Below are 144179 nucleotides of genomic sequence, written 5' to 3'. Positions count from 1 at the left end.
CTGGGCACTGCTGTCCCGTGTCTGCACCAGGCCGCTGGTCACTGCTGACCCCCTTTCTGCACCAGGCCACTGGTCACTGCTGTCCCACTTTCTGCACCAGGCCACTGGTCACTGCTGACCCCCTTTCTGCTCCAGACCGCTGGTCACTGCTGTCCCGTGTCTGCACCAGGCCGCTGGTCACTACTGTCCCCTTTCTGTATCACTGCTGTCCCCTTTCTGCACCAGGCCACTGGTCACTACTGTCTACCTTTCTGCATCAGGCCGCTGGTCACTGCTGTCCCCCTTTCTGCACTAGGCCCCGCTGGTCACTGCTGTCCCCTTTCTGCACCAGGCCACTGGTCACTACTGTCTACCTTTCTGCATCAGGCCGCTGGACACTGCTGTCCCGTTTGTACACCAGGCCGATGGTCACTCCTGACCCCCTTTCTGCACGCGGCCGCTGGTCACTGCTGTCCCCTTTTCTGCACCACGCCGCTGGTCACTGCTGTCCCCTTTCTGCACCAGGCCGCTGGTCACTGCTGTCCCCTTTTCTGTACCAGGCTGCTGGTCACTGCTGACCCCCTTTCTGCACCAGGCCGCTGGTCACTGCTGCCTCCTTTCGGCACCAGGCCACGGGTCACTGCTGCCCCTTTTCTGCACCAGGCCACTGGTCACTGCTGACCCCTTTCTGCACCAGTCCACTGGCCACTGCTGCCCCCTTTCTGCACCAGGCCACTGGTCACTGCTGTCCCCTTTCTGCACCAGGCCACTAGCCACTGCTGCCCCCTTTCTGCACCAGGCCACTGGTCACTGCTGTCTTCCTTTCTGCTCCAGGCCGGTAGTCACTGCTGACCCCTTTCTGCACCAGGCCACTGGTCACTGCTGACCCCTTTCTGCACCAGGCCACTGGCCACTGCTGCCCCCTTTCTGCACCAGGCCACTGGTCACTGCTGTCCCCTTTCTGCACCAGGCCACTAGCCACTGCTGCCCCCTTTCTGCACCAGGCCACTGGTCACTGCTGTCTCCCTCTCTGCTCCAGGCCGGTAGTCACTGCTGACCCCTTTCTGCACCAGGCCACTGGTCACTGCTGTCTCCCTTTCTGCTCCAGGCCGGTAGTCACTGCTGACCCCTTTCTGCACCAGGCCACTGGTCACTGCTGTCTCCCTTTCTGCTCCAGGCCGCTGGGCACTGCTGTCCCGTGTCTGCACCGTACCGCTGGTCACTGCTGACCCCCTTTCTGCACCAGGCCGCTGGTCACTGCTGTCCCACTTTCTGCACCAGGCCACTGGTCACTGCTGACTCCCTTTCTGCTCCAGACCGCTGGTCACTGCTGACCCCTTTCTGCACCAGGTCGCTGGTCACTACTGTCCCCTTTCTGTATCACTCCTGTCCCCTTTCTGCACCAGGCCACTGGTCACTACTGTCTACCTTTCTGCATCAGGCCGCTGGTCACTGCTGTCCCCCTTTCTGCACTAGGCCCCGCTGGTCACTGCTGTCCCCTTTCTGCACCAGGCCACTGGTCACTACTGTCTACCTTCCTGCATCAGGCCGCTGGACACTGCTGTCCCCTTTGTACATCAGGCCGATGGTCACTCCTGACCCCCTTTCTGCACGAGGCCGCTGGTCACTGCTGTCCCCTTTTCTGCACGACGCCGCTGGTCACTGCTGTCCCCTTTCTGCACCAGGCCGCTGGTCACTGCTGTCCCCTTTTCTGTACCAGGCCGCTGGTCACTGCTGACCCCCTTTCTGCACCAAGCCGCTGGTCACAGCTGTCTCCCTTTCTGCACCACACCGCTGGTCACTGCTGACCCACTTTCTGCACCAGGCCGCTGGTCACTGCTGTCCCCCTTTCTGCACCAGGCCGCTGGTCACTGCTGACCCACTTTCTGCACCAGGCCGCTGGTCACTGCTGTCCCCTTCCTGCACCAGGCCGCTGGTCACTGCTGTCCGCTTTCTGCACCAAGCCGCTGGTCACTGCTGCCCCCTTTCTGCACCAAGCCGCTGGTCACTGCTGTCCCCCTTTCTGCACAAGGCTGGTGGTCACTGCTGACCCCTTACTGCACCAGGCCACTGGTCACTGCTGCCCCCTTTCTGCACCAAGCCGCTGGTCACTGCTGTCCCCTATCTGCTCCAGGCCACTGATCACTGCTGTCTCCCTTTCTGCACCAGGCCACTGGTCACTACTGTCCCCTTTCTGTACCAGGCCGATGGTCACTGCTGTCCCCTATCTGCTCCAAGCCACTGGTCACTGCTGCCCCCTTTCTGCACCAGGCCGCTAGTCACTACTGTCCCCTTTCTGCACCAGGCCGATGGTCACTGCAGTTCCCCTTTCTGCATCAGGCCACTGATCACTGCTGTCCCCTTTCTGCTCTAGGCCGCTGGTCACTGCTGTCCCCCTTTCTGCACTAGGCCCCGCTGGTCACTTCTGTCCCCTTTCTGCACCAGGCCACTGGTCACTACTGTCTACCTTTCTGCATCAGGCCGCTGGACACTGCTGTCCCCTTTGTGCACCAGGCCGATGGTCACTCCTGACCCCCTTACTGCACGAGGCCGCTGGTCACTGCTGTCCCCTTTTCTGCACCAGGCCGCTGGTCACTGCTGTCCCCTTTCTGCACCAGGCCGCTGGTCACTGCTGTCCCCGTTCTGCACCAGGCCGCTGGTCACTGCTGTCCCCTTTCTGCTCCAGGCTGGTGGTCACTGCTGACCCCTTTCTGCACCAGGCCACTGGTCACTGCTGTCCCGTATCTGCACCAGGCCGCTGGTCACTGCTGTCCCATGTCTGCACCAGGCCGCTGGTCACTGCTGACCCCCTTTCTGCACTAGGCCCCGCTGGTCACTGCTGTCCCCTTTCTGCACCAGGCCACTGGTCACTACTGTCTACCTTCCTGCATCAGGCCGCTGGACACTGCTGTCCCCTTTGTACACCAGGCCGATGGTCACTCCTGACCCCCTTTCTGCACGAGGCCGCTGGTCACTGCTGTCCCCTTTTCTGCACCACGCCGCTGGTCACTGCTGTCCCCTTTCTGCACCAGGCCGCTGGTCACTGCTGTCCCCTTTTCTGTACCAGGCCGCTGGTCACTGCTGACCCCCTTTCTGCACCAAGCCGCTGGTCACAGCTGTCTCCCTTTCTGCACCACACCGCTGGTCACTGCTGACCCACTTTCTGCACCAGGCCGCTGGTCACTGCTGTCCCCCTTTCTGCACCAGGCCGCTGGTCACTGCTGACCCACTTTCTGCACCAGGCCGCTGGTCACTGCTGTCCCCTTCCTGCACCAGGCCGCTGGTCACTGCTGTCCGCTTTCTGCACCAAGCCGCTGGTCACTGCTGCCCCCTTTCTGCACCAAGCCGCTGGTCACTGCTGTCCCCCTTTCCGCACAAGGCTGGTGGTCACTGCTGACCCCTTACTGCACCAGGCCACTGGTCACTGCTGCCCCCTTTCTGCACCAAGCCGCTGGTAACTGCTGTCCCCTATCTGCTCCAGGCCACTGATCACTGCTGTCTCCCTTTCTGCACCAGGCCACTGGTCACTACTGTCCCCTTTCTGTACCAGGCCGATGGTCACTGCTGTCCCCTATCTGCTCCAAGCCACTGGTCACTGCTGCCCCCTTTCTGCACCAGGCCGCTAGTCACTACTGTCCCCTTTCTGCACCAGGCCGATGGTCACTGCAGTTCCCCTTTCTGCATCAGGCCACTGATCACTGCTGTCCCCTTTCTGCTCTAGGCCGCTGGTCACTGCTGTCCCCCTTTCTGCACTAGGCCCCGCTGGTCACTTCTGTCCCCTTTCTGCACCAGGCCACTGGTCACTACTGTCTACCTTTCTGCATCAGGCCGCTGGACACTGCTGTCCCCTTTGTGCACCAGGCCGATGGTCACTCCTGACCCCCTTACTGCACGAGGCCGCTGGTCACTGCTGTCCCCTTTTCTGCACCAGGCCGCTGGTCACTGCTGTCCCCTTTCTGCACCAGGCCGCTGGTCACTGCTGTCCCCGTTCTGCACCAGGCCGCTGGTCACTGCTGTCCCCTTTCTGCTCCAGGCTGGTGGTCACTGCTGACCCCTTTCTGCACCAGGCCACTGGTCACTGCTGTCCCGTATCTGCACCAGGCCGCTGGTCACTGCTGTCCCATGTCTGCACCAGGCCGCTGGTCACTGCTGACCCCCCTTCTGCACCAGGCCACTGGTCACTGCTGTCTCCCTTTCTGCTCCAGGCCGCTGGTCAATGCTGTCCCGTGTCTGCACCAGGCCGCTGGTCACTGCTGTCCCATGTCTGCACCAGGCCGCTGGTCACTGCTGACCCCCCTTCTGCACCAGGCCACTGGTCACTGCTGACCCCCTTTCTGCTCCAGGCCGCTGGTCACTGCTGACCCGTGTCTGCACCAGGCCTCAGGTCACTGCTGACCCCCTTTCTGCTCCAGGCTGCTGATCACTGCTGTCCCCTTTCTGCACCAGGCCGCTGGTCACTGCTGCCTCCTTTCGGCACCAGGCCACGGGTCACTGCTGCCCACTTTCTGCACCAGGCCACTGGTCACTGCTGTCCCCTTTCTGCACCAGGCCGCTGGTCACTGCTGTCCCCTCTCTGCTCCAGGCCGGTAGTCACTGCTGACCCCTTTCTGCACCAGGCCACTGGTCACTGATGTCTCCCTTTCTGCTCCAGGCCGGTAGTCACTGCTGACCCCTTTCTGCACCAGGCCACTGGTCACTGCTGTCCCCTTTTCTGTACCAGGCCGCTGGTCACTGCTGACCCCCTTTCTGCACCAAGCCGCTGGTCACAGCTGTCTCCCTTTCTGCACCACACCGCTGGTCACTGCTGACCCACTTTCTGCACCAGGCCGCTGGTCACTGCTGACCCGTGTCTGCACCTGGCCGCAGGTCACTGCTGACCCCCTTTCTGCTCCAGGCCGCTGATCACAGCTGTCCCCTTTCTGCACCAGGCCGCTGGTCACTGCTGCCTCCTTTCGGCACCAGGCCACGGGTCACTGCTGCCCCTTTTCTGCACCAGGCCACTGGTCACTGCTGACCACTTTCTGCACCAGGCCACTGGCCACTGCTGCCCCCTTTCTGCACCAGGCCACTGGTCACTGCTGTCCCCTCTCTGCTCCAGGCCGGTAGTCACTGCTGACCCCTTTCTGCACCAGGCCACTGGTCACTGCTGTCTCCCTTTCTGCTCCAGGCCGGTAGTCACTGCTGACCCCTTTCTGCACCAGGCCACTGGTCACTGCTGTCTCCCTTTCTGCTCCAGGCCGCTGGGCACTGCTGTCCCGTGTCTGCACCAGGCCGCTGGTCACTGCTGACCCCCTTTCTGCACCAGGCCACTGGTCACTGCTGTCCCACTTTCTGCACCAGGCCGCTGGTCACTGCTGTCCCCTTTTCTGTACCAGGCCGCTGGTCACTGCTGACCCCCTTTCTGCACCAGGCCGCTGGTCACTGCTGCCTCCTTTCGGCACCAGGCCACGGGTCACTGCTGCCCCTTTTCTGCACCAGGCCACTGGTCACTGCTGACCCCTTTCTGCTCCAGGCTACTGGTCACTGCTGTCTCCCTTTCTGCTCCAGGCCGCTGGGCACTGCTGTCCCGTGTCTGCACCAGGCCGCTGGTCACTGCTGACCCCCTTTCTGCACCAGGCCGCTGGTCACTGCTGTCCCACTTTCTGCACCAGGCCACTGGTCACTGCTGACTCCCTTTCTGCTCCAGACCGCTGGTCACTGCTGTCCCGTGTCTGCACCAGGCCGCTGGTCACTACTGTCTACCTTTCTGTATCACTGCTGTCCCCTTTCTGCACCAGGCCACTGGTCACTACTGTCTACCTTTCTGCATCAGGCCGCTGGTCACTGCTGTCCCCCTTTCTGCACTAGGCCCCGCTGGTCACTGCTGTCCCCTTTCTGCACCAGGCCACTGGTCACTACTGTCTACCTTTCTGCATCAGGCCGCTGGTCACTGCTGTCCCCCTTTCTGCACTAGGCCCCGCTGGTCACTGCTGTCCCCTTTCTGCACCAGGCCACTGGTCACTACTGTCTACCTTCCTGCATCAGGCCGCTGAACACTGCTGTCCCCTTTGTACACCAGGCCGATGGTCACTCCTGACCCCCTTTCTGCACGAGGCCGCTGGTCACTGCTGTCCCCTTTTCTGCACCACGCCGCTGGTCACTGCTGTCCCCTTTCTGCACCAGGCCGCTGGTCACTGCTGTCCCCTTTTCTGTGCCAGGCCGCTGGTCACTGCTGACCCCCTTTCTGCCCCAAGCCGCTGGTCACAGCTGTCTCCCTTTCTGCACCACACCGCTGGTCACTGCTGTCCCCTTTTCTGCACCAGGCCGCTGGTCACTGCTGTCCCCTTTCTGCACCAGGCCGCTGGTCACTGCTGTCCCCTTTTCTGTACCAGGCTGCTGGTCACTGCTGACCCCCTTTCTGCACCAGGCCGCTGGTCACTGCTGCCTCCTTTCGGCACCAGGCCACTGGTCACTGCTGACCCCTTTCTGCACCAGGCCACTGGCCACTGCTGCCCCCTTTCTGCACCAGGCCACTGGCCACTGCTGCCCCTTTTCTGCACCAGGCCACTGGTCACTGCTGACCCCTTTCTGCACCAGGCCACTGGCCACTGCTGCCCCCTTTCTGCACCAGGCCGCTGGTCACTGCTGTCCCCTTTCTGCTCCAGGCTGGTGGTCACTGCTGACCCCTTTCTGCACCAGGCCACTGGTCACTGCTGTCCCGTATCTGCACCAGGCCGCTGGTCACTGCTGTCCCATGTCTGCACCAGGCCGCTGGTCACTGCTGACCCCCCTTCTGCACCAGGCCACTGGTCACTGCTGTCTCCCTTTCTGCTCCAGGCCGCTGGTCACTGCTGTCCCGTGTCTGCACCAGGCCGCTGGTCACTGCTGTCCCATGTCTGCACCAGGCCGCTGGTCACTGCTGACCCCCCTTCTGCACCAGGCCACTGGTCACTGCTGACCCCCTTTCTGCTCCAGGCCGCTGGTCACTGCTGACCCGTGTCTGCACCAGGCCTCAGGTCACTGCTGACCCCCTTTCTGCTCCAGGCTGCTGATCACTGCTGTCCCCTTTCTGCACCAGGCCGCTGGTCACTGCTGCCTCCTTTCGGCACCAGGCCACGGGTCACTGCTGCCCACTTTCTGCACCAGGCCACTGGTCACTGCTGTCCCCTTTCTGCACCAGGCCGCTGGTCACTGCTGTCCCCTCTCTGCTCCAGGCCGGTAGTCACTGCTGACCCCTTTCTGCACCAGGCCACTGGTCACTGATGTCTCCCTTTCTGCTCCAGGCCGGTAGTCACTGCTGACCCCTTTCTGCACCAGGCCACTGGTCACTGCTGTCCCCTTTTCTGTACCAGGCCGCTGGTCACTGCTGACCCCCTTTCTGCACCAAGCCGCTGGTCACAGCTGTCTCCCTTTCTGCACCACACCGCTGGTCACTGCTGACCCACTTTCTGCACCAGGCCGCTGGTCACTGCTGACCCGTGTCTGCACCTGGCCGCAGGTCACTGCTGACCCCCTTTCTGCTCCAGGCCGCTGATCACAGCTGTCCCCTTTCTGCTCCAGGCCGCTGGTCACTGCTGCCTCCTGTCGGCACCAGGCCACGGGTCACTGCTGCCCCTTTTCTGCACCAGGCCACTGGTCACTGCTGACCCCTTTCTGCACCAGGCCACTGGCCACTGCTGCCCCCTTTCTGCACCAGGCCACTGGTCACTGCTGTCCCCTCTCTGCTCCAGGCCGGTAGTCACTGCTGACCCCTTTCTGCACCAGGCCACTGGTCACTGCTGACCCCTTTCTGCACCAGGCCACTGGCCACTGCTGCCCCCTTTCTGCACCAGGCCGCTGGTCACTGCTGTCCCCTTTCTGCTCCAGGCTGGTGGTCACTGCTGACCCCTTTCTGCACCAGGCCACTGGTCACTGCTGTCCCGTATCTGCACCAGGCCGCTGGTCACTGCTGTCCCATGTCTGCACCAGGCCGCTGGTCACTGCTGACCCCCCTTCTGCACCAGGCCACTGGTCACTGCTGTCTCCCTTTCTGCTCCAGGCCGCTGGTCACTGCTGTCCCGTGTCTGCACCAGGCCGCTGGTCACTGCTGTCCCATGTCTGCACCAGGCCGCTGGTCACTGCTGACCCCCCTTCTGCACCAGGCCACTGGTCACTGCTGACCCCCTTTCTGCTCCAGGCCGCTGGTCACTGCTGACCCGTGTCTGCACCAGGCCTCAGGTCACTGCTGACCCCCTTTCTGCTCCAGGCTGCTGATCACTGCTGTCCCCTTTCTGCACCAGGCCGCTGGTCACTGCTGCCTCCTTTCTGCACCAGGCCACTGGTCACTGCTGTCCCCTCTCTGCTCCAGGCCGGTAGTCACTGCTGACCCCTTTCTGCACCAGGCCACTGGTCACTGCTGTCTCCCTTTCTGCTCCAGGCCGGTAGTCACTGCTGACCCCTTTCTGCACCAGGCCACTGGTCACTGCTGTCTCCCTTTCTGCTCCAGGCCGCTGGGCACTGCTGTCCCGTGTCTGCACCAGGCCGCTGGTCACTGCTGACCCCCTTTCTGCACCAGGCCACTGGTCACTGCTGTCCCACTTTCTGCACCAGGCCGCTGGTCACTGCTGTCCCCTTTTCTGTACCAGGCCGCTGGTCACTGCTGACCCCCTTTCTGCACCAGGCCGCTGGTCACTGCTGCCTCCTTTCGGCACCAGGCCACGGGTCACTGCTGCCCCTTTTCTGCACCAGGCCACTGGTCACTGCTGACCCCTTTCTGCACCAGGCTACTGGTCACTGCTGTCTCCCTTTCTGCTCCAGGCCGCTGGGCACTGCTGTCCCATGTCTGCACCAGGCCGCTGGTCACTGCTGACCCCCTTTCTGCACCAGGCCGCTGGTCACTGCTGTCCCACTTTCTGCACCAGGCCACTGGTCACTGCTGACTCCCTTTCTGCTCCAGACCGCTGGTCACTGCTATCCCGTGTCTGCACCAGGCCGCTGGTCACTACTGTCTACCTTTCTGTATCACTGCTGTCCCCTTTCTGCACCAGGCCACTGGTCACTACTGTCTACCTTTCTGCATCAGGCCGCTGGTCACTGCTGTCCCCCTTTCTGCACTAGGCCCCGCTGGTCACTGCTGTCCCCTTTCTGCACCAGGCCACTGGTCACTACTGTCTACCTTTCTGCATCAGGCCGCTGGTCACTGCTGTCCCCCTTTCTGCACTAGGCCCCGCTGGTCACTGCTGTCCCCTTTCTGCACCAGGCCACTGGTCACTACTGTCTACCTTCCTACATCAGGCCGCTGAACACTGCTGTCCCCTTTGTACACCAGGCCGATGGTCACTCCTGACCCCCTTTCTGCACGAGGCCGCTGGTCACTGCTGTCCCCTTTTCTGCACGACGCCGCTGGTCACTGCTGTCCCCTTTCTGCACCAGGCCGCTGGTCACTGCTGTCCCCTTTTCTGTGCCTGGCCGCTGGTCACTGCTGACCCCCTTTCTGCCCCAAGCCGCTGGTCACAGCTGTCTCCCTTTCTGCACCACACCGCTGGTCACTGCTGTCCCCTTTTCTGCACCACGCCGCTGGTCACTGCTGTCCCCTTTCTGCACCAGGCCGCTGGTCACTGCTGTCCCCTTTCTGCACCAGGCCACTAGCCACTGCTGCCCCCTTTCTGCACCAGGCCACTGGTCACTACTGTCTACCTTCCTACATCAGGCCGCTGAACACTGCTGTCCCCTTTGTACACCAGGCCGATGGTCACTCCTGACCCCCTTTCTGCACGAGGCCGCTGGTCACTGCTGTCCCCTTTTCTGCACGACGCCGCTGGTCACTGCTGTCCCCTTTCTGTACCAGGCTGCTGGTCACTGCTGACCCCCTTTCTGCACCAGGCCGCTGGTCACTGCTGCCTCCTTTCGGCACCAGGCCACGGGTCACTGCTGCCCCTTTTCTGCACCAGGCCACTGGTCACTGCTGACCCCTTTCTGCACCAGGCCACTGGCCACTGCTGCCCCCTTTCTGCACCAGGCCACTGGTCACTGCTGTCCCCTTTCTGCACCAGGCCACTAGCCACTGCTGCCCCCTTTCTGCACCAGGCCACTGGTCACTGCTGTCTTCCTTTCTGCTCCAGGCCGGTGGTCACTGCTGACCCCTTTCTGCACCAGGCCACTGGTCACTGCTGACCCCTTTCTGCACCAGGCCACTGGCCACTGCTGCCCCCTTTCTGCACCAAGCCACTGGTCACTGCTGTCCCCTTTCTGCACCAGGCCACTAGCCACTGCTGCCCCCTTTCTGCACCAGGCCACTGGTCACTGCTGTCTCCCTCTCTGCTCCAGGCCGGTAGTCACTGCTGACCCCTTTCTGCACCAGGCCACTGGTCACTGCTGTCTCCCTTTCTGCTCTAGGCCGGTAGTCACTGCTGACCCCTTTCTGCACCAGGCCACTGGTCACTGCTGACCCCTTTCTGCACCAGGCCACTGGCCACTGCTGCCCCTTTTCTGCACCAGGCCACTGGTCACTGCTGTCCCCTTTCTGCACCAGGCCACTAGCCACTGCTGCCCCCTTTCTGCACCAGGCCACTGGTCACTGCTGTCCCCTCTCTGCTCCAGGCCGGTAGTCACTGCTGACCCCTTTCTGCACCAGGCCACTGGTCACTGCTGTCTCCCTTTCTGCTCCAGGCCGGTAGTCACTGCTGACCCCTTTCTGCACCAGGCCACTGGTCACTGCTGTCTCCCTTTCTGCTCCAGGCCGCTGGGCACTGCTGTCCCGTGTCTGCACCAGGCCGCTGGTCACTGCTGACCCCCTTTCTGCATCAGGCCGCAAGTCACTGCTGTCCCACTTTCTGCACCAGGCCACTGGTCACTGCTGACTCCCTTTCTGCTCCAGACCGCTGGTCACTGCTGTCCCGTGTCTGCACCAGGCCGCTGGTCACTACTGTCCCCTTTCTGTATCACTGCTGTCCCCTTTCTGCACCAGGCCACTGGTCACTACTGTCTACCTTTCTGCATCAGGCCGCTGGTCACTGCTGTCCCCCTTTCTGCACTAGGCCCCGCTGGTCACTGCTGTCCCCTTTCTGCACCAGGCCACTGGTCACTACTGTCTACCTTCCTGCATCAGGCCGCTGGTCACTGCTGTCCCCCTTTCTGCACTAGGTCCCGCTGGTCACTGCTGTCCCCTTTCTGCATCAGGCCACTGGTCACTACTGTCTACCTTCCTGCATCAGGCCGCTGGACACTGCTGTCCCCTTTGTACACCAGGCCGATGGTCACTCCTGACCCCCTTTCTGCACGAGGCCGCTGGTCACTGCTGTCCCCTTTTCTGCACCACGCCGCTGGTCACTGCTGTCCCCTTTCTGCACCAGGCCGCTGGTCACTGCTGTCCCCTTTTCTGTGCCAGGCCGCTGGTCACTGCTGACCCCCTTTCTGCACCAAGCCGCTGGTCACAGCTGTCTCCCTTTCTGCACCACACCGCTGGTCACTGCTGACCCACTTTCTGCTCCAGGCCGCTGGTCACTGCTGACCCGTGTCTGCCCCAGGCCGCAGGTCACTGCTGACCCCCTTTCTGCTCCAGGCCGCTGATCACAGCTGTCCCCTTTCTGCACCAGGCCGCTGGTCACTGCTGCCTCCTTTCGGCACCAGGCCACAGGTCACTGCTGCCCCTTTTCTGCACCAGGCCACTGGTCACTGCTGACCCCTTTCTGCACCAGGCCACTGGCCACTGCTGCCCCCTTTCTGCACCAGGCCACTGGTCACTGCTGTCCCCTCTCTGCACCAGGCCACAGGCCATTGCTGCCCCCTTTCTGCACCAGGCCACTGGTCACTGCTGTCCCCTCTCTGCTCCAGGCCGGTAGTCACTGCTGACCCCTTTCTGCACCAGGCCACTGGTCACTGCTGTCTCCCTTTCTGCTCCAGGCCGGTAGTCACTGCTGACCCCTTTCTGCACCAGGCCACTGGTCACTGCTGTCTCCCTTTCTGCTCCAGGCCGCTGGGCACTGCTGTCCCGTGTCTGCACCAGGCCGCTGGTCACTGCTGACCCCCTTTCTGCACCAGGCCACTGGTCACTGCTGTCCCACTTTCTGCACCAGGCCACTGGTCACTGCTGACCCCCTTTCTGCTCCAGACCGCTGGTCACTGCTGTCCCGTGTCTGCACCAGGCCGCTGGTCACTACTGTCCCCTGTCTGTATCACTGCTGTCCCCTTTCTGCACCAGGCCACTGGTCACTACTGTCTACCTTTCTGCATCAGGCCGCTGGTCACTGCTGTCCCCCTTTCTGCACTAGGCCCCGCTGGTCACTGCTGTCCCCTTTCTGCACCAGGCCACTGGTCACTACTGTCTACCTTTCTGCATCAGGCCGCTGGACACTGCTGTCCCGTTTGTACACCAGGCCGATGGTCACTCCTGACCCCCTTTCTGCACGCGGCCGCTGGTCACAGCTGTCCCCTTTTCTGCACCACGCCGCTGGTCACTGCTGTCCCCTTTCTGCACCAGGCCGCTGGTCACTGCTGTCCCCTTTTCTGTACCAGGCTGCTGGTCACTGCTGACCCCCTTTCTGCACCAGGCCGCTGGTCACTGCTGCCTCCTTTCGGCACCAGGCCACGGGTCACTGCTGCCCCTTTTCTGCACCAGGCCACTGGTCACTGCTGACCCCTTTCTGCACCAGGCCACTGGCCACTGCTGCCCCCTTTCTGCACCAGGCCACTGGTCACTGCTGTCCCCTTTCTGCACCAGGCCACTAGCCACTGCTGCCCCCTTTCTGCACCAGGCCACTGGTCACTGCTGTCTTCCTTTCTGCTCCAGGCCGGTAGTCACTGCTGACCCCTTTCTGCACCAGGCCACTGGTCACTGCTGACCCCTTTCTGCACCAGGCCACTGGCCACTGCTGCCCCCTTTCTGCACCAGGCCACTGGTCACTGCTGTCCCCTTTCTGCACCAGGCCACTAGCCACTGCTGCCCCCTTTCTGCACCAGGCCACTGGTCACTGCTGTCTCCCTCTCTGCTCCAGGCCGGTAGTCACTGCTGACCCCTTTCTGCACCAGGCCACTGGTCACTGCTGTCTCCCTTTCTGCTCCAGGCCGGTAGTCACTGCTGACCCCTTTCTGCACCAGGCCACTGGTCACTGCTGTCTCCCTTTCTGCTCCAGGCCGCTGGGCACTGCTGTCCCGTGTCTGCACCGTACCGCTGGTCACTGCTGACCCCCTTTCTGCACCAGGCCGCTGGTCACTGCTGTCCCACTTTCTGCACCAGGCCACTGGTCACTGCTGACTCCCTTTCTGCTCCAGACCGCTGGTCACTGCTGTCCCGTGTCTGCACCAGGTCGCTGGTCACTACTGTCCCCTTTCTGTATCACTCCTGTCCCCTTTCTGCACCAGGCCACTGGTCACTACTGTCTACCTTTCTGCATCAGGCCGCTGGTCACTGCTGTCCCCCTTTCTGCACTAGGCCCCGCTGGTCACTGCTGTCCCCTTTCTGCACCAGGCCACTGGTCACTACTGTCTACCTTCCTGCATCAGGCCGCTGGACACTGCTGTCCCCTTTGTGCACCAGGCCGATGGTCACTCCTGACCCCCTTTCTGCACGAGGCCACTGGTCACTGCTGTCCCCTTTTCTGCACCACGCCGCTGGTCACTGCTGTCCCCTTTCTGCACCAGGCCGCTGGTCACTGCTGTCCCCTTTTCTGTACCAGGCCGCTGGTCACTGCTGACCCCCTTTCTGCACCAAGCCGCTGGTCACAGCTGTCTCCCTTTCTGCACCACACCGCTGGTCACTGCTGACCCACTTTCTGCACCAGGCCGCTGGTCACTGCTGTCCCCCTTTCTGCACCAGGCCGCTGGTCACTGCTGACCCACTTTCTGCACCAGGCCGCTGGTCACTGCTGTCCCCTTCCTGCACCAGGCCGCTGGTCACTGCTGTCCGCTTTCTGCACCAAGCCGCTGGTCACTGCTGCCCCCTTTCTGCACCAAGCCGCTGGTCACTGCTGTCCCCCTTTCTGCACAAGGCTGGTGGTCACTGCTGACCCCTTACTGCACCAGGCCACTGGTCCATGCTGCCCCCTTTCTGCACCAAGCCGCTGGTCACTGCTGTCCCCTATCTGCTCCAGGCCACTGATCACTGCTGTCTCCCTTTCTGCACCAGGCCACTGGTCACTACTGTCCCCTTTCTGTACCAGGCCGATGGTCACTGCTGTCCCCTATCTGCTCCAAGCCACTGGTCACTGCTGCCCCCTTTCTGCACCAGGCCGCTAGTCACTACTGTCCCCTTTCTGCACCAGGCCGATGGTCACTGCAGTTCCCCTTTCTGCATCAGGCCACTGATCACTGCTGTCCCCTTTCTGCTCTAGGCCGCTGGTCACTGCTGTCCCCCTTTCTGCACTAGGCCCCGCTGGTCACTTCTGTCCCCTTTCTGCACCAGGCCACTGGTCACTACTGTCTACCTTTCTGCATCAGGCCGCTGGACACTGCTGTCCCCTTTGTGCACCAGGCCGATGGTCACTCCTGACCCCCTTACTGCACGAGGCCGCTGGTCACTGCTGTCCCCTTTTCTGCACCAGGCCGCTGGTCACTGCTGTCCCCTTTCTGCACCAGGCCGCTGGTCACTGCTGTCCCCGTTCTGCACCAGGCCGCTGGTCACTGCTGTCCCCTTTCTGCTCCAGGCTGGTGGTCACTGCTGACCCCTTTCTGCACCAGGCCACTGGTCACTGCTGTCCCGTATCTGCACCAGGCCGCTGGTCACTGCTGCCCTTTTTCTGCACCAGGCCACTGGTCACTGCTGTCCCCTTTCTGCACCAGGCCACTAGCCACTGCTGCCCCCTTTCTGCACCAGGCCACTGGTCACTGCTGTCCCCTCTCTGCTCCAGGCCGGTAGTCACTGCTGACCCCTTTCTGCACCAGGCCACTGGTCACTGCTGTCTCCCTTTCTGCTCCAGGCCGGTAGTCACTGCTGACCCCTTTCTGCACCAGGCCACTGGTCACTGCTGTCTCCCTTTCTGCTCCAGGCCGCTGGGCACTGCTGTCCCCTTTCTGCACCAGGCCGTTGGTCACTGCTGACCCCCTTTCTGCATCAGGCCGCTAGTCACTGCTGTCCCACTTTCTGCACCAGGCCACTGGTCACTGCTGTCCCCTTTCTGCACCAGGCCACTAGCCACTGCTGCCCCCTTTCTGCACCAGGCCACTGGTCACTGCTGTCTCCCTCTCTGCTCCAGGCCGGTAGTCACTGCTGACCCCTTTCTGCACCAGGCCACTGGTCACTGCTGTCTCCCTTTCTGCTCCAGGCCGGTAGTCACTGCTGACCCCTTTCTGCACCAGGCCACTGGTCACTGCTGTCTCCCTTTCTGCTCCAGACCGCTGGTCACTGCTGTCCCGTGTCTGCACCAGGCCGCTGGTCACTACTGTCCCCTTTCTGTATCACTGCTGTCCCCTTTCTGCACCAGGCCACTGGTCACTACTGTCTACCTTTCTGCATCAGGCCGCTGGTCACTGCTGTCCCCCTTTCTGCACTAGGCCCCGCTGGTCACTGCTGTCCCCTTTCTGCACCAGGCCACTGGTCACTACTGTCTACCTTCCTGCATCAGGCCGCTGGTCACTGCTGTCCCCCTTTCTGCACTAGGCCCCGCTGGTCACTGCTGTCCCCTTTCTGCATCAGGCCACTGGTCACTACTGTCTACCTTCCTGCATCAGGCCGCTGGACACTGCTGTCCCCTTTGTACACCAGGCCGATGGTCACTCCTGACCCCCTTTCTGCACGAGGCCGCTGGTCACTGCTGTCCCCTTTTCTGCACCACGCCGCTGGTCACTGCTGTCCCCTTTCTGCACCAGGCCGCTGGTCACTGCTGTCCCCTTTTCTGTGCCAGGCCGCTGGTCACTGCTGACCCCCTTTCTGCACCAAGCCGCTGGTCACAGCTGTCTCCCTTTCTGCACCACACCGCTGGACACTGCTGACCCACTTTCTGCACCAGGCCGCTGGTCACTGCTGACCCGTGTCTGCCCCAGGCCGCAGGTTACTGCTGACCCCCTTTCTGCTCCAGGCCGCTGATCACAGCTGTCCCCTTTCTGCACCAGGCCGCTGGTCACTGCTGCCTCCTTTCGGCACCAGGCCACAGGTCACTGCTGCCCCTTTTCTGCACCAGGCCACTGGTCACTGCTGACCCCTTTCTGCACCAGGCCACTGGCCACTGCTGCCCCCTTTCTGCACCAGGCCACTGGTCACTGCTGTCCCCTCTCTGCACCAGGCCACAGGCCATTGCTGCCCCCTTTCTGCACCAGGCCACTGGTCACTGCTGTCCCCTCTCTGCTCCAGGCCGGTAGTCACTGCTGACCCCTTTCTGCACCAGGCCACTGGTCACTGCTGTCTCCCTTTCTGCTCCAGGCCGGTAGTCACTGCTGACCCCTTTCTGCACCAGGCCACTGGTCACTGCTGTCTCCCTTTCTGCTCCAGGCCGCTGGGCACTGCTGTCCCGTGTCTGCACCAGGCCGCTGGTCACTGCTGACCCCCTTTCTGCACCAGGCCACTGGTCACTGCTGTCCCACTTTCTGCACCAGGCCACTGGTCACTGCTGACCCCCTTTCTGCTCCAGACCGCTGGTCACTGCTGTCCCGTGTCTGCACCAGGCCGCTGGTCACTACTGTCCCCTTTCTGTATCACTGCTGTCCCCGTTCTGCACCAGGCCACTGGTCACTACTGTCTACCTTTCTGCATCAGGCCGCTGGTCACTGCTGTCCCCCTTTCTGCACTAGGCCCCGCTGGTCACTGCTGTCCCCTTTCTGCACCAGGCCACTGGTCACTACTGTCTACCGTTCTGCATCAGGCCGCTGGACACTGCTGTCCCGTTTGTACACCAGGCCGATGGTCACTCCTGACCCCCTTTCTGCACGCGGCCGCTGGTCACAGCTGTCCCCTTTTCTGCACCACGCCGCTGGTCACTGCTGTCCCCTTTCTGCACCAGGCCGCTGGTCACTGCTGTCCCCTTTTCTGTACCAGGCTGCTGGTCACTGCTGACCCCCTTTCTGCACCAGTCCGCTAGTCACTGCTGCCTCCTTTCGGCACCAGGCCACGGGTCACTGCTGCTCCTTTTCTGCACCAGGCCACTGGTCACTGCTGACCCCTTTCTGCACCAGGCCACTGGCCACTGCTGCCCCCTTTCTGCACCAGGCCACTGGTCACTGCTGTCCCCTTTCTGCACCAGGCCACTAGCCACTGCTGCCCCCTTTCTGCACCAGGCCACTGGTCACTGCTGTCTTCCTTTCTGCTCCAGGCCGGTAGTCACTGCTGACCCCTTTCTGCACCAGGCCACTGGTCACTGCTGACCCCTTTCTGCACCAGGCCACTGGCCACTGCTGCCCCCTTTCTGCACCAGGCCACTGGTCACTGCTGTCCCCTTTCTGCACCAGGCCACTAGCCACTGCTGCCCCCTTTCTGCACCAGGCCACTGGTCACTGCTGTCTCCCTCTCTGCTCCAGGCCGGTAGTCACTGCTGACCCCTTTCTGCACCAGGCCACTGGTCACTGCTGTCTCCCTTTCTGCTCCAGGCCGGTAGTCACTGCTGACCCCTTTCTGCACCAGGCCACTGGTCACTGCTGTCTCCCTTTCTGCTCCAGGCCGCTGGGCACTGCTGTCCGTGTCTGCACCGTACCGCTGGTCACTGCTGTCCCCTTTCTGCACCAGGCCGCTGGTCACTGCTGTCCCCTTTTCTGTACCAGGCCGCTGGTCACTGCTGACCCCCTTTCTGCACCAAGCCGCTGGTCACAGCTGTCTCCCTTTCTGCACCACACCGCTGGTCACTGCTGACCCACTTTCTGCACCAGGCCGCTGGTCACTGCTGTCCCCCTTTCTGCACCAGGCCGCTGGTCACTGCTGACCCACTTTCTGCACCAGGCCGCTGGTCACTGCTGTCCCCTTCCTGCACCAGGCCGCTGGTCACTGCTGTCCGCTTTCTGCACCAAGCCGCTGGTCACTGCTGCCCCCTTTCTGCACCAAGCCGCTGGTCACTGCTGTCCCCCTTTCTGCACAAGGCTGGTGGTCACTGCTGACCCCTTACTGCACCAGGCCACTGGTCACTGCTGCCCCCTTTCTGCACCAAGCCGCTGGTCACTGCTGTCCCCTATCTGCTCCAGGCCACTGATCACTGCTGTCTCCCTTTCTGCACCAGGCCACTGGTCACTACTGTCCCCTTTCTGTACCAGGCCGATGGTCACTGCTGTCCCCTATCTGCTCCAAGCCACTGGTCACTGCTGCCCCCTTTCTGCACCAGGCCGCTAGTCACTACTGTCCCCTTTCTGCACCAGGCCGATGGTCACTGCAGTTCCCCTTTCTGCATCAGGCCACTGATCACTGCCGTCCCCTTTCTGCTCTAGGCCGCTGGTCACTGCTGTCCCCCTTTCTGCACTAGGCCCCACTGGTCACTTCTGTCCCCTTTCTGCACCAGGCCACTGGTCACTGCTGTCCCCTTTGTGCACCAGGCCGATGGTCACTCCTGACCCCCTTACTGCACGAGGCCGCTGGTCACTGCTGTCCCCTTTTCTGCACCAGGCCGCTGGTCACTGCTGTCCCCTTTCTGCACCAGGCCGCTGGTCACTGCTGTCCCCGTTCTGCACCAGGCCGCTGGTCACTGCTGTCCCCTTTCTGCTCCAGGCTGGTGGTCACTGCTGACCCCTTTCTGCACCAGGCCACTGGTCACTGCTGTCCCGTATCTGCACCAGGCCGCTGGTCACTGCTGTCCCATGTCTGCACCAGGCCGCTGGTCACTGCTGACCCCCCTTCTGCACCAGGCCACTGGTCACTGCTGTCTCCCTTTCTGCTCCAGGCCGCTGGTCACTGCTGTCCCGTGTCTGCACCAGGCCGCTGGTCACTGCTGTCCCCTTTCTGCACCAGGCCGCTGGTCACTGCTGACCCCCCTTCTGCACCAGGCCACTGGTCACTGCTGACCCCCTTTCTGCTCCAGGCCGCTGGTCACTGCTGACCCGTGTCTGCACCAGGCCTCAGGTCACTGCTGACCCCCTTTCTGCTCCAGGCTGCTGATCACTGCTGTCCCCTTTCTGCACCAGGCCTCTGGTCACTGCTGCCTCCTTTCGGCACCAGGCCACGGGTCACTGCTGCCCACTTTCTGCACCAGGCCACTGGTCACTGCTGTCCCCTTTCTGCACCAGGCCGCTGGTCACTGCTGTCCCCTCTCTGCTCCAGGCCGGTAGTCACTGCTGACCCCTTTCTGCACCAGGCCACTGGTCACTGATGTCTCCCTTTCTGCTCCAGGCCGGTAGTCACTGCTGACCCCTTTCTGCACCAGGCCACTGGTCACTGCTGTCTCCCTTTCTGCTCCAGGCCGCTGGGCACTGCTGTCCCGTGTCTGCACCAAGCCGCTGGTCACTGCTGCCCCCTTTCTGCACCAAGCCGCTGGTCACTGCTGTCCCCCTTTCTGCACAAGGCTGGTGGTCACTGCTGACCCCTTACTGCACCAGGCCACTGGTCACTGCTGCCCCCTTTCTGCTCCAGACCGCTGGTCACTGCTGTCCCGTGTCTGCACCAGGTCGCTGGTCACTACTGTCCCCTTTCTGTATCACTCCTGTCCCCTTTCTGCACCAGGCCACTGGTCACTACTGTCTACCTTTCTGCATCAGGCCGCTGGTCACTGCTGTCCCCCTTTCTGCACTAGGCCCCGCTGGTCACTGCTGTCCCCTTTCTGCACCAGGCCACTGGTCACTACTGTCTACCTTCCTGCATCAGGCCGCTGGACACTGCTGTCCCCTTTGTACACCAGGCCGATGGTCACTCCTGACCCCCTTTCTGCACGAGGCCACTGGTCACTGCTGTCCCCTTTTCTGCACCACGCCGCTGGTCACTGCTGTCCCCTTTCTGCACCAGGCCGCTGGTCACTGCTGTCCCCCTTTCCGCACCAGGCCGCTGGTCACTGCTGACCCACTTTCTGCACCAGGCCGCTGGTCACTGCTGTCCCCTTCCTGCACCAGGCCGCTGGTCACTGCTGTCCGCTTTCTGCACCAAGCCGCTGGTCACTGCTGCCCCCTTTCTGCACCAAGCCGCTGGTCACTGCTGTCCCCCTTTCTGCACAAGGCTGGTGGTCACTGCTGACCCCTTACTGCACCAGGCCACTGGTCACTGCTGCCCCCTTTCTGCACCAAGCCGCTGGTCACTGCTGTCCCCTATCTGCTCCAGGCCACTGATCACTGCTGTCTCCCTTTCTGCACCAGGCCACTGGTCACTACTGTCCCCTTTCTGTACCAGGCCGATGGTCACTGCTGTCCCCTATCTGCTCCAAGCCACTGGTCACTGCTGCCCCCTTTCTGCACCAGGCCGCTAGTCACTACTGTCCCCTTTCTGCACCAGGCCGATGTTCACTGCAGTTCCCCTTTCTGCATCAGGCCACTGATCACTGCTGTCCCCTTTCTGCACCAGGCCGCTGGTCACTGCTGACCCACTTTCTGCACCAGGCCGCTGGTCACTGCTGTCCCCCTTTCTGCACCAGGCCGCTGGTCACTGCTGACCCACTTTCTGCACCAGGCCGCTGGTCACTGCTGTCCGCTTTCTGCACCAAGCCGCTGGTCACTGCTGCCCCCTTTCTGCACCAAGCCGCTGGTCACTGCTGTCCCCCTTTCTGCACAAGGCTGGTGGTCACTGCTGACCCCTTACTGCACCAGGCCACTGGTCACTGCTGCCCCCTTTCCGCACCAGGCCGCTGGTCACTGCTGACCCACTTTCTGCACCAGGCCGCTGGTCACTGCTGTCCCCTTCCTGCACCAGGCCGCTGGTCACTGCTGTCCGCTTTCTGCACCAAGCCGCTGGTCACTGCTGCCCCCTTTCTGCACCAAGTCGCTGGTCACTGCTGTCCCCCTTTCTGCACAAGGCTGGTGGTCACTGCTGACCCCTTACTGCACCAGGCCACTGGTCACTGCTGCCCCCTTTCTGCACCAAGCCGCTGGTCACTGCTGTCCCCTATCTGCTCCAGGCCACTGATCACTGCTGTCTCCCTTTCTGCACCAGGCCACTGGTCACTACTGTCCCCTTTCTGTACCAGGCCGATGGTCACTGCTGTCCCCTATCTGCTCCAAGCCACTGGTCACTGCTGCCCCCTTTCTGCACCAGGCCGCTAGTCACTACTGTCCCCTTTCTGCACCAGGCCGATGGTCACTGCAGTTCCCCTTTCTGCATCAGGCCACTGATCACTGCTGTCCCCTTTCTGCTCTAGGCCGCTGGTCACTGCTGTCCCCCTTTCTGCACTAGGCCCCGCTGGTCACTTCTGTCCCCTTTCTGCACCAGGCCACTGGTCACTACTGTCTACCTTTCTGCATCAGGCCGCTGGACACTGCTGTCCCCTTTGTGCACCAGGCCGATGGTCACTCCTGACCCCCTTACTGCACGAGGCCGCTGGTCACTGCTGTCCCCTTTTCTGCACCAGGCCGCTGGTCACTGCTGTCCCCTTTCTGCACCAGGCCGCTGGTCACTGCTGTCCCCTTTTCTGTACCAGGCCGCTGGTCACTGCTGACCCCCTTTCTGCACCAAGCCGCTGGTCACAGCTGTCTCCCTTTCTGCACCACACCGCTGGTCACTGCTGACCCACTTTCTGCACCAGGCCGCTGGTCACTGCTGTCCCCCTTTCTGCACCCGGCCGCTGGTCACTGCTGACCCACTTTCTGCACCAGGCCGCTGGTCACTGCTGTCCCCTTCCTGCACCAGGCCGCTGGTCACTGCTGTCCGCTTTCTGCACCAAGCCGCTGGTCACTGCTGCCCCCTTTCTGCACCAAGCCGCTGGTCACTGCTGTCCCCCTTTCTGCACAAGGCTGGTGGTCACTGCTGACCCCTTACTGCACCAGGCCACTGGTCACTGCTGCCCCCTTTCTGCACCAAGCCGCTGGTCACTGCTGTCCCCTATCTGCTCCAGGCTGCTGATCACTGCTGTCTCCCTTTCTGCACCAGGCCACTGGTCACTACTGTCCCCTTTCTGTACCAGGCCGATGGTCACTGCTGTCCCCTATATGCTCCAAGCCACTGGTCACTGCTGCCCCCTTTCTGCACCAGGCCGCTAGTCACTACTGTCCCCTTTCTGCACCAGGCCGATGGTCACTGCAGTTCCCCTTTCTGCATCAGGCCACTGATCACTGCTGTCCCCTTTCTGCTCTAGGCCGCTGGTCACTGCTGTCCCCCTTTCTGCACTAGGCCCCGCTGGTCACTTCTGTCCCCTTTCTGCACCAGGCCACTGGTCACTACTGTCTACCTTTCTGCATCAGGCCGCTGGACACTGCTGTCCCCTTTGTGCACCAGGTCGATGGTCACTCCTGACCCCCTTACTGCACGAGGCCGCTGGTCACTGCTGTCCCCTTTTCTGCACCAGGCCGCTGGTCACTGCTGTCCCCTTTCTGCACCAGGCCGCTGGTCACTGCTGTCCCCGTTCTGCACCAGGCCGCTGGTCACTGCTGTCCCCTTTCTGCTCCAGGCTGGTGGTCACTGCTGACCCCTTTCTGCACCAGGCCACTGGTCACTGCTGTCCCGTATCTGCACCAGGCCGCTGGTCACTGCTGTCCCATGTCTGCACCAGGCCGCTGGTCACTGCTGACCCCCCTTCTGCTCCAGGCCGCTGGTCACTGCTGACCCGTGTCTGCACCAGGCCTCAGGTCACTGCTGACCCCCTTTCTGCTCCAGGCTGCTGATCACTGCTGTCCCCTTTCTGCACCAGGCCGCTGGTCACTGCTGCCTCCTTTCGGCACCAGGCCACGGGTCACTGCTGCCCACTTTCTGCACCAGGCCACTGGTCACTGCTGTCCCCTTTCTGCACCAGGCCGCTGGTCACTGCTGTCCCCTCTCTGCTCCAGGCCGGTAGTCACTGCTGACCCCTTTCTGCACCAGGCCACTGGTCACTGATGTCTCCCTTTCTGCTCCAGGCCGGTAGTCACTGCTGACCCCTTTCTGCACCAGGCCACTGGTCACTGCTGTCTCCCTTTCTGCTCCAGGCCGCTGGGCACTGCTGTCCCGTGTCTGCACCAGGCCGCTGGTCACTGCTGACCCCCTTTCTGCACCAGGCCACTGGTCACAGCTGTCCCACTTTCTGCACCAGGCCACTGGTCACCGCTGACCCCCTTTCTGCTCCAGACCGCTGGTCACTGCTGTCTCGTGTCTGCACCAGGCCGCAAGTCACTGCTGACTCCCTTTCTGCACCAGGCCACTGGTCACTGCTGTCCCACTTTCTGCACCAGGCCACTGTCACTGCTGTCCCCCTTTCTGCACCAGGCCACTGGTCACTGCTGCCTCCTTTCTGCATCAGGCCACTGGTCACTGCTGTCCCCCTTTCTGCACCAGGCCGCTGGTCACTGCTGCCCCGTTTCTGCACCAGGCCGCGGGTCACTGCGGTCCCTCTTTCTGCTCCAGGCCACTGGTCACTGCTGCCTCCTTTCTGCATCAGGCCGCTGGTCACTGCTGTCCCCCTTTCTGCACCAGGCCGCCGGTCACTGCTGACCCCTTTCTGCACCAGGCCGCTGGTCACTGCTGACCCCCTTTCTGCACCAGGCCACTGGTCTCTGCTGTCCTGTGTCTGCATCAGGCCGCTGGTCACTGCTGTCCCTTTTCTGCACCAGGCCACTGGTCACTGCTGACCCCTTTCTGCTCCAGGCCACTGGACACTGCTGCCCCCTTTCTGCAACAGGCCGCTGGTCACTGCTGACCCCTTTCTGCAACAGGCCACTGGTCACTGCTGCCCCCTTTCTGCAACAGGCCGCTGGTCACTGCTGACCCCTTTCTGCACCAGGCCGCTGGTCACTGCTGACCCCTTTCTGCAACAGGCCACTGGTCACTCTGCCCCCTTTCTGCACCAGGCCACTGGTCTCTCCTATCCCCCTTTCTGCTCCAGGACGCTGGTCACTGATGACCCCCATTCTGCACCAGGCCGCTGGTCACTGCTGTCCCCCTTTCTGCACAAGGCTGCTGGTCATTGCTGTCCCCTTTTCTGTACCAGACCACTGGTCACTCCTGTCCCCCTTTCTGCACAAGGCTGCTGGTCATTGCTGTCCCCTTTTCTGCACCAGACCACTGGTCACTCCTGTCCCCCTTTCTGCACAAGGCTGCTGGTCATTGCTGTCCCCTTTTCTGTACCAGACCACTGGTCCCTCCTGTCCCCCTTTCTGCACAAGGCTGCTGGTCATTGCTGTCCCATTTTCTGCACCAGACCACTGGTCACTCCTGTCCCCCTTTCTGCACAAGGCTGCTGGTCATTGCTGTCCCCTTATCTGCACCAGGCCACTGGTCACTCTTGTCCCCCTTTCTGCACCTGGCCACTGGTCACTGCTGTCCCCTTTTCTGCACCCGGCCGCTGGTCACTGCTGTCCTCCTTTCTGCACAAGGCTGCTGGTCATTGCTGTCCCCTTTTCTGCACCAGACCACTGGTCACTCCTGTCCCTCTTTTTGCACAAGGCTGCTGGTCATTGCTGTCCCCTTTTCTGCACCAGACCACTGGTCACTCCTGTCCCTCTTTTTGCACAAGGCTGCTGGTCATTACTGTCCCCTTTTCTGCACCAGACCACTGGTCACTGCTGTCCCCTTTCTGCACCAGGCCACTGGTCACTCCTGTCCCCCTTTCTGCACCAGGCCGCTGGTCACACCTGTTCCCCTTCCTGCACAAGGCTGCTGGTCATTGCTGTCCCCTTTTCTGCTCCAGGCCACTGGTCATTGCTGTCCCCTTTCTGCACCAGGCCACTGGTCACTGCTGTCTCATTTCTGTACCAGGCCGCTGGTCACTGCTGCCCTATTTCTGCACCAGGCCACTGGTCACTGCTGTCTCCTTTCTGCACCAGGCCGCTGGTCACTGCTGTCCCCCTTTCTGCACCAGGCCGCTGGTCACTGCTGCCCCCTTTCTGCACCAGGCCGCGGGTCACTGCTGTCCCTCTTTCTGCTCCAGGCCGCTGGTCACTGCTGTCCCCCTTTCTGCACCAAGCCGCTGGTCACTGCTGTCCCCCTTTCTGCACCAGGCCTCGGGTCACTGCTGTCCCTCTTTCTGTACCAGGCCGCTGGTCACTGCTGACCCCTTTCTGCTCCAGGCCACTGGTCACTGCTGTCTCCTTTCTGCACCAGGCCACTGGTCACTGCTATCCACTTTCTGCACCAGGCCGCTGGTCACTGCTGTCCCCCTTTCTGCACCAGGCCACTGGTCACTGCTGTCCCCTTTCTGCACCAGGCCACAGGTCACTGCTGCCTCCTTTCTGCACCAGGCCGCTGGTCACCGCTGACCCCCTTTCTGCACGAGGCCGCTGGTCACTGCTGTCTCACTTTCTGCACCAGGCCACTGGTCTCTGCTGTCCCGTGTCTGCATCAGGCCGCTGGTCACTGCTGTCCCTTTTCTGCACCAGGCCACTGGTCACTGCTGCCCCCTTTCTGCAACAGGCCGCTGGTCACTGCTGACCCCTTTCTGCACCAGACCACTGGTCACTGCTGCCCCCTTTCTGCAACAGGCCGCTGGTCACTGCTGACCCCTTTCTGCACCAGACCACTGGTCACTGCTGACCCCTTTCTGCATCAGGCCACTGGTCACTGCTGCCCCCTTTCTGCAACAGGCCGCTGGTCACTGCTGACCCCTTTCTGCACCAGACCACTGGTCACTGCTGCCCCCTTTCTGCAACAGGCCGCTGGTCACTGCTGACCCCTTTCTGCACCAGGCCACTGGGCACTCCTATCCCCCTTCTGCACAAGGCTGCTGGTCATTGCTGTCCCCTTTTCTGCACCAGGCCGCTGGTCACTGCTGTCCTCCTTTCTGCACCAGGCCACTGGTCACTGCTGTCCCTCTTTCTGCACCAGGCCGCTGGTCACTGCTATCCACTTTCTGCACCAGGCCGCTGGTCACTGCTATCCACTTTCTGCACCAGGCCGCTGGTCACTGCTGTCCTCCTTTCTGCACAAGGCTGCTGGTCATTGCTGTCCCCTTTTCTGCACCAGACCACTGGTCCCTCCTGTCCCCCTTTCTGCACAAGGCTGCTGGTCATTGCTGTCCCCTTTTCTGTACCAGACCACTGGTCACTCCTGTCCCCCTTTCTGCACAAGGCTGCTGGTCATTGCTGTCCCCTTTTCTGCACCAGACCACTGGTCACTCCTGTCCCCCTTTCTGCACAAGGCTGCTGGTCACTGCTGTCCCCTTATCTGCACCAGGCCACTGGTCACTCTTGTCCCCCTTTCTGCACCCGGCCGCTGGTCACTGCTGTCCCCTTTTCTGCACCCGGCCGCTGGTCACTGCTGTCCTCCTTTCTGCACAAGGCTGCTGGTCATTGCTGTCCCCTTTTCTGCACCAGACCACTGGTCACTCCTGTCCCCCTTTCTGCACAAGGCTGCTGGTCATTGCTGTCCCCTTTTCTGCACCAGGCCACTGGTCACTCCTGTCCCCCTTTCTGCACAAGGCTGCTGGTCATTGCTGTCCCCTTTTCTGCACCAGACCACTGGTCACTGCTGTCCCCTTTCTGCACCAGGCCACTGGTCACTCCTGTCCCCCTTTCTGCACCAGGCCGCTGGTCACACCTGTTCCCCTTCCTGCACAAGGCTGCTGGTCATTGCTGTCCCCTTTTCTGCTCCAGGCCACTGGTCATTGCTGTCCCCTTTCTGCACCAGGCCGCTGGTCACTGCTGCCCTATTTCTGCACCAGGCCGCTGGTCACTGCTGTCCCACTTTCTGCACCAGGCCAGTGGTCACTGCTGTCCCACCTTCTGCACCAGGCCGCTGGTCACTGCTGCCCTATTTCTGCACCAGGCCAGTGGTCACTGCTGTCCCACTTTCTGCACCAGGCCAGTGGTCACTGCTGTCCCACTTTCTGCACCAGGCCGCTGGTCACTGCTGCCCTATTTCTGCACCAGGCCGCTGGTCACTGCTGTCCCCTTTTCTGCTCCAGGCCGCTGGTCACTGCTGACCCCCTTTCTGCACGAGGCCGCTGGTCACTGCTGACCCCCTTTCTGCACGAGGCCGCTGGTCACTGCTGTCCCACTTTCTGCACCAGACCACTGGTCACTGCTGTCCCCTTTCTGCACCAGGCCACTGGTCACTCCTGTCCCCCTTTCTGCACCAGGCCGCTGGTCATACCTGTTCCCCTTCCTGCACAAGGCTGCTGGTCATTGCTGTCCCCTTTTCTGCTCCAGGCCACTGGTCATTGCTGTCCCCTTTCTGCACCAGGCCACTGGTCACTGCTGTCTCATTTCTGTACCAGGCCGCTGGTCACTGCTGCCCTATTTCTGCACCAGGCCACTGGTCACTGCTGTCTCCTTTCTGCACCAGGCCGCTGGTCACTGCTGTCCCCCTTTCTGCACCAGGCCGCTGGTCACTGCTGCCCCCTTTCTGCACCAGGCCGCGGGTCACTGCTGTCCCTCTTTCTGCTCCAGGCCGCTGGTCACTGCTGTCCCCCTTTCTGCACCAGGCCGCTGGTCACTGCTGTCCCCCTTTCTGCACCAGGCCTCGGGTCACTGCTGTCCCTCTTTCTGTACCAGGCCGCTGGTCACTGCTGTCCCCCTTTCTGCTCCAGGCCACTGGTCACTGCTGTCTCCTTTCTGCACCAGGCCACTGGTCACTGCTATCCACTTTCTGCACCAGGCCGCTGGTCACTGCTGTCCCCCTTTCTGCACCAGGCCACTGGTCACTGCTGTCCCCTTTCTGCACCAGGCCACAGGTCACTGCTGCCTCCTTTCTGCACCAGGCCACTGGTCACTGCTATCCACTTTCTGCACCAGGCCGCTGGTCACTGCTGTCCCCCTTTCTGCACCAGGCCACTGGTCACTGCTGTCCCCTTTCTGCACCAGGCCACAGGTCACTGCTGTCCTCCTTTCTGCACCAGGCCGCTGGTCACTGCTGACCCCCTTTCTGCACGAGGCCGCTGGTCACTGCTGTCTCACTTTCTGCACCAGGCCACTGGTCTCTGCTGTCCCGTGTTTGCGTCAGGCCGCTGGTCACTGCTGTCCCTTTTCTGCACCAGGCCACTGGTCACTGCTGACCCCTTTCTGCATCAGGCCACTGGTCACTGCTGCCCCCTTTCTGCAACAGGCCGCTGGTCACTGCTGACCCCTTTCTGCACCAGGCCACTGGTCACTGCTGCCCCCTTTCTGCAACAGGCCGCTGGTCACTGCTGACCCCTTTCTGCACCAGGCCACTGGGCACTCCTATCCCCCTTTCTGCACAAGGCTGCTGGTCATTGCTGTCCCCTTTTCTGCACCAGGCCGCTGGTCACTGCTGTCCTCCTTTCTGCACAAGGCTGCTGGTCAGTGCTGTCCCCTTTTCTGCACCAGGCCGCTGGTCACTGCTGTCCTCCTTTCTGCACAAGGCTGCTGGTCATTGCTGTCCCCTTTTCTGTACCAGACCACTGGTCCCTCCTGTCCCCCTTTCTGCACAAGGCTGCTGGTCATTGCTGTCCCCTTTTCTGCACCAGACCACTGGTCACTCCTGTCCCCCTTTCTGCACAAGGCTGCTGGTCACTGCTGTCCCCTTTTCTGCACCAGACCACTGGTCACTCCTGTCCCCCTTTCTGCACAAGGCTGCTGGTCATTGCTGTCCCCTGTTCTGTACCAGACCACTGGTCACTCCTGTCCCCCTTTCTGCACAAGGCTGCTGGTCATTGCTGTCCCCTTTTCTGCACCAGACCACTGGTCACTGCTGTCCCCTTTCTGCACCAGGCCACTGGTCACTCCTGTCCCCCTTTCTGCACCAGGCCGCTGGTCACACCTGTTCCCCTTCCTGCACAAGGCTGCTGGTCATTGCTGTCCCCTTTTCTGCTCCAGGCCACTGGTCATTGCTGTCCCCTTTCTGCACCAGGCCGCTGGTCACTGCTGCCCTATTTCTGCACCAGGCCGCTGGTCACTGCTGTCCCCTTTTCTGCTCCAGGCCGCTGGTCACTGCTGACCCCCTTTCTGCACGAGGCCGCTGGTCACTGCTGACCCCCTTTCTGCACGAGGCCGCTGGTCACTGCTGTCCCACTTTCTGCACCAGGCCAGTGGTCACTGCTGTCCCACCTTCTGCACCAGGCCGCTGGTCACTGCTGCCCTATTTCTGCACCAGGCCAGTGGTCACTGCTGTCCCACTTTCTGCACCAGGCCAGTGGTCACTGCTGTCCCACTTTCTGCACCAGGCCGCTGGTCACTGCTGCCCTATTTCTGCACCAGGCCGCTGGTCACTGCTGTCCCCTTTTCTGCTCCAGGCCGCTGGTCACTGCTGACCCCCTTTCTGCACGAGGCCGCTGGTCACTGCTGACCCCCTTTCTGCACGAGGCCGCTGGTCACTGCTGTCCCACTTTCTGCACCAGGCCAGTGGTCACTGCTGTCCCACCTTCTGCACCAGGCCGCTGGTCACTGCTGCCCTATTTCTGCACCAGGCCAGTGGTCACTGCTGTCCCACTTTCTGCACCAGGCCAGTGGTCACTGCTGTCCCACTTTCTGCACCAGGCCGCTGGTCACTGCTGCCCTATTTCTGCACCAGGCCGCTGGTCACTGCTGTCCCCTTTTCTGCTCCAGGCCGCTGGTCACTGCTGACCCCCTTTCTGCACGAGGCCGCTGGTCACTGCTGACCCCCTTTCTGCACGAGGCCGCTGGTCACTGCTGTCCCACTTTCTGCACCAGGCCAGTGGTCACTGCTGTCCCACCTTCTGCACCAGGCCGCTGGTCACTGCTGCCCTATTTCTGCACCAGGCCAGTGGTCACTGCTGTCCCACTTTCTGCACCAGGCCGCTGGCAACTGGTGTCCGCAGTTTGGAGGCTTGGAGCAGGCAGCTGAGCCTGGGTATCTGAGGCTGATAGAAGGAATGAAAAGGGGGACAAAAAAAGTAAAAGATGAAAAAGAACAGTAGAATAGAGGAGCTTCAGCTGAGGTGTCCTACCTCATCGCTAGCTGTTAGCTTATAAGGCTCTCCACAAATCCAAGTTTTTTCACAAGCAAATGGCCTCCTCTTTTAATGCTTGGCTTTCACTCTATTTTCCTCAGGGTTCAGAGAAATATCTCAAAGTGATTTACAAGTTTAAATTTGTACTTGTCTTTTGCCCTTCTCTCCTGAATGTTCTCTGATATGGATTCAATGGCACCACATCTTCTTTCAAGGGTATCAAATGTTTCTTGACTTCCAACAAAAATAGTATTTTAGCATCCTGCCCAATACAAGCCAGCACAGTGAATGGAAGCATGAGCAATCTCAATTGTGCTTGATCAAATCTTCACCCAATGTTTATACAGTAAACATTTTATAACTTGGCACCAATGGGTCCAGTAGTGTGCCAATTGACCAACTATTCCAGTTAATCAAGAGGTTCACAGAAACAATGTAAAAGCCCACACCAAGTCATAGAAAGGTAATGCAGGGGGTATGCACATTACATTCACAGTATACTGTCCATCACTTAAATAATAATCCAATTTTGCCTTAAATAAAATTTACCAGCAGAGAGACTTCTCACTCACATCCTCAACTAACTACTCAGGCATCATAGTAAATCGTGCTATTTGAGAAGAAATTGACTCGAAATTGAATATACATTTACATTGAGGTAAATATATTTTTAAAAACCAAAATAATTGGATAGACTAACACAGTAAACTATTATTTGAGGTACCTGTATATAATTTTTGCTGGTTTATTGAGAGTGCAAGTTCATAAGGTGCCAATTAAAACAAAGTTTGCTTTACATATGTGCTTTCGAGTATTGCATTAACCTCCCTCTCCATAATCTAGGGAGACTGAAAATAAAAATGACTGCAGGCATGTTAACTGAACAGACCGTGGGTTTATTTTCACTCTTTTCAAACAATCACGCATGAGACCTGAGCACCACTGAGTGGCCAGTATAAACTGTGCCTGCTCAATTGCATTTGAGACATCGATGGTGTGCTACAGTCTTTCATTGCAGTGGGGTGGAGAAGGCAGTTTAGGAGTTCCAGGATTTTGATCCAGTGAAACAATGGTGATATATTTATGCCAGGATGGTGTGTGTCCTGGAGAGGAGCTTGCAGTTGGTGATGTTTCCGTACACCTGCTGACGCTGTCCTTGTACTGTTGAAGTAAGCTTGAACAAGATCCTCTTGTGTATCTTGTACAGAACATACACACTGCATTAGTGTTAAACAGAGTAAATGCAGGTATGGATAGGAAACCAAAGAAGTGGCTTGTGACCAATGGAGTGCCAAGCTGAAAAATGTGTTGCTGGAAAAGCGCAGCAGGTCAGGCAGCATCCAAGGAGCAGGAGAATCGACGTTTTGGGCAAATGCCCTTCTTCAGGAATGGAGTGCTACAAGGATCGTGGCTGGGTCCACTGCTTTTCGTCATTTATATATATCCCTGTATTCCATGAGATCGAACCTTACTAACCAGTCTACCATGTAGAATCTTGTCAATCACCTTGCTGAAGTCCATATAGATCATGTCCACCACTCTACCCTCATCAATCTTCTTCGTGACTTCTTCAAAAAACCCTATCAAGTTAATGAGACATAATTTACTATGCACAAAGCCCTGTTGACTATCCCTAATCAGTCCTTGTCTATCCAAGTGCATGTAAATCCCATCCGTCGGGATTCCCTCCAACAACTTGCCCACCACTGATGTGTTTTTGTGATTTCAAGGAAGTAGAAAGGATTTGGGATAATCCAAGATGGAGGACTGGGAAAATTGTGGCTGTAAGAGCTGCTCCCTTTTTGAGATATTTTAGGTGGTGGATCAGATGTCCTCAAATTTCAGGAGCAGCAATTACTGTTTTATAAGCTGTTGCAATGTTTTGGAACTTTGGGGAAGAAAGATCAAAACAATTACACTTCAAAAAGGAGGAAGAGAGCAGCTAGTCAGTGAGAGGGAGAGAGAAAGAAGTCTACACTGCTGTCTGACAGAGCAGTGAATCTTCACAGCTACTGTCATGATGGCCATGAATAGGATAAATGGAAAAGGTCTTTTCCCTGGGATGGGGGAGTCCAGAACTAGAGGGCATAGGTTTTGGGTGAGTGAGAAAAAAATTTAAAAGCTACCTAAAAAGCAGCTTTTTCACGCAGAGTGTGGTGCATGTATGGAATAAGCTGCCAGAGGAAATGGTGGAGGCTGGTATAATTACAGCATTTATAAGGCATCTGGATGGGTATATGAATAGGAACGGTTTAGAGTGATACGGGCCAAATGCTGACAAATGGGATTAGATTATGATATGAAGGTATTGGAGGTACTGTACCTTTAAGAGAGTTGAAAAGCTAGCAAGGACTGATACAGCAGAGTCCTGAACAAGGTAACAATGTAACACTTGGTCAAAACAAATAGCAGCACCTTGATTGCCATGAAGTAAAAACAAATTCAAATTCAACCAATCAGTTTACATTATGCCCCAAGATACCAAAATCCAATCAAATTTGAATTTAGTATTTTGGTAATACTAACATGAATGAAACGATCTGATGTTTTGGGGTATAAAGCCACACATTTTGAACAGTTCAGGGGAGAACTGCCAAGCCGCCAACAAGTACAGACTGCCAGCAGAACAGCTCCCTGAAAGGTACCTGTCTATAAGAAGCTTGCACAACAGAACATCAAAAAGACGACAGAGGAAAATCTGCAGAGGAAAATACAAAGAGAAGATTTGACAGCTGGCTGGTTTTGAAAGCTGAGGTTTTTTTTCAAAATCTTAATTGGGATTTTTATCTAACTTGCATTGTAGGTTGGGAGGTAAAAGATAGGTTTAAGAGAAAGCAGTTGTAAATAGTTGTTGGCTTTAATATTCCCTGTTGGACTTCAAGAATAAAGTTGTTAACTTTTACTTTAAATAGTGACCTCTGGGATAGTTCTTTGCTTCTCGATTACAGCACAAGGTGAATCTTTTCTGTGTGGCTGGTTTAAATTAGCAGAGGGGTTTATCCTGTGTCGTAACAGTTTAAGGGCTTTGGTCTGCGATTTAAACAGGTTTAGACAGAGCCAGTCTGAGATTTGGACAGATTTGAATAGATTTGGGGTACAAAAAAAGCCCAGTAGATTTAAACACTTGCAGGTTAGTGTCCTAGATCTTTAAATAAAACCTAGGTGAGACAATTTGTTTAATTTTGGTGACTTGTGGTTGGTTAAATTAAAAGGGAGAGAAATGGCTCTTAAAATTGCAAAAGAGGTTCTGAGATTTGAAAATGATTCTCAAATTTACCAAGACAGTTTAGTAGGAAAGAAAAAGGCCATACTTTTAGAATTAGTCAAGAAGTTAAATTTGGGTTTAACCAAGGACAAAAGTAAAGCTGAAATTGTAAAAGAGTTACTCAAATACTTCATTGTGTCAGAGAAACAGACAAGTGCAGTAGAGGTAGAAAAACTTAAATTATAATTGGGGAAAATGGAATTAGAAGATAAACAAAGGGAGAGCGAAAGAGAAGGAGAGAGAAGAGAGAGAGAGAAGACAGAAAGAGAGAGAGAACGTTCTTAGCTGAGCAAAGAGAGAGATAAGAAAGGATAAGACCAAAAGAGAATTTGAACTTGAGAAGTTGTGACTTAGTCAGCAAAGTTAAGTTAACATGATGGAGATTAATAGAGAAGATCATGATGTATGTAAATATGTCAAAACTCTGCCATATTTTGATAAGAAAGATGTTGAAACCTTCTTTATTTCATTTGAAAAAAATGGCTAGGCAGATAGAGTGGTCCGGGAATTATGGGTTCAGTTCAGACTAAACTGATAGGCAGAGCTAGTGAGGTATTTGCTGCACTGTCAGATGAGGGGTCAAGAGATTATGAAGAGGTTAAACAGGCTATTTTATGTGCTTATGATTTGGTACCAGAAGCAGAGAGACAGTGGTTCAGGAACATAAAGAAGGATCAAGGTCAAACTTATGTTGAGTTCAAAAGAATTAAACATCTTCATTTTGATAGATAGGTGCAAGCTTTAAAAATAGATAGGACTTATGAGGTTCAAAGAGCGATTATTCGGCTGGAGGAATCTCACTTCCAGTGGTGATAAGAATTCACATGGAGGAACAGAAAGTTCAGGAAGTGAGAAGGGCAGCAGAATTAGCAGATGAGTACATGCTCCGGCAAGGTTCCGGCCAGAATTCTGTTGTGTGAGGGATAGAAGTTTGGAGAAGTGGAGGTCCTCCACTCCTTTTACCACAGGGCAAAGAAGCCCAAGAAGGTGGGAAGAAGGTGAAAGGCCTCAGGTGTTTTCACTGTGGTAAAGTGGGACAGGTAAAGCCACAGTGCTGGTTATTAAAGAAAGGCGAGTCTAGATTAGAGTGGTGCTGGAAAAGCACGGCAGGTCAGGCAGCATCCAAGCAGCAGGAAAATCGACATTTCGGGCAGAAACCCTTCATCAGGAATAGAGGCAAGGTGTACAATAGGTGAGTGGGGGTGGGGATGAAGGTGATAGGTCAGGGAGGAGGGTGGAGTGGATAGGTGGAAAAGAAGATTGGCAGGTAGGACAGGTCATGAGGACAGTGCTGAACTGGAAGTTTGGAACTCTGCTCTGCGAGGAGGCATCCAGTCTCCCCAATGTAAAGGAGACCGCATCAGGAGCAACGGATACAATAAATGACATTGGTGGATGTGCAGGTAAAACTTTGATGGATGTGGAAGGCTCCTTTAGGGCCTTGGATGGAGGTGAGGGAGGAGGTGTGGGCGTAGGTTTTACAGTTCCTGTAGTGGCAGGGGAAGGTGCCAGGATGGGAGGGTGGGTTGTAGTGGGGCATGGACCTGACCAGGTAGTCATGGAGGGAAAGGTCTTTGTGGAAGTCGGAAAGGGGTGGGGAGGGAAATATATCCCTGGTGGTGGGGTCTGTTTGGAGGCGGCGGAAATGTCGGTGGATGATGTGGTTTATGCGAAGGTTGGCAGGGTGGAAGGTGAGCACCAGGGGGGTTCTGTCCTTTTTACAGTTGGAGGGGTAGGGTTTGAGGGCAGAGGGGCGGGATGTGGACAAGATGCGTTGGAGAGCATCTTTAACCACGTTGGAAGGGAAATTGTGGTCTCTAAAGAAGGAGGCCATCTGGTGTGTTCTGTGGTGGAACTGGTCCTCCTGGGAGCAGATACGGCAGAGGCAGGTGCCAGTGTAACTACGTAAGGTGGACTGTTATACAAAGCCAACAAAGAGACAGGCATAGTTGGGGCCCATGGCTACCCCTTTGGTCTGGAGGAAGTAGGAGGATTCTAAGGAGAAATTGTTAAGGGTGAGGACCAATTCAGCCAAACAAATGAGAGTGTCAGTGGAAGGGTAGTGTTGGGAATGTCGGGAGAGGAAGAAACAGAGGACTTGGAGGCCCTGCTCATGGTGGATGGAGGTGTAGAGGGATTGGATGTCCATGGTGAAGTTGAGGCGTTGGGGGCCGAGTAAGCTGAAATCTTGGAGGAGGTGGAGGGCATGGGTGGTGTCTAGAACGTATGTGGGGAGTTCCTGGACTAGGGGGGAGGCAGGTGGAGATGAGTTCGGTGGGGCAGGAGCATGCTGAGACAATGGGTCGGCCGAGGTAATCAGGCTTGTGGATCTTGGGAAGGAGGTAGAATCGGGCGGGGTTCCAAGACTATGAGGTTGGAAGCTGTGGGTGGAAGATCTCCTGAGGTGGTGAGGTTGTGTATGGTCTGGGAGATGATTGTTTGGTGATGGGGGGGGTGAGGTCATTGTCGAGGGGGTGGTAGGAGGAGGTGTCTTCGAGTTGGTGTCTGGCTTCAGTGGTGTAGAGGTCAGTGTGGCAAACTACCACTGCACCCCCTTTATCTGTTGGCTTGATGGTGAGGTCAGGATTGGAGCAGAGGGATTGGAGGGCTGCGCGTTGTGAGGGTGAGTGGTTGGAGTGGGGGAGGGAGGTAGACAGGTTGAGGCGGTTAATGTCCCGGCGGCAGTTGGAAATGAAGAAGTCGAGGGCGGGTAATAGGCCAGCACGGGGTGTCCAGGTGGTGGCAGTGTGTTGGAGGTGGGCAAAGGGGTCCTCGGAAGGTGGGCGGGAGTCCTGCTTGTGCAAGTAAGCTCGGAGGCGGAGGCAGCGGAAGGAGTGTTCGACGTCATGATGCGTATTAAATTCATTGATGCGTGGACGGAGGGAACATCTCTAGGACACCTGCACCAATCAACCCCACCACCCTGTGGCCCAACATTTCACCTCCCCCTCCCACTCTGCCAAGGACATGCAGGTCCTGGGCCTCCTCCACCGCCGCTCCATCACCACCCAACGCCTGGAGGAAGAACGCCTCATCTTCCACCTTGGAACACTTCAACCCCAGGGCATCAATGTGGACTTCAACAGTTTCCTCATTTCCCCTTCCCCCCACCTCACCCCAGCTCCAAACTTCCAGCTCAGCACTGTCCCCATGACTTGTCCTACCTGCCCATCTTCCTTTCCACCTATCCACTCCACCCTCCTCTCTGACCTATCACCTCCATCCCAACCCCCATTCACCTATTGTACTCTAAGCTACTTTCTCCCCAACCCCACCCCCGTCTTATTTATCTCTCCACTCTGCAGGCACTCTGCTGCTATTCCTGATGAAGGGTTTTTGCCCGAAACGTCGATTTTCCTGCTGCTCGGATGCTGCCTGACCTGCCGTGCTCTTCCAGCACCACTCTAATCTAGACTCTGGTTTCCAGCATCAGCAGTCCTTGTTCTTACCTATAAAAGAAAGTCACTGTGTGAAAAAATGTGGTAAAAGAAGCTAAGCCAGTGGTGTTCGTGGCTCTCAGAATAGCCGAGGAGCTGCAGGAGAGTGCACAGCCTGGGCAGGGGCTGGGTATGGAGTTAGTACCTGATCTCTACTAAGAATTTGCCTCTGTGGGTAAAGTTTACTCAGAAAGAACAGGGGAAGAAGGACAAGAAGTTATAATTTTGAGAGATACAGGATCTAACCAGTTGCTGATAGTAAGTGATGAGCAAATATGCACTCTTTCTGATCTGTTACCTGAGAGTGTGGTAATTTGTGGGATAGATGGACAGAAAGTTAGCGTTCCCTTATGTAAGATTAGGTTGGAGTGCCAACTTCAGACTGGGGAAGTTACAGTGGGTGTGATTGACAGAATGTCAGTTCCAGGAATTCAGTTTGTTCTTGGGAATGATTTTGCAGAATGCAAGGTGGGAGTGACATCCCTTGTTGTGAAGAAGCCCAAGGAAGACCAAGAAACTGAGGAGTTAAAACAGAAATATCCTGGTATTTTCCCAGACTGTGTAGTAACCAGATCCCACTATCATAATTCACAGCACGAAGCAAAAACTAAAGAGAAAGAGAACCCACAATGAAGGAGTTATGGTTCAGTTGGTGGATACCCTGTTTGATGTAATGGTGCAGTAAAAACCTGAGCATGCAGAGGGTCATACAGAAGTGTTTAGTCCTGAAAGGCTAATAGACTTGCAACAAGACAAGACAATAAAAGATATATATGTTGATACCTACTCTGAAAATGAAGCAGAGAATATTCCGGAGGGTTATTATCTGAAAGATAGAATCCTAACATGGAAATGGAGACCACAGCAGGTTAGTGCAGAGGAGAAAGGGGCCGAAGTGCACCAGATTATGTTGTCGGTGGCATACAGACAGGAGGTATTATGGGTAACACATGAACTATCTGTATGAGGTCACCTAGGGGTACAAAAGACTCAGGCTAAGGTACAAAAACATTTTTCTTGGAATGCACAGGGATGTGGTTACCTTTTGCTGTATGTGTCATATCTACCAAATGGTCTGTAAGCCACAGGTGGTAATAAAACCAGCCCCTTTGTTGCCAATTCCCACATTTGAAGAACCTTTCACATGGATTATAATTGATTGTGCAGGTCCCCTCCCGAGAACTGAAAGTGGGAATCAGTATTTGTTAACCATAATGGATGTGTCTACCAGATTCCCGGAGGCAATTCCATTCCAGCGTATCAAGATAAAAGGGTAGTAGAGGAGTTAGTATGAGATAACCAGAGAGATTCAGTCAGACTGCTAGGCTGTTTAAGGAGGTTATGGATAGCTTAGGTATGCAGCACTTTAAATCCAGTGTGTATCATCCTGAATCCCAGGGAGCTTTAGAAAGGTGGCATCAGACTTTGAAGACCATGTTAAGAGCATACTGTCAGGATTACCTGAATGATTGGGCTAAAGGTATCCCATTCATATTGCTTGCCATTAGAGATGCCCCAAACAAATCTACTCAGTTCACTCCATTCAAGTTAATACTTGGGCATGAAGTGGGAAGCCCTTAGAAATTAATTAAAGAAAAATTGACAGGACCAAAGTCAGAGATCTCACGCTTAGATTATGTATCAGAGGTGAAGAACAGATTAAATCGAGTAGGTGAGTTAGCTAAACAGCACCTAAACAGGGCACAGCATAGAATGTAGCAGGTGGCGGATAAAAGCTCTGAGACTCAGACGTTTTCCCAAGGAGATGACATGTTAGTACTGTCACCAGTGATAGGAGATCCCTTCAAAGTCAGGTTTAGTGGTCCCTATCAAATTGAGAAAACGTTGAGTCAGGTGAACTATCAAGTAAAGATGTCAGATAGAAAAAAACAATATTGAGTATGTTGTGTGAACATGTTGAAACCGTATTATACAAGAGAGAAGGAACTGGAGAAACAGGTGTTAGTTACTGCCCTGCAGAGTGAGGAATCAAATCCAGATGATGTGGATTCTGATGTGCCTCAAAATATGTTTAAAAAATGAAGAAGTCCTTGAGGAGTGGGATAGGTTAGTAAACTATCTGTGTCAGGAGCATAGAACACAGTTGAAAGACTTGTTATGGCAGTATGAGGACATATGTAAGAATCAGATAGGCAGGATTAATGCTATTGTACATGAAGTAGACGTAGGGAATACTGCTCTGATAAAACAACACCCCTATCGGCTTAATCCTTTCAAAGCCAGACAGCTCCAGATGGAGATGGAGGCCATGCTTGACGAGGACATCATCGAACCAAGCCAGACCGAGTGGAGTTCATTGCTCATCTTAGTTCCCAAACCAGACAGGACTCAACGATTCTGTGTGGATTATTGGAAGATCAACACCGTTACAAAATTGGACTCATATCCCATTCCTAGATTGGTGGACTGTATCAAGAAAGTCAGACAAGTCAGTTACATCACCAAGTTGGACCAACTGCATGGTTACTGACAGGTACCTTTATCAGAGACGGCGAAAGTAATTTCTGCATTTGTCACCCCAAATGGGCTATATCAGTTTAAAGTGATGTCCTTTGAAATGAAGAACGCACCTGCCACATTTCAAAGACTCATGTACAGAGTTTTGGCTGGGTTAACAAAGTGCGCAGTTTATTTGGACAATGTAGTGATCTTTACTAAGTCCTGGAAAGATCACATGGTACAGTTGGCAGAGCTCTTTGAATGACTGCGAGAAGCAAAACTGGTGATAAATAAAACAGAATTTGTGAAAGCAGAGGTGACGTTCTTGGGACATATCGGTCATGGAAGGTTGACCCCATGGAATGCAAAGACAAAGGTCATCGAGGAATTTCCACAACCAACCTCAAAGAAAGAAGTGCTTCGATTGTTGAGACTAAGCAGATTCTAACGGAAGTTTGTTCCAAACTTCAGGAATGTAGTGGCATCATTAACTAATTTGCTGAAGAAGAACACAAAGTTGCAGTGGACAGAACAATGCCAGGAGGCATTCGACCATTTGATATCAATATTAACCACCAACCAGTTTTAGCTACACCAAACTTTTCAAAACCTTTTAACATTGCCATCAATACTAGTGACATAAAAGTTGGAGCTGTACTGCAACAGGAAGATGAGCACGGGATTGAACTGTCAGTTGGTTACTTTTGAAGAAACTTAACAGCCACCAGAGGAAATACTCCACAATCAAAAAAGAACTATTGAGTTTGGTACTGGCCCTACAATATTTCAATGTGTATGTTCACGAACAATGTGTCAGAGACGGTTCTGTACATGGATCACAATTCTCTTACATTCTTGGAATGCTTAATATGAGATTATTTCATTAGAGTCTTATGTTACAGACTTCTAATTCACAAATCATACATGTTGCGGGTCGTAAGAATGTAATTGCAGATGCGTTATTGTGGATTAAACTGATAAAGTATAGATAAGATTGATATCTATTCAATGTTATATTTATGTGGGAAGAAGTTAATATGAACTTAGATTAAAGTCATATGTGTGTCATATGTATGTCATGATATGGTGGTTAAGGAATAGAGAAAACATGAAGCCATCTTTTCATTATGATGGTTCATTTTTTTCTTTGGGGGGAGATGTTATGAAAGTGTAGAGGTTTACTGTACCTTGAAGAGAGTTAAAAAGCTAGCAAGGACTGACAAAGCACAGAGAGTCCTGAACAAGGTAACACTTGGTTGAAACAAATAGCTGCATATGGGTTGCCATGAAGCAAAAAGAAATTAAAATTCAGCCAATCAGCTAAATTATGCCCCAATATACCAAATTCCAATCAAATTTGAATTTAGTATTTCAATAATATTAAAACCAATGAAACAGTCTGATATTTTTGGGTATAAAACCAGACATTTTGAACAGTTCGGGAGAGAATTGCTAAGCCACCAACAAGTACAGACTGCCAGCAGAACAGCTTTCTGAAAGATACCTGTGCATAAGAAGTTTGCACAGCAGAACATTGAAAAGATGACAGAGGAAAATCTGCAGAGGAAAATACAAAGATTCAACAGCTGACTGGTTTTGAAAGTTGTTTTTTTTGTAAATCTTAGTCGGGATTTTTATCTGACTAGTATCGTAGGGTGGAAGGTAAAAGAGAGGTTGAAGAGAAAAGAGTTGTAAATAGTTGTTAGTTTTAATATTCTCTGTTGGGCTTCAAGAATAAAGTTGCTAATTTTTACTTTAAATAGTGACCTCTAGGATAGTTCTTTGTCTCCAGAATTTTAACAGATTACAGCACAAGATGAATTTTTTCTGTGTGGCTGGTTTAAATTAGCAGAGGGGCTTACCCTGGATCATAAAAATTAGCTTGAGATATCTGGCCTGCGTGGATGAGTTGGTCCTGTGCGGCTGATTCCGTGCTGTACATACCTATGGCTCAAAGACTCTAGTGCCTTTGCTGTTTGAGTTCAAGTACTTTAGACATCAGAATGTGTCTAACAAAAATGAACAAATAGCGAAAATCACAGCTGACCTCAGGGATTCTTATTGTCATGCCGAATTTCCTCAGCCTGAGGAAAAAGAAGCATTGCTGTCCCTTCTTAACCATCACATTTACGTGGGAGGCCCAGGACAGATTGTTTGTTATTGTCACTCCGAAGAGCTTGACGCTCTTGACTCTCTCCACCTCAGCCACTGTTTCCCTTGAAATCTCATGCATCAGAATCTGTCTCAAGTGATTAATCTATTAACTGTTCTCTGGCAGGTTTTCTGGAGCAGGTGACCAATCCGCTCTAACCAGGGAGCTATTCAGTGAGGGGAATATCGTGCTGCAGGTAAAGACAGGAACAGGCTGAAAGGGAATGAGTGACCACCAGGCAGAGTAGAAGGAGTCAGGTATTGCCAGAGTCCCCTGTGACTGCCCCCTCTGTAACAGGTAAATTGCTTTGCATACTGTTAGGCAGGGAAACCTTTCAAGGGCTAGTAGTGTAAACCAAGACCATAGCACCACTGTTGGTTCTGCACAGAAGAGAACAGCAGGGCTATAAGTGATAAAGGATTTGATAGCAAAGGGAACAGACAGGTGTTTCTGCAACTGCAAATGAGATTCTAGGACAAGATGTTACTTCCCTGGAGCTGGGGTCAAAGATCTCTTAGAGTAGCTGCAGAGCATTCTGAAAGGGGACGGTAAGCAGACAGTGGTCAGTCATGGTGCATATCAGTTCTAATGACATAGATGAGAAAAAGGCTGAGGTCCCAGAGCAGAAAATAGGCATTTGGAACATAAATTGCAATGTACGACCTCAAAAGGTAGTAATCTAAGGATTATAACAAGTGTCATGTGCTGTCAAGAGTAAAACCAAGAGGATATCCCAGAAAATAAGTGGCTGAAGAAATGATGTAGGAGGGAGAGATTCAGAATTCTGGGACATTAGGACTCGTCCTGGGGAAGGTGAGACCACCACAAGCAGGAGGGTTTGCATTTTGAATCCCTGTCTGCAAGACATCAAGACCAATGTCCGCAGGGTGAGGAGGAGGAGTTGTTAGTGTTATTGGCGAAGACGTTTCACTGTGAACAGCAGAGGGTTGAGAACCTGAGCAGGGAGACAGAAAAGGGTGAAATTAGGACAGAAACAAAGACAGAAATGTAGGAAATAAAAGTGGAAGGCAGAAAAAAACAAGGGCAAAAATTAAATGGGCCTACAGTGAAAACAGAAGGTGGATAGTTTTGATAGATAAAATACAATACGCAAAGGTGGCAGGAATATGATTCTCCTCAATGCTTAACGGCATGCAGCAGGGCCCAAACTAGTGATAAAACAGACAAAGCCGCAGTGATGCGACAGCTTAAACAGAAATTTACTGAGAGTTGATCATTCTCTGTCAGTCCAACTAGCCCATGCTGACCAGATATCCTAAATTGATCAAGTCCCATTTGCCAGCATTTGGCACAAATCCCTCTTAACCTTTCTTATTCATTAACCATCCAGATGTCTTTTAAATGTTGTAATTATACAAACCTCCACTGCTTCGTCTGGCAGCTCATTCCATGTACTCACCACCCTCTGTGTGAAAAGTTGCCTCTTAGGTCCTTATGATATCTTGCCCCTCTCACCTTAAATCCATGTCCTCTAGTTTTGGACTCCCCTCTCCTGGAAAAATGATCTTAGCTGTTCACTCTATCCAAGCCCCCTCCTGATATTATAAACTTCCATAAGGTCACCCCTCAGTCTCCGACGTTCCAGCCTATTCCAGCCTATTCAGCCTCTCCTTATAGCTCAAATCTTCCAACCCCGGAAACATCCTTGCCAAACTTTCCTGCACCCTTTCAAGTTTAACAACATCTTTCTGATGGCAGGGAGACCAGAATTGAACACAGCATTGTCAAATTGGCCCAACCAATAACAACACAACCTCCCAACTCCTATACTCAATGTGCTGATCAATAAAGACAAGCATACCAAATATCTTCTTCACTATCCTATCTACCTGCAACTCCACCTTCAAGGAACTATGAACCTGCACCCCCAAGGTCACTTTGTTTGGCAAGACTCCCTTGGACCCTATCATTTTTTGTAGAAGTCCTGCCTTGATTTGCCTTTCCAAAATGCAAAAACTCACATTTATCCAAATAAAACTCTATCACCACTCATCGGTCCCTGTGATCAAGATTCTGTTGTACTCTGAAATAACCTCCTTCACTGTTCATTACGCCGCCAATTTTGGTGTCATCTGCAAACTTACTAACCATTCCTCCTATATTCACATCCAAATCATTTATATAAATTACAAAAATCAGTGGACCCAGCTCTGATCCTTGCAACATATCGCTGGTCACAGATCTCCAGTCCACAAAGCAATCATCCACCACCCCTCCATCTTGTTTTAGTCTGAGCATGTGCAACAGGGCTGAAGGGGGGGGGCCTGATCAACACTGGTTGGTAACCAAGGTGTTTTTGTCCAGAGGACCCAGTCAAGCTGAGTGTGTTTCCCCCCCCCCCCCCCCCAGAGGCAGGACCACTCTCCTCAGCTTAATTCCCTCAAGGTTGAAGCTGAAAGTGGAAGGCTGGCTACCTCTGGGATTGTGTGCTGCTGGAAAAGCTCAGCACGTCAGGCAGCATCCGAGGAGCAGGAGAATCGATGATTCGGGCATCAGCCTTTCTTACGTTCAAGCCAATTTAGCATCTAAGTGGCCAATGGGTTCCATGTGATGTAACCTTGCTAACCACTCTCAGTGTTACTACTTCCCCACTTCCTCACCCCACCCCTCCCTCCTCTTTCAACGCTCTTAAACAGTACTAACCCTGCATAGCTTCTATGCTGGCTACAGATTCACTCTCTTTGAACACTCCGGCATTTATTTCCCACTTGCCGTAGCACTAATAGCTGTGACACCCATCTCACCTAAATCCGTCCCTTTGTCTCGACAATACTTCCCCTCCTCCAGCTATGATGAAGAGAGTACAGATGCCTCAGAGGATGCACTGATGAGACTGTATCCTGTACCCTTTACCAGCTGGGGCACTGACACCTCAATGGGTACATTAACTAGATTAGAGTGGGCAGTACCTGCTGATGAACACATCATTGCCCCGTTCTGCAGCTGGCCATTGAAGAATTGCCCAGGTCACTGTCACTCAGAGAACTGCTGGAAACCAGGCAAGTGCTCAGTCCCAGGAAGTAGACGACCACCTGATGCCCGCCACTACAAACTGCATTGATACACATAGGCAAACACAGGAGCAGCAGGCTGCTGTGTTGGGGGCACTGAGCAACCTGACACAAACGTTACACGATTGCAGCAATGTGATTGGCATCTTGCTTTCTCAGGCATACAGGCAACTGGCTGCCCCCTTGGTGACTATGCTAGAGTGTCAGGTCAAACACTCTAAGAGTCTGCTGGTTATGTGCCCAGACCTGCTCTCCATCACCCTAGCGATTGGTGTTTTGCATCAGCTGCAAGGGAAAGAAGAGCGAGAGACCTTGAGTTCACTCCAAGTAGTCCTCTTTCACAAGGAGACAAGGGAATGCCAAAAGGGACCCAGACAGAAGAGGAACCATACACAGACTCCCCAGGCATCTCATGTCAGGAAACCCTAAAGGTAGGAGATCAGAGTCGAGAGTGTGCTGTTGGAAAAACACAGCAGGTCGGGCGGAATCCGAGGAGAAGAAGAATTGATGTTTCAGGCATAAGCCCTTCATCAGGAAGGTCTTATGCCTGAATCATTGATTCTCCTGCCACTTGGATGCTGCCTGGCCTGCTGAGCTTTTCCAGCAGCACACAATCCCAGAGGTAGCTAGCCTTCCACCTTCAGCCTCAGTCCTGAGGGAATTAAGCTGAGGAGGGTGCTCCAGCCGCTGGGACACACACACACTCAGCTTGACTGGGTCCTCTGGACAAACACACCTTGGGAATCGCCCAACCAAATTTCTGAGGTCTATAGGTTTTAATGTTGGTCAGGCCCCCTTCAGCCTGGTTGCACATGTTCAGACTAAAACAAGATGGAGGGGTGGGAAAGAGAGAAGAAAACCTTCTGAAGTGACAGAGCATGTGAGGGCACATGCTTCATCTCCAGCAGTTCCCCGAGTGCCAGTGACCTGGGTCAATTCTCGCTGTGCCAGCTGTGGGGACGTGGCAGTGAAGCGCTCACCAGCATGAGTTCCTGACTGTAATCTAACGACTGTACCATTGGAGCTGGTGGGTGTGCAAGAGACCATCGTGTTAGTGAATCCTCTGGAACAACTGTGTTCTTGTCCACAGAGGTGGAGGAGGGCAGGCCTCTGGACCAAGAAAATCCTGCTCATAGCTGCAGGAGAAAGAAGAGAGAATGGGTAGTGACTAAGGAGCAGAAGATAATGATACATTCTCTGTGCCCAGAGGGGTGAGGTGACAGGTCACTGGAACTATTCTTTCACATCTCTGAATATATGTTCACTTTTCTTCATCGGCTGTGTGAGCAAATGCCTGTCTGCAACCCAGTACAAATGGACTGTTCAGAACCAAGCCACCTTCAGCACGACGTGCAGGTCAATGGTCCAAGGTGTGAAGTGAGCAGGCCCGCACTACGTGTGGGTTATTGGAAGATGGAAGGTTATTGCTACTTTCAAAAGTGGGGTCAGTTTATTCAGGTTGCAAAACACTGCCTTCAGTGGGACTGCTTCCTGATGCCGTATGATGATGTGATCAAGTGTCACCTGGTCAGCCAGGGTTCAGACTCCACAGTAGATTAATGACTAAGGATCACATTGGATGTTACTGCTCACAAGTATCTTTAAGCTCTGCTGTAAGGGTGCCTGTGTAATACTTTGTCCTTTGAAGGGTTCCATGTTGCTCAACAGTGAAGCTCTCTCCCTCAGTGAACAATATATTTCTCCTGGTCACAGCAATGGTCACAAATGTTGTCTCTATCATGCACTTGTTACTAACAGCACAATGGAAGGAAACAGCAGCTGCTGTTCATGTAGTGAGTCTCAGACTTAATGTCTCAAAATCTGTTAACATAATAATGTATACCTTTCCTTCTTGGTAATCCTCACTGTCAACCGTATTGGCTTTGAAATACTCCTGGTCCCCACCCAATTTGTTGATTTAAATCTTCATCTGTCCACCTTAGACCCCCTCCTAGCACTAGTCATGTCTAGCAAACATGTCATATCTTGTCGTGCACTGTTGCCCACAGAAACCAGGGTGTTGTTGCCTGTTGATGATTCCAACCCCTCCACGTTACCTTTTCCTTCAATGCTCCATCACCTCGCTGCTCTTATATACTGAGTTGCCTGCACTCTACATGCAAGCATGTTGACTTCAATGTTTATAATTAAGTTCTGTAGTTTCTCTAACCCCTGGTAAATGCCTTTGACTTTTAGTGTGAGATCCTCCTTTGTATGTTATTTGTGTGCATGAATTTGTAAATGTGTGTGCTTGGGTGCATTTACTTATATTACTTCAATATTCTCAAATAGCAGTCTTAGCCCATTCAGTATCTCAGCTCATTTCTTATTCACTATGACTGTGGCAGAATCTTCATGGATATGAAATATTCAGCTGTAATATGAGATGGACTGTTTACCATTCTCAGCCAGTGTAAACAACCAATTCATTCTATCCTGTACACTTATCTTAACTTCCTATTGCATAATAATTAAGTATTAATTTGACAACAACATGAAGAGTTAAGGCTTCAAGTTAGATTGATAAATGTGTGTTCTTTTAAACCATATTGGTGTCTTTCTTAGTTTGAAATTTGGGTTTTGGAATAAGTCATATACATTTTGAGTTGTAAAGCGTATATTCTGATTAGATTAGATTAGATCCCCTACAGCGTGGAAACAGACCCTTCAGCCCAACAAGTCCACACCAACCCTCTGAAGAGTAACCACCCAGACCCATTTCCTTCTGACTAATGCACCTAACACTATGGACAATTCCTCGGAGCAATATAAGAAGGGAGTGATAGTGCAGAAACAGGCTGAACAACAAGGGGATAAGCCTCCTCCCATCCTTCCTCATTTAACCCCACTGGTGTATACCTCATCACATTTTCCCCTCGTGTGCTTATCTCACATTTCCTTAGATCTATCCATGCTATTTGTCTCAAACACGTCTTCTGATAGTATTTCCACAATTTAGCCACGTTTGTTGAAAGAATAGGAGGAACAAGTGGAACAGATTATCAGTGTACCCAGAGCAAAAGATAAAGGGATTGCTAATCATAGTAAAAGAAGTATGTTTATGTCATTGCAAAAAATACTCTTCCTCCTTTGTGAACAACATAAAAAGCAATATTTTTCACCCCCTTTCAGTTTTGGAGGAGAGTCATTCTGAGCTTGAAACGTTAACTCTGTTTCTTCTCCACAGATGCTCTCAGATCTGCTGAGTCTCTTCAATACTTTTTGTTACCATATAAGGTTATGTAACTGTTTTAAAGGCCAATTTTCTTTGCTTCTCAAGTATCCGGTGCTTAGTCTGAAGTGTACTTTGTTGGGCTACATTTCTGAAAGTTTTCCATTATGCAAAACACAAGCTGTTTAACATTTCAGGCCTTTGGAGAGTTGAGGGAAGATTCAATGCGATCCGGTGGGGCAGAAAAGGGATGGAATGTGAGATAGGGCTTCCACTCTCTATCCTTTTTTTCTCTTGCTATGAAATCTTGATCAGAGTGAAATGAACATGTCTTGAGTCGATTATCCCTTCTGTAATGGTATCACTCAAACGTTGCAGTTGAACATTTCAATGCAGCATTGAAGAAACACTATGCTTTCTTTCACAAGAGATATTAAACCACGGCTTTACCTGACTTCTCAGCTGCATGTAAAAATTCCAGTGACACTATTCAGAAGGGCAGGGGAGTTGTTCCTGACTTCCCAGCTAATATCTATCACTTAAACTGGATCATACCATTGCTGTTTCTGGAATCTTGCTGTGCACAGATTTGCTGGTCAATTTCGGACAGTTTGCTAAAAAAGGTTACTTCTGAATTTTAGGAATAACAGAAAACTGCCACATTTTAAAAGTGTTTCATTGACAGTTGAGTATGGAACTGGCAGGGTGCTCATATAAATACAAGTTCTTTCTTCTAAAGAGTAAAGAGTCATAGATAGAGTCATAGAGTTGTACAGCATGGAAACAGACCCTTCGGTCCAACCCGTCCATGCCGACCAGATATCCCAACCCAATCTAGTCCCACCTGCCAGCACCCGGCCCATATCCCTCCAAATCCTTCCTATTTATATACCCATCCAAATGCCTCTTAAATGTTGCAATTGTACCAGCCTCCACCACATCCTCTGCCAGCTCATTCCATACACGTATCACCCTCTGCTTGAAAAAGTTGCCCGTTAGGTCTCTTTTATATCTTTCCTCCTCACCCTAAACCTATGCCCTCTAGTTCTGGACTCACCAACCCCAGGGAAAAGACTTTGTCTATTTATCCTATCCATGCCCCTCATAATTTTGTAAACCTCTACAAGGTCACTCCTCAGCCTCCAACGCTTCAGGGAAAACAGCCCCAGCCTGTTCAGCCTCTCCCTGTAGCTCAGATCCTCCAACCCTGGCAACATCCTTGTAAATCTTTTCTGAACCCTTCCAAGTTTCACAACATCTTTCCGATAGGAAGGAGACCAGAATTGCACACAATATTCCAACAGTGGCCTAACCAATGCCCTGTACAGCCGCAACATGACCTCCCAACTCCTGTACTCAATACTCTGACCAATAAAGGAAAGCATACCAAACGCCTTCTTCACTATCCTATCTACCTGTGACTCCACTTTCAAGGAGCTATGAACCTGCATTCCAAGGTCTCTTTGTTCAGGAACAGTCCCTAGGACCTTACCATTAAGTGTATAAGTCATGCTAAGATTTGCTTTCCCAAAATGCAGCACCTCGCATTTATCTGAATTAAACTCCATCTGTCACTTCTCAGCCCATTGGCCCATCTGGTCCAGATCCTGTTGTAATCTGAGGTAACCCTCTTCGCTGTCCACTACACCTCCAATTTTGGTGTCATCTGCAAACTTACTAACTGTACCTCTTATGCTCACATCCAAATCATTTATGTAAATGACAAAAAGTAGAGGGCCCAGCACCGATCCTTGTGGCACTCCACTGGTCACAGGCCTCCAGTCTGAAAAACAACCCTCCACCACCACCCTCTGTGTTCTACCTTTGAGCCAGTTCCACATCCAAATGGCTAGTTCTCCCTGTATTCCATGAGATCTAACCTTGCTAATCAGTCTCCCATGGGGAACCTTGTCGAACACCTTACTGAAGTCCATATAGATCACATCTACTGCTCTGCCCTCATCAATCCTCTTTGTTACTTCTGCAAAAAACTCAATCAAGTTTATGAGACATAATTTCCCATGCACAAAGCCATGTTGTCTATCCCGAATCAGTCCTTGCCCTTCCAAATACATGTACATCCTGTCCCTCAGGATTCCCTCCAACAACTTGCCCACCACCGAGGTCAGGCTCACTGGTCTATAGTTCCCTGGCTTGTCCTTACCACCCTTCTTAAACAGTGGCACCACGTTTGCCAACCTCCAGTCTTCCGGCACCCCGCCTGTGACTATCGATGATACAAGTATCTCAGCAAGAGCTCCGGCAATCACTTCTCTAGCTTCCCACAGAGTTCTCGGGTACACCTGATCAGGTTCTGAGGATTTATCCACCTTTAACCGTTTCAAGACATCCAGCACTTCCTCCTCTGTAATCTGGACATATTGCAAAATGTCACCATCTATTTCCCTACAGTCTATATCTTCCATATCCTTTTCCACAGTAAATACTGATGCAAAATATTCATTTAGTATCTCCCCCATTTTCTGTGGCTCCACACAAAGGTCGCCTTGCTGATCTTTGAGGGGCCCTATTCTCTCCCTAGCTACCCTTTTGCCCTTAATATATTTGTAAAAACCATTTGGATTCTCCTTAATTCTATTTGCCAAAGCCATCTCATGTGCCTGTTTTGCCCTCCTGATTTCCCTCTTAAGTATACTCCTACTTTCTTTATACTCTTCTAAGAATTCACTCGATCTATCCTGTCTGTACCTGACATATACTTCCTTCTTCTTCTTAACCAAACCCTCAATTTCTTTAGTCATCCAGCATTCCCTATACCTACCAGCCTTCCCTTTCACCCCAACAGGAATATACTTTCTCTGGATTCTTGTTATCTCATTTCTGAAGGCTTCCCATTTTCCAGCTGTCCTTTTACCTGCGAACATCTGCCTCCAATCAGCTTTTGAAAGTTCTTCCCTAATACCGTCAAAATTGGCCTTTCTCCAATTTAGAACTTCAACTTTTAGATCTGGTCTATCCTTTTCCATCACTATTTTAAAACAAATAGAATTATGGTCGCTGGCCCCAAATTGCTCCCCCACTGACACCTCAGTCACTTGCCCTGCCTTATTTCCCAAGAATAGGTCAATGTTTGCACCTTCTCTAGTAGGTACATCCATATACTGAATCAGAAAATTGTCTTGTACACACTTAAGAAATTCCTCTCCATCTAAACCTTTAACATTATGGCAGTCCCAGTTGATGTTTGGAAAGTTAAATCCCCTACCGTGACCACCATATTATTCTTACAGATAGCTGAGATCTCCTTACAAGTTTGTTTCTCGATTTCCCTCTGACTATTGGGGGGTCTATAATACAATCCCAATAAGGTGATCATCCCTTTCTTATTTTTCAGTTCCACCCAAATAACTTCCCTGGATGTATTTCCGGGAATATCCTTCCTATAATACAGCTGTAATGCTATCCCTTATCAAAAATGCCACTCCCCCTCCTCTTTTGCCTCCCTTTCTATCCTTCCTGTAGCATTTGTATCCTGGAACATTAATCTGCCAGTCCTGCCCATCCCTGAGCCATGTTTCTGTAATTGCTATGATATCCCAGTCCCATGTTCCTAACCATGCCCTGAGTTCATCTGCCTTCCCTGTTAGGCCCCTTGCATTGAAATAAATGCAGTTTCATTTATTAGTCCTACCTTGTCCCTGCCTGCCCTGACTGTTTGACTCACTTCTGTTCTCAACTGTACCAGTCTCAGATTGATTTCTTTACCCACTATCTCCCTGGGTCCCCTCCCCCCAGCTTACTAGTTTAAATCCTCCCAAGCAGTTCTAGCAAACTTCCCTGCCAATATATTAGTCCCCTTCCAATTTAGGTGCAATCCGTCCTTCTTGTACAGGTCACTTCTACCCCAAAAGAGATTCCAATGATCCAAAAATGTGAATCCTTCTCCCATACACCAGCTCCTCAGCCATGCATTCATCTGCTCTATCCTCCTATTCCTGCCCTCACTAGCTCGTAGCACTGGGAGTAATCCAGATATTACTACCCTTGAGGACCTCCTTTTTAAATTTCCGCATAACTGTCTGTAATCTCCCTTCAGAATCTCAACCTTTCCCCTTCCAATGTCGTTGGTTCCAATGTGGACAATGACCTCCTGCTGGCCCCTCTCCACCATGAGAACATTCTGCACCCTCTCTGAGACATCCTTGATCCTGGCACCAGGGAAACAACACACCATTCTGCTTTTTCTCTGCTGGCCACAGAAACGTCTGTACTTCTGACTACAGAATCCCCTAACACAATTGATCTCTTGGAAGCCGACGTACCCCTCGTTGCATTAGAGCCAGTCTCAATACCAGAAACTTGGCTGTTTGTGCTACGTTCCCCTGAGAATCCATCACCCCGTACATTTTCCAAAACAGCATACCTGTTTGAAATGGGTATATCCAAAAAGACTCCTGCTCTAGTTGCTTACCTCTCTTACCCTTCCTGGAGTTAACCCATCTATGTGAGTGTATCTGAGACTTTCCCCCCTTCCTATAACTGCCATCCATCACATACTGTTGCTGTTGCAAATTCAGTATGTTTGAGGTTATTTGTTTGTCTGTAGTATTTAGGAGTTCTGTGCCATTCAAACTCACTAATGATGGATGCCCTGGGTTGCAACCTATGATTGATGAGGTTCCCAAGGCTTCTCAAAGGTAGGATGCAAAGTTTCTGCTCAGCAGGGTAGACAGTGGCACCTTCGTGATCTTAAAGCATTCCTGTCCTCTTTTTAGCAGAAAGTGTTACATTCCTTGCTCTAACACAATACAGAATTAAGTCAAAAGTACTACAACTTAATTGCCAAGTCATTCGACAAATAAGGAACAATTTTAGATAATTCAATGCAGGAAAACCAATTGCCGAAGAGGATGTTGTATCTGCTGCTGACATGCAGCCAGAAACTGTTGAGTTGTAAACTGCAACGATTAAGATGAGGGGCACAATTAACCAGACAATCTGAACAGCTGAGAGTTGGCCGCTCAGGTTATGTTTGTTTCATAAAATGCAGAATTTATCCGATTTCCAATGAACTCGGACTTCAAGAACAACAGAAAATTGGTCTCCTTTATCTTGGATCAATTCCTCCGATTTTATTTTAATTAAGTGTAAATTAAAACCTTCACAGCCCACCACTAATAGCACTGCTGCAACAGGAGGGTGTCAAAAAGCTTGAGAGCTGTTAAAGCGAGGCGGCACCTCGTAAACAGGAGGTGCATCGTTTCTGGTGCAGAATCTTGAAGAAATCTATAATTGATTTTGACCGGGTAAACAATATTTATGGCTAAATATGCTGACAATTAGCATGGTCAAAGAAACATGCTGTTGAAGCTTTTTTTTTTGCTTTAGATTTGTCATGTCAGATGCAAGAATATCGAATTCTGCAGAGAAAAATGTATATTTCATCAGAAAAGTGCAGATTCGTTGACAGGTTGACTTTGGATGAGTGTTACCATGGTGAGTTCACCAGAGAACTACTGTCCCCACATTTTCTTTATTTCAAAGAAGATAGTTTGTCAGGAAATGTTCCTTTTCCCTGTAGCAGACAGGTCCCTGAGTGTAGTACTGTATATATAGCTTCAAGCAGGTGTAACTGAGCCACATCGTTAGTCTGACTGATAACCCTACCTTGTTTGTTAGTGTAATTCTTAGTGGTCAATATTTTTCATGCTACATTGTTGCTACCTTCAGCAATATTCAGAGTGTGACAGCCTGTGTAAGATGAAGCACACCACTGAAAGTGAATTGCAGGATGTGAGAAGAGTTGAGGTTTGAAAAATGCTGAACATCTTGTAAATATCTATAATCATGCGTGCAATCAAAACCAGAGGGGTCAAAGTTCAAATGGAATCCGTGTGAAATAAGTCAGAGCCAGATGCAGTGACTGAGGAAAGAAATTACATAGTCACTGTAAGGACATGTTTTCATAAATGTTTGATAAGACACAAGAAGGGAGCTCAGACCTGAAACATTAGCTGTTTCATTAACATTTTCCATTTTTCTTTCTGCTTTCTGATATTTTACTTTTGTGTTGTGGAAAGCAACAGATGGACGCGAAAGGAGACAGGAGTGACAAAGAATCTCGATCATTGTCCATTTTCACACACGGCTTCAATTTAGAGACTCTTACTTATTTAGAAGATCGGCTAAAATGTTCATTTGAAGGTGATAAGATATTGGGCATTATTTGGAACAATGCATTTGTAAAGACACTGTATACTTGTCAGAATCATGTGCTCTCTGTTGTAAGGTGCTTCCATTTTAGATTGAATAGCTATTGAACTCACTACACAAAATATGGCATGTGTACAGCAGAAATTGTATGGGTTTTCAGACATATGAGAGAACCAGCCACTGCTCCATGGCAACCATTAAAGTATCTTTGTCTCAACAGGCCAAGGCAAAGGTTTTTACTACCCTTGATAGTGAGGCCACTTTTGGAGTACTGCATACAATTCTAGCCACCCTCCTACAGGAAGGATGTTATTACACTAGAATGGGTGCAGAAAAATTTTGCAAAGATGTTACTGAGACTGGAAGGTTTGAGTTATAAAGAGAGGTTGGATCAGCTGGGACTTTTTTCCTTAGAGCTTATCGAGGTTTACAAAATCATGAGAGGCTGTAGGTATGGTGAATTGCCAAGGTCTTTCCCCAGGGCAGGGGAGTCCAGAAGTCTGGAGGGCATAGTTTGAGATGGGAAAGATTTAAAAGAGGCAACTTTATCACATGGAGTATTGTGTGTATGGAATGACTGCCAGAGGAAGTGATACAGGCAACTATAATTACAACATTGAAAAACAAGAATCTCACCTTGGATCGCTGGCAGACAGTGCAGTGGAAACTGTACTGAACCGGTACATGAATACGAAAGGTTCAGAGGGAGGTGGGTTAAACACAGACAAAGGGGACAAGTTCAATTTAGGAAATCTAGTCAGCATGGACGAGTTGGACTGAAAGGGTTGTTTCTGTGTTGTATAACACGATGACTCTTAAACTGGTAAAGCAGCAGTTTTCTAACAACATTCTGGATGCCATTCAGGAGATAAGGTAATTGTGCATACCATTTGGCATTTCCACTGATCTGGAGAAATATCAATGCTGACAGTGTGAGATAGTCAATGGTCTTCCTGGAGCAGAAGCTATCATTGTTGATTTGCTCGTCCATGGGCGTGAAGATGCAATGGAAGAAGACTACTAGAGGGAGCTCACCAGATTTATTTGAAGCTGACCAAAAACAATTGAGGTTGTTTGAGTTGGAGTATATGTGTCATGTACTGACAGTGAAAGAACTCCAGGTAAGGTGATGTTTTAGGTAAAATAATACCACATTGCAAATTTAGGAGTCAATCAGATGTCATTTATTAAACAAAGGCCTTTGAGAGAAGCATAGGAATGTTACCACATGGCAGTCAAATCTAGTTTCTCACAGATTACAATCAACTACCTAAGGTTTATACAGAACCACAGATAATCCCATGACCCAGCCTACATTACACAGAGCTCTGAAGGTCTTGTAGTTTCTTAGGAGCTGACTGCAAAAGCTATGGTTGTCTCAGCTCTGCTGCATAACTACAGACAGTGACTACAGAGGTCTTCCTGCCAGTCTATTTGCAGCAAATCTAGCAGTACGCCACGTTATAGTTTGCAAAACAAGGCTCAGTACAAATTTAATTTCACCTCTTCATGTTCTGTCTTCAGTGCGAACTGTCACAGAGCTGCCGTGACCAACAAATGGGAAATCGGTGCAATGATTTGTTGAAGTCATGGATGATCAAGCAATCTGTTGCCTAAATTTGCATCTCTGTGCAAATTCACTTCTACAGATGTGCAGTGGTGTTGGGTCACAGAATAAGAAACAGATTTCATTCAAATCAAACAACGAACAACCACTCAGCAGAGATAGTGATGTTTTGCTCTGATCCAGCACTCATCAGAGGGACACACATCCCAAGAAGGAATCTTTCCAGAAAAAAGCAGACACCAGACAAACTGCCATCAACAACTTAAATAGGTGCCATTAAAAGACCTGAATGCTTTCGAGGTTATGGATGGAATGCACTTGCACAAACAGCTGAGAATGAATATACAATATTTATACAAGAGTGATAGACCTTTATAGACCCTGTATGACAGTGCAAACAGAGATCATCTCATGTAGAAGCTGCAATGAGAGCTAATGGTACTGCCAGGAAAACGAAGAGTATTGCTGTTGTGCTATGAATTCTAATATGCACATGGAGCTCACAAGACGGTGCAGTAGTCCAGCCATTTGTATTGTAACAGATTTACCATCATTTGAGACAAAGTCAGAGAGTAGTATTAATTCACCATGTTAGGATGACAGCAGCCATACTTCCATAACTGACACTCTGTCAGTTTCCACTGCACTGTCTGCCAGCGATCCAAGGTGAGATTCTTGTTTTTGCACAATGCCCAAGCAGCTTCTCTGATGCTGGCACAGTGAGCATAGAACCAGTTTTACATAAAGATGTGGTCAAATTTCACCACACACACCATGCATGTTAGATAGTGGTGAAACCACAACCCTTCAATTCTTATAGCAACCTTCAAAGAACCATTTAGAAAGCTCTTAATAGATTATATTGGAGCCCTACCCAAAAGCTGGAAAGGGAATCAGTATCTTTCAGGAACATTGGAACAGGAGTAGGCTATTCAGCCCCTTGAGCCTGTTCCATTATTGAATATGATCATTGTTGCTGTGTAACCCTATACATGGCCCTTGTCTCTTAATACCTTTCTTTAAGAAAATTTATCTATCGCTGATTTAAAATTAACTACTGATCCTTCACACACTGTTGTTTGAGGACAGAGTTCCAAACATCCACCACCCTGAGCCTGGGGGTAGAAGTGCTTCTTAACATTTCACTTGAACTATCTCATCCTGATTTTCTAATATGTCCCATAGTTCCATCATCCCAAACCAGTGGATAAAATCTACCTTAATCTGTCTTTTCCTTTAATATCTTGAAAATTTTGATCAGATCACCCTTTAATCTCCTAAATCCTAAAGACAACAGGCCTAATTTGTTTTGAAAACAACAAATGCTGGAGATCCGAGCGAGTCAGGTAGCATCCATGGAGAGAGAGAGAGCTAATGTTTTGAGTCTAGATGACTCTTCATCAGAGCTGATGAAGTGTGGAGAGGGCAGCATTTATGCTATAGTTGGGGTTGGGGGGAGGCGCAGAGTGTAGCGAGCTGGGAGAGAAAAGATGTTGATAGTTCAGATTAAGTGATCAGATTATGAGAATGGCAGAACAATGATGTGTCCAACTACTGGACTTGAAAGAGCAGACAGTCCCACTGGGGTGCAGGGGGAGACAGGACATGGTGTTAGAGAATGTAACAAATAAAGCTAAAAGAAAAGGAAGAAATGGGAGTGGGTTCACAAGTTGAAGATGCTGAACTCAATATTAAGCCCAGAAGGCTGTAACGTGCCCAGTCTGAGGATGAGATGTTGTTCCTCCAGTTTGCGCTGGGATTCACTGGTACAATGCAGCATGCTGAGGATAGGTAAGTGGGCGTGTGAGCAGGACGCTGTGTTAAAATGGCCGGCTATGGGAAGGTCAGGGTCCTTCTTGTGCACAGACCAGAGGTGTTCTGCACAGTGGTCAGTCAGTCTGTGTTTACTTTCTGCAATGTAGCGTTGGCCATATTGGGTGCAGTGAATACAATGCACAGGATTGGAGGAGGTACAGGGGCAATGCTGCTTCACCTGGAAAGGCTGTTTAGGCACTTGGATAGTGAGCAGGGAAGAGGTGCAGGGGCAGCTTTTATACTTGCTGCGGTTACATGGGAAGGTGCCGTGGGAAGGGGGGTCTAGTCTTAGTGGTCAATGAATGGACTAGAATGTACCAAAGGGACATCTGTGAAATGCAGACAGGGGGGAATGAGGGGAAGATGTATTTGGTGGTGATGTTCCGCTGGAGTTGTCTAAAATGGCTGGGGAGGCTGGTGAGATGAAAAGTGATGATATGGGGAACCGATCATGGAGTTGTGAATGATATGAAGATGCAAGGGCAGAAGCACAGGTGATAGTTGAGGGTCCTGCCAACCATAGTGGGTGGGAAGAAACAAGCCATGTCAGCAGCACAGTTTTAGAAGGTGGCATCATCCAAACAGCTGCAATGTAGGCAAAGGAACTTGGAGAATGGGATGTAATTTGTATAATCTCTTTTCCTCATGTAACCCATGGAATCCAGGAATAATTCTTGAAAATCCCTTGTATTCCCTCCAAGGCCAATGCATCCTTCCTAATGTGTAGTGTTCACAGTACTCCAAGTGGGATCTAACCAGGATTTTGTATAATTACAGCATAACTTCTTCATCCTCATACCCGACCTATAAAGGCCAGGCTTCCATTGGCTTTCCTGATTATTTTCTGCAACTATTTGTGACATTTTAAAGGACATATGCACCTGTATCCTCAAGTCTATTTGGACATCCGCTGTATTTAACTTCACGCCAACTATGAAGTACCCTAATCTATTGTTTCTCAGTCCAAAATGGATAACCACAGACTTGCATACAGCGAACTGCATCTGCCACAATTTTGCCCAATAATTTAATTCTATCAACATCGCTTTGTAATTTTATGCTATAGTGCTGCCTAGCTTTGCATTGTCAGCAAATTTGGATGTATGACTCTCTATGCCATTGTCCAAGTCATTAATAAATAATGTGAATAACTGAAGTGCATCATTACTCACATCCTGCCAACTTAAGTACATAACCATTATCCCAACTTTCTGTCACATGCCACTCAACTTATTTCCCAGCTATTGTCAGTGATTTGCTCACAATTCCATGGGCTTCTTCCTTAGTTAGTAGCCTCCTGTTTGGGGCCTTGTCATATTCCTTCTGGAAGTCCTTTTTGACAACATTCATAGACATTTCCAATACTTTAGTAAACTCTATAATATACTCAATGAGATTTGTCAGGCATGACCTACTTGTTATGAATCTATGTTGGTTGTCCCTGATTAACTGAAATTTTTGAAAGGTATTCAGTTTCCCTTCATTGATTATAGACTCCAATAATTTCCCTAACACCAATGTTAGGAGAATCGGTCTGTAATTCTCTGGTTTTCCTCTTGCATCCTTCCTAAAAAGTGGAGTGATGTGCAATTTTCCAGTCTGGTGGGATGACTGCTCTGTCGAAGGAACTCTGAAAGATTATGATTGAGATCGCATCGATGTGCTCTACATTTTCCTATAACACCCTCAGATGGAAACCATCAGCTCTGGGGATTTATTACTCTTTAATTCTATTAATTTCTTCATTGCTGATGTTTTACTTATGGTAGTTTTATTCAGTCCCTCTTCCTCATCCATTATTAATTTCCTCAGGACTTCTGACAAGCTGTTCTCCTTCCCTACAGTAAATACTGAGGCAAAGTAATTATTCAACATGGCTTCCCTGACAGTATTCCCACTTTTAGCCTTTCGTGGGCCAATATTGCTCCTGACCACCCTTCATGTATCTATAAAATTTCTTCTTATTGATCTTAATGTCTCTAGCGTAATCCCTTTTAGTAATTCTTGTAAGCTGATGTGTAGTCCTTTGCTGGTCTTCCTATTATTCTCATTCAGCGGAATCTGTGCATGAAGGAAGATAAGAGGGATAGGAGGGTGTAAATAGAGAGGAATGACAAGAAAAGAAACAGAATAATACAACAAAAAAGCAAACTGTAGAAACTAAGCTCAGTCAGCAGTCGAGAGCAGGACCAAGAGCAAGATGTATCCATTAATTAAAATAGTTTTCCCACATAACCGCAAAATAAGAGAACATAGCAGTTTTGAACAGTACTGAGGTGCTGAAGCGAATGCAGTTGCTCACATGGTCTCACCTGACATCAAGAGATCAAGCTGGAGATCATAGACAGTTCAAACCACATAAGAAGCGCACAAACAGAGGTTCTGAGAAAACCAGAAGTTGCAAGAACAACGTGAATTATGACATGCTGGAGACACAGGAGACGATACCACAACTTATTTTTGCAAAAGGTGGTTTAATTTTTTAACCAATGTTCCATGGAACCATTGTGATGTGGAAATGTATAAATATGTTGACATTTAATGGGCAGGCTGTGTTGGAGCTTGACCCTGCAGCCCCTCCCAAGCTGCATTGATGCAAGCTTGAATAAAGAAAATTCTACTGTGACCTACTCAGAAATTGGGCTCTTTCGTGAAGGTTTCTGACAGGAATAGATTCCCTCCAATATTTGCATTTTTGTAAGTCATTTCTCTCAGTTTTATATTGCCCCTCATCTCTTTAGTTGGCTATGGCTGTTTTTTTTTCTGTGAAGTGGAGTTTTTGTCTCCCTTGGGGAGCATCTAGTTTTGTATTGGGTTAAATGTTTCTTTAAGCGTCCTCTCCTGTTCTTCGGTTGTTTTACCTATTAGCATATTTTCTCAGTTTACTGTGGATAGTCTCTTTCTCATCTTAATAAACTCAGCCTCACCTAACCTAAAACTCGAGATTTGGAGACGCCGGTGTTGGAATGGGGTGTACAAAGTTAAAAATTACACAACATCAGGTTATACTCCAACAGGTATATTTGGAAACACTAGCTTTCGGAGCGCTGCTCCTTCATCAGGTGATTGTTCAATGTTACATCGAATTCGATCATCTTATGATTACTATGTGATAAATATTCACTCACAATTAGGTTACTAATTAAATCTGGCTCATTTCTCATTACTAAATCCAATAATGCTTGTTCCCTTGTTGCATCCAGAATAATTGTGGATGTTTCAAGAAGATTTCCTGAAGCAGTGTCTTTAGTGTATATGATATTGCAAGTGTTCAATTTTTTCACAAGGTATGGATTACCCAAAGAGATCCCTCCCCAGGAAATCAGGCAAGGTTAGCTGCAGCGGTTTGGTGTTGGTGTGTGTTATTCATGTTTTACAAATGTGCCTTGAGCATTGCATGTTGTGTTATATTTTTAACAGAATGGCGACTCCAATCGAAGAGATTGTAAAATCAGTTGACTCTAATATACTTGTTGGAATCGAGATCACAAACAGCAGCAAGCGCTTTGATTTAACTGCAGCAGCGTGAGTACAGGGAACTCGGTAATCTTGCACTGAAGAAAGTGACGGCTGCAGATGCTGGAGATCAGAGCTGAAAAATGTGTTGCTGGAAAATCGCAGCAGGTCAGGCAGCATCCAAGGAGCAGGAGAATCGACGTTTTGGGAAGAAGGGCTTATGCCCGAAACGTCGATTCTCCTGCTCCTTGGATGCTGCCTGACCTGCTGCGCTTTTCCAGCAACACATTTTTCAATCCTGCACTGAAGCAGAGTTTGAGTCTGCTTCCTGATCTAAATCGGAGTGAGATGCTGGAAAAGCACAGCGGGTCAGGCAGCATCCGAGGAGCCGGAGAATCAATGTTTCAGGCATACTCACTTCATCGGGAATGAGGCTGAAAGTGTCCTGATCTGAGTGTGTTATTCACTGAGTTAGGCATGCCCAGCTCCCTGCCTCACACCTCCCTGTTTGAAATGTAGTGGTCTGATCAAGGTCACTTGGTGATATCCTTTGCAAGTTTTACCCCATGTTTGCCTTTGAATGTTTAACCCACTTCCTGATGCCCCTCAGCAATGTAAGAGATTTGATGGTTAATAGTGTATCCAGATCACCCAGTTCCTGTAAATTGTCATTAGTGAGTTGTCTATATGAGCACTTCTGCATTTAAAGGAAATAAACACTCAAATTAGACCAAAGGTCTTGATGGGTAAATCAAAAACCAAACCTCTTTATGATGACAGCAGTGTTTAAACTGGAGATTTGTCATGAAAGAGTTGGTCTGGATTCTATCTGCTCAGCAGTTACTTTATTGTTCTTCAATCTACTTGTGTAGTTACATCCACCTCTACATTTCCATATCCACTGTTTTGATCCATGTATTTGTCCCCCTCACACTGGTAAGTGGAGGGATGGGTTTGTGAGCTGTGTCTCAGAGGGTGTAGTGAGGTCATTAACTGAGCAGCAGGGAGGGAACGCTGACAACATTTAAGATGTTTTTGGATGAGTACTTAAAACACCATAGCATACAAGGCTTCTGACCAACTGCTGGAAAATGGGATTCGAATCCTTCATTACTGACATAGAAATAATGGCCAAAACAGCCTCTTTCTGAGCTGTTATAACTTTATGGCTTTATACAATGTGTCACATTGAAGTCATCTGGACTTACCAAAGTGCATGCCACATAATAAAGTCATATTTACAACCGCAGTAATGTAAAGAATTATACCCTCTAATTTACAATCAATTTTATTAATGTTAGTTGAGATTAAATTTGGTCAGATGATTAGCGGGCTCTTTCGTCCATTATTTCTATGTCAGTAATGAAGGATTCGAGTCCCATTTTCCAGCAGTTGGTCAAAAGCCTTATATGCTATGGTGTTTCAAGTACTCATCCAAAAACTTCTTAAATGTTGTCAGCGTTCCCTCCCTGCCACTCAGTTAATGACCCCACTACACCCTCTGAGACACAGCTCACAAACCCATCCCTCCACTTACCAGTGTGAGGGGGGCAGATACTTGGATCAAAACAGTGGATATGGAAATGTAGAGGTGGATGTAACCACACAAGTAGATTGAAGAACAATAAAGTAACTGCTGAGCAGATAGAATCCAGACCAACTCTTTCATGACAAATCTCCAGTTTAAACACTGCTGTCACCATAAAGAGGTTTGGTTTTTGATCTACCCACTAAGTGTTTATTTCCTTGAAATGCAGAAGTGCTCATAAAGACAACTGAATTTATTTTATACCTTACAATTAAGGGTTCCTACCTCTTCCACCTTTTTAAGCATTGAGTTCCAGATACCCATCACTATCTGAGTGAATGGTTTTTGCCCAAATCCCCTTTAAACCTCCTGCTCCTTACCTTAAAACTATGTCCCCTGGTTATTGACTCCTCACTGCTAAGGGGAACAGTTTCTCCCTCTGCAGCCTATCTGTGCCACTTGTTACGCTATAAAAATTCATGTTGTTTTTGTTTTATTTTAGAAAAGCTGCAAAATGAAATTTTTAATCATCTTTTAAAATTGAGCTGTGATATTCATACATATGCAACATCTCATTTTTCAGGACATATGCTGACTGTGGTGTTGTACAAAGTCCCCCACCTCCGACTATAGCGAAAGAGAGGAAAGGAATGTGTGTGTTCACCAAGACCCCATTCTCACTCTATGGCACTGCTGGGGTCCTCAGCTACTCCACTGGTGACCAGCAGTTCTCTCTTCTGTTCTCCAACCCCTTTGACTGCATCAAGTATGACAGCGAGTTTGCTCTGTACATTCCTGACACAAAAACAAAGACTGATCAAAATTTGTACAAAATGATGTATACACAACTGCATGAATCTAGTTCCTTCACCAAAACTGCTATTGGAAAAGGGAATGTAGCACTGCAACTGGCCAAAGATGGAATGGAGGTTTCAGGCACAATGTCAAATGTGTCTCACAAAGCCATAATTAAATTGGAAATTCGAGATCATTTCCCTTCTCCATGCAAGACTAATTATTAAAATTCTCTTTACCAGGAAAGTATCTCAAAATTCCATAAGTCACTTCAATTGAACTTCATATTGCTCTTCTATCAGTGTTCTATAATTTAATATGATCATGATTGCTCTGTGGTATAAATTCATGGGTGGCCCACATCCCTTAATACCTTTGCTGATCAATAATTTGTCTATCTCATATTTGTGATGATAATGTATCTTTAAAGGGAGGTACTTTATGATGGGTTTGTTTTAAGATAAGATTTATGGCAGAGATACTGAGCTTTCTACTAGAATCCAATAAAGTAAACAGCTTGTGAGGCCTTGTGAGTTTTTTTTAAAGTTAGAATAATAGAAGCAACTTGAATCGATGGGGTCAAACTCCCACAGAAGCTGGATTTTTTTTAGTTTTACCTTTCAGTTGCAGTTGTTGCTAGGATCTTGAAGCTGGGCTTGAAGCTGCAGTACATCTCTCCCTGTTACTCTCTGTCTCTGAGTTTTTGTTGATGTTTTTCCTCCTGGACTAGAGAATTGTCTGTGAGTCAATCTATTTTACTGAATTTACCTTTGTGTTCATGGGATACTACTATTGGGAACAGTTACTGTTTAGTCGTCAAATAACCTATTATTCTGTTAAGTTTTCCAGGAGCATTGTTATTCCAATTTCATCTTTCTTTTGTTGCATCTCAACTATAGTGAATTGGGTTTAGTTCAGTCAGCTGGATTGTTGGTTTGTCGAGCAGTGTGGGTTCAATTCCCATCGCTGATTAGAGGTTACCATGAAAGGCTTTCCTTCTCAACCTCCTCCCTCACCTGAGGTTTGGTGGCCCTCAGGTTAAACCATCACCAGTTGCTTATCTCCCTTATAACTGTACAGTGACACAGTTCAACTATAGTGAATGAATAAAGTGCGTCTTACTTCAAGACTGGTGGTTTGACTAATTGAATTGTAACCAAATGCAATGCCTTTAAAATAAGAAAAAGTTTGGGTCTATATTATTTTCTTCATGTATTTTGAGGGGGTTTGGTCTGGTCCATAACAGATTTAAGATTAACATTTCATCCTTGTCCACTGCTGTTTGTGGAAGAGAGTTCCAAATATCTCCTACCCTTTGTGTGTAGCAGTGTTTCCTGACACGTCTTTTGAACTGTCTGGCCCTCATTTTCTAATGTGTCCCCAAGTTCTAGAAACCCCATCCAGTAGAAATATTTATCTTTACTTACCCTGTATTTTCCTATTAATATCTTGAAGATTTTGCCTAGGTTACCCTTTAATCTCTTAAATGCTAGAGTTTGCAGGCCTAATTTATGCAATTTCTCTTCCTAAATTAATACCTGATGTCCAGGCATTAGTCTTGAAAACCTACATTGTACTCCGCCCCAAAGGCAACGTGGTGGTGTTCAGATCGGCTTGCATTACTCCAGATGAGATCTAATCAGGGTTTTGTACAGCTACAACTTCTGCATCCTTATATTTGACTCCCTCAGATATAAGGGCCAGTGTTCCATTAGCTTTATTGACTATTTTTAGGTCCTGTTTGTGACATTTTAAAGATGTATGCATCTGAACCCTCAAGTATCTTTGCACATCTACTGCATTTAACTTCATAGCAAGGACCCTGATCTATCCTTTTGTGATCCAAAACGGATAACTCCACACTTGCGTACATTGCACTCCTTCTGCCATATCCATTCCCTTAGTCTATCAGTGTCGCTTTGTAATTTTATCCTGTCACCTAAACTGTTGATAATGCCGCCTAATTTTGTGTCATCAGAAAATTTGGATATATGACTTTCTATGCCATTATCCAAGACATTAACCAATAATGTGAATAACTGAGGCCCATCACAGATCACCATAGAGTCATAGAGATGTACAGCATGGAAACACACCCTTCGGTCCAACCTGTCCATGCCAACGAGATATCCCAACCCAATCTAGTCCCACCTGCCAGCACCAGGCCCATATCTCTCCAAACCCTTCCTATTCATATACCCATCCAAATGCCTCTTAAATATTGCAATTGTACCAGCCTCCACCACATCCTCTGGAAGCATATTCCATACCCGTACCACCCTCTGTCCTGGCAATGTAAGTGCTTACACATTATCTCTACTTTCTGTCACTTGACACTCAACATTTTTACATTTATGATTTGGAGATGCCGGTGTTGGACTGGGGTGTACAAAGTTAAAAATCACACAACACCAGGTTATAGTCCAACAGGTTTAATTGGAAGCACACTAGCTTTCGGAGCGACGCTCCTTCATCAGGTGGTAGTGGAGGGCTCAATCCTAACACACAGAATCTATAAATTCTGTGTGTTAGGATTGAGCCCTCCACTACCACCTGATGAAGGAGCGTCACTCTGAAAGCTAGTGTGCTTCCAATTAAACCTGTTGGACTATAACCTGGTGTTGTGTGATTTTTAACTATTTACAGTTAGTTCTGCTACAGCACAATGGTTGTATTCTTGTGCAACCCTGCATTATACAAAAATCATGCTTTAGAAACAGTGCTTAAAGCGTTGGTGCTGTAATCACATTACAGCCAACACACGTTTTAAAAGTTTGTACTTTAGAAGCAGTGTCCCCGATTTGTCAATAGTTTTACAACAAATTCACTTTGATGAAATGCATATTATAACAGAACAATCTGTATTCATTTGTGGGATGTGGGTGTCACTAGCTGGCTAGGATTTACAGTACATGAGAAGGTCATGGTGAGCTACCTCTTTGAACCGCTGCAGTCTGTGTCCTGCAGGTTGACCCATAATACCATTTGGGAGAGAATTCCAGGATTTTGCCCCAATGACAGTGAAAGAATGGTGAGATATATCCAAGTCAGAAGGGTGAGTGGCCTGCACATCCCTGTACACTATGAACAATTTAGAATGGCCAAGCTACCTAACCTGCACTGTTTTGGACAGTGGGAGGAAGCCAGAACACTCAATGGAAACCCCACAGGGAGAATGTGCAAACTCCACACAGTCACCCAAAGCTGGAATTGAACCTGGGATCCTGGTGCTGTGAGGCAGCGGTACTAACCATTGTGCCTTCCATCCTTTGAACGGAAACCATCAAGTCCCAGGGATTTCTCACTCTTTAATTCCACTAATTTCCTAATTGCTGATGTTTGACTTGCGTTAATTGTATTCAGTCTCTGTTCCCCATCCACTAATAATTTCCTCAGGACTTCTGGCAAGCTATCCTCCATGCTAAAGCTAAGTAATTATTCAATATTAGCTTAGATTAGATTCCCTACAGTGTGGGAACAAGCCCTTCGGCCCAACAAGTCCACACTGGCCCTCCAAAGAGCAACCCACCCAGACCCATTCCCCTACATTTACCCCTGACTAATGCACCTAACACTACATGCAATTTAGAATGGCCAGTTCATCTGACCTGCACATCTTTGGACTGTGGGAGAAAACTATGGAGCACCCGGAGGAAACCCACACAGACACGGGGAGAACGTGCAAACTCCACACAGACAGTTGCCCGAGGTGGGAATTGAACCCGGGTCTCTGGCGCTTTGAGGCAGCAGTGCTAAACACTGAACCACCATGCTGTCCCATGTGTGCCATTTCCCTGTAGTCATTGACAATATCCCCAGTTTTAGTCTTTAGTAGGCCAACGTTCCTCTGGACCACCCGCTCTCCCTTTATGCACCTGTATAATTTCCTCCAATTGATTTTGACGTCCCCGGCAAGTTTCCTTTCATAACCCATTTGCACAGCTCATATAAGCTGCTTTGTGAACCTCCATTGAGCAGGTTGTGTGCTGATGTTTTGCAATTTTGTAAGCCCTTTCTTCTTTTTTATTCTGTCTCTTATCTCATGGCTGTTTTTCTGTAAAGTGGAGCTTTTACCCTGTCAGGAGTAAAACCCACTTTTGTATTGTGTTAAATGTCTTTTTAAACATCCCTTACTATTCATCAGTTGTTTTACCCAGTTTACTGTTGACAATCTCTGCCACATCTTGCTAAAATTAATCTTACCTAAATCTAAAAGTGTGGAAGCTGATTCATACATTTCACTTTCACTTGCTGCATTGAATTTAGTTCAATTTTTTCACAAGGTACAAATTACCCAAGAAATACAATCAGATCAAGGTTTAAATTTGATGCTGCAAATATTCAAAAAAATGATGATTAATTGGGAAATGAAAAGGTCACATTTTCCACTTGTGACCCAAAATCTCCAGGGACATTGGAAAGATGAATTCAACTTTGAGACCATGATTAGAGCTGTTATCATGTATGGTGTCATGATTGGAGATAAAGGAATTCATGTTACTCCTTGCCATTAGCGATGGTCCTAATGAGTCCAGAGGATTCTGTCATTTTGAACAATTTATGGACATGGTTTAGTGGACCACTTAAAGTGATCAAGGAAAAGGTGATAAACCAAAGCTCAAAGACCAACCTCTCTTTTAAGTTTCAGAGAGAAAAATAAAGCATGACTTGGCTGAAAAGCACTGAGTGATAAACAAACAATAAAAACTAGAGCAGGCAAAAAATGCCAAAATCTGAAAATTTCTTGCGAGAAATTGTAACTGTTATTACCTGTCTCTGGGAACCATTAAAGCAAGGTTCATGGGTCCTTGTCAAATCTAAACGAAGCTGCACGGTGTTAATTATGTAGTTCCAACTCTAGACAGGAAGAAAAATCAGCGAATGTGTCCTGTTAATATAATAAAGACATATTATCTCAAGGATAATAGTCAGGTGACAATTATATCTGTGGTACCAAAGGAAATAGGGAGTGAAATAAAAATATCAGACCAATTAGAGAATGAATCAGAAATTGAAAATTAAAAAGTTGACCCTCCAGTAGATTTGATATTATGGAGGGACATAAACAGTTAGATAGATAATACTTTATTTTCCAGAAAATGATCAATGCGATTTATAAAGGCTAATACTGAACCATTGGGTGAATAAACGTGTAAAAGTGTTGTTGGCTGTTGATGATTGTAATGCAAGGGTGAATTACCTACAAAAAGAATATACAGAGAAATTTGATCAAGTGGAGGAAGAGGTTAAATTTATGATGGACAATGACATTATTGATCCGGGTCACAGTAATTGGATCTCACCCACTGTGCTGGTGCCTAAACCAGCATTCGGCACATTCTGTATTTATTGTCACAAGATTACAAAAGTGGACTAAGACTCTATTCCACGATTCCTAGAATCCCTACTGTGTAGAAGCAGTTCATTCGGCTCATCAGATCCACACAGACCCTCTGAAGAGCATCCCACTCAGATCCATCTCTCTACTCTATAACCATAACCCTACATTTCCCATGGCTAATCCACCTAACAGTACTTCCCTGGACACTACGGGCAATTTATCAAGGCCAATCCACTCAACCTGTACATCTTTGGATTGTGGGAGCAACTCAGAGCATCCAGAAGAAATCATGCAGACACAGTTCGTCACCTAAGGCCAGACGCGAACCCAGGTCCCTGGAGCTATGAGGCAGCAGTGCTAATCTGGGTATGTATAATTCTTCACCAAAATCAATCTGTTCAAAGAATATTGACACATTCCATTGACTTATATATAAAAAAACACCGGTCCTGGAAATCAGGAGCAAAATCAGAAATTGCTGGAAAATCTCAACAGGTCTGGCAGCATCTATGCAGAGAAAGCAAAGTTAGTATTTTTGATCTGGTGACCCTTCTTCAGCGCTGATTCTCGGCAGATATCAAATTATCACAGTTCAGTGATGAAATAAAGAATATTTTGCATTGAAGTATTAACTTCAGGCAGGTCGAGGATAAGCAAGTGTTTTTTTTAAATTAAATTCGGAAAGACTTTGAATTGAATTTGAAAGAGACCTAATGACAAGTGCAAGTATAATTACTCCTGGAAAACCACAGTGTTCAGACCAGTGAGGGAAATAAGTCGCCTCAGTGAAAGAATATGTCAAATTTCTATAGCCGCAAGTTTCTACAGATCTCTGTAGATTATTAATATGTCATTCTGCAATAATTAATGTTGAATGGTTCAGGGTAACACAGGAACGCGGTGAGAAGAAGTAAGCTTTGGGAAATGTTGCATTCTGCAATTATCTCCCAAATATCCTGAAGGAGGAACCCAGTAGCTGAAGGCTAGGCGGTAGAGAGAGGGAGATGCCCATGAACTTAGCCTCTGATTTCTAGGGGAATATGTCCTTAATATGAACTCAGGCAATCCTCCAATAACAAGAGAACAGATTCTGAAGGCGGATCTGGCGTCCTTTTGAAAGATAAATGACCATACATAGATGAACAGTTGGCACTGTCTCTCCCTGAGTGACGATCGGAAGTTTTTCAAATCACAGGAAGGGTGTTGGTTACTTCGCATGTCTGCAGCAGAAAGTGGAGTCCATAGCTCGGCCTCGGTGAGATTCCCCACCCCCGGGAAACCAGGCAAGGCTCGCTGCAGCACTTTGCTGTTGGTGTGTGTTATTCCTGTTTACAATCGTGCCTTGAGCATTGCATGTCGTATTATATTTTTCACAGAATGGCGACTCCGATTGAAGAGATTGTAAAATCGGTTGACTCCAAGATAGTTGTTGGAATCGAGATCACAAACAGCAGCAAACATTTTGATTTAACTGCAGCAGCGTGAGTATGGCGAGCTCGGTAATCTTGCACTGAAGCAGAGTTCAAGTCTGCTTCCTGATCTAAATGTGTTGTTCACTGAGTTAGGCATGCCCCAGCCACACCCACCACAACTCCCCGTGTGAAATGTAATGGTCTGATCAATAATACTTGGTAATATCCTTTGCAAGTTACACCCCACGTTTGCCTTCGAAATTCCACACACTTCCTGACGTTCCTCAGAGATTTGGTGTTTGAAAGTGTATCTAGATCACCCTGCTCCTGTAAGGTGTTGGTGAGTACCAGCTCCCGCAGATTGTTCGATAAGGTGTGTGGTTGTTCAGTTCAATTGTGTGTATGAGAAGTTTTGGACTTAAAGAACATCAACAGGACTTTGTGGGAAGCTCAGGAGGAAATAGCAGGGCCCTTCGCAGAAATAGTTGTATCATTTATAAGCACAGATAAGGTGCTGGATGACTGGAGAGTGGCTAGTGTGGTGCTTTCCCTTGAGAAAGGCTGTAAGGAGAAGCCAGGGGGCAATAGACCTTTTAGATTTTAGATTACATTACAGTGTGGAAACAGGCCCTGGCCCAACAAGTCCACACTGCACCCCCAAAGCGCAACCCACCCATACCCCTACATTTACCCCTTACCTAACACTACAGACAATTTAGCATGGCCAATTCACCTGACCTGCACATCTTTGGACTGTGGGAGGAAACCGGAGCACGCAGACACGGGGAGAACGTGCAAACTCCACACAGTCAGTCGCCTGAGGCGGGAATTGAACCCGGGTCTCTGGCGCTGTGAGGCAGAAGTGCTAACCACTGTGCCACTGTGCCGCCCACATGTGCCACCTGTAAGTCTGGTTTCGTGGTGGGGGGGCGGGGAGTAAGTTGTAGGAAGTGATTCTGAAAGATACTATTTATATGTATTTGGAGAGGCAAGGAATGATTAGAGGTAGTCAGCATAATTTTATATGAGGTAAATTGTGTCACACACTTGATTGAGTTTTTTGAGAAGGAATCAAAAAGATTGATGAGGGCTTCGATAACTTGGATTTTGTTTACTTGGGCTTTAGTAAAGCCTTTGACGAGGTTCCACATGGTAGACTAATTAGTTAAGTTAGATCACGTGGGATTCAGGGTGAGCTTGCCAATTGGATACAAAATTGCCTTAATGGCAAAAAGTGAAAATGGAGAGTAAATTTTTTTCAGACTGGAGGCTTGTGACCACAGGTCCACAGGGATCGGTGCTGGGTCCACTTCTGTTTACCATTTATATAAACGATTTAGATGAGAATATAGAAGACATGGTTAGTAAATTTGTAGGTGACACCAAGATTGGTAGTTATCTAAGATTACAAAGAGATCTTGATCAACTGGGTCAATGGGCAGATGACAGATGGAATTTAACTTGGATAAATTTGAGGTATTGCATTTTGGTAAAATAAACAAGGACAGGACTTATACAGGACCTTAGGTAGTGTTGTAGAACAGAGAGATCCAGGGGTTCAGGTACATAATTCTTTGAAATTTGCATCACACATGGATAGGCTGGTTAAGAAGGTGTTTAGCATACTTGCCTTCATTGTTCAGACCTCTGAGTATAGGAGTTGGACACTGTTGAGTTTGTACAGGATATTGGCAAGGCCTCTTCCGAAGTATTGTGTCCAGATCCAGTCTCGCTGTTATAGGGAGGAAGCTATTAAACTGGAGAGCGTTCATTTGATATTTGTCAAGATGTTGCCAGTAATGGAAGGTTTGAGTTATAAAGAGAGGCTGGATAGACGGGGACGTTTTTTACTGGAACACAGGAAGTTGAGAAGTGATCTTATACAGGTTTATAGGATTATGTGGGGTATGGATAAGGTAAATGGTAGATCTCTTTTCCTTAGGGTGGTGGATTTCAAGACGAGGGGGCATATTTTTAACGTGAGAGTAGAAAGATTGAAAAAATACATGATGAGTAATTATTTTATACAGAGAGTACTTTGCATGTGGAATGAACGTCCACGGAAGTGATGAATGCAGGTACATGTTACAATGTTTAAAAGACATTTGGATAAGGACATGAATAAGAAATGTTTGGAGGGATAAATGCCAAATGCAGCAGATGGGACTAGTTCAGTTTTGGACTATGGTCAGCACAGACTGGTTGGACTGAAGGGTCTGTTTTCATGCCATATGACTCTATGACTCTTACATTTGACCTATTGGCCTTGGTGTGGGTAGCTCAGTGACGGAACATCTTATATTTAAAATGACTGGAAGATCTTTACCACAGATTTCAGAATGAAAGAATTACTCTATGATTCTTTCGGCTCGTCAATTATTTTGTCTTCTTTCAATTTGCCTATGTAGTTACCTCCATTTCCCTGTTAACTGTTTCAAAATATGTATCTGTTACACTCACATTGGTTAGTGGAAGAAACAAAGAGAACTGAAAGAACATGGGTGGCTCAGTGGTTAGCATTGCTGCCTCACAGCGCCAGGGACCTGGGTTCAATTCCACCATCTGGTGACTGTCCATGTGGAGTTTGCACATTCTCCCATTGTCTGCGTAGGTTTCCTTCAGGGTACTCCAGTTTCCTCCCACAGTCCAAAGATGTGCAGGTTAGGTGGATTCGCCATGCTAAATTGCCCCATAGTGTTCAGTGATGTGTAAGTTAGATGTATTAGTCAGGTGAAATGTAGAGTAATAGGGTAGGGGAATGGGTCAGGGTCGGTTACTCTTCAGAGGGTCAATGTGGACTTGTTGGGCCAAATGGCCTGTTTCCACACTGTAGGGATTCTATGAATTCTATGAACTGTGGGAGCTGGAAATCAGAAACAAAAAACAGAAATTGCTGGGGAAACTCAGCAGGTCTGGAAGCACCTGTGGAGAGAAATCAGAGTTAATGTTTCGGGTCCAGTGACCCTTCTTCAAAACTGATGGTAGCGAGGAAAATGGTATATATGCTGAAGATGAGATTGCGGGGAGTAGGGAGGAGTGAACATCAGGTAGAGATTGAGCCCAAAGAGAGAGAAAAAGTTTGACAAAGGATGGGTAAAGGTCAGCCTGGGAGAATGAATAGCTGCTAATGGGGATTATTATTAGCTGACAATAGGTTATGTGTGGTTGCAGCCCATGTGATGATGAGGTCTGGTGTGTGAGGGTTGGGGTAAGGACATGGGAGAAGGTGTTCAAGCTTGAACATTGTTGAATTCAGTATTGAACCCTGAAGGCTGCAGAGTGACCAAATGGAAAATGAAGTGCTGTTCTTCCAACTTACGCTGAGCTTTGCTGGAATACTGCAGCAGTCCTGAGATGGAGATATTAGCCAGGGAACAGGCTGGTGTGTTGACTTGGCAGGCAACTGGAAGCTCAGGGTCTTTTTTGCAGACAGAGCGTAGGTGGTCTGTGAAGCGATCACTCAGTCTATGCTTCATTTCCCTAATGTAGAGGAGACCATATTGTGGGCAGTGAAAATAGTAGACTAGACCCCCACCCCACCCTATCTTCTGCATAAATACCAACCCAGCTAGCATTAGTTGTGAAGAAGGGTTACTGGACTCAAAACATTATTCTCCTTTCTCTCCGCAGACGCTGCCAGAGATGCTGAGTTTCTCCAGCAATGTCTGTTTTGGTTAGTGGAAGGATGGGTGTGAGGGCTGTGCGTCAGAAGTGGTAGTGAGAAGGTGGTGGGTGTGATGATGCTGTCACTGCAAAAAGGTTATTTTGTCCTTGATTTTTTTCTTGAAATAAACAGTCTAGGTTTAAGAAGCTTTTGGGGTTTTCTTTAAAAAAAAAACAGTTTATCAATGGAAAGGGAGTGACCAGTTCTCCCAGTTCAGGCTTTCGAGTTTATTTTTAGCTGTAGCAGTCACAAGGTGTATGAGCCCAGCGGAGTTGCAAGCTTCAGTAAAGAATTCCTCTGACTTTCTCTGAAATCTCTCTCTGGATGTTGCTCCCTCCTATCTGTAAGAATCTGTGTTTGAATTTACCATTTTTCCAAGGGCTGTGTTTATGGGATGTTACTGTATTGGAAGAGTTAATTAGTAATAGTTACTGTATCAGGTCGGTTAAGATTTCCAATAGTCAAGTTTTTCTACATTCCACTTTCTTTTGTTTGTGTTTCAACTGTAGTGTTTAAATCAATTCTGTTTTGCTTAAAGCCAAATGGTTTGACCAGCTGCATCACACCTGGAATATCCACCTCACATCTGCCTTTAAAATAAGAAAATGTTAGCGTGTAGGCTACCTTCTTAGACTATTTTGAGGGGGGGGTCTGACCTGGTCCATTACAGGGGCAACAGCTGGGGTGGCCAGTGGGATGTTGTTGAGGGCATGGCATAATAAGAATGTGTAACAGCTCCCATGCACTTGGGGTTCAGAGGCTGGGGTCATCTGCAGGTCCACTTTCTGCAGCTTGGTATGCATCAATGTGCACTGGGCATGAGGAGGGTCATTGGGAGAAGTTAATGGCTGTGGGTTGTGAAAGGGTATTTGGTGGGACAAAGGCTAACATGGCTGGGTTAGCTGGACATGAGTTTCAAAAAAACCCAGAAAGTATTGGAGAAACACAGCAGCAATGTAGAGAGAAGAACCGAGTTAACGTTGAAAGCCCAATGTGACTTCTTCAAAACTAAAAACAGCTGAAAAATGATGGTTTTTATGCTGTTGATAGAAGGGTAGGTAGAAGGAGTGAGTGAAATAGCTGGTGAGGTGCCCAGAGCAAAATATAAGGACAATGCTGATGGTAGTAGAGGAGGAATTGAGATGGACAATAGGTGTTAATGGTAGGTATGAATAGTAGAAAATAGATCAGCTTTACTGAGAGGAAACTCATGTAGAAAGGGTAAAGGAAGGAGAAGTCATCAAAATAGAGGACCGTATTCCTCCTCTGAAGTAGTTGGACTCCATGTTGAGTTCTGAAGGCTTGTGGCTTTAAGAGGTGCTTTTTGCCCTGGATTTATTTTGAAGAAAGGTTTTAAGGCAGAGATGAGTGCAGTCCATCAGAAGCAGGAAACAACTTGAGGGGCCTTGGGTTTTTTTAAATTTTGGAACAATAGAAGCAGCCTGAATGGGTGTGGTCAAACTCCCACAGAAATAGGATTTTTAGTTTTAGTTTTCAGCAGTTGCTGTTGGGGTCTTAAGGAAATTGAAGCGTTTTTTCTTTCTCGGTTACAGCCAAAAGCTGGGTGCTCTCTTCCTGTTACTGGAGTTGTAAGTGAGACAATGTGTTTTATAAATTTGCCTTTTGGCATAAGGGGGTGTGTTTATGGGATGTTGCTATTTTGGAACAGTTAATTAGTAATAATTACAATATCTATTATGTTTCTGGTAAAGTTGTTATCCTAATTCCTTCTTTCTCTTTTGCTGTATTTTAACTATAGTGAATGAAGCATGTTTTGTTTTAAATCTGATAGTTTGACCAATCAAATTGCATCTGGAAGGCAACACCTTACGTTTACCTTTAAAATAAGAAAAGGTGAGGGTCTAGACTATCTTCTGAATTTTTTGAGGGAATTTGGTCTGGTCCATAACAAGGCAGTAAAATGTCTGAGAGGAAAATGAAGTGCTATTCATTCCAGCTTGTGTTGGCTTCACTGGAATGCTCCCACAGGCTGACAGGTTAAATGTTCTCAAGGAAATAAGAAGGTTTATTGAAATGGCAGGCAACTGTAAGATTGAGTTATTCCTACAGACAGTGCTGGGGTGTTCTTCAAAGTAGTCACCAGTCTGTGTATGATCTCACCAATGGAAAGGAGATCACATGTATTGACTAGATTGAAAGAAGTACAAGTTATAGAAGTTATAGAACAATAGAACAATACAGTACAGAACAGGCCCTTCGGCCCACCATGTTGTGCCGAACATTTGTCCTAGCTTAAGCACCCATCCATGTACCTATCCAATTGCTGCTTAAAGGTCACCAAAGATTCTGACTCTACCACTCCCACAGGCAGCGCATTCCATGCCCCCACCACTCTCTGGGTAAAGAACCCACCCCTGACATCTCCCCTATACCTTCCACCCTTCACCTTAAATTTATGTCCCCTTGTAACACTCTGTTGTACCCGGGGAAAACATTTCTGACTGTCTACTCTATCTATTCCTCTGATCATCTTATAAACCTCTATCAACTCACCCCTCATCCTTCGCCGTTCCAACGAGAAAAGGCCTAGCACTCTCAACCTATCCTCGTACGACCTATTCTCCATTCCAGGCAACATCCTGGCAAATCTTCTCTGCACCCTCTCCAAAGCTTCCACATCTTTCCTAAAAGTGAAACACTGCTTCACCTGGAAGGTGTCTTTGGGGCATTGGAGGAAGGAGGAGATAAAAGGACAAATATTACACCTTCTACAATTGCATAGAGAGATGATTGGAAATCTGAAGATGGAGGAGAAGACTAGAATGTCATGAAGGATACTGGCCCCACAGAGTGGTGACAATGCAGGGGAGATGGGGGCAATGTGTTTGTTGGTGACATCCTGCTGAAGATGATGTAAATGGCAGCGTATGATCCTTCAAATACAGAGACTGGCCAGTGGAAAATGAGGGCAAGGGAGGAGGGGAAGGAGTGAGGGTAGAAGTGCAGGCAATGAGTCAGACACAGCTGAGGGGTCCTGCCAACAATGGACAGGACGGGGAAAACCCTCCGTTGAGAAAAAATGCAGACATGTTGGAGGCATTCCGGTGGAAGGTGGCACAATAGGAGCAATTGTGATGTAACTGGGAGACATAAGAGGGTCTGTACAGGAAGCAGAGTGTTGGCAATGATCACTGTAATTACTTATTCTGTTGTGTGGTTCCCCATGAAGCTTACGCAGCTATGTAGCTTAGGGACAATGTTGAGTGTGAGCAAATGTCATCACACTGAGAGTCGGTGAGTTGGGAGTTGATATTGGTGGACAACTGATCCCCAGAAATGGAAACAGAGAAGCCAGGGAAGGAAAGGGAAGAATCAGAGATGCGTCAGGTGAGGCTGAGAAAAAGGTAGAAATTGGGAGCAAAATTTATCAAATTTCCGAATTCTGGAAAAGAGAAATGAAATTGTGACAGTGTTATTAATGTGCTGCAGAAGACTTGAGGGAGGAATTTGAGAAGGAGAAAGTGCAGATGTTGGAGATCAGAGTCGAGAGTGTGTTGCTGGGAAAGCACAGCAGGTCAGGCAGCATCCGAGGAGCAGGAGAATCAACCTTTCGGGCATTAGCCCTTCATCAGGAATTTGAGAAGGATAGGAACATACCCTACCAAGGCACAGCTAGGACCCATATGAGTACTCGTTGCCACAAATTTGACCTGGAGAAACTGAGCTACGTTAAAGAAGAAGTGGTTTGAAATGAGACCGAGCTCACCAGATGAAGGAGTGTGGCGGTGGATGGGGATGGTTCAGGCCTCCATTCAAGGAATAAGCGGAGAGTCTTCAGACCATCCTGATGGAGGTGGTGGTGTTGAGGATTACACAGTAATGAAGAGGAAGCTGTGAACAGAAAACTGGAGATTGCAAAACCGACATTAAATGTGCAAAGAATCACAAATATAAATGTGAAGCCAAGGCTTCTGAAAGCCTTCCTCACACCAGGCTAAACCAACTGGCTGTCATTGTTGAGTTTACCCTTACAATCTTTTTTAAACAAGAGTGTGATATTTGATGGAGTATATTAGTCCAGTACCTAGCCATACCCACTACTGTGTAAATCTTTCTTGGAACTGACTTGAGCCAATCCCTTCTTCTATCAGCCTTTTACTATTTCTGGACTTATAGAATACTTCAAGACTCACTTTTTAAACTGCCATTCTCTTCTCCTACTTTCACTTTTGTTTTCAAATCCTGAGGTGAGGTTTGAATACATATCCGCCTCGTTCAGAAGGACCTTATTGAAGAGCACAACAATTGTGTTCTTGCCCTTTGTTTACAGATGCACAACTGCCAATAAGATTGAGCAGGAGCTGAGATCCTGCCTGTTTTTACCTTCGCTGAATGTTACCTTCTGAGCAACTATACTTTCACTAACTGCTGCCTTGGATTGGAAACCTTGAATCATAAAGTTATAACAGCAAAGAAAGAGGCTCTTTGGTCCACCCAGTAATGAAGCATCCAGCCATTCTAATCCCATTTCCCAGCATTTGGTCTGAAATCTTGTACGCTATGGTATCTCAAGTGCTGATCTAAAAACCTGTTAATGTTGTGATGGTTCCCACGACTTCCACCTTTTTAAGCAGTGAGTTCCATCTACCCACCACTATCTGAGTGAATGTCTTTTGCCCAACTTCCCTTTCAACCTTACAGTCCTCACCTTAAAACTGTGTCCCCTGGTAATTGACCCCTCTGCTAAGGAGAAAGGTTTCTCCCTATCCAGCCTATCTGTGTCTCTGTACATTATAAAAGATCCTGTTGTTTTTGTTTTCTTTAAGAAACACCACATAACAAAAGTTTTATTATCTTTTAACATTGAGCTGTGATATTTATATATATGCAATATCCCATTTTACAGGACCTATGCTGAATGTGGTGTTGTACAAAGTCCCCCACCTCCGATCATAGCGAAGGAGAGAAAAGGAACGTGTGTGTTCACCAAGACCCCATTCTCACTCTATGGCAGTGTTGGAGTCCTCAGCTACTCCTTTGGTGACCAGCAGTTCTCCCTTTTGTTCTCCAACCCACTTGACTGCATCAAGTATGACAGCGAGTTTGCTCTGCACATTCCTGATACAAAAACTATGACTGATCAGAATTTGTACAATAAGATGTATACACAACTGCATGAATCTAGTTCCTTCACTAAAACTGCTATTGGAAGAGGGAATTCAGCACTGCAACTGGTCAAAGATGGAATGGAGGTTTCAGGCACAATGTCAAATGTACATCACAAAGCTATCATTAAATTGGAGGTTCGAGATCACTTCTCTTCTCCATACAAGCCGAATTATTAAAATTCTCTTTGCTGGGAAAGTATCTCAAAATTCCATCACTCACTGGAATTTCTCAATTGTTTAATTTTCTAGTGCTGTCAGATCATACCAAAATTATTAAATAATCACAGGTCTATAATGCCTTATTATACAGAATAACGGTGTAGGTATTTGATTCATATCCAATTTTTGTAAGGATCTTGTCCATTCATAAGACCATTATTTTTACTTCTAAGACTGTCTTACTCCTTTTTACATGTCACTGTTAGAACATGACATATTTGACTGATCTCCTGTCATTACACACATCATCCTGACTTGGATGACTACAGAGGAACCTTGATTATTCAAACAAGATGGGTGGGCACTATTTTGTTCGGATAATCGATTATTCAGTTAATCGATTTTACCCTAAACAAGGGAAGCCATACTGATCTAACACTGTGCTCTGCTGGAGAATTTGTTTAAATCTATAATTTTAAACAAACTAATCTTTGCATTCTGCAAATTACAAGTTAAACAGAAGGGCTAAACCGTTACCATCACATAAAAACTTTATATGAAATTCCAGCATTAAACAAGGTTCCGAACAGCTTCAACGATCGCAAGAGCATTTGTCAGTTTCTGGGAACTCGGTGTCGCGATAGAAGGACAGAAGCACTGCCTCGCACATGCATTTACGTTCTTGGCCGGTAATGTGATGGGAATATCCTGTGCTGTAAAACACTTACTTTTGCAAAGAGCTGTGTAATTAACTTACCTAAAAAAATCCAGTCGCTGATGCTTGAGGAGTTTGTGTTTAGAGTCATAGAGATGTACAGCATGGAAATAGACCCTTCGGTCCAACCTGTCCATGCCGACCAGATATTTTTTTTTAGATTACTTACAGGGTGGAAACAGGCCCTTCGGCCCAACAAGTCCACACTGACCCGCCGAAGCGCAACCCACCCATACCCCTACCCCTACATTTACACCTTTAACCTAACACTATGGGCAATTTAGCGTGGCCAATTCACCTGACCCTGCACATCTTTGGACTGTGGGAGGAAACCGGAGCACCCGGAGGAAACCCACGCAGACACGGGGAGAACGTGCAAACTCCACACAGTCAGTCGCCTGAGTCGGGAATTGAACCCGGGTCTCTTGCGCTGTGAGGCAGCAGTGCTAACCACTGTGCCACCGTGCCGCCCACCCAACCCAACCCAATCTAGTCCCACCTGCCAGCACCCGGCCCATATCCCTCCAAACCCTTCCTATTCATATACCCATCTAAATGCCTCTTAAATGTTGCAATTGTACCAATTGTTTCTTTGTTTTTGTCAGCATTTTCACATGTCCCTCAATCCAGGTAAATTGAATATACTTACCTCTTTGATGTAACGTTTTTGCGGGACCTTGAAATCTTCTTCGGATAATTGATATTCGAATAATTGAGGTTCCTTTGTATATTTTTTTTCTATCACTGTCGCTGTGTCGAATTCCTACAGCACCATTCCCAATAGCACTCGGAGTGTCTGTACAGCCCAAAGACTGCAGCACTTTAAGAAGGCAGTTCACTACAACTACCACCTTCTTCAGGGCAATTAGGGATGAGCTATAACTGCAGACCTGGCCAGTGACACCCACATCCCATTAAAAGAAAATCTTGCTCATTGCCTCAAATGTGTAACCTGCGATAGAGGTATCCTTCTCTTCTATAATCTAAAGGCTTTTGTAACCTAAGCCTGGTATAAAAAAATCCATTCATATTGAAAGTAAATGGGGAAGTATTTGTAACTTTCGGCAATATTCTAATTAACATTTTAAAAATGAGCTGCTTGTAATACCTGCTTTGACACAGTCTCTGACACTCAGCTGACATGTTAACTAGATCATAACAGAGAAGAAGAACAAGAGCCAAACTTGCATAATATTCCAACCCAAAGACAGAATGTGAAAAAACTGGACACCAAGACTGAGGAAGACATATAACAATGGTCATTTTCTAACTTTGCATTTTCAACAGGGACCTTTGCTGACTTGAACTGCATTTGAAACACGTGATCATGTTATATGCAGTTTCCTGACCAGAAGGGATTCCTCCATTTCCTATAAACAGTTCATGTTGATTAAACCTCCCATCTGGACTGCACTTGATGGCTCAGAGGTCACTTATTAAGAGCAACTTCTGAGGCAGCACCTCCAGCATGGAACCTTGTCAGACATGAGCACTAGCTGCAGTATTGTGATTTCAGTTTTGCCACCCTTACTCTGAACTAAATATGTATCTTATTTACATATTAAGGTATTTATCAGCTTAAAATGGGAAATTGTAGAAGTTGAACACTTTGAAGAATTTGGTGAATGTTAATGATCATTAGACTGTGAATGAGATGAAGGAATGAATGAAAGATAAAAATGTGGAATTTAAAGCTTGAGGATTGCACCTTTTTAATAAATGAATGAATGGCTTCCTTCTTTTTAATTTAAAAAAAATGTAAACCCTAAAAGATAAAATACTTTTCCTCTGTCTGTCTCTGTTCTTTTCATTTGAGAAGACAAAGTAAATTAGCTTGTATTTGGCTTTACTAACATTGGTGCCTGATTGTTCTATATATTTACCATTCATTCTATTTTTTACACATTACACAATTAAACTCCTATGAAATAGAAAACTTGTAACTCATTGTTTGAGTATCATCAATCACTGTATTTTTGTAAAAGAGAAAATGTTAAATATCAGGAATAAAAAGACCTATGAATAATAAAAAGAATGATTCAAAGATAGGTAAGTGGAGTCCTAAACCCTTATCCTGGTTTTTTTAAAAAAACTTAACCTTGAAGCACTAACCTTGTTGTACCTTTGGCTGTGACATACTACCAATATTTTAGTTTGCAAAAAGAACATTTGTAATCACTGTTGTATGTTTTCATGATTATTAACAAGACATTAAATACTATTTACTATTGTGTTTATTCTGTTGTTTTTCTGACTTATTACTGTAGACCTGGCACTGTTCTCCTTGGAAAAGTGAAGATTAAAGATTTGATGGCAGTATTCAAAATCACCAGAGTTTGAAAACACTCCAATTCTCTCACAAGATTCTGTTGTAATGTTAACCACGTGGAAGGGAGAACGTTCTTCAGTTAGGCTGAGACAAAATCTCCCAGATTCTATTACAAAGATTCTATTACTTCTTTCTTATCATAACCGATAGCATTGATCTAAAGCCCCAGTCACCAACAGGTCTGTTTGGGCAGTTGTCCATTTGTAACCTTGCATGCCTTGTTCATATATCAAATGCATGATCATTGGCCAATCGCATCGTGAATTCACTTGGTTGGATTGCACTGGCTAGTTGCAGCTTTGCCATATATACCTTAGATATTTACTGACATCATCAGTTTTAACTGGCCTGTGGGCTCCAGTTCCTTAGGGATCAACTCAACGCTGTTCCATTTTACCAGATAAACCTAGGACTAACAAGTTCTAAACAGGACCCACAATGTTAACTCTGTTTTCTTTCCACAGATGCTGCCAGACTTGCTGATTTTTCCCAGCAATTTCTGTTTTGGGTCCATATTCATGTATTTCCTGCCTGTTCATGTGTCTGTCTAAATACCTGTTAAACACAGCTACCATAGCTGCTTCTACCACCTCCTCCAGCTATAATCTATGCACCTACAACTCTCTGCATAAATATCTGTCTTACAAATCTCCTTTAGACTTTCCCCCTCTCATTTTAAGCCTATGTCCCTCAGGAATTTAACATTTTCATCCTACAAAAAAGACTCCCAACCATCCACTCACCTCTCATAGTTTTGTATACTTCTGTCAGGTCACCCCTCAGCCTCCAAAACTCTAACCAAATGTGTCGAACCTCTCTTTTTAGCTAATACACTCCAATCAAGGCAAGATCTTGGTAAATCTCTTTTTCCCCCTCTCCAAAGCCTCTACATCTTTCCTATTGTGTGGTGACCAGTACTGCGCACAATACTCCAAATGTGGCCTATCAAAAGGATTGTACAACTGCCACATGAATTGCTGACTTTTATACATAATACCTGGACTGCTGTAGTCAAGCATACCATATCCCTCCTTTACTACCTTATCCACTTATAAAATCTAAGAATAGGACAAAGTCAATTATTCATGCAGGGAGATGGCAGGGACTTGATAGGCCGAGTAGCCTCCTATGTTATAACCATTCCATGGTTCTTACAGGTAAACCAGGTAAAAGGGTTGCTGTTGGTTCAAATCAAATGGAGCAATTTTAAGGTCTAGAAAACCATACTTCTGTTATTTATTCTGGTAAATAAATGGATCTCTCTAGCTAAGCCCTATCTCTATAAAGATTTATCATATCATTGCCCTGTATCAAAGCTGGGTAGGAAGTGCAATTATACAATGCAGTTATAAAATCAGGGACCCAGGGTATGGTACAGCCAGGTGAGAGGGGTCCTCTTTGTCAACTTCCTCAATTGACCACAACAAAGGTATGTTATTTCTAGCACAAGGCTATATTCTCTTCAATAAAAATGTGGTCACCAATGTCTAAAGTTACTGAAGGATGGCTATTACAAATTTTTAATGAATTTTTTTTTTGCTAACCCTGAGAAAAATAGTAATGGTGCAAATTTAAACAAGATACACACAAGTACAAAGATTTTAAAAAGTATAAGATCATTGAAAGGAATATATGGTTTAAAGTCCTTTGTGTGTCCTTGAGTCTTAACATGTGACCACCATTGTTTAATGGATGCCTTGTAGCCTCAGCATCAGTGAATATTGCAGATCTCTTTAAGTTCTCAGTGTTTAGATGTTTCTCTTCAACTTTGTCCTTTAAGAGGCAGAGAATGAAGAGAGAACTTTCTCCAGTTCTGTCATCACACATCCATCTCCCTTGCTCTGCAAAGGAAAAGTTTCCTAAAATGTAAGCTGGGTTTGTGTACTTTAGTCTGTGTTCATTGTTTCCAAGCTCGACAATTGCAAATGATATCTTTCATCGAAAATATATAAAGCTTATCATACTGATGTTATCAGAATAAAAGGGATTCTTCAGGCCTGACTGGGTGGACTAGTTTCAGTGTTGTTTTGGCAAAGGTGTTAATTTCAGTTCAGCTTATTGTGTTTATTCCACATTGTTTTTATGATGCTCGGCTAACCCGTGTGGTCAGCTGACACTTGCAGCCATTTTAAGTCAGTGCTTTTTACTTTTTGAAACCTTTGCAAAAAGTGGCTCATTGTCAGCAATGTTGCCTCACAGCACTAGGAATTTGGATTCAATTGGAGACTTGGGTGACTGTGTGGAGTTTGCATTTTCTCCCCACCACATGCTCTGTCTCCTTCCTCAGTCCAAAGATGTTCAGGTTGGGTGGATTGGCCATGGGAAATGTGGGGTTCCAGAGATAGAGTTATGGGCTAGATTTGAAAGGGATGCTCTTCAGAGGGTCAGTGCAAACTCAGAAGGCTAAACAGCCTCATTCTGCACTGTAGGGATTCTAAGATTTCAGTCCATGAATGTCCCAAGTCTTGAAATCATGCATATTTTATCATTAACATGACAAGCATAGGAGTAAATATGCATCAGTACATTTGTATAAAACATGGGGTAGATGAGTACTGTATACAGTGGAAACTCGATTATCCGAATGAGATGGGCGGGCACTATTTTGTTCGGTTAATTGATTATTTGGAAAATCGATTAAATGCCTTTCCTCTGGGGCTTGGAGTTTTAAAGTCTGCTCTCCATTCAGGAGACTGCAGCAGCACACAGCGCGTGAGACCCCGCCTCCCCCCAACCCGGTCCAACCCCGCCTCCGTCCAACCTCGGCCCCCGCTCCCTAACCCGGTTCAACCCCAACGCCAGCCCCACAACCCGGTCCAACCCTGGCCCCCGCCCCTCAACCCGCTCCAACCCCCCCCCCCCCCCCAGCACAAAGCGTGCGAGCCAATGGCCACCCCTGGCCCCTCTCTGGGGCATCCAACTGCACATCAACAAGAAAACTATTGCTGCTGTCTTTGTGGGGTAAGTCTCCAAATAGCGCACAGACACACACACACAACTTTTTACTTCAAATTTTTGACAGGTTTCATGTTTGCCTGTACAGGACAATATTGGAGAGATTATTCCTGGGAAGTGGGTGGGTGGGGGGGTCGGGTACACTCCTCTATAGAACTCCAGGGAAAATGTGGGAGGGTGGTCAGTCATTTGGAGACAGTGCCAGTTTAATCACTGTAAATAAAAGACGCCATCTGTTGGAAACACATCTTTGATGTAATGTTTCTATCAGGGCCTCGAGATCCCCTTCAGACAATCCGATTTTCGGATAATTGGTATTCGGATAATCGAGTTTCCTCTGTATTAGTTTATTCCCCTCTGTAGAACGGAAATTAAAGCTTTAGACAGCATACAGTATAAACTGACCACAATAATGCAAAATTATAATTATAAGGAAAGACTTAATTTACTGGATTTATTATTGTCAGTGAGTGCTGAGAATAATTGTTTCAGATTTTCCAAGTTACAAAAGGCTTTGATAGAGCAAACTGGATAAAAACTTATTCCCTATGTTTGGGAGTCAGTGATGAATCATTAGTTAATACGTGCTACTGAAAATGAAACAAGGGGTTAGGAGAAATTCATTAATGCAGAGTGGTTAGGGAATTACTATCATTGTCACTGAATTTAGTTAGGTTAGGCACCATTACATGTTTAAGAGAAAAGTAGATACTTACCTGAAGCAGCTAAGATCCAAGACACAAAGGTGTGTGTGGGAGAGCGCAATTCATTTCTGATTGTTGCAGCAAGGACATGATGGGCTGACTGACCTCCAGCTGTGGAAGTAACCTCAAGAATGCCATGGTGAGTCAGGGTGTGCCACCTCATACCAAATGGAGAAACTATATCAAGTAGATGCCAGTCTCCCTGACTTAACTGCTGACAATAAAGTATAACAGTGATGTTTGTACTCTCCCTCCCCCCCCCCCCCCCCCATGTTTATTTAACATTTATATTACTTAGTGTGTGTTTTTACATTGATTATGTGGACTTCTTGATCAGCTGGAATATTTGATTAATCAGCACATTCCTGGTTCTGTAGGTGCTGGTTAATAAAACATTTGCTGTCCCCCCACTGCAGTACATCTTCCTTAGCTGTAGGTATTAAAGAGTCTGATTACCCTTAATTGGGTTAGTAGTTGGGAATTGGCATGAGGGCTATCCGATATCGTAGCCACAGCCTGTGGCATGGAGGAACAAGGGCAGGCTGGCTGAGCAGGTAGTGAACTAGCCACCTGCTGTATATTACATTTTGCCTTCAAAGTTTCCCCCAGCCGGGGACAGTAAAATGTACCCAGATTTGTCTGGCACATCAGTCTGCCTCTCTATAGATTGAATATGAGGACTGCCTACCAATATGTTACCATCACTCAGCCCAATTGCTGCACATGTAATGGTGGACATAATCATGTGATGCTTGTATCATCACCACTGCCAACACCATTGATCTTACTCAGCACTCACTCTTCCCACATTGGGCTGATGTTAGAGCACATGTGTAACATTTCTTGAAACCCCATGAAGGCCACACAAATACTAATGACATGTAGGTGAGTATCACAGGCTGAACAATATTTGTATGTCGTTTTGCAGAGTTTTTTTTTAAATAATGCAGGTCTGAATGAATATTTCTTTGATGTGACAGCCCTGGCCCAATTCCCTGCACAATGAGCCTCTCACCTTGACAGGGGTGGTCCCTGTGAGGGAGGGCGGGCGTTAGGACCATGCGGAAGGCGGTTGTGTGGAGCAGATATTCCGGGGCCTGGGCTTTTCCAGAACATTCTTCCCCGGTTCCAGAGGCACCTCCCCTCCCGGGGCCGCAGGTAAATGCTGCAGCAGGCCGACAGCGGGGGAATCACGGCAATGTTCGTGAAATAACGGCATGAAGGACTGGAAATGGCGGGACTCTGGGCTCGAGCCCGAAACTTACACCTAAATCCTGAGGAGAGCAGGATCCTGATAATTCACCCCCAACCCCCCTGCCCAGGGACTGGGGAGGGGACAGCGAGGGGGAGAGGGGCCTTGACCTGGGGAGGGGGACAGCATGGGGGAGAGGGGGAGAAGGGCCTTGACCTGGGGAGGGGGACAGCATGGGGGAGAGGGGGGAGAGGGGCCTTGACCTGGGGAGGGGGACAGCATGGGGGAGAGGGGGAGAAGGGCTTTGACCTGGGGAGGGGTACAGCATGGGGGAGAAGAGCCTTGACCTGGGGAGGGGTACAGCATGGGGGAGAGGGGGAGAGGGGGAGAGGGGCCTTGACCTGGGGAGGGGGACAGCATGGGGGAGAGGGGGAGAGGGGCCTTGACCTGGGGAGGGGGACAGCATGGGGGAGAGGGGGAGAAGGGCTTTGACCTGGGGAGGGGTACAGCATGGGGGAGAAGAGCCTTGACCTGGGGAGGGGTACAGCATGGGGGAGAGGGGGAGAAGAGCCTTGACCTGGGAAGGGGTACAGCATGGGGGAGAGGGGGAGAAGAGCCTTGACCTGGGGAGGGGTACAGCATGGGGGAGAAGAGCCTTGACCTGGGGAGGGGTACAGCATGGGGGAGAGGGGGAGAAGAGCCTTGACCTGGGAAGGGGTACAGCATGGGGGAGAGGGGGAGAAGAGCCTTGACCTGGGAAGGGGTACAGCATGGGGGAGAGGGGGAGAAGAGCCTTGACCTGGGAAGGGGTACAGCATGGGGGAGAGGGGGAGAAGAGCCTTGACCTGGGAAGGGGTACAGCATGGGGGAGAGGGGGGAGAAGAGCCTTGACCTGGGGAGGGGTACAGCATGGGGGAGAGGGGGAGAAGAGCCTTGACCTGGGGAGGGGTACAGCATGGGGGAGAGGGGGAGAAGAGCCTTGACCTGGGAAGGGGTACAGCATGGGGGAGAGGGGGAGAAGAGCCTTGACCTGGGAAGGGGTACAGCATGGGGGAGAGGGGGAGAAGAGCCTTGACCTGGGGAGGGGTACAGCATGGGGGAGAGGGGGAGAAGAGCCTTGACCTGGGAAGGGGTACAGCATGAGGGAGAGGGGGAGAAGAGCCTTGACCTGGGGAGGGGTACAGCATGGGGGAGAGGGGGAGAAGAGCCTTGACCTGGGGAGGGGTACAGCATGGGGGAGAGGGGGAGAAGAGCCTTGACCTGGGGAGGGGTACAGCATGGGGGAGAGGGGGAGAAGAGCCTTGACCTGGGAAGGGGTACAGCATGGGGGAGAGGGGGAGAAGAGCCTTGACCTGGGAAGGGGTACAGCATGGGGGAGAGGGGGAGAAGAGCCTTGACCTGGGGAGGGGTACAGCATGGGGGAGAGGGGGAGAAGAGCCTTGACCTGGGAAGGGGTACAGCATGGGGGAGAGGGGGAGAAGAGCCTTGACCTGGGGATGGGTACAGCATGGGGGAGAGGGGGAGAAGGGCCTTGACCTGGGGAGTGGGACAGCATGCGGGAGAGGGGGAGAAGGGCCTTGACCTGGGGAGAGGGACAGCATGGGGGAGAGGGGGAGAAGGGCCTTGACCTGGGGAGAGGGAAGAAGTGTTTTGATCTGGGGTGGGGGTTCAGGATGGGGACAACATAGAGGAGGGGCAAGAAGGACCTCGATCTTAGTCGGGGGGGGGGGGGATCAGGATGGGGAGAACGGGGAGTAGGGCCTTAACCTGGGGTGGGGAATGGGAGGGAGTACAGTGATGATGTTTGGGGTTGAGGTGATGAATGAGTAGGGGTTGAGTAGGTTTGATGGGGTTGGGTTGGAGTGGATGGGGATTGAGTGGGAGGTGAGGGAACGGTATGGGCTGGCGTGGGGCAATGTGCACTGGGTGAGGGATTGGGAGAGGGAGAGGGTGAGGGTGGATATAGATGAGGTTGGAGGGTTGGGGTAGGACGGTGGGGTGAGTAAAGGTTGAGGGTGGTATAAGGGTATCAGTAAGTGATTGGCAGGGTGTATGAGATGGTGGTCAGGCATGTGTACAGGATAGGGGCACTGTGGGATTACAGATAACATTGTGATTTGAAATAAGGAGCTCAGAGAGCTATTTCATTCATAACACTGTGGGAAAGTGCTTATTGGCATCAATTTATTGTTCAGAGAGAAACTGACAAAGTCAACAGAAAAAATCAAAATCTATTTATGTTTATTCAGAGAGACTGGTTGTTTTGAAATAAATTTTCCAGGTGTGGACTTGAAATGCTGAAAATCCAACAATAAAATGTGCCAGCAGCAATCGAAACTATCATTGCGAAACCTCTGATCTGGGGGTGGAGAGCAGGAGAGTCAGATTTCTGTTAGACTGCAATCTTAGCAAATGTAAGATATGTATTCCCACTGAAAAAAGTCTAAACTAGTTCGACTGAAAATAAGATGTGCTGTTGATTTGTGAAATCTATTTAATGTTTATCACAAAAGCTTGGAAAATGTGTCTTGTTCTTTCAGAAGGTATGGGTGCCACTGGTGAGGCTAGCATTTATTGCAGATTCAATTGCTGTTGAACTGTGTAGCTTGCTAGGCTGTTTCAAAGTGTAGTTAAGAGTCAACAATATTGCTGTGGGTCCGCCTCAGGCGACTGACTATGTGGAGTTTGCATGTTCTCCCCGTGTCTGCGTGGGTTTCCTCCTGGTGCTCCGGTTTCCTCCCACAGTCCAAAGATGTGCAGGTCAGGTGAATTGGCCATGCTAAATTGCCCATAGTGTTAGGTAAGGGGTAAATGTAGGGGTATGGGTGGGTTGCACTTCGGCAGGTTGGTGTGGACTTGTTGGGCCAAAGGGCCTGTTTCCACACTGTAATGTAATCTTAAAAAAAATGGAGTCATGAGAAGGCTAGACCAGGTACGGATGATAAATTGCCATCCGGACATTAATGAACTGGATGGATTGTTTTTAAAGCAGTTGGTAGCTTTGTGGTAATGGTTACTTAAACAAGTCTTACATTTAGATAGAGAGAGCAGATCTAGCTACTGAAATTGGATTTACATCACTGGCTCTGGAGTATAACCATGGGCCTTTGGATTGCTAGTCCAGTGATATTACTGCTATGAGCCTCTTATTCTTTATTATAAATTGTTAGATTTCTGCTCCATTTCCTATCTTTGGTCTGGGCTAACCTGGTGAAGTGCAGCCTGCATGCAGTCAACACGGCTGCCTTTAGACCTGAGAGAGCCCACTTTGGCACGTTTTTAAATCAGGGAGGAATTTTGTCAGCCCAGACCTGGTATCAGGAGATAGGGAATTTCCGACAGGAATAACCGGATAAGAGTCTGGAGTGGGAGCTCTGGCTAAGCTTTGTATATCCTAGTCAGGATGCAGTTGTGAGGCTGCTTCAGTGCAAATTGGGCCTCAAGCTTGGGCCACCCCCCAGCGATTTATCTTTGGCTGTGCCAATCTGATGCTGTATTGATAGAGAATCTCTCAGTACTGATGAGTTGATAAAGTGTGGAGTTCTGACTTCTACCTGAGAAACAACTGAGTACAGTCTGTCTGCGGATGAGGTGAGAATATGGGAGGTAAGATTTTGAAAGTGAGAAGTTGTAAGAAACCACAGAAATGGTATCGTGTTAGAAGTCTTGGACCAACTAAACATCTTGACTCTTGCCATTCTTCACCCAGTGAGCTGCCACATTATCTTCTGGGAGAGGCAGAAAGCCAGTCAAAGGAATAACATCTCTCTGATGAACCTATATCTGAAACTGGTTTGGCCTCAGCTGAAGTATTGTCCCTGATATTCTAGTTGGCCAGTTGTTGGAGCAGTGCAACTGGGATTGTTCACTGGCACCATGCGGAATCTCTGTGGCTGATTCCGTGGCAGTTGAACATTCCAGTGAATCCACTCCTCTCCCCAAGTTGCATATGGACCTCTTCAAGAAAGTTCCTCAGTCAGAAACTGTGCAGGGTTCTGACTTTGTTAACCTTAATAGTGACCTAGGAAAAGTAAGATTAAAAATCTACCCATAATCCTGGGTAGCTATTCAACTGACACCCCATCCCCAGGCCTCCTCTGACCCATTCGGCAGCTACACCTCACCCCAAACCACTCCGACCCACTGCATCCCTGACAAGCTGCTGCTGGCCAGACACCCTGGCCCTCTGACCAAATCTAATTCCAACCTCCAGACCTGGCGCCACCTCCCAATTAATGGTCTCAACATTCCTCATCCCTGAACAGACCCTGGTCTGATATTCTGCCCATTCTCGGACCAGCAACACATTCCTGCCAACCCTCTCCCCATTCGCAACCAATGCCAGCCCACTGGCTTAGTTCCCACTCCACATGTTGGACAAGACACAACACCCCCACCCCACCCCAACCCTAACCTAATTTAAGTTCTTGCTCACTTTCCTCACACCCTAACAATCTGGCACGCCTAATCTTACATTTAACTTACATGCTTACCCTTTCCCAGGAGCTGTCAGAGTGGCTGACTGTGCTACTGGACATTAAATCGCAGAGTCCAACACATTGACTGCTGCAAAAAGGTGGGATGGTTTTCACTAAAGTTTTATTCATTGCTAGATTCGTGGATTCCTGATGGGTTTGTGTCAGGAGGCACACTTCCAAGAAATCTCCAGTGCAGAATTCAACTAAAGATTAAATGGATCATTTTCAATCCAATCAGGTTTAGGGTTACTCTTTCTGACTGACTGGTTGAAATATTGGGTCACTATATTCAATTTTGCACGCTGCATTTTAGGAAGGATATGGAGGCAATAAGGAGGGTACAGAAAAGAGTCTCAAAAATGCTCCCAGTTCTGAGGGCCGTCAGTCTCAGGAATAGTTTGGAGAAGTTACCGTTCTCCTGGAGAACTGAAAGTTGAGAGGAGATTAACTTGAGGTATGCATGAGGAGTCTGGACAGCATAGATGGGGAGAAACTGTTCCTGCTGGGAAGGGTTGAGCCAGGGAGCACCAGAGATTCACAAGGGTGTCAGAAGTAATATGAAAAGCTTTTAAGTGAAGTGATCTGAAAGGATAGTGGAGACAGATTCAGCCTGTTTTTCAAGAGGGAATTTGATAAGCACCTGAAGGAAACACCATTGCAGAGTAATGGGAAGAGGCCAGACAGTGGGCTGGGGTATATGATTGTTACAGAGAGACAGCACCGATTCAAATGGCCTCCTGCTGTTGTAAACATCCTATGAAATCTATCATTCCTATTAAGCTGTGAATACTCTGTGCTATTATGCACAATTACGTACTTCTGCATTCTAGTTGTGTTAAAAGCAATTGCCATAATCTAATTCAATTTAAGCTAAGAGTTCAGAAGTACCTCAGCTGTCTCCATTATCACTGATTCCTGAAATCTTTTCTTTCCAGTATTGGCCTGCTTTCTTTTACAGATCTGCAACTAAAAGATATTTTTCTGTTTGTTTTATTCAGAGTTTGGGATTTTACAATGCCTCGCAGACACCTGACGCTGACTTTGAGCAATCAGTCGGAAGTGTTTGATCTGAAATATTGCGAGTAAGTGCATATCGTATTGAAGAAAGAGCTTGCATTTTTGTGGCGCCCTTCATGTATTCAGGACTTCATGAAATGCTTTATGACCACTGAGGCATCTCTAATTGTAGTTACCATATTTGAGAAATGGGTTTACCCAGCTGTTTGCAGACAGGTCACAAAAGCAGAAATGAGACAAATATTGAGGATAAATATCTTCATATTCTACCGTTGCATCATTTATGGCTGCGTGAGAGATTCATCTTGCTCAGCATTGCACTGAATGGCAGCTTTGATGATGGAGCATGTTTGAAGCAATGAGCTTCTGTCTTTGATGGCAACATCACCACTGAGCTAAAGCTCACACCCGATGGTCACTGGTGAGACATTCAGCTGGAGAAAGCAACTCGCCCATTCCTCATCTTAATCCTGCCTTTATATGATTCTCAGTAGATAGCTGACTTGCCTCATTACACCATTCTAAATGTACTAACATTAAATCTGGTTTACGATTTTCATAGCTGAGACAGCTAAATCAATAGGGAGCAGGGATTGAACTTAGTACCTTCGTAGTAAGATGACTCAGTAATATGTTTGGCAGTGCTTTCACACTGTGAGCTATGGGATGTATTGAGTGATCTACCAACCTTTATTAAACTACCAGGATGAGCAATAATATGCTGAGTCTCAACAGGTATTTTTAATTCTCTTTGCAGTTTATATATGAAGGAAGGTGCTCCAGAGGATCCATTGATAAAGCCACAGGACTTGCCTCATGGAAAAGATGCAACCCTGGAGTTCTCCAATTCCCCAAATCCCAACCTGGGTATCACTGGAATTTTGACTTACCGTTATGGGGAAACAGACTCTGGCTTTGCCATTTCTTTCCTCGTTCCTGTCTACCATCAGAACATTCCTGAAATCCCCATCTTCTGTTTGCAATTCCTGCCAATCCTTCAGACGCCAAGTTTAAACCCAGATATTCTCAAGCATCCAAATGCCGACCTTTACTCTGATATGATCCGGCATCCGGTCCATTCTGCAGGTGGGAACGGTTTCCATGTTACAGGCAGCTCAATGACGCCTGTTCCTGACAGCAGGCTCACAGTGACACTCACCGATGCCTGATTGACAGTCTGACCCCCCCCCCCCAAACGAAGTTCCTCTGCTCTCTGATCCAAGTAGTTGTAATATTTAAACCTTACTCCAGCTGTATGTAAGTGGGGATGCTGTATGTCCATCATTAGGTAGGATAAAGATGGAGCTGGAAGGGATTAAACCTTGAATTTGATTTTTATTTAGTGCTGATGGGATGGATTGACATGATTTAATTTGTTTTGCTCAACACAGATTAAGAAAGTGCATTTAAAAAAAAAAGGTTGGTGCTCAATTTCAATTTAAAGTGGTCCAAAAAGCAACCAAGACAGGCTGTCTGTACAAGAGGAGCTTTAAATGCGACGGTGTAATTTTTCCAGCTTGGTTACTGTTCAGACTGAAATTCCACCACCGGCACCAACTTCAGGTCCATTGTAGTAAGCCTTTTAACAACTAACTGCTGGGTTAGTTATCTTCCCATCCCCATTCAAATCCCTATCAATCACAGATTTGTAATTCTGGAATCAATAATCAGTGATGGAACCAAAACTGGAATAGAATGCTGGACTGGTTTTCAACTGAGGGAATTAAGAAATAAAACCTTTGCATTCATCACTGGTACAGTAATTTATATATATTTATTTTAGGCTCAATTTATGCACTGTCTTTTGAAGGGAAAGGATTGAGTTGCTGTACTGACATTTACCAGAATGTTAAATGTTTGGACTCAATTGCAAAGAGTTATTTCTTTCAGATAAGAATGAGTGAACAGTGGGTGCAGTTAACATTGAGGAAGGATCACACCTTTGGTCTGTGGGAAATAATGGTACATTCATTTATCTCCTTCTTTGGGGAGGAAACCTTGAAAGCCCCTGACTCAAGCCAACATTTGTGACTTTACTAAGTGGTTCAAGGCTCACTCCTCTCCTGCTGCTGGGCAAGAAACGTGGACACTTTTGTAGACATTGGATGGTGCTGAACTTAGAAGCCAGCTCCAAAGTGAGACCTGCCAGTGCAGACACACTCGTCTTGAATCAGGAGTCCTTTCGGAAATGCTGGACACAGTAATCTTCTGAAAAGGGAGGACAAACACAATGAGGACTGTCTCCATTGAGCTGCTCAAAGTATGAAATCACACAAGATAGAATTTGAATTAACATTCCATTGTCGAGATATATGACTAGGATTGCCATGTCAAGCCTAGACACTGCTGTGGATGTGGAGGCAATGAGGACATTTCTCAGAGATAAAAAAATTGTATGTTTTTAATAACATCCATAATTAATATCACTGGAGCATATAGGAAAATTATTTTTTATTTTGTAAAATTGTATTTGTATCATTGATGAATTCTGGGTAACTTGCTCCAAAACTGGATTGCTCACTTGTTGCCATTCATTTCTTGTAGAGAATTTGGATTATATTAAACAGAGTAAAGTTATTGTGATTATTCAAGACTCCAATCCTTTTGCAGTGTGACACTTAAATGTTTCAAATCAGATAACGATGGGATGTGTTTGAAATTCCAGCAGCTAAGAAGAAAGTCCTAAGCTATCATTTATTCTAGTGTTTCATTTTTTTTTATTCATTTGTGGGACGTGGGAGTTGCTGACTGGGCCAGTGTTTATTGCCTATTCCTCGTTGCCCTTGATAAGGTGCTGGTGAGTTACTTCTTTGAACCGCTGCAGGTTGACCCACAATACCCTTAGGGAGGGAATTCCAGAAATTTGACCCAGTGACCGTGAAGGAACAGCAACATATTTCCAAGTCAGGATGGTGAGTGTCTTGGAGGGGAAGTTGAAGGGGATGGTGCTCCCATTATCTGCTGCTTGATGGAAGTGATTGTGGGTTTGGAAGGAACTGTCTGAGGATCTTCATTAAATTTCTGCAGTGCATCTTGTAGATAGTACACACTGCTGCTACTGTGCATCAGTGGGGAGGATGTGGATGCATGTGGATGTGGTGCCTATCAGGCAGGCTGCTTTGGCTGGGTGGTGTCAAGCTGCTTGAGTGTTTTTGGGACTGCAGTCATCGAGGCAGGTGAGGAATATTCCATCAGATGCCTGATTTGTGCCTTATAGGTAGTGGGCAGTCTCTGGTGAGCCAGGAAGTGAGTTACACACCACAGTATTATTAGCCTCTGAGCTGGTCCTGTAGCCACCGTTTTTATGCGGCAAATCCCGTTGAGTTTTTGGTCAATGTTAACACCCACCTCCTCCCCCAAGGACATTAATAGTGGAAGCTTTAGTGACAGTAATACCACTGAATGTCAAGTGGTGATAATTAAATTGTCGCTTATTGGAGATGGTTATTGCCTGACATTTGTGGAATGAATGTTACTTGCCAACTTGTCAACTCAAGCCTGATTATTGTCCGGGTCTTGTTACGTTTGAACATGGACTGCTTTGGTATCTGAGGAGTCGTGAAAGGTGCTGAGTCAACCATCAGCGAACATCCCCACTTCTGACCTTACGATGGAGGGAGGGTCATTGAAGATGGTTGGGCCTCAGAGAGTACCCTGAGGAACTCCTGCAGAGATGTCCTGGAGCTGAGATGACTGACCTCCAACAACAAAAACCATCTTCCTAACTGCCTGATTTAACTCCAACCAGCGGAGAGTTTGCCCTGATATCCATTGATTCCAGATATGCTAGGGCTCCTTGAAGCTAGACTCAGTTGAATGCAGTTGTGTGGTGCTGGAAAAGCTCAGCTGGTCGGGCAGCATCCGAGGAGCAGGAGAATCAACTTATCGGGCATAAGCCCTTCATCAGGAATCTCATATGAAGGACTTATGCCTGAAACGTCAATTCTCATGCTCCTTGGATGCTGACTGACCGGCTGTGCTTTTCCAGCATCACACTGTCGACTGATCTCCAGCACCCTCAGACCTCCCTTTCTCTCAGTTGAACGCAGCCTTGATGTCAAGGGCTGTCACTCTTTTCTCTCCCTTCTGGAATTCAGCTGTTTGTCCATGTTTGAACCAAGACTGTAATGAAGTCAGAAGTTGAGTGGCCTTGGTGGAACCCAAATTGAATATCAGTGTACAGGCTGTTGCTGAGCAGCTGCTGCCTGATCAAACTGTTGGTGTCATGAATAGGGAGGTAATTGGCTAGATTGGGTTTGTCCTGCTTTTTTATGTACAGAACATACTCAGGCAATTTTCCACATTGTTGGGTAGATGCCAATGTTGTCACCATACTGGAAGTGCTTGGCTAGGGATGTTACAAGTTCTGAAGCACAAGCTTTCAGTATTAATACTGGAATGTTGTCAGAGCCCGTAGCTTTTGCAGTATCCAAAGTCTCCAAGCATTTCTTGATATCATGTGGAGTGAATCAAATTGGCTGAATACTGGTATCTGTGATGCTGGACACCACTGTAGGAGGCAGGAATGGATCATCCACTCACCACGTCTGGCTGAAGATTGCTGCAAATGCTTCAGCCTTGTCTTTTGCACCGATGTGCTGTATTCTTGCATCATTGAGGATGGGGATATTTGTGAAACCTTCTCCTCCAGTGAGTTGTTTAATCGTCCACCACCATTTACAACTGGATGTGGCCGGACTGCTGAGCTTAGATGTGATCCGTTGGTTGTGGGATTGTTTGGCTTTAACTATCACTTGCTGCTTCTGCTGCATGGCAGCTTCACCAGGTATTATACTTTGCTTTCAGGTATGCCTGGTGCTACTCCTGATATGTCTTCCTGTGGTCTACATTGACCCAGGGTTGATCCCCTGGTAATGGTTGAGTGGGGGATATGTCGCATTATGAAGTTACAGATTATACTGGAGTGCAATTCTACTGCTAGGTGAAAGTGAGGACTGCAGGTACTGGAGATTAGAGTCAAGAGTGTGGTGATAGATAAGCATAGTGTTGGGCGGCACGGTGGCACAGTGGTTAGCACTGCTGCTTCACAGCGCCAGAGACCCGGGTTCAATTCCCGACTCAGGCGACTGACTGTGTGGAGTTTGCACATTCTCCCCATGTCTGCGTGGGTTTCCTCCGGGTGCTCCGGTTTCCTCCCACAGTCCAAAGATGTGCAGGTCAGGTGAATTGGCCATGCTAAATTGCCCATTGTGTGAGATAAAGGGGTAAATATAGGGGAATGGGTGGGTGGCGGGTCAGTGTGGACTTGTTGGGCCGAAGGGCCTGTTTCCACACTGTAAGTAATCTAATCTAATCATAGCAGGTCAGGCGGTATCCAAGGAGCAGGAGAATTGATGTTTTGGGCAAAAGCCCTTCATCAGGAATTCTGTTGCTATTGATGGCCCACAATGCCACATGGATGTCCAATCTTGAGTTGTTAGATCTGTTTGAAGTCTGTCCCATTTAGCACAGCAATAGTGCCATACAACACGGTGGAGATTATTCTCAGTATGAAGATGAGACTTTGTCTCCATAAGGACTGTGCGATGGTCACTCTTACCGATACTGTCTTTGACAGATGCATCTGCAGCTGGCTGATTGGTAAGGATGAGGTCAAGTATTTTTTCCTCCTTACCAGTTCCCTATTCATCTTCAGCAGACCCAGTCTCGCAGCAATGTCCTTCAGGACCCAACCAGCTTGATCAGTTGTACTGCTGCTCAGCCACTTTTGGTGATTGGACATTGAAATCCCCCACCCACAGTACATTTGTGCACTTGTGTTCCTCAATGCTTCTCCTAAATGTTGCTCGACATGGAGGAGTACTGATTCATCAGCTCAGGGAGGACAGTAGGTGGTATTCAGCAGGAAGTTTCCTTGCCCACATTTCACCTGAAGCTATGTGACTTCATGGCGCCTGGAGTCAATGATGAGAACTCCCTCCTGACAACCCCTGTACTTTCATCTCTGCTGAGTCTATCCTGCTGGTGAGACAGGATGTATCTAGGGTTGGTGATAGTGGTGTCTGTAAAGTATGATTTTGTGAGTATGACTATGTAAGGCTGTTCCTTGACTAGTCTGTGAGACAGCTCTCTCAATTTTGGAATTAGTCGTTGGCAGTTAATAAACAGGACTTTGCAGAGTTGAAAGGGCTGTCACTGCAGTTGTCTTTTCCAGTATCTAGATCGATTTCCAGGTGGTCTGTCCAGTTTCATTTCTTTGTTGAAACTTCATAGTTATTGATGCAACAGAGTGGTTTGTAAGGCCACTTCAGAGGGCAGTTGGGAGTCACCCACATTGCTGCATAATAATTTCATATATCGTAATGTCCCAAGTAGACAGCTACACAATCCAAGGGTGAAGTAACGGAAGGTATCGATCTGATGTTACATTGTGGGACATGTTTATGGTGATGTGTTTAGGTGACAGACTCTCACTGAGATTGTACAAGATACTAGAGGACTACATTGACCTGCAAAGTTATGACCGAGGATGTGCATACTGGATGTGATAATTTGAATGAAGAAAAGCTTTGTTTTTTTTGTCTAATAAACATGGAAACAGTTGGCCTAAATCTTCTGGTTCCCAGATCTCCGAGTTGGAAGATAAATTAAGAGATGAGTGTTGGGATCCAGAGACATGCATGGGAATGCCTCAGGAAGTTTAAATTTCCAGTGTGCTGATTCCCTACCGCCTCTGTAATTACCTTCACTCCATTCCTAAACTGAGAGTGGAGACTTGGGCCAGATATGTGAGACTTATTGCATACTTGCCCTGGAAATGTTAGACAGTTAAAACCTGGTCTATCAGATATGTCACTTGAAAAAAAAATAATCTGGATGCTGGAATTCTGAGGAAGTGTCATATTGTTCTCAAAATGGTTGCTCTTTTTTCTTCTCACTCCACAGAGGCTGCCAGACCTGCTGAGTTTCTTCAGCATTTTCTGCATTTGCATCAACTGTGCAACATGACTGATCCCTGTCTTGGAGCTGAACTATCACTTTACTACCCTCAATGCAGCAATCCATTCCCAATTACCCACAACCAAAACCAGAAATTGCTGCAAAAGCTCAGCACGTTTGGCAGTATCTGTGGAGAGAAATCAGAGCCAATGTTTTGGGTTGAGTGACCCTTCCTCAGAACTGATGGGTGCTAGGAAAATATTGAAAAATGGGATGCTGGAAAAGAGCAGCAGGTCATGCAGCATCAAAGGAGCAGGAGAATCAACGTTTCGGGCATATGCCCTTCTTTGGTTTATATGTAGAAGATAAGGTAGGGGGAGGGGGTATGGAGTAAATGATAGGTAGGGATAGAGTTCAAAGAGAGTGAAGAACAATTAGACAAAGGAGACGATAATGATCTGGCTAGGAGGATGAATAGCTATTAACGGGACTGTTAGTAGCTAACAATGGGTTGTGTGTAATAGCACTATACGATAACAAGGCCTGGTGTGTGAGGGTTAAGGTAAGGATTTGGAGAGCTCAAGCCCTAAAGTTGTTTAACTTCATATTGAGTCCAGAAGGCTGCAGGGTCTCCAAGTGGAAAATGAGGTGCTTTGCTGGAACACTGCAGCAAGCTTGAAACAGAGATGTTGGCCGGGGAACAGGCAGATGTGTTGAAGTGGAGGGCAACTGAAAGCTCAGGGTCTTTTTTGTGATGAGGGTTTTGACTAAACCCTCATCATTTAACTGGCTCAGCTTTTACAAATCAAACCAGGAAAGTGTTAGGTTAACCCTGTGGTTCAGAAAATCTAGTTAGGGCTTGTTTTTTTATTAGTGCTGATTCATGCCTCAGCAGCAGCTTCTGTTATCAAACTGAATACATACTTGCCTGGCTTAGAACTAGATTAGAGTGGTGCTTAGGCGTTCTGCGAAGTGGTCACCCAGTCTATGCTTCATTTCCCCAACGTATAGGAGACCACGTGATCAGCCAATGCTGTAGACTAGGATGAGTGAAATGCTGCTTCACCTCTGGAAGATGTGTTTGGGCTTTTGGATACTGAGGAGAGTGGAAGTGAATGGACAAGCGTTACACCTTCTGCAGTTGCAGGGGATGCTGCTGGGAGGCAGAGAGGGGACTTGTTGGGAGTGAAGGAGAGTGGACCAGCATGTCCTGGAGGAAGCTGTCCCTGTGGAAGGCTGACAGGGGAGGGGAGGGGAATATGTGTCTGGTGGTGGCAATTTGCTTGAGGTGAGATGTCAATTACCCACTCACCCACCTCCCTGCTTCATCCACCACACTCCCAATCACTCATCAACCCACTCACCCATTTTCCTGCTTCATCCACCACTCACTCACTCACTAATGTGAAGTCATTTATTAACATTCTCGGACCTTTTCAAAACTTGACGCACTATTGGCTTCCCTTCTGTTATCTGTACCAAGCTTGTTGAACTGACTCTGATGAAGCTGCACTGCCCATTTCTGCTTTAGCCAGGTTCGGAAAATCCCGGGAAGGCCAACTTTGTAGATAGTGGGAATATTCGCATTGTTGCTGGTGACCAGAAGATCTTAGCCAAATGACTGTAGTGTCCTAGAACTTTAACATGCACCTTTAAGACCAATCACCAATTCTGAAGTGACACATAGCTTGCTTTGGGTTTGTTCCTAAATTTTCCAATTTGAATCACAAGTGAAAGAGGAATTGCATTACGTTTTCTTCCTCCACGTCTGATGTCTGTTTCCTTTGTAAATACTACTTGTAAATTCTCAGTTCCGATTCTTGATTGAGTGAATGTGGCAGAAAATAACCTTGACCTGTTGCACACTAGCATTTCACAGACAGTTCTAACTAAAGAAAGGGTTGTTCTACTATCTGCTCATCCTGTCCTTTACCTAATTTTTATTTCAGTTTTGTCTGTTGTACCTCTTAAAAGTTTTTACTTTTCTATTCTTGATTTGCCATCTACATTTCAGTCAGGAGATGGTGGCAGTGAGTTCAAAGTGACTGGTTGTCATTTGACTAAACCCTCATCATTTTACTGGCTCAGCTTTTACAAATCAAACCAGGAAAGTGTTAGGTTAACCCTGTGGTTCAGAAAGTCTAGTTAGGGCTTGTTTTTTTATTAGTGTTGATTCATGCCTCAGCAGCAACTTTTGTTATCAAACTGAATACATACTTGCCTGGCTTAGAACTAGATTAGAGTGGTGCTTAGAACTGTATAAACAGGATAGTGCAGTTATTCTGGTACAAGGTCAACAGACACAGTACTGAGGTGAGTTTTCATTGGAGAAATAATTGGGATATTGACAGAGGGTGTACCCTTAATTGACCCAATTAAGGGCAGCAGAATGAGCCATGAGTCTGGTATATTTCAGCACAAGTAATTGAAAGGATGTTTCATTGTGGAGATGCCTTCTCACCAAGTTATTAAACAAGTCAATAAAAAGCATATCTTGAAGGGAAAGTTGCTTATGGGTGGTCTGATTTTGTTTTTTCCCAGTTGCACTACACAACCGTATAAGGAACACTGTTGTCAAACTAAGGCTCAGTTAGCTACCCCCCCCACCAATTGTCACTTGGAAGTTTGTGAGTTCTTGACCCACTTCAGTGATTTGAGCCCCTAAACCACGATGAGATCCATTCGGAGGGTACAACTGCTTTGATGGAACTGCTATCTTCTGGTTGAGACCGTCTTGAATGAAATGACGTTCTGAAGAGAGAAAAAGAGTTTTTCAAGTTCTTCCAACCAGGATTTGTTCTTCATGGAACAACTAACATTTGTACCACACACGTTTAGCAATGACTATCTATAGCAGAAGGAATCTACCCACCTTGATATTCTTGCCCCTTGGCATTCAATGGCATTACCCTCACTGAAATCCCTCTCTATCAACTCCTTAGTTATTAACAATGACCAGAGACTGAACTGGACCCATATAAATGCTGTGGCTACAAGGGCAGTTCTGAGGCTAGGAATCCAGAAACGAGTAACACCAGCTGATTCCTCAAAGCCTGCCCATCATGTACAAGGCACAAGTCAAGACTGTGAAGGAATACTCCCCACTTGCCTAGATGGGTGCAGCTCTAACAACACTCGGGAAGTTTCACACAGGAAGCAACTCGTTTGATTGGAACTCCACCCATTACCATCGATATCCACTCCCACATCACTGACATTTGGTAGCTTCAGTGTGCCATCTACAAACTGTTCTGCTGAAATTCACCTTCCAGATCTACAACACTTCCATCCAGAAGGACAAGGGTAACAGATATGAGTGGAACACCACCACCTGCAAGTTCTCCTCTAAATCGTTCACTGACCTCATTTGGAAACATATCACCAGTGATACAGTGTTACTGGGCCAAATCCTGGAACTCTGTAACATTATTGTGAGTACATCTACACGTAATGGACTGTGGCAGTTCAAGAATGAAGCTCACCACTGCCATCTCAAGGGCAGTTAGGAATGAGTAAGGCCCAGCCAGTAAAGGCCACATCCACTGAACAAATATAAAGAAGAATGATCTGGTCATTCATTGCTGTTTGTGGACCTTGCTATGTGCAACATGATTGCCACATTTTGAACATTGCTAATGTGACTACCTTTCAGAAGTGTGTTTCCCAGGGAGGAAAGCACTCTGGGACATCTATAAATTCAGAAAGGTGTTGCAAGTTCTTCCCCTTGACTTCCATTCAGTAATTTCTGAGCTAGCATTAGAAAGTGATCAGGAGAGCTGGCAGATTCTGATAACAATATGAAGTGGGTCATAATTATTTGTCAGCAAATGGAAATTGTATCCCTGACTAAACCTGAGTCAATCAAAAGCTTCCTTCGAACCCACGTGACATTGCTGCCCCTCAGCCTTCTCACAAGAGTTGTGGATCTGAAATAAAACTATATCCATTTTCCAAGATGTTTAGCTGTTGTTGAACTGAGCAAATCGAAACACAACAAGATCCACTCTCTCAGACTTAAAACTCTCAATGGCCAGTTACTGGAGTGTGTACATGCACAAGGTTTCAAAGCTTTGTGTAAGTTGTTAGTAAGTTCCCCTTTGTTCCATGAACTCTGCATCAGTACTCAAGTGATCACTCTATGCGGAGCCACTGTGTTATAAAATCAGCAAATCCTTAAGAAACATATCATCCTTTTACCTCCAATTATATCCCTTGCTCCCAATCTGCATTAATACACTCATTCTTACTGGTGGCACGGTGGCTCCATGGTAAGTGTTACTGCCTCACAGCACCAGGCACCTGAGTTCAATCCCAGACTCGAGTGACTGTGTGCGGAGTTTGCACATTCTCCCCATGCCTGCATGGGTTTCATCCACAGTCCAAAGTCATGCAGGTTTGGTGGATTGGTCATGCTAAATTGCCAATAATGTCAAGAGATATACAGGCTAGGTGAAATAGCCATGGGAATATGGGGTTATAGGGATGGGGTTGCATCTGGGTGAGTTGCTCTTTGGAGGGTCAGCATGAGCCGAATGGCCTGCTTTCACACTGTAAGGTTTCTGTATTCAGCTAGATCCCTCAAAACTATCAGTCTTACTGAACGAACGCTGGCATAGGCAATTTGAGAGTAGTACTGCCAAATATAAACTTGTCATCACCTGCTATTCTCACAGACTGGTTGTGACAGACATTACTGGATACTCATTAAGAGCAGGTAGCCTGGCTGATCATAGATTATAGTAATGAGGGAAGTCGTGGTACTGGCATTTATACATAGTCTCTCAAAGAGGCGTTAAAAACTGATTATTAAACAAAAAGTGGAGGTATTAAGTGAGGCAGTCAAAACCTTGTAGATGAAGCCAGTTTTAAAGAAGGTCTTAAAGGAATTGTCATGTGGAAGGGTTTAGGAAATTATTACAATGCACATAAAACTAAATTATGGCAGTCAGCGATGGTATATCAGGACAAGGGACTGCCCAAGGTTAGATCTCATGGAATACAGGGTGAACTAGCCATTTGGTTACAGGACTGGCTCAAACGGTTGTTTTTCAGACCGGAGGTCTGTGACCAGTGGAGTGCCACAAGGATCGGTGCTGGGCCCTCTACTTTTTGTCATTTACATAAATGATTTGGATGCGAGCACAAGAGGCATACAGTAGCGTCTCGACTTACGAACTTAATCCGTTCTGGGACCCGGTTCGCGAACCGAAAAGTTCGCAAACTGAATCAATTTTTCCCATTGTTCGGATAGTATTCACAGCACACGCTCCAAAGACGAACTGAGCACGCTCCAAAGATGAACTGCGCACACTGCAAAGACAAACTGCTCGTACCTTCGTTCGTACCTTGAATGTTGTATGTATGTTTGAAGCAAAATTTTATGTACAATGCTGTTCGTAAACCGATTTGTTCGTGAATGGGGTCGTTTGTATGTCGAGGCGCTACTGTAGTTAGTTAAGTTTTCAGATGACACCAAAACTGGAGGTGTAGTAGACAGCGAAGAAGGTTATCTCAGATTACAATGGGATCTTGGTTAGATGGGTCAGTGGGCTGAGAAATGGCAGATGGAGATTAATTTAGAAAAGTGCGAGGTGCTGCATTTTGGGAAAGCAAATCTTAGCAGGACTTATACACGTAATGGTAAGGTCCGAAGGAGTGTTGCTGAACAAAGAGACCTTGGAGTGCAGGTTCATAGCTCCTTGAAAGTGGAATCGCAGGTAGATAAGATAGTGAAGATGGCATTTGGTATGCTTTCCTTTATTGGTCAGAGTATTGAGTGTGAGAAGGGAAAAATATAAAGGAGATCTAAGGGGCAACCTTTTCAAGCAGAGGGTGGTACATGTATGGAATGAGCTGCCAGAGGAAGTGGTGGAGCTTGGTACAATTATAGCATTTAAAAGGGATCTGGGTAGGTATAAAAATAGGAAGGGTTTGGAGGGATTTGGGGTGGGTGCTGGCAGGTGGGACTAGATTGGGTTGGAATATCTGGTCGACGTGGACGTGTTGGATCGAAGGGTCTGTTTCCCTGCTGTACATCTCTATGACTCTATGACTCTAAATGCTGGAGTCAGGGAAGCGGAGGTATTAATGAAGGGAGCTGTGTGTCCTGTGGTGTACATAGACTCTCAGTGTAGGGACAACGGCCGTGTGGATACAGAATTAGCCGAGTGATTGGAAGCTGAGTAATCAAATATTTTTCATGCCAGAGGAAAGTTTGCCCAGGGGTCAGTGTTGGGATCCTTCCAATTCCTGATAATTATTCCTGACCTGGGCCTTGGTCTTGAAGGCACAGCTTCACATTTTGTGGATGATATGAAGCTTGGCAGGTTTGTACGCTTCGAGGAGTGGAACATGTAGAACATGAAAAGGACATTGACAGTTCAATGGGTTGGGAAAAGAGGTATCAAAAGTTCATAGCAGAGAAATATGGAGTGATTCTGTTTGGTAGGAAGAAGACGGAGAAAGACATATTAAATAAAGGGGATGATTCTAAGCGAGGTGCAGGAGCAGAGAGACCAAGGTGTAGATGTTTATTTGTCATTGAAGATGGCAGGACAAGTCAAAAATGCAGTCCGAACAAGCATGTCCCCTTCATTAGTAGCAGCACAGAGTACAAGAGCTGGGAGGCTATGTTAAACTCGTGTAAAACATTGCTGCAGCCTCAGGATACCACACATTCAGAAGGATATGGAGTTATTGGAGAGCGTGCAGGAAAGATTCACAAGAATAGTTCCAGGGATAAGGAGCTGTCTTTTACTAATTTAAATATCACGGCATCTAGAATAATAATGTTTTCTGTGTGTCGTGACTTTATGTTGAATGGAGTGTTCTGCTTCTGCATACTAAATACCCCATGTACCAACTTAGTTTCAGACAGTCTTGTTACTATGTAAATATAAATCCATCAATGCCCTTCGGAGAAGGAAGGCTGTCATCTTTACTGGTCTGGTCTATGTATAACTCCAGGTCCACAGCAATGTGGATGATACTTAAAAGTCTTTTGAAATGGCCTGACCAACCACCCAGTTATACCAATAAAGTCTAAACAACAAAATGAAACTAGTCAGACCACTCTGATCTAGGCACTTGAAACAACAATGGCAAACACAACCGTATTGATAGTGCAAAGTCCACCTCACCAACATCTGGGAGCTCTTAACAGTAGGCGAGCTATTCCACAGACTAGTCAAGCAACAGCCTGACTTAGTCACCCTCACAGAATCATACCTTACAAATAACATTCCAGACACCACAGTCACCATCCCCGGATATATCCTGCCCTATCGGCAGAACAGTGGGATACAGTTGGGAGGAAAGTTCACTAGGAGTCCTCAGGAATGACTCCAGACCAATAGTCTCATGGCATCAGGGTAAATTATGGCAAATAAGCCTCCTGTTGATTGTACTTACTGCCCCCCAACAACTCCCCTCCCCCACCTCACCCCACCAGCTCCCTCAGCTGATCAATCAGTGTTCCTTCATGTTGATCCCCACTTACAGAAAGCACTGACACACAATGTACTCTGGATGGGGGATTTCAGTGTCCATCACCAAAATGCTGGGGAAAGCAGTATTACTAACTAAACTGGTCAGACCCTAAAGGACATTGCTGGTAGACTAGGTCTGTGGTAGGTGGTGAAGAAACCAACAAAAGCAGATAAATCTACTTGAGTTCATCCTCATCAGTCTACCTGTGTAGGACAGCATTGCAGGAGGGACTACTGCACAGTCCTTGTGGAGCCAAGTCCCATCTTTGTCTTGAGAGTACCCTCCATTATGTTGTGTGATTTTCTCATCAAACTGTATTTTGAACAGATCTCAAACCTGGGTAACAGTGAGGTGCTGTGGACCATCAGCAGCAGAAGAAATATACTCCAGAACAACCTATAACTTCATGGCCAATCATAACCATCAAGCCAAGGGGTCAACCTGAATTTTAGGAGTGAGGTGTGAGTGATTGTCTTTGACATCAAGGCCATATTTAACCGAGTGTGACATCAAGGAGCCCTGGCAAAATTGGAATTAATGGGTATCGGGGGTGGGGTGGGGGGGGGGGGGCGAGGTGAAGAACTGTCTGCTGGTTAGAATTATACCTATCATGAAGGAAGGTATTTGTGGTTGCTAGAGGTGATTCATCTCAATTTTAGGATAATAATGCAGGAGTTCCACAATAGTGTTCTGTGCCAGGCACCTTCAACTATTGTATCGAAAACCTTCCCTCCATTATAAGTTCAGAAGTGGGAATATTTGTTGATGGTTGAACAATGTTCAGCACAATTCGTGACACTTCAGATTCTGAAGCAGTTCACATCTAACAGCAACAAGATCTGGACAATATCTGGGCTGAGATTACAAATAGCATTGATGTCAAACAAATGCCAGGCAATTACTATCTCAAACAACAGAGACTCAAACCATTACCCCTGTAGTCCAATGACACTGGAATTGTTGAATCCCTATTATCAACATCTTGGAGGTTACCACGCATCAGAAACTGAACTGGCCTCACCATACACATACTGTGGCTACAAGAGCAGGTCAAAGGCTGGTGAGTAACTCACCTCCTGTCTCCCCAAAGCCTGTCCAACATCTACAAGGCACAAGTTAGGAATGTGGTGAAATGCGTTCCATTTGCTTGAATGAATGCAGATCTGACAACACTTAAGACTTGACACCATAAAGCAGCCCACTTCATTGGAACCTTAGCCAGTATTTTCAATATTTACTCCATCCACTGATGAACAGTAGCAGCAGTATATTGGTCAGCCATTGTAATATACTTATTTATTTTTAGCATCCAGCTAATACATAGATTAAAACATATTTTGGCTAGATGTTGGCAGGTGGGGCTAGATTGGGTTGGAATATCTGGTCGGCATGAACGGGTTGGCCCAAAGGGTCTGTTTCCATGCTGTACATCTCAATGACTCTGTGACTCTATAAATGAAGGAGCCAATTACCAAGACTATCTTGAGTGAAAGAAAGAGGAATGTTATTATCTACTAGAGGAAAAAAAAGTACAGTGTCATATTGAACAAGCACACATAAATATGTTTAAGAAAAGAGAGGGAGTGGTCCAAAAGGGAGAAACAAAGCTATGCATTTTAGAATTCCTTAGAGTCTTTGAGGTGCTAGATTTTAAACCAAAGGTTAGCATTGCTTCAGTGTTGATTTGTTTCCACAGCAATACCAGAATCTGTAGTTATCTTTGAGCTCCTGGTGAATGATTCATTTTCTAAGTTTTTTTTTGATTGAGTGCTTTTTTCTACATGAGGAGAGAGGTTGGGAGGTAGGGAATGTGGTGGGAACTGAGAGAGAAAGCAAACTTGCTAGGTTCTGCTGTTATTAATCCATTTCTTTTTCTTTCTGACCTGTTTTCAACAGTGATGCTAAAATATAGTCTAATACATATTCCAAAAGCTGGCTTCATTGTCTTTCCAAGTAGATGAACTGGTAGACAAGCTTTTCATCTCCCCAGAGGTGAAATTTTCATGTATGTGTGAATTAAAACAGGAGCGTGAATTTCTTGACACTGACTAAATGGCATGGTTTTGAAATCTTAAGATGAAACTGTTATTTCAGTATAGACAGATTTATTCATTTCACATAGACCTCATAAAGCTGGTCTTATTCTGTGACCAGGTGCTCAGCCACTGCAGTCATTTTAAATTCGTGCTTGTTCCTTTTCTAAAAAAAGCATTTTAGTCTCACGTATAACAATCAGATGATTGTAGTTAAAATTTGATAGTCCATATTTACAACTATTATAACAAAATAAAAACATTAATCATGTTTCTCCACCTGGTTGGATAACTTTTGAAAACTCCAGCAGGTGGAGCTGCTGTCTAAGAGTCTGGCTGAATCCATGCCCACTGAATTCTTCAGGAAATGCTCTGAAACTCCAGCAGGTGGTACAAGTGCTCTATTTTTCCACATAGTTTTATCATAGAAATACTGGTCCCGAAATGATCTAAAAATGAGTCAACAAGAGTAATCTTTCACTTCCAGTGCCTGTGGGTTAGCTAGGGGCACTGTTGAGTCAGAGCTGAAAGTTTCTGGTTTCGACAACATAGGCTTGAGTTATGCAAACATTCTAATGCAGTGCTGAGGGAATGTTTCCTTTTAGTAATGATGTCAAAGTTTGTCTTTTTTTTGTGTGGGTGTCAAAAGTCCCATGACATTATTTCAAAGAAGATGCTTGCTAGTGTCCAGTTTACACTGCTACTTGACTCATTTACTGTATTGATAATTCTCTCAGGGATCTATGCATCAGGATATAAATATCCAAACAGTTTTACTGATAGTACAGAACTTGAAAATTGCTGAGTCAAAGGAAAAATGTTGGATTTTTTTTATCTTGCATAGATGAGGACAATTCACAAGAAATACCAAAGTAAAGACAAAACAATATTTATACTGAATGTAAGGAACATTCAGATCAGTTGGAAGTGCATTCTGATTTATATAAGTGTTGTCATGGAGAATACACAAGGTGATGATGACTGGCAGTTAACTGCCAAGTTTTGTTTAAATTTTGTTTAAGTTGATTCTAATTGGTAAAGGCATTGTGCTGAGAAAGGAAGCAGAGAATGTCTGTCACCTATTTTGTTGAGTTGAAATAGACACAGTGTGTTCACCAAAGTTCCCTTTAAAAGCCGTGTAGCTGAGGAGAGACCTCAGGCTTACACGGCGCAAAACTTTATTAGAGGAACTTACATATGGCACATGATTTTTTCTGTCGGCAAAGAACAGGATTCTAATGCATGTAGCTTCCAGTACACACAAGTGTGTCACACTGCAAGCACAACTGATAATTGCTAATTGATTGTCAGCAGAGTTATTGGCACAACCAGAACAAGCATTGTCCGACCACAGAATCACATGCAGTGTTGGACTTTGTATGGTATGCTTTACAAATGCAGGCTGGTTGGCTATGGTCACGATTTTGATTGCTGTGGATAGCCAAAGGGGAATGCTGTTTGATACAGTGTGTCAGTCGTCAGGATGTATGGCCTACACACCTAGTATCACACTGAAATTCATATGCAGCCTTGTTCATTTGTGTGATAGAAAGATAACCTTTTTGACTTGACGGCAAGTGTTAGTGACGCACACTATGTAGGAGCAGCGTGACCTATTGCTCAAACAGCTGAGATATCTGACCTTTCCCAGCTATTTGTTGGTAGTCTGGCCACTTTACAGGACCTTAGGCCCATTAGTGGGATTGGAGGAGTCCAATCTGTAAGATAGTGAAGGTCGGTTTGTGGTAGACTGTAATAGAGAACCCCTGACTGATTTCTAAGTGAGGACCAAAGACTGGACAGTATCAAACAGCATATCCCCTTAACCATCGAAAACAAGTAGGTCCTGACCAAATCCAGCTAGGCCACACTTGCAAAATATCAAGTCAGCGTTTGACATCCAGATGTGATTCTGTGAGTCGACAACACTTGCTGCATTGTCCTGAGTGTGCAAAGAATTGTGCTGACAATCAGTTTAGGATTATCAGCCAGGCTCACAGTGTGATGCATTTGCATGTACTGGATGTTATCGATATGAATACACAGGGCTCATTCTTTGTAGATAGAAATCAGCTGGATACGCACACACTGCGACTATTTCAACTTTAAAAAATCGGTAACAGCCATTCTATCATTCATTTATTTGGAGATTGCTTTGACCAGTTAGAGCAACCTGTCCAGTTTAACATTTAAACGAAAGCTTGGCAGTTAATTGTCGGTCATCATTAATTGGTGCACTCTCCACTCTACCAATCAGAGTCCACTTGCTTACCAATCAATATTCTCCATTCATACAGTCTAAATGTTTTCCCTTTACTTTCATCTTCTTGAAAATTTGTCTTGACAAAAGCCAGATAGAAAGATTTGACAAAATGTGTCCTTTTTCGGCGATATAAATATTCATTTCCCCATCTTTACTTCCATCAATTACATTTATTTGATGTCAGACAAATGACATATGTCCCTAAATTGGACTGGGAGGCCCATTCGGCACAAAGCTTACCCTCTCTCCTTCCCCAACATCCTCCATTCCCACCTCATCCCACAGACCTACAGAGGGACAAAGCAACCCAGTACATCTCATCTCATACACTTACCTTGACCCTTTTTGTAGCCATTTTCACCTTCAGCGTGGAGCATTGATGACTCATGCTGCAAGATAGGCATTGGGAATGATAATGGATTTTCTTTACCGCATTTTCCCCTAGTTATGACTAGTTAATTCCATTCATGAAAAAAATACAGTTCTATAAATAGAACAGCTCAATCTATTAATAACTGTGACAAAACGTTTATCCACTCAATGTTACTGATGATATGCTGTGACACTGAAAGTAATCCTTTGGCTAGCTGATGCACAACAGGTAGGAGAGGATGGTTTCCACCTGACAATGAAATATTTAACTTAGCAGGTTAATTGATTCAACACCATTTGATTAAAGGCAGTAAAATGTGATACAAATTGTAAAAATGTAAAACAAAAAATAAAGGTTAGTATATATGCCCTACGCTGGGATGTTTCAGTCGTACACAGTGGATGCCACAAGGTGCTGGGTCCACTACATTTCATCATTCATATAAATGATTTGGATATGAACATAAGAGGTATAGTTAGTAAGTTTGTAGATGACACCAAAATTGGAAATCACACAACACCAGGTTATAGTCCAACAGGTTTAATTGGAAGCACACTAGCTTTCGGAGCGATGCTCCTTCATCAGCGTCGCTCCGAAAGCTAGTGTGCTTCCAATTAAACCTGTTGGACTATAACCTGGTGTTGTGTGATTTTTAACTTTGTACTCCCCAGTCCAACACTGGCATCTCCAAATCATGACCAAAATTGGAGGTGTAGTGGACAGCGAAGAAGGTTACCTCAGAGTACAATGGGATCTTGATCAGATGGGCCAATGGGCTGAGGAGTGGCAGATGGAGTTTCATTTAAATAAATGTGAGATGTTGCATTATGGAAAGGCAAATCAGGGCAGGACTTCTACACTTAATGGTAAGATAAATTGGAGTGCAGTTTCATAGTTCCTTGAAAGTAGAATCGCAGGTAGATAGGATAGTAAAGAAGGTGTTTGGTATGCTTTCCTTTATTGGTCAGAGTATTGAGTATAGGAGTTGGGAGATTATGTTGTGGCTGTACAGGTCATTGGTTAGGCTACTTTTGGAATACTGCAATTCTGGTCTGACTCCCATCAGAAGAATGTTGTGAAACTTGAAAGGATTCTGAAAAGATTTACAGGGATATTGCCAGGTTTAGAGGGTTTGAGCTATAGGCAGAGGTTGAATAGGCCAGGGCTGTTTTCCCTAGAGCATCGGAGGCTGAGTGGTGACCTTATAGAGGTTTATAAAATCATGAGGGGCATGGATAGGATAAATAGACAAGACCTTTACCCTGGGGTAGGGAAGTCCAGAACCAGAGGGCATAGGTTTAGGTTGAGAGGAGAAAGATATAAAAGGGACCTAAGGGGCAATGTTTTCACACAGAGGGTGGTGCGTGTATGGAATGAGCTGCCAGAGAAAGTGTTAGAGGCTTGTGCATTGACAGCATTTAAAAGGCATCTGGATATATGGCATATGAATAGGAAGGATTTAGAGGGATATGGGCCAAGTCCTGGCAAATAGGACTGGATTAGGTTAGGATATCTGGTCGGCGTGGACGAGTTGGACTGAAGGGTCTGTTTCTGTGCTGTACATCTCTATGACTCTATGACTGTATGATTGATGCTCCTGCCGGGTAATTGCGTCTCTCAGAAATACCCTTAATATTCCTGTCTCTTTTTATCTATTGTCTTTATCTTTTTTCTGCCTATAATGAATAACGTGGTATACGAATTTCAGTTCTGGTGTAATGCCAGGTATGTAGGCAGTACATTCCAAAGACTGATTGATTGTATCAAACAGCATATTCCCCAGACTGTTTGCAACAGGCGAATTACTGGTTGAACTTAGCCAATCTGTGCTTGCAAATCTCTGAACACAATGTCCAACATTAGCTGTGACGCCATATTTGGATAACATTCGCTAAATTATCTTGAGCACCCTAAGAATTACATCTCCAATGGATTTAAGATTGTCAGATAGACATGCAAACTGGTACATTTATGTTTACCACAAGCTCACTCTCATACACTATTACCCCTCTTAATTTATTCCTTTGTCCTTTTTTGCTGAAGTCTAATCTGCTCCCACACCTCAGGACATCTGTTGGGTTTGCCAATTAAATGGCCTTTCCTTGGTTTTAATACTATCCCTAATTTTCCTTTTTAGCCATGGTGGGCCACCTGTTTTGTTTTTGTGGCAAATCAGGAATGAACAATTAAAGCGATTCCTCCTTGCACTCTTTAAATGTTTGGCATTGCCTATCCGCCACCATCCTTTTAAATAGTGTTCCTTAATTTGTCAGAACCTGCTTGTGCCTGACACCATCATAGTTTTCTTTATTTAGTTTGCAGCCCCGGTCTCAGAATCAGTTATGCCACACCCCATCTGAATGAAGAATTCTATCATGTGATTACTCTTCCCCAAGGGGCCTCACACAGCTGGATTGCCAACTATTCATTTCTCATTATATAATGCCCAATTTTCGACAGACAACCTCTCCTTAATTGGTCCTCAATATAGAAAACCAGAAACGTATCCTATAAACAGTCTCGGAGTTCCTCCTCTATGATTACTGATTTGATTTAGAGTCATAGAGTCATAGAGTCTCTACAGCGTGGAAGCAGGCTATTCAGCCCATCAGGTCCACACTGATCCTCGGAAGCCCATCCATTTCAGACCCTATTCCTGTAACCCTGCATTTCCCATGGTTAATCTAACTAACCTGCACATCCCACCTGAACGGTGGGAGGAAACCAGTGCACCCAAAGGAAACCCACACAGACGTGGAGAGAATGCGCAAACTCCACACAGACAATTGCCTGAGGCTGGAATCAAACCTGGGTCCCTGGTGCTGTGAGGCAGCAATGCTAACCACTGAGCCACCGTGCTGCCCCATTTGTCCAATCGATATGCAGATTATCATCACCCTTTATTGCTGTGTTTCTAATTTCCTGTGTAATACCTTCCCCAACATTATCACCACAGTCTGGGGGTCTGTAGACAATTTCCACTATTGTTATCTGTCCCTTGGTTTTGAGCTTTACCTATGCAGATTTTACTTCAAGGGGACTAATATCCTATTCAAACTATTGTGTCAAAGTCTTCTTTAACCAGCAATGCTAACCAACCTCCTCCTCTCTGTCTGTCCTTCCGATAAACTGAATGACCTCCAACTGCAAGGTGAACCCTGATGATTTTAAAAGAGAAATGCCACCTCCTGTTGTAAGGCCAGAGCCTAGGCTGTGGATTTTATGAGAGCTTGTGCCATCTGTTGAATCAAGTCAATAACTGACATTAAACCAATAAATTACACTTTAGCGGGTGGCAGGAGTCTGGACTGTTGTAGTCCCTCCTCAATCTTATTAATTCGTCTCTAGAGGAAGGGTCACAAGAACGAAAATGCAGGGAAATTCCTATTTGATTTTAAACAGGGGAAAATTTCTGTAAACTGCCACTCTTCCATTGAAAGGTGGAAGCCTGTTCGGCTGCATTCCACACACAAAAGAGCCAGACGTCTCCAGGAGACAACTTTCATTTTTGGTCTTACACTTCAGGTAAACTGCTAACAGCCAACTGACTAAGATTTTAAGATGTGTTAGTTGGTGTGAAATGAATGGGTCCACCTTAGTGTTGGAATAACACGGGAGACGATGGCCTTGTGGCATTATCGCTGTATTGTTAATCCAGAAGTCAAGATAATATTCTGGGGACCCAGGTTCAAATCCCACCAGAGCAGGTGATGGAATTTGAATTCAATATACAATGCGAACTTAATGATGATCATGAGCTGAGTGTTGGAAAAACCCATCTGGTTTGCTAATGTCCTTTAGAGAAGGAAACTGCCATCCTTACCTGGTCTGACCTACATGTGACTCCTGACCCACAGCAATGTGGTTGACTCTTAACTGCCCTCTGGGTGATTAGGGGTGGGCAATAAATGCTGGCCTAGCTGGTGATGCCCTCACCCTGTGAATGAATAAGAAAAACATGGATTGTAGAATCAAGGCTTTGTTGGACAACTGCCATATTGTTCGTGTGTAAATGTTCTTTCTTACCAGGATTTAGAGTGGAAATTAAATATAGAAGAAATGTCTTGGGGGATCTCATTCTGTCACAGTGATGTTTGGTTTCTGTGCGACACATTGGGTGCCACTAATGGCCTCAGCCAGGGGCTCTTGCTCCTGAACCTCGGCTGGGAGCCTCTGTAACACTGACTGCCAATTGCCCTATACAACAAGGTGGCACAGCGACGGTATGTCTGAGGAAACAGTCATGGTCTCGCTAATGAGTAACACTGGATTAATACGAACCCATTTTGTTCAATAGTTAAATGTCCTTGAGGTACAGACCTGAATTTAATTAGCCCTATTGATAACAGCATCAGATTGGCCGTATGACCTGATATTAATGGGATTCTGAAGGCATATTTTATCAGGTATTACAAATTTATTGAAGGATAACCATTTCCAAGGATGGGCTGGAATGAAGGGTGTACACCAATGGATTTAATGCACTTGGATTCAGTGAAGGCAGTCAGTATAATTCCCCATCTGAGGTTTTATGAGAGATTAAGTCTCATGAGATTAATTGCCAATTAGGTTTAAGACTGAATTGTTAGTATAATTGGGAAGGGAGACATAGCTGTGCGGGGGGGCTCGTGATAAATGGAATGTGTCCTGCCTGGGGTGGAGACACTGACCAGTGGCAATCCGCAGGGGACTGTTCACATTCCATATGTTAGTTTGTCTAATATTAACAAATTTACCGATAAGACAAACCGATGCAGCTGGAACTGTGGGAGGTGTGTAGTGATCATGGAAACTCAGGCAAATTAAATAAAAAGCCCAAGAAGCAATAAATTTAAATTATCGCAGAGAACATAAGGTAAAATGCATCGGTCCAGAAACTTGGAAGGAGGGTGCAACGGAAAAAGATTTCACAGCAAGTAGCAATTGCTGAGCAATGTCCAAATTCCGCATCAATATATGATGAGTTTTGCTGGTCAAAACAAAATGGTGGCTCCTAATAATTGACACCAAGTAACGTTTTGATTCAGCAAAGTAGAATGGTCACTCTTTCTGAAGAAGGGCAATGTCTTTTGGAGAGGGAACAGATAGTTTTTCTGTTAATGTTACAGTACTCACCTGAGGCATGCTCTCCAGTACACATTAGAATTTTTTAATTCATTCATGGATGTGGGCTTCGCTAGTTGGACCAACAATTATTGCCAATTCCTAGTTGCCCTTGAGAAAGTGGTGCCTTTTTGAACTGTGCTAAAAATCACACAACACCAGATTATAGTCCAACAGGTTTATTTGGAAGCACTAGCTTTTGGAGAGCTGCTCCTTCATCAGATGGTTGTGGAGTATCACAGCCTCCTGATGAAGGAGCGGCGCTCCGAAAGCTAGTGTTTCCAAATAAACCTGTTGGGCTATAACCTGGTGTAGTGTGATTTTTAATTTTGTCCTCCCCAGTCCAACACCGGCACCTCTACTTTTTGAGCTGTGACGGTCCATTTGGATTAGGGACACATACAGCACTGTTAGAGAGGATTTTGACCCAGCGACAGTGATAACATTCCAAGTCAGAATGTCAGAGGCTTAGAGGGGAATTTGCAGGTTAGGATATTACTGTCAAAAGAGTAGCTCTGCCAATCAGTGATTGGATGTCAAAAGCTATCCTGATATATATATAAGAGCCCTGTCAAGATATTAACCTTTGCTAATCATGGCCTCCCTATTAATAGGTTGATCATTGCGTTTTTGAACTCAATTGACTTTTAACTCTCTGTTTAGCAGCCCATTTGTTCACTGTGGCTGAGATAAATTCCCATTCCAAGTCTTGAGTACAAAAATTAGGATTGTCACTCTCGGGCAGCCTTCTTTGAGATGAAATGTAAAAGGAAAGCTCGATAAATTGCACGATAAATGTAAAAGATTCCATGGCACTAATTCAAGGAAGAGCAGGGGAGCTATTCTTGAAGTCCTGGCATTTATACATCAATCATATTCACTAAAGAACTTAATTTAGCCAGTGACATGTTGATGTTTATAGGACTTTGATATATGCAAGATGGCTGCCACATTATAAGAATGATTACAATGCTGTAAAAGGCTTTGCGATGTTAGGTGCAGAAAATGTTCTTTCTTTTTGGAATATACAGCAGACTTACCCTCCATCTCTGGACTCGCTTCAGTTGAATTTTAGTTTGAGAAATATAAGCCACCAAGTCATAGAGTCATACAGCACAGGAAAATACCGTTTGGTTCGACTAGTCCACGCCAGCTATGTTCCCAAACTAAACTAGTCCCATCTGCCTGCACTTGGCCTATATCCTTCCAAACCTTTCCTATACGTGTACTTATCCAAATGTCTTACAAATGTTGTGACTGGACCCGCATCCATCAATTCTTGTGGAAGTTCAAACCACACACGAGCCACTCTCTGTGTAAATAAATTGCCCCATCTGTCTTTATGAAATTTTTCTCCTCTCACCTTAAAAATGTGCCCCCTAATCTTGAAATCCCCCACGCTGTGGAAAAGACACCTGTCATTTACTTTATCTATGCTCCTCCATGGTTTCATAAAGCTCTATAAAGTCAGCCCTTAACCTCCTAAACTCCAGTGAAGAAAGTCTCAGCCTATCCAGCCTCTTCCTATTACTGAAACCCTCATTCCCAGCAATATTCCAGTAAATCTTCTCTGAACCATCGCAAGCTTAATATTTATTCCAAGATGGTAGCTGAGTAAAGCTCCTGAGCTAGAGCTCATCTGCTTTGACCATTTCTCTTTGTTCTTTCCTCACTTTTTTCTCTCATTTAAATTTTTTTTTTACTCACTACTTACCTCTTGGAGGGAGCTTGGTTGTGGAGGCTGTGGCAGCGGTGGCAGTGGCTGGGTGCCCAGAACAGCTGGGGGCTCGGAGCAGCTGGTGGCCGAGAGCAGGGACTTTGCCAGTGGTCCATGGGGCTGTTGGTGTGCAGAGGCAGTGCTCTAGCAGTTGGTGGCATCGTAGAAGTGGCTGGGGGCCCGGAGTGGCTGGGGGACTGGAGTGGCTGTGGGCCCGATTGGCCAGGAGCCTGGAGTGGCTGGATGCCCAGAGTGGCAGAGCGGGGACTTTGCCAGCCTGTAGTGAGGTGGTTGGTAAGCCCAGATGGCAGTTGGCAGCGAGATGGCAGCATGGAGACATGGGGAGTGAAGATCAAGTGAGTGCAGGAGAGACCTCGGGCCCTCATGGGGAAAGCTCTGTATGGACTGACTGCAGGCCCATGGTGAAAGAAGGACTGTCATTTGGAAGTTTTAATTTTTTTTTTATTTGCTACTTTACACTGAGAAGAACTGTATTGTTGAACTTTGACCTTAAAGTCATAGAGTAATAGAGCAGGGAAACAGGCCCTTTGGCTCAAACTGGTCCATGGTGCGCACTCAGCTAGTTCCAATTGCCTGCATTTGGTTTATATCCCTCTAAACCCTCCCATCCATGTACCTATCCAAATGTTTTTTAGGTGTTGCTATTGTACCTGCCTCAACCTAAACCTATGCCCTCTCATTATTTTGTTATATTTTCTTCCTATAACAGGACCTTTGCAGGGTATTGGAAATCACCTTATCCCGAGAACAAACATTGAAGTAACTACATAGGTAGGTTTTGCCTGACATCTTGCATATAATCAGACCTTGGGAAAAAGATATTTTGAAGAAAGTACTTTTACTGCCTCAATCTTTATTGTTTTCTTTCTATCTGTGACATTGGTATCTTGCTGTATGCCTGAAATATTGACTCACCTGCTCCCCGGTGCTGCCTGACCCACTGTGCTTTTCCAGCACCACCCTCTTTGACTCTGTGTATTTTTAGTTCCTTGTAAACAAGTCTGACATCAGTTTGGGTTTGAATGCAACATCTGGTATTTACAGAAAAGTCAAGTGTAGGCATCCCATGTGGACTGTGTCAGACCTGAAATCTTATTCCCAACACTCCAGGGCTATGGGTTCTGCTTCCGGGGAGAACGGTTGTGGAAACCTGAGTTTTGTTGAGAGCACAAATGAATAATGTTGGGGTGACAATGGAATTGTAACAGCTTTGAAGCTGACTTGTCATGATCCAAAACTCATTCAAGGCAGGTCCATCGCAACAAACTCGTAGAGGTGTTTTTCATATCCTACTGTGCCTTTTCAGGCCCACTTTGTAGATTCTATATCACCACAGCCATCAATGCACTGTGGCAGCAATGTGTACCATTACAGCAGCAACATGCCAAGGCTTTTCAACAGCACCTCCCAAATCCACAAGTTCCAATGGAAGAGATCAAGGGCAGCAGAAACATGAAATTCTATCCATCAAGTCCTGCACCACCCTGTTTGGGATGTTCTTTCGCAATTTTCCAAAATCGTGGAACTCCCTTCCTAATAATGCTCTGGGATTTACCTTGACCCCATGGACTGAGGTGGTTAAAGAAGGTGCTTTCCAGCGCCATCTCACGAATCTTTCTGGAAGTACAACAACAGTGACATCCACATTCTGTGAAGGAATGATCACATAAATTCGCCTTCGGTCAGAATGGTCAAAATCAAAAATGTTCTCAGTCTAATTTCATATTCTTTTAAATACTTGGTCCTCAATTTGTACTCTTGGCATTTGACCTATCTTGGCTACACTTTGTCACATGGGCACATAGGTGGGCAGTTTTGTTTTGTTTCCATGTAATCATCAGGGGAAGGGCAAATTCAGCTCATGCATTTTTCTAAAATATCTCATACAGTTACCATGGGCACAGGTGTAAGTTATGGTCTCAAAGGCTAAAGAAATGTTTCAAAAAAATACACATCAAACTTAGCATTGGGTTATATCTTGGGGATTCCTTTCCCGCTGTTTTTAACAACAATTATGATGGCATGGCTCCCTTGGCAGAGTGTTCTTCACTGCTGGAGCAATGTCATGTTTTCAAAGTTGGGTCAAACTCCTTAATAGACAATAGATTCAGGAGTAGGTCATTCAGCCCTTCGAGCCTGCACCGCCATTCAATATGATCATGGCTGATCATTCCTAATGAGTATCCTCTTCCTACCTTATCTCCATAACCCTTGATTCCACTATCTTTGAGAGCTCTATCCAACTCTTTCTTAAATGAATCCAGAGAGTGGGCCTCCACTGCCCTCTGGGGCAGAGCATTCCACACAGCCACCACTCTCTGGGTGAAGAAGTTTCTCCTCATCTCTGTCCTAAATGGTCTACCCCGTATTTTTAAGCTGTGTCCTCTGGTTCGGCACTCACCCATCAGCGGAAACATGTTTCCTGCTGCCAGAGTGTCCAATCCTTTCATAATCTTATATGTCTCAATCAGATCCCCTCTCAGTCTTCTAAACTCAAGGGTATACAAGCCCAGTCACTTCAGTCTTTCAGTGTAAGGTAATCCTGCCATTCCAGGAATTGACCTCGTGAACCTACGCTGCACTCTCTCAATAGCCTTATTTGTGGCTGGTAGGTTGGTGCCATTGGCATTGCCTGCTGCCACCTTCCGTCCTTTAGTAACAATCCTTGGGTGTTGGAGAAGGGGATGAGTGAGGGAGATGTAGTTGAGTTGAGTTCTAAGTTGAACGCTGTATTGACTCTTGAACCAATGGACATTCCAATGGACATGCAAGTGGTTATTGGTACGACAGAATGTGAGGACTGCTGACAGAAGAGGCAACTGAAGAGGCTTTTTTTTTCCAACTATACTCAACATCTAGTCCTCCTTGCACTTCTAACCAACTTCCCTGACGCGACCTTCTGCAAACTTCAGGTTCCCCCAAAATTCTGTTGCCTGTGCCTTCACTCACACCAACTTCCATTCTCCCATCATTGTCTTTGCTCATTATCTTATCTTGTCTCCAGTCAAACAACATCTTGGTTTTGAAATGTTATCTCTTGATTTTTAGATCACTTCTTGGTCTCCCTTCTCCTGATTTCTGTCATCCCCAACACCTTAGGGACTCTGTGAGAGATCTGCACTCTAATTCTGGTCTGAAGCGCACTCCCAATTTTAATTACACCATTAGTTACTGCATCTTCAGCTGCGTCAGCCACTGCCTCTGCAGACCTCCTAACCTCTCTACCTTGCTTTTCTCCTGAAGACATTTCTTAAAACCTACATCTTCCATTCTGCTTTTGGTCCTGACATATCCTTAACATTGCTGAAAAATGTGTTTCTGGAAAAGCGCAGCAGGTCAGGCAGCATCCAAGCAGCAGGAGAAGGGCTTATGCCCGAAACATCGATTCTCCTGCTCCTTGGATGCTGCCTGACCTGCTGCGCTTTTCCAGCAAAACAATTTTCAGCTCTGATCTCCAGCATCTGCAGTCCTCACTTTCTCCTAGTTTATATCCTTAACATTGCTCAGTGTTGCTGATTGTTTTATAATGATCCTGTGTATTGACTTGAGAAGTTTCATTATGTGAAAGGCGCCACATAAACAGAAGTTGTTGGCTGCACATCGTCAGTATATCCTCTCCAGTCGAGCTCACACCTTTGCATTAATCTGGAAACAAACACCTCCTCAGGTGTCACCACAGCTGCCTCCTGCCAACAGAATTCTGAATATGAAAATAATAAGCTTACTGTCTGATACGCAAACCTCAGTACAACCGGGGTGGCAGTTACCTTTCAGAAGTAATTCCATACTACCTACGCAGAGTGAGTCCCTGTCATACAGGTTTGTTACACAAAAGTAGCCTTTAATTTTTGCAAAATCACTCCAACCATTTCTGTTCAGGAGTGGCGCAATTAAAAAGAACTGGCCGCAGACCAGTTATTAAATGTAACCAACAGTGGAGGTGCCATGACATAGCGATTGGTGTACAAGTCTGTGCTAATCCGGGATTTCAGCATTTTCCACATCATCCAAATAACTTTCTGTCCATGAATTTGATGCAAATAAATACTGTTGTTTCAATGAAGCCATGGTATCCATTTCAATTATTGGCATATTAGTTCAACAGACCATTTCAAGCACCTTGGCATCTAACCCACTGAATCAGCCCCACACCATCATTCCTTCCTAAGGTTTTGACAGGATGTGGAAGAAGGCTTCTGAATCAAAGTCTTTCTCTTCAGCAAAACAGTACTCAGCTGAAAATGTTCCTTCTGAAAGACAATGGGCAGAATATGGAAGAATCAATAAAATTCCAGCGAGAGCGGAGACGTGGCAGACCTATTGAATGTAATTATTAATTTGGTTGGAGAGACTTCACATCCAGTAATGAGACTAATGAGCAGCCTGCCCAGGAGGTCAAACTAATGGCATGGAGCACCAGCCAGTGGTGGTAGGAATTTGGACCTGGTGACCAGAAATGAAGAAGATCCAACATAATGGTAAGGAAAGCGAGCGGACATCACTGAGGGAGAGAGAGGGGACATCACTGAGGGAGAGAGAGTGGACATCACTGAGGGAGAGAGACAGGAGATCACTGAGGGAGAGAGAGGGGACATCACTGAGGGAGAGAGAGGGGACATCACTGAGGGAGAGAGAGGGGACATCACTGAGGGAGAGAGAGAGAGGACATCACTGAGGGAGAGGGGACATCACTGAAGGAGAGAGAGGGGACATCACTGAGGGAGAGAGAGGGGACATCACTGAGGGAGAGAGAGAGAGGACATCACTGAGGGAGAGGGGACATCACTGAAGGAGAGAGACAGGACATCACTGAAGGACAGGGAGAGGGGACATCACTGAGGGAGAGAGAGAGAGGACATCACTGAGGGAGAGGGGACATCACTGAAGGAGAGAGACAGGACATCACTGAAGGACAGGGAGAGGACATCACTGAGGGAGAGGACATCACTGAGGGAGAAGGAGACAGGACATCACTGAGGGAGAGGGACAGGACATCACTGAGGTAGTGGGGACATCACTGAGTGAGAGGGAGAGGACATCACTAAGGGAGAGATGGAGAGAGAGGGGACATCACTGCGGGAGAGAGAAAGAAAGAGAGAGAGAGAGAGGACATTACTGCGGTAGAGAGACAGGAGATCACTGAGGGAGATAGAGAAAGAGAGAAAGGACATTACTGGGGGAGAGAGAGGGGACATCACTGAGGGAGAGGAGACATCACTGAAGGAAAGAGACAGGACATCACTGAAGGACAGGGAGAGGACATCACTGAGGGAGAGGACATCACTGAGGGAGAAGGAGACAGGACATCACTGAGGGAGAGAGATAGGACATCACTGAAGGACAGGGAGAGGACATCACTGAGGGAGAGGGAGAGGACATCACTGAAGGAGAAGGAGACAGGACATCACTGAGGGAGAGGGAGAGGACATCACTGAAGGAGAAGGAGACAGGACATCACTGAGGGAGAGAGATAGGACATCACTGAAGGAGAGGGATAGGACATCACTGAGAGGGAAGGAGAGAGACAGGACATCACAGGGAGAGAGACAGGAGATCACTGAGGGAGAGAGAGAGGACATCACTGAGGGAGAGAGAGAAGACATCACTGAGGGAGAGAGACAGGAGATCACTGAGGGACAGAGAGAACATCACTGAGGGAGAGATAGAGAGGACATCACTGAGGGAGAGGACATCACTGAGGGAGAGAGAGAACACAGAAAGAGAGAGAGGAGATCACTGAGGGAGAGAAAGAACATCACTGAGAGAGAGAGAGAAGACATCACTGATGGAATGGGAGGGGACATCACTGATGGAATGGGAGGGGACATCACTGATGGACAGAGAGGGGACTTCACTGAGGGAGCAAAGGGGGACATCACTGAGGGAGTGAGAGGACATCACTGAGGGAGAGAACATCACTGAAGGAGATAGAGAGAACACACACAGAGAGAGGAGATCACTGAGGAACACAGACGGGACATCACTAAGGGAGAGAGAGGTGATCACTGAGGGACAGAGAGGCGATCACTGAGGAAGTGAGAGGTGATGACTGAGGGAGAGAGAGAACATCACTGAGGGAGAGAACATCACTGAAGGAGAAAGAACAGAGAGAGAGGACATCACTGAGAGAGAGAGGACATGATTGAGTGAGAGAGAGAGAGAGGGAACATCACTGAGGGAGAGAGAGGACATCAGTGAGGGAGAGAGAGAGGACATCACTGAGGGAGAGAGAGAGAACATCACTGAGGGAGAGATAGGACAACGCTGAGGAAGAAAGTATCCAGCACCTTATCCAATACTCCATCCTGATCAAGTTTAAACATGTGGAGTGACTGAGTGTCCTCCTCTGTCCCGTGGTCCTTGGCAATGTCCACCTCGAGGATAAAGACAAAGGTGAAAAGTTCAATAAAACCTCCAGACGTTAATCTCCTTTTTGGTTGCTAATTAGCTGTACTGCTCCTTTTACCACTTTTTACTATTGATGAATTTATAAAGGACCTTTGAGATTGCTGCCTTACTGGTCCTGCTTGCTTGTTGACTACCAATCTCCCTAAGTTCTACTAGCAGGACGGCGACTCCCTTTCTACCTATGTTGTTAGTACCAATGTGAACCACGTCCTCTTCCCCACAAGAATGTCCTACAAACATTCTGCACAAGGGTAGATTTGTTTTTCCTTATTTCACTTCTATCTGTGTTATAACTGTAAGATAGTCATTTGCAAGGATTCTCTGGGATACTTGTAGTGGTATAGTGATAAGTTTAGAAATGCAGAGGCCTAGATTAATGTGCTGGGGAGTATGGGTTCAAATCCCTGCTCAAAATCAGTAGAGTTTATACTGAGGCAGGAGGCTTGTGGTTAAGTCCCACTGGCTCCAGAACAGATTCTTTAAAATAATCCCAGCAAAGGAATTGAGAGGTTCTTGTGGTACTGTCCTACCTCTAATAGCATCCTAGGACTACTTGCTGTCGAATATATCTGAGCACATTGATTAATAGAGCTGATGCTTTATGGAGCTCTGCATTTTCTCTTTGCGGAAAGCAAGACTCATCTTATCATCTTCGTCAACTATTACTTCCCTAGATTCCCTACACACCCTTAAGAATTCCTCTTGATATCTACCAGTACGTGCAGTCTGATGCTGCTATCAAAGGCTGATATCTGGACATTATGGGGAGTATCCATGGGAAGGAGATGCATTCCAGGTCACACACGATTGTCACTTAAGGAAGAAAAGACTTACATTTATATAGCACCTTGAGGATGAGTGAAAACAGTTTACAGCCAGTAAAGTAGTGTGAAGCAGTAACATTGGTTTAATGTTGGAAACACTTCGCACACAGCAAGATACCATAAATAGTGTGATATTGGGCAGATAATTTGTTTAAGAAAGCACTGGGTGTCAATCAAGATTATCTATGAAAGTCACTGGGATAGAACTTGAACCCACGGCTCTCGAACTCAGACAGTACTTCCAACTGAGCCACAGCTGACTGTATATGTCTTTCATTAATTGCTGTCATGATAGAAAATCAGATACACATACCCATTACTCCTGACATGCCCTCTCTCAAATATTGCTCACAATCAGGGAATCACTCTCTAAATGATGCTATCTCCTAATCACTGCTTTACCATTTATCGTTTCTTCCACCTTTTAGCCTCTGTTGTGCTTTATAGAGCCGTGCTCCTTTGCATCAGGTTTCCAATCAAAAACACAACTTTCCATTTTCCAGCACATTTCCATGGAGGATTCTGGAAGTTTTGATAAGGGTTCAGAGGAGATTTACTAGGATGTTACGTGGTATGGAGGGAAGGTCTTATGAGGAAAGGCTGGGGGACTTGAGTCGGTTTTCATGGAGAATAGAAGATTGAGAGGTGACTTAATTGAGACATAGAAGATAATCAGAGGGTTAGATAGGGTGGACAGTGAGAGCCTTTTTCCACAGACAGTGATGGCTAGCACAAGGGGACATAGCTTTAAATTGAAGGATAATAAATATAGGACTGATATCAGAGGTAGTTTCTTTATTCAGAGAATAGTAGGGGTGTGGAACACACTGCCTGCAACAATAATTGACTTGCCAACTTTAAGGCCATTTAAATGGTCATTAGAAGGGCATAGATGAAAATGGAATGGTGTAGGTTAGATGGCTTCAGACTGGTTCCACAAGTCGGCGCAACATCGAGGGCCGAAGGGCCTGTACTGCACTGTAATGTTCAATGTTCTATGTTTCCGAGCACATTAAGCTTTATGTGGTGAAATACAGTGGAAGTGCTTGATGAAGAGTCAGTCAGTAATTGGGAGCAGTATGCTTCATTGGATAATAACACACTGGTAACAAAATTAGCAATCTGTAATCTCACAGCTCAGCATATCCTTCATTAAACTGGGAGAACAACACTTCTTTAATGAAGGGTGTAGGAGGACATGCAGTAGAGGTAAAAAAAATAAAGCGAGGTTACAACAGAGGACTGCTTGCTTCACAGACAGGGAGGTAGCATGTAATAAAGAGGGCTAAGCAATCCCACAAACAGTGGATCAGAAAAAGTTCTGCAAAGTGCCATATCCTGGAGAAGGAAGCTCCACAAATATCCCCAACCATAACGACAGGGAGTCCAGCAGATCAGTGCAAAAAGTCAAAGCTGAAAGTACTTACATCCATCTTCAGCCAGACCATGTGATGTCATTGGGGCACTGCATACTGCAAAGGCTATGGACCCTGACAATGTTCCAGCAATAATATCAAAGACCTGTGCTCCAGAATTTGCTGCTCCCCTAGCCAAGTTGTTCTAATAAAGTTACAACACTGACATCTACCCATCAATGTGGAAAATTGTCCAGGTATGCCCTGTACACAAAAGCCAGGACAAATCCAATGCAGAAAATTACCGTTCCATCAGTCTGCTCTTGATCATCAGCAAAGTGATGGAGGGGACTCATCAACAATGCTATCAAGCAGCACTAGCGAATAACCTGACATAACAGTTTGGGATTCATCACAGCCAATCAATTCCTGACCTCAATACAGCCTTGATCCAAACATGGACAAAAGAGCTGAATTCCAGAGGGGAGGTGAGAGTGACAGCCCTTGACATCAACGCTGCATTCGACTGAGTGTAACATCAAGGAGCCCGAGCACAAATGGAGTCAATTGGAATCAGAGGGAAAACTCTCCACTGACTGAAGTCGTACCTGGCACACAGGGAGCTGGTTGTGTTTGTTGGAGGTCAGTCATCTCAGCTTCAGAACATTTCTGCAGGAGTTCATCAGGGTAGTGTCCTAGGCCCAACCATCTCCAACTGCTTCATCAGTGACCTCCCCTCCATCATAAGATCAGAAGTGGAGTTGTTCACTGACGATCACACAATGTTCAGCACCATTCACAACTGCCAAGATACTGAAGCAGTCTACATCCAAATGCAACAAAATCTGGATAATATCCAGGTTTCAGCTGCTAAGTGGCAAGTAATATTCAAGTCACTCAAGTGCCAGACAGCATCCATTTCCCACAAGATAAATTCTAACCATCACCCCTTGATCTTCAATAGTACTTTTGTCACTAAATCCTCCATATTCAAAATCCTGGGGCTTACTTTGACCAGAGACTGAACTGTACTAGCTATACAAATATAATGGTCACAAAACCTAGTGAGAGGTTAGGAATTCTGTCATCTATCGCCTGCCTCCTCGGTGACTATCCACCAACTCCTTAACTTACAAGCCACAAATCAGGAGTGTGATGGACTTGCCTGGATGGGTGCAGCTCCAACAACACTCAAGAAGCTTGACACCATCCAGGTCAAAGCAGCCCACTTGATTGGCACCTCATTTATCTCTCAATTGCATTCACTTCACCACCAACACAAAAGGCTCAAATGCCTGTCAATAGATCTGAGAAAAATCAGGAATCCAATTTAGCCATCGAACGGTAAGTCACTTGGTGAATTTTAACTGTTTACCACCCAGTTTCCACTGGGTAGTTAAGTGTTAAACCAACAGCATTGGTTTAATTTTGTGGTTGTAGCCCTGATGAATGATTAATTTGTGTTGATGTATATACCACAAAGTTTTCATATTTCAAACTCTGCCTTTGCTTAAAGGTGACCTGATTATAAGGAGTATGTTTGTGTGCAGGACACACCCAAACTATCCAGGTATGCGTATTTATCTGCCATAATTCCTGACAAGCTTAAGGCCAGCAACAACAACAGATTACACATCGACAGCGCTGATAGAAACAGCTCAGAGCACATTACTGAACTGGGAAAAACAAGGATCAGTGAACAGCCAAAAGGGGGGAAATTGAAAGATTAAGATGGTGGATTGAAATGGAGCACAGTTCATTCTTGATTGCCTTAAAGATTTTTGGGAATGGTGTCTAGTTAGCCCAATGAACTGCACAACTTTTACCCCTCAATCATTATCATGAGAACCCATTCACAATGTATAACCCCAACTTGACTGCTGAAATTTACCTTCATAACAACTCTGCTTACACTGTAAGGTAATTGGACAGCTGTAAAGTATTCTGGGATATCCAGAGGATATGAAAGGTGTTATATAAATGCAAACCTTAATCAGTTTTATAGTACTGACTATACCAAGGAGGATACATAACCTGGCTTCTCTTGCATTGTTCATAACCATCCGACTATTGCTACCACTAATTTAATGGCTTAAATTATTAATCCAGAAACACAGCTAGCTTTCTGGAGACCCAGGTTCCAATCCTGTCACGGCAAATGGAGTTTGAATTCAATTTTTTAAAATCTGGAATTAAGAATCTATTGATGATCCAGGAATAGATTACTTTCAAACAATTGTTGTTGATTGTTTGAAAAACCCACCTAGTTCACTAATGTCCTTCAGGGAGTGGAATCTGCCATCCTCACCTGGTCTGGCCTCCACGTGACTCCAGACCCAAGGCAATGTGGCTGACTCTCAACTGTCCTCTGAACTGGCCTAGCAAGCCATTCAGTTCAAGCGCAGCGAGGGAGGGGAAATAAATGCTGACAAGCCAGTCCCACGAGTGAATAACAAAGTCTTTCCTCTCACAAAGCTGGAGACTGAGTAAGATGTTTACTGTGGTAAGCTTGGATGTGAAAAACAGAAGTTTTCAGTAGAGCATTGGCCCATCTGGTATGGCTTTATTCTGCCAGGAGTTTTAGTAAGGAAATAAGACAATAACTCCTTCCCTCCAGAGCCTTGAAATGCTGGAACTATTGCTTTACCTTCCCTCTCATTTCTACAGGTCCCTCCTTGTTACACTTGACTTCAATTCTATTAATGGCTCATGTTCTCTCCTACTCAGTCCTATCTTAGCATGGTCTGATACTAGGTGGCAACAAGTCTACACTGTGGGCCAAATGAGCTCATACAGTCTGTAGTGTCTGCTATCTCCCAGTACCTTGATCATTTTTCTGTCTTCAGAAGTAGAAACACAATATAGGGATGTGATCAAAAAGAGAAGTCTCAGACATTTCTCTCTGAATTCCTCCTGAAGGTAATCTGAGGGTTTTACTGCTACCTCTGATTCCTTATTTGGTTACCGTAGCCATGCCCTCGGGTGTGTTTATACAATCACATTTCATACTGTCATGAATTTATACATAACAATTATAAAATATTTACTAAAAACACAAAAAAATGCTATGCAAAGTGAAGGACACCGAGGTCCTTTCTAAAGGAATAAGGATTTGACTGCAGATATCCCTTATTGGAGATAGTTTTCTCTGGTTCTTAACTATAGCATCCATTAGATACATGAGGTAAAGGTTTCCTCTGGTTTCTATGTTGTAGGACAGTTGTAGATGTAATGAGAAGGTTTTTTTCTGGTCGCTATGTGTCAGGGCCTACCAATGATAAAGGGGCTTCAATTCAAGAAGAGTGTTGAAGAGTGGGGTAGGGGCTACAAGGAGCCTTTCATGATTGGAGGCTATACCTGGGGCTTTCCTGGACTGAAGAGGACAGATATTCCCCTGAAGTTTTCAGGGATGTTAAATTTCACAGAAAGAGGCGACAGCTGCCAGCTATTTTCTATTTGTGATATTTGAAAACCAAATTGAATTCTTCTGATTTTAGTTCTGGTCCTCAGTTTGGTTGGAGTCCAGATTTTCCACTGAAATGTTCAAAGAGGAGTCTTAGAATTCACTTAGAAATAGCTGGTGGGTGATTTGACATCAGTCCTCTGAGCAGAGGTGCCATAATGGCTGCTGGCAAGGTTATGGACTATAAAACCTATAAAATTCTAATTTTAAAAATCCTTACAGGACTAGACAGTCTAAACACAGAAAGGACGTTCCTGATTACCATGGAGTCTGAAACCAGGGGGGCACAATTTAAGGATATGGGGTAGGCTATTTCGAACTGAGATGAGGAGAAATTTCTTCACCCAAAGAGTGGTGAGCCCATGGAATTCTCTGCCGTAGAAAGAGGTTGAGGCCAAAACATGGAATGTTTTCTAACAGGACATAGATGCAGTTCTTAATGCTAAAGGGATCAAGAGGTATGAGGAGAGAGCGAGATCAGGGTATCAAGTTAGATGATCAGCCATGATCATACTGAATGGTGGAGCAAGCTAGAGGGGTCGAATGACCTCTTCCTGTTCCTATTTTCTATAAACTGATCTCATTGAATACGCTGATAATGGCATTGCTAAAGTGCAGTGAGAGATGGGATGGCGTCCTCTCTCATATGATGGAGCCTGTACACCCAGAGGTTGGCAGACACAGTAATATAGAGACTGACAATAAAGGACAAGAATCTGAAACCATTGCTGCCTACCCAAAGCCCAGTTACTGTAGTGGAGTTATAATCAGACCTGATGTCCCTACATTAGCAGGTTGACAGCTGCATCCAGGGTCCCTACAGGTTGTCTTTCAGAGCAGCTGCTACCCCAGGCAGCCTGGGAATTCAGCCATCTCACAGCATCCTGCTACAGGAATTGTGCCAGAGAGAGTTGAGAACAATGGTAGGAGTATGTGCCAAGTCAATGGACAGGGCAGGTTGTAAAAACTTTCAATAATGAAGCTTTAAATAAAAAAAAGCACATACATTTCACAATCTCAAAGCCAGAACACTTGAAAACCAACTAGGCAATCTTGAAGTGTAGCCACGTTAGTCATGTGGTGAAAAAGCAGGATCCCACAGACAGCAATAGGATTAATTATCAGGTTAGAGATCATCTGAGGGGCTAATATTGGGAAGGAGATACACAGGGAACATCCAAACTTCCATTGAACATGTCCAACTGTGAGAAGAGACAGGGTCTAGAACTGAAGTTATCTTGGGAAGGTGGAAAAATGCCCAAGGATATTGGAAACTAGGATTGGGGCTAATTGCATTGACAAATTTAAATAAGGTCAGATGAAATGTATGTTCACAGAACACGAGATGAACACTAACCAGCCTTATGGGAACCTATGTACAAATATGTGGATGTACCCCATCACTTTTCAGGCTTTCCTCCTGACTTTGTTTCACTATAATACTGGCTTGACTGCATGAGATAAATGTTCAGAGTTCACAAACTGTACATATCATGGAATGGTAGGCATGAGGTTTATGATTGTCATCTTTTTAAGAATGGAGAGATGCTGGCAATTTATGGGTTAGTGATAAACAAGGCTCCAAGCCAATAGCTTAAACTCAGAAAAATCACTTCACAAGAGCCTCACAATAAATGAGCATTGGGAGAAAATATAGGCCTCTTGGCATTGCTTGACACTGAGTGGATGAGTGAGGAACCATTTGAGTTCATTCTGGGAGTTTGGACAATCTTAGCACAGTTGAAATTTACTGGTTTGCTCTTAAGAAGGTCATAGTGATTTGTCAGCCTGAACCACAGCAGTCTATGTGATGAAGGTGCTGTAATAATACTGTCAGCAAGGGAGTACCAGGATTTTGGATTGAATGACGGTGAAACTTGATTCAATCATGTCAATAGAGAACTGTGGATGGCAATTGACCTGACTAAATCTTGATTATATCCCTTAGACTAGGTCCATTAGTGATTATCATTTCTATCATTGAACTAAAAACAAATTAAATAGAGCAAACAAAAATATAGCAAAGAGGGAAAGCTTACTAGAGAACAGGTTGCTAGTAGACAAGCTGATTTACATGAGAATAAGTGTATTTTGTAGATGTCACTAAATGTGAATAAACACAATGACAAGAATGTAGAGTTAGAATACTGTGGGCAGGTCTGTACTTGTTAAATAGAAACAGGTCAAGAGGTAGCATTGGGAGTAGTAACTCATCTCTCTTCAAATGAAAAATGCACACGTAGTGTAGATTGTTATAGGCTGTGTTGCTATTGTGTACAAAACAAAGATAACCTAAAGCATTTGGAGAGCTTGTTTAGTTTTTATCTCCACACCAAGAATGCCTTCTTCAAGGAGTAGGTCAGAGGGACAATACCAGGATTTCAAAGCACTTGATGACATCATACGTTGTTTGTATTAGAGATGTGCATGTTTAGGACCATAATCTTAACTAGCAAGTTCAGAAGGGTGAACTGATTCATTTCTGTGTCCCAATTCTCCATTGCACACAACAAAAACTGAATTTAAAAAGAGGCCAAAACATGGAATGTTTTTCAGAAGGAGATAGATACAGTTCTTATTGCTAAAGGGATCAAAAGGTATGAGAAGAAAGTGAGAGCAGAGTACCAAGTTGGATGATCCCATAATCATACAGAATGGTGGAGCAAGCTTGAGGGGCGGAATAGCCTACTCCTGTTCTTAATTTCTATAAACTGATATCATTGGATAGGCTGATAGATGGCATTGCTGAGTGCAGTGAGAGAGGTGATGTTGCCAATTTTAAGTGCATCAGACTGAATGGAACTCAGTATCAGAAATAAGTCAGCCAAGTTCCTTTAGCAATAAATAACGAATTATTCCCAGAATGTCCAAATGTTGGTCTGTACCACAAGTCACTTCGTACACAAGCTATTGATGTGGAGGTATCAGGATCAGTTATGGCTTACTCAAATTGCTTTTCTGGAGTCGGTGGTATAGGTTTAAAACGACTTTATAAAAAACCTTTCTGATCGCCCGTGTTCAAATCTATCAACTTTATCCACCTCCCGTCGTGAGCTTTCTGAAAGCTTTGTAGATTCATTGACTCTAGCTGAGCAGCTTATGTTCTTTCCAAATACAACATTTTTTTTCTATTCTGTGGTCAGCTTTACAAAGTGTTCTTTCCAAAATGTCTAATATATAGATACACGTCCAGTCAATGAAACTGTAAATAAATATTTCAGATTACACCTCTTCATAATGCTCAAAACAAGAGCAGATAATTTAGTTTCTCAGTCCATTCCACCATTCAATCAAATCATGGCTGGTTTGATTCTGAACTCAAACCAGCCAATACATTTTAAATTCTTGATGAATGTAAATCTATCAATACAGATTGAAAATGTCTAATTATTAACGACATATCCTTGAGGTTTTTAAAACAATATGGGGGGGGGGGGGGGGTGGAAAATAGAAATAACAACTGGCCAAAACCAACCAATGTCAATATTTACTCTGAAAGCAAGACAAATAATGCCAATTTTTTCCAACTTTCTTCCTCTTTCTCTTCAAACCTTGGCTCCTTATCCACCAAAAAAATCAAATACTGCCCGATTAAAGTATTTAGATAGAGATGATAGGATCTGAGCTCATCCTGAGATATTCATAATCCAAGAGTTAGGTTAAGGACTACTGTAGAAAGAATATTATTAAACTAGAAAGAATGCAACAAAGATTTACTAGGATGTTATCCGAACTAGAAGGCTTGAGTTATAAGGAGAGGTTGGATAGGTTGGGACTTTGTTCCTTGGAGCGTAGGAGACTGAGGGGTGACTTTATTGAGATCGATAAGATCGTGACAGTCATAGATAAGGTAGATAGCTGACAGCTTTTCCCCATGGTAGGGGAGTCTAAAACTAGAGGACATAGGTTTAAGCTGAGAGGGGAGAGATAGAAAAGGGTCCAGAGGGGCAATGTTTTTCATAGAGAGAGTGGTGAGTATCTGGAATGGGCTGCCAATGGTAGTGGTGGAAGTCAGTACAATTTTGTCATTTTAAAGGAATATTTAGCTAGGTATGGAGGAATATGGACCAAACACAGATAAATGGGACCAGTTTAATATGTGAAAACTGGGTGGCATGGGCAAGTTAGGCCGAAAGACCTGTTGCCATGCTGTAAACCTCTATGACCAGGACTAATTTCCTTTAACAGAGTCATGGGATTGGGTTTAGTCATCATGGCGATAAATTCAGCTGACTGTCTGAAAGCCAGGGCTAGCAGCCCTCTGCCATCTGCAAGACCTTATACATCTTGTCAGTGGCAGGAAATTAATTGGCTCCTCCTTGGTCCAAAGTATACCAGAGTAGACAAACCCTCCCCAGACCTCAACCATTCCTTGGGGCTCACTGGAAGGTCTTCTCATGCTGTCCCTCAGCTGCTGGTAAAATGCCAGCGGTGGTGAGAAGAGATCCTTCATTGACCACTCAAATGATTCAATTGGAGTCCAGGCAGGAGGATGGGCTTCCAATCTCCTGGCTATTGGCAGTGGAAAGGGATGAGTATTTCAGTCAGCTTGCCCTCTCTCACCATGTTACCCCCCATCTATTTTGCAAGACTTGTCCTACAGCCCGCCATATTCGATTCCCACTCACTCCCCCATCATGCCCACCAGGGAAACCTCAGTGGGGCTGTAAAAACTATCACTCTCTTGGACAAGTTTAATGACATTTAGTGAATATGGGGTCACAATGAATGGAACTTGCCAAGTTGCTGAGAGTAGATCTGGTCAGTTAAAGGACTGGAGTGGTCAAAATGTCTTGACCCTCTAGAGTTACATCATTCCCTAGGGGAGACAGTACAACAGTCCTCAAAGTTTCTTCCCTTCCTGGGAGGCAGCATTATTGGAGCAAAAGGTGAGGACACGGTGCAGGGAGGTCCATATGTGAAGTTATATTATCTAAAGAGGGGAACCTGGATTTGACTTTATGATCCTATCCTGACCTTATTTTGTAATGCTTGTATTCCAAGCATTCCAAAGTTACAGAAAGGAGTGCGATGTTATCCATTTGGATTGTTGAATGTGTGTAGCCCATTGGAGGGAGATGTTTGTGGGATGGGGAAGAGAGAAGTTCTGAATTGCTGGCACGTTGCCAGTTTACTCTTAGCAGAAATTATAGCAGTCAAAAGAGGGGAAAAAATATCAATCTATGATAAACCTTTCTAAAGTGTGAAAGTTACATAATAAACTATTACACGCGAGAGGTGAGCAGAATGAAGTGCATTCTTCAGAAGATTAGTCATTGTCAGATCTAATGTGTTCCCAGAAAGAAGGGTGGACTGTTTCTTTCTCGTAAGCCTTGTAAACTGGTTTGGCTACTCTGACTTACCTGAAGCAAGTTATTACTGAATTCCATTGTTCATTAAAAAAAACTATAAGTTACCTTATCAATGTCAAAAGTAGGATATATGCAATAAGAACGCACCTCACTATATTTTCCAAAGTATGACATTTTGACTTAATTAGCAAAATTGGTGGCTGCTTTATGAGTTTAGAGGCCATCTCAGTTGTGGCCTATACACTCCTTCTCATTCTGATACATTTTAAATGTCGATTTCAAACACTCTTGTTCCTGCAGTTGGTATTCACATTCTGGAATTAAGCCAACCCACAAACAATGCATTGATGACAGTTCTTATTATTTACTTCATACCAGAGAGCAGAACATATTTTTGTAAACTGTTGTCAAAAAAGGAAACTCACTGAGTGCCACCAAGAGTTGTACAAATTACAAAAGTAGCTCTGGGGCAAAGTTTGATTAATTTGCATAGAACACTAATAAAATGCTCCAAGTTTTTCAGTTTGTTTATTTGAATAACTGCAAATTCTTGTACCATGTTCTGGGATGGGGTACAGGGCAGGGCTGGATGATGGTGAGTTCAGGAGGACCATGGGGCACAGGGGGAGTGTAGGCCTGGAGGCTGGTAAGGTACATAAACCCATGCAATTGAATGACATAGTTTTTCATTTATTCAGGGGATGTGAGCATCACTGGCTGGGTCAGCATTTATTGCTCATCCCTGGTTGCCCCAAAGGGCAGTTAATAGTCAACCCAGTGGGAAATACATGAGTCCTTGCCAGTCTTAGCACATCAGCTGTACAAAGATATAAAGGAAGTACATCCATATGTTAGGAGCTAAGTAAACCCCTACAGAATAAAATTCTATTGCCCCATAGTGCTAAAGGTAAGTAGATTGCTGGATATATCCTGATCCACTCGTATGACAGACCCAGCAGAGGTAGTGACATAGTGGTTACCTGTTGGTTACCATGCACTGTCCTCCCTCAGCTGATGAATCAGTACTCCTCCATGTTGAACAACACTGGGACAAAGTACTGAGGGTGGGAAGGACACAAAATTTACTCTGGGTGGGGAATTTCAATGTCCAACACCAACAGTGACTCGGCAGCAGTACTACTGATTGAGTTGGTCAGGTCCTAAAGGACATAGCTGCTAAACTGGGTCTGTAGCAGGTAGTGAGGGAACCAACAAGAGGGAAAAACATACTTAACCTCATCCTTGCCTATCCGCCAGCTGCAGATGCATCTGTCCATGTCAGTATCAGTAAGAGTAAGCACCGCACAGTCCTTGTGGAGACGAAGTCCCACCTACACATTGAGAATAATCTCCATCATGTTGTATGGCACTAATACTGTGCTACAAGGGACAGACTTTCAGCAGATCTAGCAACTCAAGACTGAACCTCCATGAGGCATTGTGGGCCATCAACAGCAGCAGAATTGCACTCCGGCACAATCTGTAACCTCTTAGCCCAACATATCCCCTGCTCAACCATTACCCTGATGAATGGAAAGTGCAGGAGGGCAGGCCAGGAGCAGCACCAGGCATACCTTAAAATGAGGTGTCAACCTGGTAAAGCTACCAAATAACACTACTAGCATGCCAAACAGCATAAGCAGCAAGCGATTGACAGAGTTAAACAAGCCCACAACCAACGGATCAGATCTAAGTTCTGAAGTCCTGCCACATACAGTCATGAGTAGTGGTGAACAATTAAACAACTCACTGGAGGAGGTGGCTCCACAAATATTCCCATCCTCAACATTGGAAGAGTCCAGCGCATCGGTGCAAAAGATAATGCTGAAGCATTTGCAGCAATCTTCAACCAGAAGTGCCGAGTGGCTGATCTATCCTGGCCTCTTCCAGTGGTCCCAAGCATCACAGATACCAGTCTTCAGCCAATTTAGATCACTCCACATAAATCACGAAGAGACACTGCATATTGCAAAGGCTATGGACCCTGATAACATTGCAGCAGTAATTGAGGGCTTATGCTCCAGAATTTGTTACTGGCATCTACCCAGCCTTATGGGAAATTCCTAAGGATGTCTTGTGCACAAAAAGCAGGACAAATCCAACCTTCCCAATTACAGCCCCATCAGTCTATTCTCAATCATCAGTAAAGTGATGGAAAGTGAAACCAACATTGATATCAAGCAGCACCTGCTCAGCAATAACCTGTTCAGTGACGCCCAGTTTGGTTGCCACCAGGGCCCTCAGCTCCTGACCTCATTACAACATGGTTCAAGCATGGACAAAAGAGCTGAATTCCAGAGGTGAGGTGAGAGTGACAGCCCTTGACATCAAGGCTACATTCGACCGAGTGTGACATCAAGTAGCCCTAGCAAAACTGAAATCAATAGGTATCAGTGGGCAAAGTCTCTGTTGGTTGGAGTCATATCCGGTACATAGGAAGATGGTTGTTGTTGGAGGTGAGTCATCCCAGCTCCAGAACAACTCTGCAGGAGTTCCTCAAAGTAGTGTCCAAGGCCCAACTATCTTTAGCTGCTTCATCAATGACCTTCCCTCCATCAGAAGGTTACAAGTGGGAATGTATACTGATAGCAAGTTTTGAGATGATTTGTAGCTAAGGTTGAGATGTGGGATATAGGTTTGCTCGCTGAGCTGGAAGGTTCATTTTCAGACGTTTCATCACCATACTAGGTAACATCAACAGTGAGCCTCTGGATGAAGCACTGTTGGTACGGCCCACCTTTTATTTGTGTTGATGTTTCCTTGGGTTGGTGACATAATTTCAGGTGGTGAAGTCATTCCCAGTTCTTTTTCTCAGTGGGTGATAAATGGGATCCAAGTCAATGTGTTTGTTGATCAAGTTCCGGTTGGAATGCCATGCTTCTAGGAATTCTCACACATGCCTGTGTTTGGCTTATCCTAGGGTGGATGTGTTGTCCTGCAAAGTGATGTCTTTCTTCATCTGTATGTAAGGATACTAGTGATAATGGGTTATGTCTTTTTGTGGCTAGTTGGTGTTCATGTACCCTGGTGGCTAGTTTTCTGCCTGTTTGTCCAATGTAGTGTTTGTTACAGTTCTTGCATGGTATTTTGTCAATGACATGAGTTTTGCTTGTTGTCTGTACAGAGTATTTCAAGTTCATTAGCTGCTGTTTTAGTATGTTGATGGGTTTGTGGGCTACCATGATGCCAAGAGGACTGAGTAGTCTGGCAGTCATTTCTGAGATGTCTTTGATGTAGGGGAGAGTGGCTGGGGTATCTGGATGTGTTTTGTTTGCTGAGAAATCGGCGACTGTGTTCATTGGGTACTCATTCTTTTTGAATACGCGGTATAGGTGATTTTCCTGTGCTCTTTGTAGTTCTTCTGTGCTACAGTGTGTGGTGGCTCATTGAAATAATGTTCCAATGCAGCTTTGTTTGTGGATGTTGGGATGATTGCTTCTGTAGTTCAGTACTTGGTCCATATGTGTCGTCTTCCTGTAGACACTGATTTGAAGCTCCCCATTGGCTGTTGCTACACTGCGACATCTAGGAATGGCAGTTTGTTGTTGTTTTCCTCCTCTTTCATGAATGTTATGCCAATAAGGGTAATGTTGATGGTCTTGAAGGTTTCCTCTAATTTGTTTCATTTAGTGATGACAAAGGTGTCATCCATGTAGTGGACCCAAAGTTTGGGTTGGATAGTTGGCAGAGTTGTTTGTTTAAGTCTCTGCATTACTGTCTCTGCTAAGAACCCTGATATCGGTGATCCCATGGGTGTTCTGTTAGTTTATCTGTAGGTTTTGTTGTTGAAGGTGAAGTGTGTGGTAAGGCATTGGTCCACTAGCTTGATGATGTCCTTGCTGATGAAGCTGGTGATGTTTTGTGTATGTGTCTTTGGTTCTTCTAATAGTGTAGTCAGTGTTTCCTTGGCCAGGTAGATGTTGATGAATATGATCAGGGCTGTTACATCAAAGGAGACCATTATTTCATCCTCTTCTATTTTGGTATCTTTGATGGTCTTCAGGAATTCTTGGGTGGAATGGTTGGACAGTCTTATACTAAGTGTTTTAGTCTTTGGTGTAGCTCCTTGGCTAATCTGTAAGTTGATGTTTCAGGTAACAAGACTTTGGGTCTGAGGGGTGCTCCTGGTTTGTGAATTTTGGATAATCTGTAGAAATGTGGTGTGTTGGATCTGTCTGGATTCATTTTTTGGAAGTCGGTCTTATTTATTTTTTCAGATTTCTGAAGTTTTTGGAGTAGGGCTATGATTCGGTTCTCTAGTTGTGGGGTTGGATCTATCGCCACATGTTGGTAATTGTTGGTATCTGTAAGCAGTGCGTTCACTTTCTTAATGTAGTCTCTTTGATTGACATCTCGGAAATGATTGCCAGACTCCTCAGACCTCTTGGCATCATAGTAGCCCACAAACACACTAACACAATAAAACAGCAGATACTGAACTTGAAAGACCCAATAAGACAACAAGCAAAACTAATGTCATTTACAAAATACCTTGCCAGAACTCTAACAAACACTACATTGGACAAACAGCAGAAAACTAGCCACCAGGATACATGAACATCAACTAGCCACAAAAAGACATGACCCACTCTCACTAGTATCCTCACTTACAGATAAGGAAGGACACCACTTCTAATGGGACAACACATCCACCTTAGGACAAGCCAAACAGAGACAAGTGCGAGAATTTCTAGAAGCATGGCATTCTAACAGGAACTCGATCAACAAGCACATTAACTTATATCCCAGTTACCACCCCTGAGAAAAAGAATAGGAAATGACATCACCACAGGAAGTGGCATCACCAACCCAAGGAAACCTAAACACAAATTAAAAAATGGGTCATACCACCAGTGTTTCACCTGGAACCTCATTGATGTTACCTCGTATGGTGCCGAAGCATCTGAAAACAAACTTTCTAGCTCAGCCAGCAAATCTACATCCATGTTTACTGATGATTACACAATTTTCAGCACTATTCACAAGTCCTCAGGTACTGAAGCAGTCCATGTTCAAAGGCATGAATATCCAGGCTTGGGCTGACAAATGGCAAGTAACATTCATACCACACAAATGCCACACAATGACCATCATCAATAAGAGACAATCTAACCACCACCCTTGACATTCAGTGATGTGAGTACAATGATTCCCTCATTATCAACATCCTTAGGTTTACAAATTGACCAGAAATTCAACTGGACTTGCCACATAAACACGGTGGCTGCAAAAGCAGGTCAGAGGCTTAGAATACGGCCTCTAGTAACTCACCTTTTGACTCCCAAAGCCTGTCCACCATCTACAAGGCACAAATCAGAATACTCCCCACTTGCCTGGATCGTTGCAGCTTCAAACACTCAACCAGCCTGACACCATCCAGGGCAAAGAAGCCAGTTTAATTGGCACCACATCTACAAGCATCCACTCCCTCCACAACCAATACTCAGTAGCAGCAGTGTGTATTATCTACAAGGTACACTGCAGAAAATCACTAAAGATCCTTAGATAGCACCTTCCAAATCCATAACCACTTCCATCTCGAATGACAAGAGTAGCAGATACCTGGGAATACCACTACCTGCAAGTTCCCATCCAAGTCACTCACCAATCTGACTTGGAAATATATCACCATTCCTTTACTGTTGTTGGGTCAAAACCTTGGAATTCCCTCCCTAATGGTATTCTGGGTCAACATACAGCCCATGGACTGCAGCGGTTCAAGAGGGCAGCTCACTACCATCTTCCCAATGGTAAATAGGGTGGTATGGTGGCTCAGTGGCTAGCACTGATGCCTCACAGCCCAAGGGACCTGGGTTCAATTCCAGCTTTGGGCAACTGTGTGGAATTGGCATGTTTTTGCTGTGTCTGCATAGGTTTTTTTTGAATACTCTAGTTTCCACCCAGAGTTCAAAGATGTGCAGGTTAGATGGGTTGGCCATGCTAACTTACCCATAGTGTACAGGGATGTGCAGGCTAGGTGGATCAGGCCATGGAAAATATGGGATTACACAGTTTGGCTGTTGTGCTGAGTCTGGGTGGGGTACTTATTGGAGGGTTGGTACAGGCTTGATTGACTGAATGGCCTCTTTCTACCCTGTAGAGATTCTATGAACTAGGGTCACGCAATAAATGCTGACCAGCCAGTGATACCCATGTCCTATGAGTGAATTTTAATAAAGTGATAATTAATGGATTAAACTAGACTCACTGTTGGAATTATTTTGCAAATGGAAAGCGTTACAATGGTGTTTCATTCTAAATGAATAACACAGGCCATATTTCCTGTTTGTTCTATTAAAAATGGGATTAATTTCAAACCTGTTCCAAATAGCATGGTGTGGGCCATTAAGTCATAACTGAGTGCTGTTGATAACATTTGTTTTCATTTCAGTTCAATGTCTCATTCATACACTGAGGAACTACCTGCACTTTGACTGCAGATGTAGTGAAGAATGTAGGTAATTGATGTAGACTTGATCTAACACAACTCATGCTGAAATTGGGTTATTATGTAAAATATAATCCTTTACATTTAATGCTACAATAATATGTTCATTTACGTTGAAAATTGATGAAGCAACAGTCCGACCTACACCCATTTCAAGAGTCAGTCATGGGCTGGAGCTAACATGAGCCTGTTGGCACCAAAACCAATTTGTTACACAACGTGAATAGCTTCAGAATGTAGGTTTGAAGTGGAGCTGCCTCCAAATGCTGTCCTGACTTCCACTCAGCTTTGTATGACTTCCATCAATTAAAACATTGATACTCATATAAGTGGAAAATTAAGGCGACACGCCCAAACACTGCACCCAGTATCTAAATTACCCTACATTGAAGAGATTTAATCGCACAAGACTTTAAAAGATGAATGGGAGGTGAATTTAGACAGATTTAATAGAAAGCATGTGTCATACAGATTGAAGAATAATATCTGTGTGCCCACATATAGTAGAGTCTCTAATTCCTGAGGGATGCTCTTCTTAATCCCCATCCACCTTCCAACACAGAAACTGATGTCGCAAAGGTGGTGAAGAAATTAAATGTGGTCAAGCTGCCTCCTCCTGGAACGGACTGGGCTCCTACCAATATTCTGGAGGGACTGAATAAAAATTGAAAGAACTGCAGGTGCAGTCAGTCAGAAACAAAAACAGATGATGATGGAAAAGCTCAGCAGATCTGGTAGCATCTCTGAAGAGGAATCCGAGTTTGGGTTCAGTGACCCTTCCTCAGAATCTTCACAGATGCTGCCAGACCTGCTGAACTTTTCCAGCAATGTCTGTTTTTATTCCTGAGAGACTGTTAGTACAGCTGGTTACAGTTCTTGAGGCTTATATCCTTTAGGGGAGAGAGAGAGATAGCATTCGAAAAGTTCAGTCCTGTCTCTTGCTCCTGCATCTGCTCCTCGTATCTTGAGGCCCCACAGAACTCTTGCAAACTGTTTCATGCCATCGTGATGCTGCTCTTCTATTGCTGCCTGCATCCACGTTAAAATGCTGAGTCTGTGACTACTGTCAATGCAGATTTAATTCGCTTGGAGAGGCAGGGAGAATTCTAGCGTCAGCAGGAAATAAATGATGGTCCAAGACTCAATTCCTGTTTCTCTTGCAAAGTAACCACTTTCTTGGTCTGAATGGGCTTTGTACAAATGTAACGTTCATTCATTCTCTGCTCATGCAATGACCAACCCCATCCCACTCAGACACATATTCACTCTGAGCCACATGGTTGCTGTCATCCATTTAACACCTACCCAAACCTGGTGAATTCAATCAGCGCTGTATTTCACACATCATTAAGCTTGTCAGTGAGTAGCAGTGAGAGGTATTAAAAAAATCAGCCAACGTAAATATCAAAACCCAAGATTAGATATTTGGTATCTGAATCACAGAGCCATTGATTGCTCAGTATAGGACAGGAATTCAGAAATTCAGTCAGCTCAGTTTTCATGACCACAGCTTGCAGCATTCCTACACTAATTTCAGCACACCACCTCAAGAATGGGTGTGTCCTGTAGTGATCCTCACCCTGAGCAATCTAAGCAGCTAAATCATGGTGGGGTGATAGCACAGAAAAGGCCCTTCAGCCTTTTGAGTCTGCACTGACAATAACGACCACTAAAAAGCATGCTAATCTGCATTTATCTCATATCCTTGAATGTTTGAATGTTTTAATGTTTCAAGTGCTCATCCAAATACTTTTTTAAAGGTTGTATGGTTTCCAGCCTCCACTTCCTTCCCAAGCAGTGCATTCCAGATTCCCACCACCATCGGAGTGAAAATGTCTTTTCTCAAATCCCCTCTAAATCTTCAGCCCTTTGCCCTAAAACTATGTCCCCTCATGATTAACCCCTCAACCAAGGGGAACAGCTGCTCTCTATTCAGCCTGTCCATACCCCTCATACTCTTATACACCACAATCATGTCCTCCTTAGTCTTCTCTGCTCTAATGAAAACAATCCAAGCCGATCCAATCTCTACTTATAGCACAATTATAGGCAACATCCTGGTGAACCTCCTCTGTAGCCCCTCTAGTGTTATCACATTGTTCCTGTAGTGAGGTGACCAGAACCGCATACTGTCCTCCAGCTGTGGCCTAACCAATGCTCTATACAACTCCAACATGACCTCCTTGCTCTTACACTATGTCACAACTGATGAAAGCAAATGTCCCATAAGCCTTCTTAACTATCCCATTCACATACTCTGCTGACTTCAGGGATCTGTGAATAATTATCCCAAGATCCCTCTGTTTCTCTAAGTTACCCAGTGTTTTGCCATACATTAAATACTCCCTCATTTTGTTTCTTCTTCCAAAGTGCATCACCTCACACCTATCAGGGTTAAATACCATCTGTCACTGCTCTGCCCATCTGACCAACCCATCCATATCTTCCTTTAACCTACAACCATCTTCTTCACTGTTAATCACCCTACAAATCTTGGGGTGTCACCTTCCTTAATATTCCTTCAACATTTTTGTCTATATCATTTATGTATATAACAAACAATAAGGTCCCAGTACTGATCCTTGTACGTTGCTGGATACTGGCCACCAGTCACTCAGACAGCCTTCCAGCACTGCCCTTTGTGTCTTATTACAAAGCCAATTTCTGATCCATCTCACCAAGTTCCCCTCAACTCCATGTGCTTTAATTTTCTCAGTCTCCCATGTGGGAAACTGTCAAAAGTTTTGCTAAAATCCATATAAATAACTTCAATTGA

At 46.9% G+C, this 144179-nt stretch overlaps 3 protein-coding genes, 1 long non-coding RNA gene and 1 pseudogene across 8 annotated transcripts; 3 read left to right on the top strand and 2 right to left on the bottom strand.

Moving 5' to 3' along the window:
* The first annotated feature begins 59243 nt into the window (after window positions 1–59243).
* On the top strand, window positions 59244–63721 carry LOC122563280 (uncharacterized). Its single transcript, XM_043716974.2, has 3 exons — window positions 59244–59518; window positions 60242–60346; window positions 62389–63721. The coding sequence occupies exons 2-3, from the start codon at window positions 60243–60245 to the stop codon at window positions 62825–62827; spliced, it is 543 nt and encodes a 180-aa protein (XP_043572909.2). The 5' UTR covers window positions 59244–59518; window position 60242; the 3' UTR covers window positions 62828–63721.
* Window positions 62386–69064, bottom strand: LOC148145145 (uncharacterized). Its single transcript, XR_015750952.1, has 3 exons — window positions 68251–69064; window positions 67371–67488; window positions 62386–62600 (listed from the first exon to the last, which is right to left on the bottom strand). It is a non-coding gene; the product is annotated as an uncharacterized LOC148145145 (long non-coding RNA).
* Window positions 69065–69086: 22 nt separating this feature from the next.
* Window positions 69087–81253, top strand: LOC122563279 (uncharacterized). 4 transcript variants are annotated; one of them, XM_043716971.2, is made up of 3 exons: window positions 69087–69224; window positions 69318–69422; window positions 77885–81253. In XM_043716971.2, the coding sequence occupies exons 2-3, from the start codon at window positions 69319–69321 to the stop codon at window positions 78321–78323; spliced, it is 543 nt and encodes a 180-aa protein (XP_043572906.2). In that variant the 5' UTR covers window positions 69087–69224; window position 69318; the 3' UTR covers window positions 78324–81253. The 4 variants fall into 4 exon arrangements, with proteins under 4 accessions (XP_043572906.2, XP_087829794.1, XP_043572907.2 ...); XM_087973668.1 differs by having other exon boundaries at window positions 69109–69229; XM_043716972.2 differs by having other exon boundaries at window positions 69154–69196.
* A 4783-nt stretch (window positions 81254–86036) lies between these two features.
* Window positions 86037–94281, top strand: LOC148145144 (uncharacterized). Of its 2 annotated transcripts, none has more exons than XM_087973664.1 (3): window positions 86037–86166; window positions 91677–91760; window positions 92453–94281. In XM_087973664.1, exons 2-3 carry the CDS (start codon window positions 91693–91695, stop codon window positions 92862–92864), a joined length of 480 nt encoding a protein of 159 aa, XP_087829790.1. In that variant the 5' UTR covers window positions 86037–86166; window positions 91677–91692; the 3' UTR covers window positions 92865–94281. The 2 variants fall into 2 exon arrangements, with proteins under 2 accessions (XP_087829790.1, XP_087829791.1); XM_087973665.1 differs by lacking the exon at window positions 86037–86166 and adding an exon at window positions 88397–88614.
* Window positions 94282–121150: 26869 nt separating this feature from the next.
* LOC148145143 (uncharacterized) overlaps window positions 121151–144179 on the bottom strand; it is a 23221-nt pseudogene continuing 192 nt past the window's right edge.

The sequence above is a fragment of the Chiloscyllium plagiosum genome, unplaced genomic scaffold, assembly GCF_037043375.1.
Source record: "Chiloscyllium plagiosum isolate Xiang-an unplaced genomic scaffold, Cpla_swu_hap1 HiC_scaffold_26, whole genome shotgun sequence".
NCBI lineage: Eukaryota > Metazoa > Chordata > Chondrichthyes > Orectolobiformes > Hemiscylliidae > Chiloscyllium > Chiloscyllium plagiosum.
Note: the sequence above shows the minus strand (reverse complement) of the source record. Positions and strands in the feature narration are given on the sequence as shown.

What these genes read in the sequence shown, in the direction of transcription:
- LOC122563280 (XM_043716974.2), top strand. Translation starts at nt 60,243, where the DNA reads ATGGCGACTCCAATCGAAGAGATTGTAAAATCAGTTGACTCTAATATA. An exon ending in TTTGATTTAACTGCAGCAGC is followed by an intron (nt 60,347 to 62,388) that starts GTGAGTACAGGG and finishes CTCATTTTTCAG; the next exon opens with GACATATGCTGACTGTGGTG.
- LOC122563279 (XM_087973667.1), top strand. Translation starts at nt 69,295, where the DNA reads ATGTCGTATTATATTTTTCACAGAATGGCGACTCCGATTGAAGAGATT. An exon ending in TTTGATTTAACTGCAGCAGC is followed by an intron (nt 69,423 to 77,884) that starts GTGAGTATGGCG and finishes CCCATTTTACAG; the next exon opens with GACCTATGCTGAATGTGGTG.
- LOC148145144 (XM_087973664.1), top strand. Translation starts at nt 91,693, where the DNA reads ATGCCTCGCAGACACCTGACGCTGACTTTGAGCAATCAGTCGGAAGTG. An exon ending in TTTGATCTGAAATATTGCGA is followed by an intron (nt 91,761 to 92,452) that starts GTAAGTGCATAT and finishes TTCTCTTTGCAG; the next exon opens with TTTATATATGAAGGAAGGTG.